This window comes from Chroicocephalus ridibundus, chromosome 13 (assembly GCF_963924245.1).
Source record: "Chroicocephalus ridibundus chromosome 13, bChrRid1.1, whole genome shotgun sequence".
Taxonomy (NCBI): Eukaryota; Metazoa; Chordata; class Aves; order Charadriiformes; family Laridae; genus Chroicocephalus; species Chroicocephalus ridibundus.
In genome coordinates, this window is record NC_086296.1 from 3,212,751 (window position 1) to 3,326,327 (window position 113,577).

The 113,577-nt window shown below is 45.9% G+C and overlaps 3 protein-coding genes across 13 annotated transcripts; all 3 read right to left on the bottom strand.

The window, feature by feature from the left end:
• Positions 1 to 2,002: 2,002 nt before the first annotated feature.
• Positions 2,003 to 5,842, bottom strand: CRYBB2 (crystallin beta B2). Of its 2 annotated transcripts, none has more exons than XM_063350597.1 (6): positions 5,720 to 5,842; positions 4,798 to 4,873; positions 3,916 to 4,034; positions 2,932 to 3,064; positions 2,348 to 2,490; positions 2,003 to 2,211 (listed from the first exon to the last, which is right to left on the bottom strand). In XM_063350597.1, exons 2-6 carry the CDS (start codon positions 4,852 to 4,854, stop codon positions 2,043 to 2,045), a joined length of 621 nt encoding a protein of 206 aa, XP_063206667.1. In that variant the 5' UTR covers positions 4,855 to 4,873; positions 5,720 to 5,842; the 3' UTR covers positions 2,003 to 2,042. The 2 variants fall into 2 exon arrangements, with proteins under 2 accessions (XP_063206667.1, XP_063206666.1); XM_063350596.1 differs by having other exon boundaries at positions 2,890 to 3,064.
• A 2,721-nt stretch (positions 5,843 to 8,563) lies between these two features.
• Positions 8,564 to 13,689, bottom strand: CRYBB3 (crystallin beta B3). The gene is made up of 6 exons (XM_063350595.1): positions 13,061 to 13,689; positions 11,362 to 11,441; positions 9,878 to 9,996; positions 9,613 to 9,745; positions 9,351 to 9,493; positions 8,564 to 8,777 (listed from the first exon to the last, which is right to left on the bottom strand). The coding sequence occupies exons 1-6, from the start codon at positions 13,140 to 13,142 to the stop codon at positions 8,612 to 8,614; spliced, it is 723 nt and encodes a 240-aa protein (XP_063206665.1). The 5' UTR covers positions 13,143 to 13,689; the 3' UTR covers positions 8,564 to 8,611.
• Positions 13,690 to 17,551: 3,862 nt separating this feature from the next.
• KIAA1671 (KIAA1671 ortholog) lies at positions 17,552 to 105,640 on the bottom strand. 10 transcript variants are annotated; one of them, XR_010073103.1, is made up of 13 exons: positions 105,292 to 105,472; positions 83,189 to 83,324; positions 80,972 to 82,631; positions 79,692 to 79,785; positions 74,652 to 77,858; positions 73,801 to 73,923; positions 31,619 to 31,737; positions 25,274 to 25,529; positions 23,037 to 23,211; positions 21,527 to 21,654; positions 20,926 to 21,059; positions 20,520 to 20,751; positions 17,552 to 19,962 (listed from the first exon to the last, which is right to left on the bottom strand). XR_010073103.1 is itself a non-coding variant. In XM_063350589.1 (13 exons), the coding sequence occupies exons 3-12, from the start codon at positions 82,576 to 82,578 to the stop codon at positions 20,673 to 20,675; spliced, it is 5,922 nt and encodes a 1,973-aa protein (XP_063206659.1). In that variant the 5' UTR covers positions 82,579 to 82,631; positions 83,189 to 83,324; positions 105,292 to 105,473; the 3' UTR covers positions 17,552 to 19,962; positions 20,669 to 20,672. The 10 variants fall into 10 exon arrangements, 8 of the variants coding, with proteins under 8 accessions (XP_063206659.1, XP_063206658.1, XP_063206657.1 ...); XR_010073102.1 differs by having other exon boundaries at positions 17,552 to 20,149; XM_063350589.1 differs by having other exon boundaries at positions 20,669 to 20,751; positions 105,292 to 105,473.
• Positions 105,641 to 113,577: the final 7,937 nt, after the last annotated feature.

A 113,577-nucleotide genomic window follows, 5' to 3' on the forward strand; every position in this document is an offset into this window, starting at 1 on the left:
CTCAGGTCTCTGCTCTCCACCTCGCTGCTGATTTCACCAGTTTGCACCCCCAGAAGATGCCGTTTCCCACTAACGACTCACGGCCGGACGCCCAGGCGAGGCAGAACCCGCCCGTCAGCAGCACAGAGGGGCGCGCGTCGCTACTTCCATTAAACCCCCATTTTTCACGAGAAATTTTCAGGTCTGGGGTCATTCTGAATTTTCCCCGTCGAGGGAAACGCAGAGATTTTCGCCGGGAAGCGGCTGGGTCGAGGCGACGCTGCCAAAGCACGACTCGCCGAGGAGCTGGCATTTCGCAGCAGCGTTTGGCAAATGATTAATTCAGATTATCGCCCGGTGGAGCTGGGCCTTGCCAACGCGGTGATTTATGCCGGGCTCAGTCATCCTGAGCGCAGCGGAAAAGGCTTTGAAACACTGAGGATTCGGGGGGCAAAACGCCGTCCACCGGGGTGGTCGCACGTGGGAGGTGATGGGGAGAAGGGCGGCGCATCCCTGTCTCCCTGCAATTCCCGGTTTTGCCGGTGTTCATGCCAAAACGCTGCAGCGGAGCAGCCGCGGGCAGGTGCCTGCTCCCCGGGAGCTGCGGTGCACGGGAGAGGAACCAGCGCGGAGTTTGCTGGGGTGTCCCATCAGACACCCATCACTGGGGATGGCTACCAAGATGACGAGGGGACTGGAACACCTCTCTCATGAAGAAAGGCTGAGGGATTTGGGTCTGTTTAGTCTGGAAAAAAGACAACTGAGGGGGGACCTTATCAACACTTATAAATACTTAAAGGGTGGGTGTCAGGAGGATGGGGCCAGGCTCTTTTCAGTGGTGCCCGGGGACAGGGCAAGGGGTAACGGGCACAAACTTGACCATGGGAAGTTCCACCTAAACATGAGGAGGAACTTCTTTACCCTGAGGGTGGCAGAGCCCTGGCACAGGCTGCCCAGAGAGGTGGGGGAGTCTCCGTCTCTGGAGACATTCCAGACCCGCCTGGACGTGTTCCTGTGCCACCTGCTCTGGGTGACCCTGCTCTGGCAGGGGGTTGGACGGGATGATCTCCAGAGGTCCCTTCCAACCCCTGCCAGTCTGGGATTCTGGGATTCTGGGATTCCGGGAAGCAGCCCCCCGACCCGTTCAGCCCCCTGAACCCCGCAGCCACCCCGCACCACCAAGCCGCAGTGACACACAGCCACTGCCACCCCTGCGTCCTGCCGGTGGAGGGGACGGGGCCAGCCCAGCAGCCTCCATCGCCACCTCCACCGCCCCGCCGAGCCCCCCCCCCGGGCAGGGGGCGGCTGCGGTTCCTCTGTGGCAGCAGGTGTTCGGCAGCTTCGTTTGGCTCATCTTACGATGCGAATAACTAAAGCATTATTTAGCATTATTCATGCTAAAATAAAGCATTATTGCTGATTAAAGCTTATTATGCTTAATAATTAAAACAATTATTTGGCTTGGAGGCATCCTGGCTGGGAAGGCAAACCCCCCCAAACCCTCGGTGCATCCACCCTGGCACCGCGGCGTTTTGGGGATGCTCTTGTGTGGCTGCGGAGGAGCCGCTCACCCTTTTCCGTGCCCCCCAGGAGAGTGCTGAGCCCCGCAGTCATCACGGTCATACTGGATCCCACCACGCCCAAGGGGTCCTGGCTGCGGAGGAGGTGAGCAGCTCCCGTCCCTCCTGCTGGACCCCCAGACCCCCGGCTCATCTCCCTCCGGCCAGTTTGGTGGTCTACCAGTGCCGGCTGGTGACCATAGCGATGCCGCTGGTGAGGAGCGGGTGGTATGTGGGCAGCACGGGGACCCTGGGGGTGCAGCCCCCCACTCCCCGCCCAGGAGCATGGGGTCAGGACGGGCATCCCGCGGGTGGGTTCCCCCCATGACCCCCCGAGGAATGAAGTGCCCAGAGCCGTGACTTTGAAACTCCAAGCTTTATTCAGTTGCTTTGGCAGCGGCGTGCATCACACGGGGGGAGACGGGAGGCGAGGCCGCAGGGGGGGCAGCGGCGGCCGGGGGAAAGCTTGCTCCGCTCCCCGCGCCCCGGCGTGGGCCGGGGGCTCTAGTTGGTGGGGTGGTAAGCGCCACGCTGGTGCCACTGCATGTCCCGGATGCGCCTGACCGACTGGATCTGGGGGTGCTGGGCGCCGAAATCTGAGCTGTCCTTGTAGTCCCCCTTTTCAAACAGGTACTGGTAGCCCCGGTAGCCAGGGTACTGGTATCCCACCCACCTGCCAAAGCAAGCATGGGAGGGGGGGTCACACACCATCACCCGGCCCAGCAGCCGCGGCACGGCACAGCCGAGGCTGCTCAGCCACGCGATGCTCCGGCATCACGCAGGTCCCCCCGCCACCCCCCGGTACTCACGTGCCGCTCTGCACCCGCACGGATGAGACCTTCTCCTGGTAGCCGTGTGCGTGGAAGCTGGGCACATCGTCATCTATGATTTCGATCTTCTTGCCGGTGAAGCTGGGGTTTTCGTACAGCACGATCTTGTGCTCCTGGCTGTCCTGCAGCGGGGAGAGCAGAAACGGGGCATCAGCGGCAGCCGGCACCCAGGGCTGGGAAGGGGGTGAGGGGTAGGGGGGGGCAAAGCCCAGGGCTATGGGGAAACCGAGGCGAGGGGCCGGCACCGTGTGCCGCCGCTCCCACCGATGCCGGGGGGGTGCTCCGCATCCCTCCATCCAGCTCCGAGAGCCGGCGCCTGCGTGGGCACTGCCAGACTTACCAGCAGACGTCCTCCGCTCTGGGGTCACCTGCCACTGCCCCCGTCCCCACGCTCCCTCCGACCCCCCCACCGGCTCCCCGGGCCCCGAGGGCTGGGGCGAGGGTGCGCAGGAGGGGGTGCCCCTCCGCCCGCGGGGCTGGGGAGGGCGGGGGAAGGCTGGGGAAGACTTCTGGCTGCAGACCTTGGTCTGGCGGGTGGGTAGTGGCTGTCTGGGTGCTCTCACCACTTTGATGGGTCTCAGGGAAGTGATGCTGTCGCTTCTCCGGCTGTTGGTCCAGGAGTCCCAGCGGGGGTACTCCCCCTTCTCAAACACAAACTGCTCCCCTTTGCAGCTTGCCTGCTCGTAGCCCACCCAGCTGGAAGAGAGCAGGGGACACGCTTCAGTCGGGGCGGCAGCAGCACCCCCGCACTGACCCCGGCAAACGCCCTCGGGCTGAGCCCCGGCCCGTGCCCCCCGGCAGAGCGCAGACCCCTCTGCTCCCTGTTGGAAAGCGGAAAGGAGCAGCGTGGTGCGCGCTGGCAGGGTGGGAGCGGGCAGAGCAATGCCCCCGGCCCGCACACGGCACGGCCAGTCCCGGGTCTCTGCTGGCAACGGCACGGCAGAAGCGCCGGCGTTGCCCGTGAGGATGCTCAGACATGGTGACCACCCAGCCCTGGTCACCAGGGAGCCACAGAAGGACGGGATCACCCACACGTCCCCGATGGGGCTGTGCTCCTGCCCTGCTGTTCCTGGGTGCAGCGCGCTGCCAGCCATGGGGTGCGGGCAGGGAACCCCCCCCGGCGCTTCCCCAGGCGCTTTTCAGGGGCTCCCCATTGCCCAGAGCCCCCAGCCTGAGTAACACACGCAGGGGTCAGGATGGGGAGAGGAGGTGCCACCGAGGGGGTGCCATCCCCGCCTGTCCCTGTGCCCAAAGGGAAGGGCACCAAACTGGGGTAACGCCGCCATCCCTGTCCATGCCCACACCCCTCCAGCTCCCCTCCACCGAGCAGGGCTGGGGGGCACCAGCCCACCCAGGGGACCCTGTCACCCCCTGCTCACCCGCTGGCATCCCCCGGCACCGGGCACCCACGGGGGCGAGGTGGGGAAGCAGCACAGCAGCGTCGGCTGGGTGAAATCCGGGGTACAGAGGGGAGACCCCCTCCACATCCCAGCCCCTGCCTCCCTCCCGCCCACCGCCGCGGCCCCACCAGCCCCCCCAGCACGTACGGTCCGGAGTGCACGAGGATGGAGCCCACTTTGTCCACGCCGGCTTCCTTCAGGTTGGGGCAGGCACCGCTGAGCTCATGGCAGCGGCCCTGGAAGTTCTCCTGCTCGAAGATGGCAATCTGGAAGAGAGCGGGGGCCTCAGAGCGGGACACGCTGCCCCTGGCACTACGAGGGGGCGGACACGCACCGTCCCCAGCCACTGGCTCAGCACATCTGCTGCAGCCCAGACATCACGCTGCCCCCCAAAACCTGCGCGTCAGCGGCTTTTAACCATCCTGCGAGCGTGGACCAACGCTTCCATCCCTCTGAGCGCGCGGCTCTCGCTCCTGGATGTCCGCAGGTCCCTGCCGGCGCCGGCCCAGCACCCTGGTGCCGCTCGCAGCGTGGTGCCTGCGCTCACGCCAGGCTTCAAACAGCCAAGCGGCTGCGGCTCGAGCATCGCGGCCGCCAGCGGGACACAAGGAGCAGGGCACCCAGCACACACGGGGGGAGGCAGCGGGGCAGCGCCGGGGGCTGAGCGCCGCCAGCTCAGCAGGGATTTCATGGGTCAGTGGGGCGGCGGGGGACAGATCTGCTGTGTCTGCAGAGCTTAGGAGTTGATCCGCTCCCACCCGCTCCACCCGCACCGGGGCCGTGGGATGCCGGCAAAATCCCGTGCATCTCCCACCCCTCGTCCCTCTGCGAACGGCTCAGCGCCGCAGCCACGACGCTCGGCACCAGCCGGGAGCACGGCGGGGTGACGGCGAGGGGCTGCATGATGGCAGTTCAGCTGCTCCCAGCCCGGCTGGGTCCCGGGGCAACCCAGGAGGATGATTTGGGTGCTCGGTAAGACCGAGGGTGCCCCAGTCCCACCACAGAGCGGAGGAGAAGCCACACACCGACCTTGGAGCTGGCTTGCTGCTGCTTGGAGGCTGGCATTTGGTGCTCGGAAGCCATCATAAGCTGGGTTGTCTGCTGCCTTGGGAGGAAAACTCAGAAAGTTACAAGCTGCCACCCAGGACGTAGCCGGCACCGTGCTCACCACCCCGCGTCCGTACCCCACAGCCCGCCCGGCGCTCGGCCCCTGGCTGCTCCCTGCTGCTGAGCTTCATGGAAAGGGGTGCTGGGGCTCAGGCTCGTGGCATGTGGGCACAGACCGGGTTTGCCAGGGCCAGTTCCCGCTCAGGGCTGCTCGGCACCACTCGCTCGTGGGGCAAACTTCCCCAGGCTCAGGCCCAGGAGGAGCCCAGGTGATGGTCCCAGCATCACGGGTCCCACCCATGATGGGACCTGCAAAGGGTCTCCAGCCTGGAATAAGGGGATCTGTGAGCCCAGGGCATTCCCGAGTCATTCCTGGGGGAGCCCAGCCCCTGCGGCTGAGGTTTTTCCTGCTGTCCCTGCTCAGCAAGTGACAGCCGAGGAGCCCCTGTCCCATGCGGGTGCCTGAAGGAGGTGATGGGGAGAAGCACCGGGGCTCCCACCATCACCTCCAGTCAAGCAAGTGCATGTGCAGGGTCGTCCCTACGAAGGACCTTCATCCTCAATCCCAGCGGGACCCCCAGTGTCTGAGCAGGCTCCAAACCAGGTGAAAATGGCTCTTTCCCAATACAACAAAAACAGAGCCATGGCCAGGTGGCAATACCCCTGAGCTGGCCACCCGGTTTGGGCTGCAGGGACAGGACTGTCCCCACGGCTCACCCCGCCGAATGCCCGCATCCCGCTGCCACCTCCGCACCTCTGCCCGGCGCCGCGGGACGGAGCAACGGCACCAGGGGTCGGGAGGAGGCAAGGGCAAAAAAGAGGACAACAAATAGAAAAGTCTTACCAGTTATACCAGTACCCGCTTGAGCCAGTGAAGGGCTGGGGCCGAGAGGTGGAATTTATACCGAGCCGCAGAAGAATGGTGCCAAAACTATTTACAAAATAGTTAAAGCATGATTCAAAGCGAGAATGCTGGATTAAAACCCAATGAAAACCAAGGTCAGCTGATCGGCTGCAGCCTTTGTCTCCCCAAACACCAAGTCGGGGAGTTATTTCATTAGCTTTCACATTCGAGTCGCCCGCTTTGTTGGGTTTGTTGGCAAGGAGATTTGGAGTTTGCATGCATCAGCCGAATGCATGCCAAGACCCAGACTGGCCCTTGCAAACAAAGCGCCCGCCAGCCCTGCTTCAGGAGTTTTGGAGCCAGAGACTTTATCCCTCCGACAAACCAGCGAGCCGCCCCGCTGCTGGGACTGCCGAAAACTGCTGAAGTTGGCTCTTTCCATGCGCGATAAAACGAGCCTTCAAATAACTGGTAAACGCCTGGCTTTGCCCGTCTGCATCCCCAGCGAGGGAGCGCCCGCACCCCACACCGTGCTGCCGCGGAGGGACCCTGCGATGCTCCTGGGGACACCACGGGACCCCCTTCCCGCAGCCGACCCGGGGCCTCGGGGATGGGCAGGGGCAGGATCTGGTCCCGGTGGCACCGTGAAGCGGGGCAGCACCCGGGCAGCATCCCCAGCCTGAGCGCGGGGGCAGGCGGGTGCCAGGCCTTGGGGTCCTCCTCCCTTATCCCCCTCCCTTTTGGGATCCCAGAAGCGTCCCAGCCCCAGGGGGCTGCAGGAACCGCAGCACGGCGGCCCCTCCATCACGCCAGGACACAGCCGAGGTCAGCGTGGGGGGCGCTCACAGCCTGGGACGTGTCCCCACAGCCGGGCTGTGCCCAGCGAGGGCAGCCCCCGCCCGGGGACGAGCCGAGGGTTAAGGGCAGCAGCAAAACCCCTTCGCTGGCACCTTGCTGCCGGCCGACCCGGGGAGACGTGTCAGGGCTGTGGGGTGATTGTGGCTGCAGCAAAGTGAGTTTCCCGGGGTGGGGGGGACACGCTACAACCCAGCTATCAGGCACCCCGGGTGCTGTGCAGCACCTGCAGACCCCGCTCACCCCGCAGAAGAGCGGGACCCCCCCTTGTCGTCACCCCAGCACGCGTCACACGGCATTAACGTGGCCTCCATCAGCTCTCTTCTGCACGCAGCATTTCCTGGGGGTCCCGCAGCAGATGTGCTGCAGCCTCCCCCCGACCCCGACAGCACCTCCGGGCGCTCCCCCAGACCCAGCGCCCAGGACAACCACACACAGGGTCACCTCCCCCGGGATATTGCCACCGGAGCCTGCCCTGGCAGTGACACACCAAGGGGTCGGTCCCCACGGTCTGCAGCTGCCCCAGACGCGGGTGAAGGGGCCTCGCGGGGCTGCGGGGGCCACAGGTGACTGTGCAGCTCCGCAAGAAGTCACAGCACGCCACGGAGAGGTTTGGCTAGTGGGGCTTGTGAGCAAGCGGCTACAACGCTCCCAGCCCTGCCACCATCCTTCTCCATCCCCTGTGCCTCCCGCTGCGGCACCGCAGAGGGATCCCACCACTGCCCTCCCCATCTTCCCGGGCTGATCCATAGGGGTCCCCGGCCCAGGACCCCCGTGGACCTGCCCCGGGACCCAGCGCAGGTTACGTGCATCCCCCCGGCTGCCCTCCGGCACATCCCGGCCCCTCGCACACCCCTGCGAGTGGCAGACACAGTGCTGGGCGCAGCTCCTGCCAGGCTGCGATTCCCCCCCGCCTTGGCTCTGCCGGGCTGGTTTTAGCTCATCTCAGCCGCGGGCGGTGGCGATGCCGCAGGGAGCCCCAGAGACTGGCCTGGAAGCAGCTTTTGCCGCTCAGGGTCACACAATCTCCTTTAGTAGCTGCAAACCCAGGCCCAAAAAGAAAAACTCTGGAGTGGCTGTTTGGTGACCGGCACGAAGCGCTCGGGCAGCCTCAAGCCATCTCCTGTCTCTGCCACCAGCCCCGGGTGGTCCCCGAGTGCGGCCGCTGTGCCCCCGCGCAGTGCTGGGATGCCCAGCTCCCTGCCAGCATCCTCGGGGCGCGTGGCACAGAGGGGTCTCTACCCCCCGCCTTTGCAACCAAACCAGCTGCCCGTGTGTGAGACATCATCCCCAGGGAGCAACAACCTGGGGTACGGGGGGGAAAAGCTTCCTTGGGACCGGGCTGGGGGGTCTGCAGGGTGCTGGGGCCGGACACAGCCTTGACCCCGTGGGGTGAGTCCCCCTTTGGGATGCACAAGACCTGGCAGGGCCTGGGGACGGCCGTTCTCCACATCCCCATTGCTCCCAGGGACACCCCAGCCCCACCGCTCCCGAGGCTGCCTGTGTCCCCCAGGAGCCCCCAGGCACCACCGTGTCCCCCAGGACCCCCCAGCCACCACCGTGCCCTTTGGGCTGGACGCCCTCCGGCAGCGGAGCGGGCAGGGCTGGGGAAAGTGAGGAAGGAGCCACCAGCAGAGCTCCCCCGGCCCGGGGAGATGCTTTGAGAAGGGGCAGAGAAAAACCTCCCCTCCCGGAGGGCACCGGCGCCGCTGGGGGAACAAGTTTTGGAAAGCTGCAGCCTTTACGTCACACTGCAAATACTCGCGCTTTCCCCGCTTCTGCCATGCACGGCAGCTGCTGGGGGCACTGCCATGGCACCCATCCACGTCCCACCATCCCCTGGACCACGTCTCCGCGCATTGCACCCCCCCACGAGCACAACCCCAGCCCAGCACCAGGCAAGGCCCCCGGCAGCCTCCAGCTCAGAGCTTTATTGAGTTTTTTTGCACAAAAAAACCACCAAGGTCACGGCCTCAGCTGGCGGCATCATGTCAGCCCCCCCCCGGCAGCGGGGGCAGCGCGGGGCTGGGGTGTCCTTCAGCTGTTCTCGAAGCAGCCCCGCTGGTGCCACTGCATGTCCCGCACACGGCGCACGGACTGGATGAGGGGCTGGTTGGCGTCCCACTCGTTCCAGTGGCGGTACTCGCCCTTCTCGAAGACGTGCTGGCGGCCCCGGTAGCCGGGGTACTCGTAGCCCACCCACCTGCGGGGGACAGAGGCAGTGTCCCGGGACCAGCTCCAGCTGCAGCCCCCCCCAGTGGGCAGGTCCCCCCCGGAGCGGGTGGGCATCATCCTCCCACCACCCCAGAGAGGGGGTGGCGGGGCCTCTGCCCGCCGCAGCCATGCCATGCTCTGCAGCGCTGCCCAGGGCCACTGCTCCGTCACCACCCCGTGTCACCGCAACAAGGCTGAGCCCGGCTGGGAAATGCCGTCATGCCGGGAGGGGTTGGGGACCCCAGGGCGGAGAAGGTGCCATGGCTCCACCACTCCTGCGGTGCTGCCCAGCAGAGCCCTGGGTCATGGCGAGGAGCCGTCACACGGCCCCGGTGACACTGCCTTGGTCCCCCTCACTCCCTGCGGGCCAGGGAAAGGCCAGGTGGGGAGGGAGCACGGGACATGACGGGCACAAGCAGCATCATGGGGACAGTTGCCTCATCCCTGCTGCAGCGTCTGTGCCAGGCATCCCTGCCACCACCCCAGGGGGACCAAACCACAGCGCCATGGGACGGGACCTTGATGGGGTGTCCCCGCATGCCCCCGGTGCCACCATCCTTACGTTCCATTCAGGGCCCTGACGCTGGCCACGCGGTCCTGGAAGCCGTGGGCCCAGAGGCTGGGGACATCATCGTCCACGATCTCCATCTTCCGCCCGGTGTAGCCCACGTTCTCAAAGAGGTGGATCTTGTGGTCGGGGCTGTCCTGCAAGAAAGAACGGGTCAGGGGATGCCCTGCGTGACCCCAGACCCCCCAGACCCCATCGCTGAGGCCACTCTGCTTGTCCCGGGGGGCCCAGACACCCCAACACAGCTGCTACTCACGATCTGGAGGGGGCGGAGGGACATGAGGCTGTCACTGTTGTGGCTGTTGGACCAGGAGTCCCAGCGCGGGTAGTCCCCCTTCTCCAGGACGAACTGCTCCCCGGCGAAGGCTTGCCGCTCGAAGCCCAGCCACCTGCGGGACCAGAGGGTCGGGGACGGCACGGCCACCCACCGCGGGGGGAGCACCCCATCCCGAGGCAGCGCTGCAGGGGGATGCTCTCCCTGTCTCCCTGGGGTTTGTCCGTCCTCCACATCCCGGACTTACGGGCCAGACTCCACCTGGATGGAGCCCACCTTCTCCAGCTCTTTCTCGGTGATGCTGGGGAGCTCCTCCGTCAGCTCGCACTTTTTCCCCTGGAAATTCTCCAGCTCGTAGATCGTGATCTAAGGTAGGGAGAAATGCCATCAGCTGCCGCTGCAGGACCCCCCCCTTGGCAAAGGCAGGCAGCAGCAGAGCAAAGTGGTCCAGCCACGTCCCCTCCGTCCCTGCCGCCCTGCGCCGATGTCGCTCCTCTCCTGCGGCAGAGCCGGATCCCACCACCCCAGGGCTTCGCTCCGCAGCTGTGTATGGGCCGAAGATGTTTGCTTGGCAAAACACAAGCTGATATTTCATCCGTGACAGGAGAAAACAAGTTGACTGGATGAAACACAGCATCGAAAACGCAGAGGGTTTGTGCTAAGAGACCCCCAGGGACGCGGGTTGCGGTCTCCTGCCCCCAGCCCAGCCATGGCCCATCCTTTCCTTCTCACTGCTCCCTCCAGATCCATTCTTTCCCCTGGTCTGGCCTGGAACAAGCTCTTTTTTCAGTGTTTTCACCGAAACCTTCCCAGGTGCAGAGACCACAACACCTCCTGGGGCAGAGCTTTGGCCTGAGCCGCAGGAGGAGTCGGATCCAGCGGCCGGAGCACGGCGGGGAGCAGGGCCCAGGGTGCCCGGCACAACCTGGGGACCAGGAAGGTCAGCGGAGCAGCCAGGCTGCACCCCCCGGGCCGGCCCGAAAGGGGTCCCGGCTGGAACCCCGCAGAGCCTCCTGCGGACACCGTGTGACGGGGGAGGTATCGAGGGACAGAGGTGACACCCGCAGTCCTCAGGAACATCCTTCCGCCCCAAAGCAATAAACAGCCCAAGCTCCCAGCACCTCTTTACCCCATTTGCAGGATGCAAATCACTCCCACCCCCAGCCTTCCCCGGCCGGGAGAGGCTTTTCCCGGCTTCCCGAGCTGCGGGGAGGGCAGCAGCCATTGCAACGCCCGCAGCTCATTTACCTCCAACCAACCCAGGAGCGTAGGAATTAAAACCTAAAAAAAAAAAAAAAAGAAAGAAAGAAAATACCCGGGGACTTTCACTGCTTAAACCTACAGCTGATCCCCGCCGTGACGGGATGCTTTATCTCCTGGATTAAAACATCACGCAGCTGCGCAGCAGGCGGGCGGGCAAATGTACTTGGCAGCCGCAAACGCAGCGAGCAGCGTCTCCTCCTGCCAGGCAGCAGCAAATTCCCCGGACGAAGCATCGCTCCCCGGCCCACAGCCCCACACGGCTCGGCTCGGGGCGGGGGGGGGATGAGAAGTGGATTTATCAGCGCGGCGACGCTAACGAGCTGCTGCGTCAGGAGAGCCGGGGGCTGCTTGCTCCCCCGGTACAACCCGCAGCGCTTCCAGATTGGTACCAGCCCGGGGCGTGCGCGCTGCAACGCTCAGTGACCTGCAGCATCACCCAAAGTCCGTAACCAGTTGCCCCCCGTATACCTTGTAATTGCCAACTCGCTCGCCAGCACCCTCCCCAGTCGCCATCTGCTCGGGGGGACTTTGCTGCTCAGTCATTGTGCCTGGAAAACCCAAATTGTAGGAGGTTAACACAGAATCGCCTTAACGTGGTGTATCAGCCTTTAAAGTATGAAATACTTAATAAGATACGAACGATGAAGCAGGCATGGGAACAGGTAGCCAAAATCAACACGGTTCCCGCGAGTGCAGCGGCTGTAAATCCCCAGGGATGTCCAGGCCAGAAGGAAGCACTGGGTTCCCCATCCTCCTCTCCCTCCTGCCCATGGCCCTGCGTCCTCACCCCGCCATCACCGCGGGGCCGGGGGGCCCGGCACCGAACCGAGTGACACGGGTCCCTCTCTGACCCCAGGCAGCTCGCCCAGGTGCTCATTAAACTCGTGTCTAAAAGCCTGTCCCCCTGTTTCCAGCAGGAATTTGGCCGGGTTTCAGCTTCCAGCTGCTGACATCTCCCCCCGCTAACATAAACCTGACGGCTCTCCCTTGCTCCCGCCACCCAGCGTCCCGGGGGACACGGGATCCCGGCCGCTGGAGCCGATGCCACCGCGTTGGCTGGTGGGAGGGTGGCAAGCGTCCTCTCCTTGCTCTCCAGGAACATCTCACAAAGTTCCGACTCCACAAGGAAACCCCATCCGAACACGCCTCCCCCCCCCCTCGCTCTCCCCGCGCTCACGCAAGGGATTGCCGAGAGGTTCACAGGAGGCAAATAAAAAAAAAAACAAAAAAAAACCACCCCAGTTTGACCGGCGTCCTTAACCAAAGCCCCGCAGCACCACTTCTCGCCAAGCATTAGCAAAACATTCGCTGCAGCGAGACCTCGACTCAGACATGTTAATTCTTTTTTAAAGCCCCTTCCAGTCCAAGCAGCGCCGCCGCTACCTCTCCCGGCGTGGTTCCGCTCTGCCGGCCGGCGCGGGCGGCCCCGCTATTTATGGGTTGCTTCTGAACAGAACAGCACATTATTTGGACGCTGATACAGCAGCTGCGTCTACTGAATTCCATCCATGAGATTTCATCTCAATAGCGGGGGCTCGCAGCGTGCGATGGGAACGTTATTCAGATTTCTCCCGGCCGGCCCTTAAAAATGTGCCACTCGATTTACAGAAGATTAACGTCGAAATTCGCATCAGCACGTTCACGCTGCTTCTTGCCAGGTTCTCTGGAAAACTCTCCCATCAGCAGTTAACGGGAGGGTTTAGCCTAGAAATCAAGTACAGCACAAAGCCGGGGGGGGGCAAAAAAAAAAAAAAAGGCAAAATATTTACAGCTTGTTTTGGGCTCCAACGCAAGACGAAACGCGGGTCGGCGTCAGCTCCCGGGAGCTCTGCGGGGAACGGGGGGCAGATGGTACCACGGCAAGAGGGCAAGGCCGGCACTCAAGATTTGGGTTCTCGCCCCAGCGTTGACCCTTCTCAGGAACATTATCGCCATCGAGCCCTTTTTCCTTCTTTGCACCTCAGTTTGCCGGGAGCGCGCCTGCATGAATCCCCTGGGATCAAGGGGACTGACAGGGTCTTTTGGGAGCCAAGTGCCTTGTACACAGGTCCATCCATCGCTACAGGGAAAGCATGATTTAACGGGGGGGAGGAAGTGCAATCCTGCCACACCAGATGCCACCTGAGAGCATTTTACTTTGCTGGACGCTAAGCTACGCTCAACCTACCCGCATCTCCGTCCAGTACCGCTCTTGCAGGGTTTTCCACCCTCTCTGAGGGCGCCTCAGCCTGAAACCGAGAACTAGACATGAAGCATTTACCAAAATTGTCAAAAAGTGACTCCACTGGGCCGGCTTGGACAAAACTGGAAGTTTGGGGGGATGGGCAGATGGCCAGAAACCCGTCCCGGCCGCAGCAGCGCCAGATGGAGCTCTCTGCTGCAATTTGCCCTAGGGTACCGCGCGTTCGAGCTGTTCACGGGGAGGTTCTTCACGCCCAGCCCGGCACCGACGATCCTGGGGAAGCCGCGGGGGGATACCCCAAGGCCAGTCCTCTAATGGACATTGGTTTTTTCCCCACATCGGAGCCCACCCCTGCAATGCCGCACGGCTCCCACGAAGGGGAGGGGAGGTGGGGTGGGATCAGGGTCTTCGCCATGTAAAGCTACCCATGAAGTGCCGCTGGCAGCGCAGCTCAGGGCGAGCTCATCTATTGCCATCGTTCAAATGACACTCGTACCAACCAAAGAGCCCAGCGCGGCCAGTGCTTTGATAGAGCCCGTTCTTATTGCAGCTCCTTTTCACATTTTCATCTTTCCTTGGAATACGAAGCCGCTTGCCCGGAAAATATATAAAAATCTCTTCTGTACAGAAGGAGGACTCAAAGGAGAGCGTGGAAGGGATTAAGTTGTCTCTCTTACCAAACACAACTGCGGCTGTTTTCGACAGATTAGAAATGCAGAATTTTTCTTACCAGCCCATTCCTTGCACTTCGCTCGGCAGCGGCTGCAGTTCCCGCGAACATTCCTCTCCCCAGCGCAGGGAGCCTGCCCTCGGCGAAGGCCATTGCAAAAACACGACAGAAGGGGCACTGGATCTCATTGATTTGTCTTCCTGACAGAACTCAATTTCCCTTAACTGTGTCAGCCTCTTAAATCCCTTCGAGAAATGCTGACAGCACAGTGTTAGAAAACAGATTATTTTCTTTTCCTTAATGTCTGGTAAAGCTCAACTTGAATCGTAATTGTACAGTACATTACACAACAGCCAGAATATCTTTATTACTTCGGAAACCATGGAGCACAAAATATTTTCTATAGCACAATGTGTTTATTGTGACCCATATTTACATACTCTGTAAGGCTACGTGCAACGATATAAAATTTTAATCTGCACAATAGCTCCTTCACAAACAGGCCTGATGCCGTCACGTCTAATATGGAAAGAGGAAAAATCCGCAAGCCGTTAGACCTCCTCCTTCTCCAATCCCACCAGAAGAAACAAGTTATTTTAGATGCTATTTTTGTGAGAATAACTTTGAGCGAAGAGGACGGCCGCGGGAGGGGGATGCGGCGGCTTCTGCCCCCCCCCCCCCCCCCCCCCCAAGAAAGGACGCCCACCCTTCACCCCCTCTGCTCCTACCAGCGCAGCCACAACCAGAGGTTCCTGGACGCTGCAGTCCCAGGTGAAAGACCTCAGAAAACCCTACCCCCAGTTCCCCATTAAAGCTCCACGGAGGCTGGGTTCTGCCATAAAAGCCCCGTCTTGCTTAAAAGCCCACCTTTATTCCTTAAATCCCCATGAGGATGTAGGAAACGGAGCTGATCGCTCTCATGAGTGCAGAGCTCAAGTCAATGAGAAAACCAACTTTTCCTTCGCACCATTTCTGTCTGGGGACAGTGACACCTCCACCCCCCGCACTGCCCCCGAAGGCAGCGGCCGGGGCGATTTATCCAACACATCCTTCGTGCCCTGGGGCCCGGGGTGGGCTGCAGGCTGCTTTGCTGCGTCCACACCATCAGGAAGGTGAAGACGGCCATCTCTGGCCAACAGCGTCTTCTTCACGCGAGCACAGTTATGGCCACAACGCTGCGTTTTTACTGGAATAGTTTGGGTTTTTTCATGGGGCTGGCTGGGCAACAGCAGCACCGGTGCTGCAAACACGGCTCCCAGAGCTCCCAAACCTGGATGCATCTGCTGGGGAAGAGCCACACCACGCGGCTGCACCCCAAAACTCCCCATCTCCCAGCAAAACAAGCTATCCCAGGAGAAAGCGTGGCTTTACTGTTCGAGGTTCGATGGTCAGCAAAGCCCTTCCACCACACCACGTGTGGAACACATGTCCTCTTCAATATATTCATCAATGACCTGGATGAGGGGATGGAGTGCACCCTCAGCAAGTTTGCCGATGACACAAAGCTGACACACTGGAAGGCTGTGCCGCCATCCAGAGAGACCTGGACAGGCTGGAGAGTTGGGCAGAGAGGAACCTTATGGAATTCAACAAGGGCAAGTGCAGGGTGCTGCACCTGGGGAGGAATAACCCCCTGCACCAGGACAGGTTGGGGCTGACCTGCTGGAGAGCAGCTCGGTGGAAAGAGACCTGCGGGTCCTGGTGGACAACAGGGTGACCATGAGCCAGCAATGGGCCCTCATGGCCAAGAAGGCCAATGGCATCCTGGGGGGCATCAAGAGTGTGGCCAGCAGGTGGAGGGAGGTCATCCTCCCCCTCTGCTCTGCCCTGGGGAGGCCACACCTGGAGCGCTGGGTCCAGTTCTGGGCTTCTCAGTTCAAGGACAGGAAACCGCTGGAGAGGGGACAGCAAAGGGCTACAAAGATGCTGAGGGGACTGGAACACCTCTCTTATAAAGAAAGGCTGAGGGATTTGGGTCTTTTTAGTCTGGAAAAAAGACGGCTGAGGGGGGACCTTATCAACACTTATAAATACTTGAAGGGTGGGTGTCAGGAGGATGGGGCCAGGCTCTTTTCAGTGGTGCCCGGGGACAGGACAAGAGGTAACGGGCACAAACTGGAACATAGGAAGTTCCACCTAAACATGAGGAGGAACTTCTTTACCCTGAGGGTGGCAGAGCCCTGGCACAGGCTGCCCAGAGAGGTGGGGGAGTCTCCGTCTCTGGAGACATTCCAGACCCGCCTGGACGCGTTCCTGTGCCACCTGCTCTGGGTGACCCTGCTCTGGCAGGGGGTTGCACTGGGTGATCTCCAGAGGTCCCTTCCAACCCTATGATTCTATGAACATGCCGCTGTCTCCCAAAATCCCACATTCAACTGACTTTTAAATTTGTCACAAACCAGATACAGCCCAGTCCGGGCTGGCGATCCCGCTCTCCTCCCTGGACTCGCTCTGCCCGCACGCAGGGTACCACACACACACGGCGTAGGTCTGCACACGCAGTTCCTCCGGCTCCACAGGATCAAGTTAAACATCAGGAAAAGGTGCTCTCGCTTCCTACCTGCAGTAACACTAAAGGCAACCATACTGCAGCATCAGCGCCAGGGTTTGTTCATAGTAAGAGAAAAAAAGGCGTAGAGACAGAAATGCCTTTTACTGGGGCGCAGACCTCGAGAGCATTGTATTTAAAACTATTTATGTGATATTTGTCTTAGAACTGCCCCAATCCCCACTAAGCTATTTTGGTAAATCAGCTCTCCATTTAACACCTCGACACCAAACCACATCCTGAGTTTAATACCTAAGACGGGAGCCGTATTTCGGTGTTTGCACAAGTGCTAAAGGTTATGAACTACCTGATGCTGCTGCGCCAGAAGAAAGGGACGACTAAGAGTTTGCATTCACAGATCAGACACACGGTGCATTTAAGTTTGCCAATAACTGTTTGCAAACAAGTAATAGGATGAAGCAAACTTTTGTGCAAGCGAAAAGGTGGGGGGTTCATTCCTCTGGGGCCACTTTACGAGAAGGTTTCAGACTTCAAAGGCCGCAGAACAGCAGCGTTGCCTCTTTCTCCGCAGGAAGTAAAACCAAAGCAGCGAGACTCTGAGCAGCGAAGGACTCGGATTAAAGCTACACAGGCCTTGAACAGGTGAGCTTGCCAACAGAAAAATAGAAAGGAGGAAATCCACGACTGGGGATTCCAATAAAAAGAAACAGAATGCCTGAGTAAAGCCCCAAGTGACGAACTAAACCGGAGGATTTCTGGTAATAACGAGAAGTGCAATCGGAAAAGAAGTATTTCTAAATTCCACCAACCACATCCTTTCACTTTTAAAAACGATTCCTCTACTGATGCAGCTTTTTAAGCAAGCACAAAAAGCTGGGCAGCGGTAAGGGAAGGGACGAGGGCACCGCCAGCATCCCCAGCGCCTGCCTTATTACTCAGACACTCTTCGGACCGGAGTCAAAACCTGCTCCAAGGCAGCGGCCAGTAATTCGTGAAAACACCTGCAGAAAGTGCTGAAAGTAAGAGCTCGCTCCCATCTCACATCAACAGCCAAAAAAGAAAAAAAAAAAAAAAAAGATGTGGCACCAAAAGCGTAAAAAAAAATTCAAACAAGCATTATTTGGAATTAAAAATAGAATTATATAAAGTGTATTACAGCATGTTCTATCATTTAAGAAGTAATAACATATTTATATATCTTTTATTACATAGCGATAACCTGAAGAGAAGGGAGTAGATATTTAATCCATGGACAATATAGAAATGATAGAGCAGAAAAAACACTTTCCCATTCAACAACATTCTAAAGATGCTTTTTAATTAGACATTTAAGCATTAAACATTTCTCAGTAGTAGGTTAAACTACTAAATACAGTAAGTTTCAGTGCATTGTCCAAGCAGATGTGGAAATGCATACACATTCAAAGGGCTTTGTGGAAACCTAGCATTAATCCCCTCAGTTTCCTCAAACACAGAGCAAACACCACAGTTACAGAATTTCTGGCCTTCATTTATTAGACCAAGAACCAGTAAATCCTCCAACTATTGGTAACGCAACACTGTCAACCCGCTGAATTCGGAAAAAAAAAAAAAAAAAAATCAAAGCCTGTGTAAATATTCTCATAAGCGGGGGGAAATTTACCCGATTTCTAGATACTGTTTAAAGTAAGCCCCACTTCACCCGAGTCAGAAAAGCCATCCTCACCCTTCCCTCACACCTGCGAACGCTGCTGCTCAGCAGCGACCCACACGCGCGTGTCGCACGTGGGATACAGCTGATGGTACCCTCGAGGGCTGCCATTTAAAAAAAAAAAAAATATCCCGAAAGACGCATATGCAAAAGCTTATCTTAAAGTGTCGCCTTTTCCACCACCATCTAAAGAAAGGGGAAGAAGAAAAATATGTGCAGCATTTTTAAATTTGGTAAGAGTAGCTCTTTAACAGGCTGGTCAACTGCGTTCAAAGGCAATTCCAGCTCCCGCCGCCCAGGGTTAAAAGCCCCACAGGGTGAACCGCTGGGCAGAGCTCTGGGGTCATCATTTCTTAACTGGTAGCAGAAGAGGCTGTAAAACGGTAATGGTGGCAACAGCTCTGATGTGAAACAGGGCAAAGCAGCAAGTGAAGGTTTTTTTTATATTTCATCTCCATTGAGTACCGGGAGCTGCTATCGGAACTAAGTACGGGAGAGAGAGATGCGCATATGGGACTTGTCTCCTGACATACTGCTGTTATTTCCTACGAGCAGACTGGGACTAAAAATCACCTCAGCTGTGACTCCTCCACAAGAAGAATTGGCACACGGTTTTGGCAGCTACAAGCTTGATAGACAGCAGAGCAGGCATGCCACTCTGGCTAGCGGATGCACCACTGTGGTAACCCCACGGGAATCAAGCTTTCCAAAACGCTGATCATAAAAAAGACAAAAAAAAAAAAAAAAAAGGAAACTGAGTTCAAGTGCTGGTGCTTTATCTTTAATACCTAGAAAAGCCCATCAGCAGGGCATGGGAAGTGCAACGCGAGGAGCAGGATGCCACCGCCGCCACCCCCCTCCCAGCCCCGCGCCACCGGAGGGCACCGGGGCAGAGCGGGCTCCGGTCGCGCTTCGGTTTTCCACGTTGCCGCTTTCTTAGTCGAGTCGAGAGGATACTGACACAACAGAATAACCTCTCTCGTTGGGCTACATTTGTAAAGGGTTACTGAAAAGAGCACTTAATTGGGGAAAGAATAAAGTATGTCTTAAGTGGACATCGTGGTTGATATTTCAGAATCTGTATTCAAAGATATTAACATATTTGAGATATTAGTGATATTCATAACACCCGTGTTATGCATGAGATATCTATACCACTATTATAACATCGGTCTTACCAAAAGAAGAAAAGTAAATCGTCTGAGAAACTGAAGATCGCATTTAGGCTATCCCACAAAATCAGCATAAAAATAAAAACTTAAACCTGGTATTTACAGATGAACGAATAAAAATATGAAGTGGGACTATCCAAACTGCTATTAAAGTGACATTCAACAATTAACTGGAACCCTGATATGAGTGTAACATCCTCCCTCTTCCCTTCCTTTTTTGTTATAAAAACAGTATTTACATTTTTTTTTTTTTTTTAAAGAGAACTGGTTGACATTATTGCTTGATCCTTTTTAGGAAAGACATTCCAATGAAGCAATTATTCCACATGCTGACAAAACACAGAATATACCATTTCAAGTGTGACAAAAGTTAACATTTTGTTCATCTAAAAATTATATTCATCTGCTAGGTCAGCAGATCACATGTAAATATAAGCCAATCAAAAATACCTTTTACAAAAAATAATCAAGTTTCCTTTTTCAATATGGCAGTAAACGTAATTTGTTCTTTCACTCTCACCTTCCACAAACTTCATTCTAAATAGGAGCTTACTATTTCTTTTTCCACAAAAAAAAAAAAAAAAAAAAGATAAATTTGATTAAAATTGTTATTTTCATAACCAAACACAAAGCCCAGCCTTACACCTGACGTCTCTACGAAAAGTCAGACTTTTGAGTTGCTGAACCCCGATGTAGAAACGTAGTCTTTGTTCAACGGCCAGGGGACTTTTCCGGTGCGCAGCACTCCTGGATCAAATATTACAGTCTTGCACGACTTTCTCAAGTGCTAACTATGAACCACCGGTTTTTCTTCCGGGCAGGTCTAAAGCGACGATCCTCCCATATCTGAAAAGATACAGCTTTGTATTTGAGTATGAATATTAAGCAGCTTTCTCCACAAAACAGGAAGGCACCATGCACATAGTAGTTGAGGCAGGAAGCAAACAGCAGCAACATGACATGTGAATTTTAGGTTCAGATGAGTTAAGGCTTCTGTTAAACTTCTTTATCTTCTTCTAGTTAGGATCGCTATCTGGAAAGAAAAAACAGAAGGAACTGAAGTAATGATAGGACATGGTCAAGAAAGCAGCCAGAGCCCTCTCAGTGTTCGAGGAAAGCCCCCACAAATGCACGTTACTGTCGTAGCGTCAGCTTGGTCTCACCCTATTTAATGTGCTAAATGCTCAAGAGCTGCCCAGAATACTGCAAAATCCACCAAGGTTTTCAAAATGTGCGCCACCCCCAGTGACACTCATTCTTGCTTGACGGAAGCACTATGAAATCGCAGCACAGAGGGCTGTTAAAATCGAGTTATCTGCAGAGAATCGGTGAGACCGTATCACCTGTGAATGAAAACGTCACTTCTCCAAAAACTGCTCCGCCTCAACACAGAATTACTTTACCTTCCTGGGTGCACACGTCACAGTAAGCCTGCGTTAATGTCGATGCGCACAGAGTTGTTCTACTGACGCATTAAGGAAACCCTTTCCATGTGTGTTTTTGTCACTGCACGCTGTCACCCATCAAAGCCCCTCTTTCCATCAGAAGGTACCTTTTCAAACCTGATTCTCATAATGGCTCTGTCTCTTCTTCGATTTCAGCTCCTTCAGCCACTGGGGAGACTTTTCTTCTGACCTAAGATATATTAAAAAAAACCCCAAAATACTCTTTATTCTTTAATTATGAAAAATCATTCCAGAAACAAAAAAAAAAAAACCAAAGAAATATACAATTGCCCCTACAGCCTTGGGAAACCTACTTGTATTATTTTTTTCTTCCACCAAAATATTAGCATCTGAAATCTCTCACCTGTCCTCCCTCTCGGCACTGGAGGGCAGCACTCTGCCACCAGGAGCTCCCAGCTGCGGCTTCGGGGATTTGAAGAGCTGAGCAGAACTTACTTCACCAGGACCCTCACACTCTTGTCTTTTCCGCAGTTGGGCCTAGATATAAAAAATAAAGAGAATTACTCCCTTTTTAAGCCAGCATTCAGACTTTTTTTTGGAATGCAAACCAAATCACTCAGATTTAGAAAAATAAAAAAATCCACACCTGAAATCAGTGAAGGGATTACTTACATGCAGTTTTGAAAGCATGTTTGCTATTGCGAAGCTAATTTTTTTTCCAAATCACTTCATAGAATGGTTTGGGTTAGAAGGGACCTTAAAGATCATCTAGTTCCAACCCCCCTGCCCTGCGCAAGGACACCTCCCACCAGACCAGGTTGCTCATATTTCCAGCCAACAGTTAAAAGCGAGGAAGATAACCGCAAGGTAATTCTGCACATCACACCCACGTCCCCCAGACGACATTGTCATCCCCAGCACCATTTCCTAGCTGTGTTCCTAGAGGGCAGCTGCAGCTACTGAATCAGTCCAGCTCTCATCTGCTGTCTTCTGCCTCGGCTCACCTTGAGAACAGAGTGGTCCATTCCTGGAAACACGGGAAGTCTCTGAGCATGTACAGAAGACGATCTGGTAGGATGCTGTACCTTTTCTTCCTCATCAGAATCTTCCTGTTGCATAGTTTTCTTCTCCTCTAATTAATTCATAAAAAAAGAAAAAGAGGGGAAAAAACCCAAATATTCGTCAGCACGCTTTTCATCTATACCTTGTTCTAGATCGCTCCTTCCACTCAAAAACATATTAAAAGTAATATTAACACACGACAGGGCTGAGTTCAATGCTTCAGTAGAGATCAAACCAACACACATACTACGTACTCAGCAACAGAAGGGTATCTTGCTGACGGAGAGGAGGCAGCAGAAGGTACTCCTAATTATTTAATGAATGTTGCTGCTTCTAAACACCTCACTTGATCACAGAGCATGAGATTAATTTAGATTGGAAGAGACATCTGAAAGTTACCTGGTCCACCCCCTGCTGAAAGCAGGGCTTTGACACAAAGCGGCCGAGCGGCAGAAGGCTGCGTGCGACAGGGCAGAGGCAACGCTGTGGCTGCCTTCTCGTGCCCTGGGTCCTTAGTCCATAACTACACTCCACCTTCCAGTACAGCTTTTCTTACCAAGGCAAGTCTTCAAAATATCTTACGTCTGTTAGACCAGCACCAAAACTACCACCCCACAGATAACAACCTTTGCACTGATTAGGCGGCTACAGGAGAGATCGGTTTGATTACACATTCTTCCCTATATTCACAGGCTTTAAGGGAAAACAGAAATGGCAGGTCACAAACTGACTTTTTAATAGGGCCCCTCAGTTACAAAAGCATCATGAGCCTCTCTAAAGAACTGGTGGCAACACCAGTAATTCCCTGCTCAGGGAATATCAAAAGGGACGTATCACCACAGCACCAAAGTGCTGCAGGAACTAAATCATGGATCCATAAGTGTGAGGATTAAGCCATTCATTCCCTTCCATGAGCAAAGATTATCAATGCCTGACGCATTTCCTTATTACATCCTAAGGAACAGCACAGACCAGGAGGGGGACATTTTTAACAGAATGGATTTGAAGGAGTTGATTTGTCCTTAACTAGGCCTCTTTAGTCCTGTAGTCCTCACAGATGCTAGAAAGAAAGAGTATTTATGAGCACCTATAGAACATGAACACTTAGAGTTGCTCTTACCAATAACACACGGGCTTAGATATAAAGAATGTGCCAGAGAACGCATCCAGCTCTAGCAGTTTCTAAACTCAGTGTTTTATCAGCAAAGAAAATTCTCCCAAGCCAGCAGCCAGAAGCTAAAGTCTTCTGTAGGTCTGGCTACTGCGGCTTCCCTCACTCCAAAGGCTCCAAGGAACGGAGGGGAGAACCTGATTTCAAGGATGACCCAGAGGTGGGAAGCGGAAGCTGTTGTTAAACCTCGATGCAACTGCAGATACGTCATACCGTTTAGCAATTCCTGCCCTTAAAACCAAGTTGATTACGACTAATTATTTCAGACAATCGAGGGATACCTGTGGAATCTTTAAACATCCAGGTATTATCTGGTTCTTCTGTCAAAGAAAACCTGTTTTCAAACTCCAGCCCTCTGCTTCTTCTAAGAGAGTGGGAAATAGGAGCCCGACGGCGTCTCTTTTTGCTGAGCTGCACCCGAGTTTTCAGCGCACTGGAGTCCAGAACGGTGGTTTGCTATAAAAAGAAACAAAGCCTTTACTTTCAACCAGCCTGAAAATAAAAGTCAGCTCCTCCATAATGATTTCCCAATCTACTTTAACGCATTAACCCATTCAGTTTAATTAAACTAAATATATATATACACTTGCCTGAATATTATTCTTGTAGTTACTTAAAACTATATTAAAGAGAATTTACGATGAGGATATGCGACATTGTGGCTAACTGGGTGCGATGCTGGTTCTTTGATCTCTCTTGGCTGTGGATGTCTGATCTGCATGAATTATTTTCACTAAATTAATAAAAAAAAAATAACTGCAATAAATAGGACTTTTCGTTCCTAGATTGTTTTAAGAGTACAGGCCTTGCTAGCTAGTAACACCTGAAGGCCAATAAGAGGATTGGTACCTAAAAAGAGCAACTACACAAAGTTCTCTTGCAGCAGAGTGCTGTGATTTCAATATTCTGCCGGGTTGCCATCCACTGCAATTTCAAGCCACTCACCAGCACGAAGGAAACTGCAAATTAAGTGTCACGGCATTCAGAAAATTTGTGTGATCAGTCATTTCAAACATACTCATCTCTGCGCGTGACGGTAAGGCAATAACATTCACAGAGCAAAAGAAGGCGCTGTAATTTATTTATTTATTTAAAGCAATTTGTTGTTAGAGACTTTCCTGTAATCAGCAAACATCACTGAGCCTCGCCTTCTTTAGAAGATGTGGTTTTGTTTCTTTTCAAGAGATTTCGGGTCAGGAATAAACTAGTCATTAAAAGAGCATATTGCCAGCTGTACTTGAAGCTATTTATGTTTTAAAGAGACACCTTTAGCTGTTTTAAAGAGACACCTGCTTAGCCAGGGAAGAGCACAACACAGGACCATCTCCTGCAGAAGCACTGACAGACAAAGCGCCATCCGTGCTGCGAGGGGCTACTAATGCTTCCCCCAGAGAGCAAGAAGTGCACTTGGGATATCCCGCCAAAGGATTAACGACTGACACCCCCGCCAAGGCACATGCAGTTAAGGGATCTCAAAGCAACGGACCACCAAACGTGGCCCCTGTTTCGGAGTGGGCGGGAAGACGAGAGCAGCATCTACTTTGGTGAAACACAGGTTTCTGCGGTTCCCCACGGGTGGCAACACCAGCGGAGCGCAGAGCTGGCTGGAGGCACTTTCCAACAGCCTACGCAGGAAGCAGCTGGGATTTTAACAGTCGATCCTGCTGCACCAGACCAACCACGCGGTCTCCAGCACAAACCTGCCTGCATCCTTCCCACCTCTTACAGAGCCGCCTACTCCTCCCTTCAGAAGGCGTTATGGCACTTCGACAGGCGAAGCAATATGTCTGAGACTTTCCTAGCAGCTGCACCAGTCATTTAAGTTGGGAATTTTGCACTTACCAATAAATCTGTCATTAGATATAATTAAAAAAAACCAAACCAACAGTGCATCAACTCTTACTAAAGAAAAACCAGTTCTTCCTAGATGCTATACTGAAAAACTGCAGTTGTGTTAGTGCTCTCAGAGAACACTAAACCTCACCTAACTGCATATGGGCAGAAATTACTGTTCTTATACTATACGCAAGATTCTTAAGTATGAAAAAAATCCTTTAAAATGCAGTTGTAAGCTACTACAGAAAGAGATCAATTGTATATAAGAAAAATATTAGTGAATGTCTTTATAGCCTTAAATCTGCACGGCTTATAGCACAGCAGTCACTAGCTATTTGCGTTATTTAGTTATGTTTCCAATGTTCACAGAGACATTTAACTCTTCTGCTACAGCTCACTGAGGAGCAGAAAGAGAAACAGCAACTTTATTAAGCCACTGACAGACATTATCAGGGGCCAACAGGTTTTCTGGAGTCTCTCAGAACCTAAGCATGCAGGAACTAGAAGAACTTTGTAGCTTTGATCTTAAACTTTTCAGGCAAGAAGTCAGCTGCGAAAATTCAATGTGATAAAGAAAAGGCAGAGGAAGATTTGAGTGCAAAGTTTCCAGAAGATACTGCTTTGCACTAACAACGTAGTTAACATAGGAGGAGAACTTCTATTTCCCACTACGGTAACTTACATCGATGAAAGAGAAATCAGTGGTCTTTTCATCAGGGTAGGTGTCTCCCGGAGGAGGCAAATCAGTCCCATCAGTAGAGTCCATGTCAGTGCTGGAACGGTCCAAACTCGTGCTCCTTTGGTCTTTTGAGAAGTCATGGTGATCAACCAGGGAGGCAGGTTCCGTTTGAGAGGAGAGCGAAGACGGGTGGCTATTTGGAGGTTGCTTTCTCGACGAAATGACATCGTTTTCCGAGGAAGGAGATTCGGGCACAAAGCTGCAAATTAAGAAAACAAAATCTATGAGACTTCAGGGTAAACAAATCCACGCAAGGAGAGCGCAGACCACGCAGATGATAAACAGAGGCAGAACTGAAACTACAGCTACAAGAAACAAAGGCATCTTTGGAGGCAGCAGGTACCAGCAGCAAAGGTGTGAATCACTGCCATTATCGCAGCTTGTTACCCACTTGGATTTATGCAGATAAACTGTAATAATTTGACTGTAATACGCTTTTATTGCTTGGGGTTTCTTTTCCCCAGCACAAAGGCCCCTTCGAACGTATATACGCAAACGAGACAAGGGAAAACAGCAAACTGCTTAAAAGCTGCTTAAATTTGCCCGTTTGCTGTATAACAGCAGCAGACCTCACACTTTTGGCATTTTGAAACATTGCGAAGGGTAATACCCTGTTTGCAGGCCTCAGGCAAAGAAAACTGTTGAAACATTCTCCTCTTTGCTCATCCAAAACTATCTCAAATACAAATAAATGCTTATAAATACAAAGCAATAAATACTCTTTTACTGTAAGTGAAATCCTGCAGGACACTACAAGCTATTTGCAACCCTTTGACGAGCACACCTTACAAACACCTCTGTTGTTCACGTTCCCATCTTTTCCCTAGGAGGGCACTTGTATATACATATATTTATAATGTATATTTATATTATATTTAATTTATATTCACCTACAATTACTATATTATTATAATTACATATTCGTAAATTTTTTTTATATATAGTAGATACAAAAATTGTTTGCACACTTTTTCTGAAATCACAACAAGGCTGTGTATTCACGTCTGGACCTGAAGGAAATGGGAGTGCGTTGGGAATGGCCATAGCCACCACGGCAGCTCCTGCAACACAGTCTGTGCTCCCTGCAGAGCAAACGGCAGGTGTAAGCTCCATTCCACGGGACTCCAGGGCAACTGAAGCATCCTCAGCAGCGCAGAGGATTTAAACATTTCAGGATGCCATTTTTAGATGCTAATAAACATCAGAGTTTAAAAATTGCATCCCTTGTGTCATGACAGAAAGAAGCGCCTCTGTTGGTGCTATCCTGAGATCAGCAGCTCCTCCACTGGAGCTGTATTAGATTTTGGTTTTCTTATTGCCTCTAGTTTTGGTCCTTAAGTGACAAAGAACACAAGCAACAGTAACCCAGTGAACCATAATTGCCCAGCTGTGAAAAAGGAGAGAGGACACGGCTAGTTTAGGCGGATCAGATGCTCAGGAAGTTCAGCAGTGCTTAAGCCACAACACGATCACACCGAAGCTCTATAGGCTCATGGATTCACTCTTGCCAGGCTGAAGGTCTGCTGCCTTCCCACTAGGTGACTTTAAAAACAGGCAAAGACTGAAGTGGCAGGGAAGGGGACGGAAAGGGGAAAGAGGAGGGCTGGAAATCACTGCAGAAAGCTCTGCAGGGGAGAGGCTGAGCCAGTGCCTCTGGACTGGGATGGTGACAGGGACAGACACCCTCTGCTCCCTCACCACGCTCATTCGTCGCGTGGAAACTAACCTGAGAGACGCCTACGCAACTGTGGAACTGCTTCTCTGAACCAATCACTTCCTTAAGAGCTTCTGTTTTATCTCAGGGTATAATATCTCAGGTATATTTTGAAGAGAGTGGCCCATCCATCCCATCGATCGGTATTTTTCTTTCAAGGCTGCGAGGAGGAGCTGAAGGCAGGGTGGGCAGCAGGTGGCACCCTAAGGCAGGGCTCTACAGCACAGCCTTCCTGGGGTGCTGGGGGAGACCTGCACCCCGGTGCTGCGATGCTCCCAGCACACCCCTAGAAATCCCCTCCCTTTGAAATGAGGGGATTTCTAAACAGAAAACACTAACAGAAATGAGTTGTAGTGTCAGGACTGAAAGCTGCACAGTTACGCGTCCCCCTTTGTCACGTAGGGGATGGTAGGAAATACAGTAAGACTCTACTGTCAGTAAAAATAGGGCTGTCCTGCTTCTCATTTTAGGAGGTTTTAGTTTAAAAAAAAAAAAAAAAAAAAAAAACAAAAAACAAAAAAACACCCTAAAGTATTTAAGGAGTTCAGGGATTTTTTTTCCCTGCTTAACAAGTGTCTTTTGTTACTAAGCACCTTTTCTTGAGCAAGTATCTAGGAAAACTGTTCTAACACATTTACGTATGAATATAAGCACACTTTTTGAACAATAGACCTTAGTATTTGGTAGAGTCCACAGCGATAGCAATCTTGGGAGGAAAACACTCAGGAGCCTACTGCTGAATAGCAGTTTTCTATCAAGCCGCAGTACAGGATATAATTTCCAGCCTGGCAGAGCCAACGCTGCACAGAGGGTTTCCAGCACATGAGGAGAGCGAATGCCTCTTCCCTCCTCCAGCACTGGGCCCCAGGATAATTAAGAAACGGTACTAATGAGCTCCAGGGGGAAGTTTTTGTCTAGTATTTTTGGTTCAAATGATACATGGTATCCGCAGCGTTAGGCTTTAGATCCACTAGAATATGGAAGAATGTAGAGACGAAAGACAATCTGCTGACTTACCACCTTTCACGGAAATTAAAATGTATATGAAAAGGATCCTGTCTGATTTGCATATACCAGGAAGCCGCTTCCCTTCTACATCCTAGGGCTTCAGCCAGTACAACCCAGTGTAGTTTCTCAAACGGAAATATTTGGGAGTAAGCGATGATGGAAATAGAGATGAATTTACACTGATCAGTGGTTTCTAATACACAAACCTTTCTAATGGATTCTCCTTCCGAGTTCTTGCACAATTACAGCATCATTACACGCTAAACACTGTGGCACAGTTAATCACCAAACACAGCAAGGATAACTTGAGCACAAATGCTTCGTTATGCACAGTGGATTCTTTCCATCTGAACAGCAAATTAGGGGGAAAATTCCCTTCAGAGTAGTGGTCAAATATTGGAATTTAAAACATGTTTTCAGTTCTCATTGCTGAAACGTATTATGCATCTTTTTCTGTTACTTCATTAAGATTTCAAGTTGCATGAGCATATCCGTAAGCTACCAACAATGTTCAACAGGTGGCATCTACAGATACTCGCTTCTCTGACAATTACCCTTCGTGTAGCGCACACAAATAGCAGCAGAATCGTTATCACAAATACGCAATCTTCAATCTTCACTTTCAATTGCAATTAAATTTCATTCATTTTAGCAAGACAGTGCTAAGAGGCCATAAAGAATGTTTTGCCATGTCAAATTAGGAGTCAAAAATTAAAGGAATCCTGCTTTTTACGCTGCTGAAGCGTTGGAATCAAAAGGCGGCTCTCGCTACTACTCTCACTACCTGGGGCATCACGCAAGAAATAATGTCCGTTTAAAAATGCCCTTTTATATTCTGTAACTGCAGATTCCCATCCGTTACAGGTAGACGACACCCTAGAGTGGGTTTTCTTTTCTAAACCTTTGTTGTAGACAAGCTTCAAAGCTTTTAAGAAACAAATAGCTAAAAATCTGATGAAGCCAGCGCTGTACAGATCCAGGTGCCGCGTAGATCCAACACTTAAAACCACAGCTCCTTTTCTGTAAAAGGGAACCATTTTTCCATATAAAGACATAGAAAATAAAAATTTTCTATGATGTCAACTTGGAAAAGCTTACTAAAGCACTTGAGAAAAAAATAAAAATAAAGTCTTTCAGATAAGCTAAGAAAAATCCAATTAACGCCTCCAAATTAAATTACCTCCTTCCATTCTAAGAAGTTATTTGCCAAAGCCCACTGCAACCAGCCAAGGGCAGCCCCTTACGCTTATTCCAGCGGTGACTAACTTCTAGCTGAAAACGATCCTTCCTCCACCTTCCTAGAAGCTTATCTAGCAAAAGGACCACGTCTGTCCTGTTGCCATGTAGTCTTGGCTTTTTATTTTAAAATTCACTTCCTCTCTCAGCAAAAATGAGTTCATTCACAGATGCCTTAATGAAACACTCCTAAAGGGGCTAAAATAATCGCTTCATGACTCAAAGACTGGAAAATACCAGAAACTGGAAGTTTCTCCCACACAGCAGCAGTAGCTGGGGATGTTGTTGTGTCCCCCCCAATCAGTGTTCCCCGCTGGCTCCCAGGTGCCCCCCCAGGACGCAGGTAAGGAGTCGTCGTGCCTCTTCCCCCCGGCTCCGTGGGTTCAGCTTATGGCCCCAGGCCAGGCAGGAGGGTGTCTGGGGGGGCGGCAGGAATGTAACCCCACGGGCTGTGCAGCCAGCAAGATACAGAGCGTAAGGGAAGCGAGCCAGGCAAAACAGGAAAGCTGGATTATCAGAGTCTCCCGTAAGTTCCTGCCTCCGGGCCCAGCAGAGGAGACAACGGCGGCCTCGGCAGCGGCCAAACGCAGAGATGGGCTCGGATCAGCCACGGCAGGAGGAGGAGAGCGCCTGCACTTGGCCTGACTTCTACCTCGTAAAAGATAAACTTCAAACACAATGCAGTTTCAGTATATTTCAGGAAGATTTCCATTATAAATTTAATATTTAAAAATACGTGACTCTCATTGCTCTACAAGCACTTGAATTAATACACCAATAATTCCCCCGCAATGAACCAGAAGTCAAGCTGTACCAGAGCAAGAGGGTGGCAAAATGCTGAAAAGTCACTCTACTGTCATCAATTCACTGTAAAAAAAAAAGAAAAATAAACAAACATTTTTTACAGTGGAAACAAAATTCCAGGACGTGGGGATTGAGCTCAATACTTCAATAAACCAAAAATTTTTGGTGGATTTTTTTCTAACCAGGAAGAATCCTCCAGGTTTGAAACCGCATCCTGAGACAAGCACCTTTGTTAGGAAACTGGTTTCAGAAAATGTCTATAACAGACTGAAAGCAAAGTTAATTTTGCAGAAGACTTGGATGTCACCGTTGGCTTGTCACTTCGCTCACCGAACCTCAAGCTGAAAGCTACCCTGATTTTATAAGCAATAAAATATTTATAACACACAGTTCTCAAGTGTAGAACACACCAAACATAATTGACACTAATGTCTGCTATAAGATCTCAACAAGTATAGCATTAAAACAACCAGATAAAACGCTGTTTTCACACTAGACTGAGCAGATAGGATATTGTAGGTGGAGATCAAGCTATAATTTACACAACAGGTGTAAGTTATATAAAACCTCACACTTTAATGCTCTAGGTTTATTTCATTAAATCATTTTAATAACAGAACACTATCCTTCATTCAACTGGTATTCCATTTCGTCCTCCACTTCACCACGCTAAAAGCTCCAGCGTTTGTGAGACGTGGAGATCGTACCCCGGGGTTTATCAGGACACACGAAGAGGTGACCGCATTCATCCCGCTGTCGGAGCGGGTCCTTTTAAGGCAATGTTATTTGGTATTGGAGAGACCCAATTTACCAAAAAAACCCAAAACAAACCCCAAAGCTGTTAGTGCACCCTGTCTAACCATAATCAGACACTTCCTTACCTACCTGAGAGGGAAGAAATCAGGCAATTTTAGCAACATCTTCCTACAGCCCTAGTTCTACCCATCAGAGGCACATAGCACACAAGCAGGTAACCATTTTCTAAATCTGAAAATGTGCATTTCTAATTATTTTAAATAATTAAGAATTACATTTCTAATTACAAACACATAAATACAAGGCAGAAAAAAAAGATTTTTTTACTAGCTATGTTAATCTAGTCAAAGCCACTTGGTGTATTATTGAGGGGGAAAAAAAAAAAAAAAAATGTTTTCCCATATCTTCTTTCTACCATTTTAGCACTAAAAAAAATAAGGTCTAACTCATGTTTCATGTACTAGTGGACTTGTTAAATCTATTCCAGTCCAAGCTCATTTTGTCATTGCTTCTAAAAGTGGTGATGCTACATTCTCACTGGAGGATGGAGTTTAAGTTTCAAACCTTATTGCAATTTGCAGATATTAAAGAAATATTTCTTCACTTATAGGCTAAAGAAACTGTGTAGCCACTGAAAATGAGCATGCAACTTCAAAAAAAACCCCATACGTGAGCCCACGTGTGCACACGTGCACAAACCAATGGTTTCTTGTGGTGACTCCGGTAAGGACAAGCCTGCAGGATGGCAGAGGGGACCTCGCTGGCCGTACCTGTCCCCACTGTGCCGCTGCTCATTCCAGGTGCCGTACTGGCTGTCGGGCTCCTGCACGAGCGTGTCTGTGTCCTTCGCTCCCGGGGGCTGCCTGGAGAAGCACTGCTTCAGCTGGTCCTGCAAGGAAACAACGGAAATACTTCATCGTTCCTCCATCCTTTGGCTAAGTGATCGGCAGATTTTATTTGCTATAGTGGTTTTGAATCTACCAATTAAGCTTGGTCAACATAAAACAGGGAATAAACTTAAACACGGAAACGGCTACGAACTCAGAATAATGATTCTCTATAAAACGAGCACTGTTTTCCTGGGCAAATAAGCAGTTACACAGGGAGGAACAGACTCCCTGGTTTTAGTAACTCCACATTGCTTTAACTTTATTCTTACCTCAGACTGCACAAAATTTTTAGAAGCATCTATATAAACAGAAAGAATTCTGCTGGGGATTACATGCAAACTCCCAAGGGAAACATCAACTCTACTGCTCTTTTCCTGGGTTTAATAAAAGGAACTTTTTTTTCTTTTAAGCTCTTTCTTTGGAAGACATTCAAAATAAAAAGCATAAATAAATAAGTCGAGTGCCAGACACTAGAAAGACTTTGACAAATTAATGTGTGCTAATGTAGAGTTCAAACACAATGCACAACGTAGAAGGACAGACCACGACGTTTTTCCTCCTGTGTTCTACTCCGACCTTTCATTTTCTAACTAACTATTTTTATTTCCTAGATCTACTACTTTCATAAGAAGGAAACAGTGCATCTAAGGACCCCTCCCCTCGGGGAGAGAAGTGGGTCAGCTGCTGTTGGCACCTGAGATTTGCAGCAGAACAACGTTAATATGCTCCTGAATATAGAACTGTCGCACCTTTTGTTTCGCAGTTGTATTGAGTTACGCACTGAAGTTAGATACTTACTGAAATAATACCTTGTGCCTGGATAATTAAGCGTTGGCCCCTTTCGCATTCATTATCCTGAACAAATATGAGTATGGTTTTCAGTGCCATATCAACTTTGGTTATGAAGCTCTCATCTGACAGCAGATTACACTGATTTCCACCTGTCCTCAGCTTTTTCTCTTTTTTAAAAAAGGGGAAAAAAAGATAAACACCACCACCCACCCCCCCCCGCCTCAAAACACCCGGGCAGACCCTGCTGCTGGGAACTACCAACACATCTGTTTCACACAAAGAAACAACCATATTCAATGAAATGGGATTCCTTAATATTATTGGGGAAAAAAAGAGAGCGCACTTTTTCTTGTGTCCTTAATTTTGTAAATCTAAAGAATGCTGCCTTAAGATTATAAAAATATTGACGTTAAGGATAACTCACCGATACTGATACTCGGCTACTGAAGTTGTCCTACAATCCTTGCATCGTTTGTAACCAGTTGCGTATTTCCCCAGCCGTACTATCAGCCATTGCCATTCTCTAGCTCTATCATACTCTTTGCTGCCTTCAAAGGGGACTATTTTAACACTGAGTAAAATAAACAAAAGGCTCCACCATTTATTCCAACTCTTGCAATGCACCATTACTAGACAAAGTAAAGCTCTCAGTTTGCAATGCTCAAGGAAAACAGGGGGTTTAGTTTGTGCATTACAAGAACCAGAAGTTTCCTGCTCTTCAACTTCCAGATGTTCCCACAGCCTAATAACTCACTGGTAGTACCTCTTACATTTTATATATAGATATATACATGTACGTCCAAAGGTAAGTTAAATTCTTACATTTTTCAGTCCATTCCAGGTACAAGCTTTCAGCCATGAGCAAGGCATACACTTCTAACAGCTAAGTGAGTGCAGGGGAAACAATCTTCTATTTCTTTGAAACCACAGGGCATTTCCTCCTCCTCGGCTCAGGCGTATGTTTGGGTTTTCACAAATTCCCTCTGCAGCTTCATAATTCCATGCTTCGCACTGGGGGCTAAACTAACACTCCTGGGCTCAGCCTCCTGCTGTCACTTGGTGGCCACGTAACCTTGGGCAAGTTGATTCACTTCCAGGAGAGCCACTAACAAATGCAAATTGTTATTCTCAATTTCCTCCCTACTATACACGCTACTTCAGGGTGGGTTTTTTTTTTTTTTCAACTTGATGCCCGCTATGAGTTTTTGCAATCCCAGTCTCATATTACAAGCTACCGCATTCTTGTAATCAATACATATTATGTGTCTTTATCAACTTTTGCCACTTTCTGCACAGAACAAGCTGCATCTCTATTAAGGGCTCGTATCCGCAGCATCTGGCAGTGTTGGTGGCGGTGCAGTCACCCCCCCAGCCTGACACCCACGGGAAACGCTGCCACAAAGGGATGACCCAGCAGACACGAGCACGTTACCCTTTTTGTTGGAAGGCAGTATTTTCCACCAGCTACAACTGAAGAACATTATCTCCACGCATGCTATAGATTCTACTACTTGCAATTACTCCCATTGTTTCTAACTAGAAAATAGAGGCCCAAAAGCTCAGAAACCGAAATGGGAGCAGCAGAAAAGCCAACTTTGTGTATGGCATTTAGGAGACCTCATTTATAAAACATGCAGTTTTATCATGAGTGCAATGGTAGTAAGGAGAAAACATGCACAACCCAGATAATACCATTTTGGTAGCAATGGGAAAGAAATTTGGATGTAAATATATCACTTATCTGAAGGCTCAGTAGTTCTTAATAAAATTTTACATTGCAGACAAACCGATCAGCACATATGCCTCAGTTTCGAGTAACATTTTACTTGATGTTATATATGTTTGACCTTTGAGATGTGGTTTTAGAACCAAAATGACACAGTGAGCACTCAGGTAGCAATTCTCTACCCTAAAACCAAAACAAGCCTGAAAAAGAAATAACATTACACCTTCCATAGACATTGTGAACTTAAATTCAATACGACAAACTGAGAAGTCTAAACATAAGGAGTAAGACACTCCAAATTTGAAGGGATTACTGTGTTACAGCAAGTAATGTTACTGCATTTTGCTTCTGGAGGAAGCTACTTAGTTCAGAAGATGACTGTGCATCTTTCCCATGCTTTTTAATAGGCTAAATGATTAGCTGGAAAAAGTAAACATTCTTTCAAGTCTACGGATCACTCCTCCTATCACTCTACGGATCACTCCTCCTATCACTCTACGGATCACTCCTCCTATCACTCTACGGATCACTCCTCCTAAAGACTCTGGCTCCTACCAGCCGAGAACAGCAGAGAATTTAACGAGGTACGCTAACCTGGCCAGCGAGCCGAGAGAAGAAAGACACCAACTTCACCCCAAAAGGGGAGAGGTACGAGGAGCCGATTCTCTCCCCAGCTGGTGGAGGAGGTGTCAGCTGGGGGCACCGAGGGTGACGCAGAAATGCAATTTATAGCCCCTGCAGCCTGGAGGAGATAGCGTGTGTTGATGAAGGAAGCAACAACAAACCCGAAAAAAATCATTCTTTCCAGTATGCGATTATTAGCAAGCGCAAAAACGATGAGGTTTAGCTTTTCTTTTCAAGATCTCTTTTGTATCATCTTTACCGCACTCCAGAAAGACTCAAGGCAATCTGGTAGTACAGAAGCACTGGGCATTGGGACCTTGGAGGTGCCTGGGAAAAATTCATTCCCTTTGTTTTCCAAATATTTACTCTCAGTAACTATAACCTTATTTTAAAAACACTGCAGAGACTAATTAAAAAAAAAAAAAAAAAAGGGATGATATTCTCTACTTCCATCCTCTTTCAGCCTTCGTACACTCTGGATAGCACTTAATAGCTGCTATCCAGAAAAAAACCGAGGAAACTTTTGGGTTCTTAAATACCAGCCAAAATTACACAAATACTCTGAGAACTATACATATGTACCACTGTTTTTTACGGCTGAGATGCTTTTAGACACAAGCAACTCCAATTAGCTCATACAGACACATTTGCATTTTCTGGCAGGAACATATTCCTTGGAACAACTTGGTGTTACAGACAAAGAGCATGAATGAAGAACAAACTGGGACTACAAATCGAAAGCTTTAAAACATATGACAGATGAGGAAAACAATGCAAGATCTACTGAACGTACTAGGGTGACAGTTTTCAGGTCTGTCACAAGCCCATTATATCACACATCCCACAGTGCCCTATATCCCGTTCATTTACAGAAACCCGCAGGAGAGAGACGGAAGCACCCCACCTATTGCCTCGTAGCGCTTGCAACGCATCCAGTGGCACAACAGGATGCACTAAAGCCAGTTTTTACCCAAGTATTGGAAGAAGAAATACTTTCTGACATGTACTGCTCCCAAACACGACCAGTTTCTGCTTCATACTTTGTTCCCTAGCCTAAATCCTAATTGAAAGCTCACTTCTTCAGGTAGATCAAAACAATATTTTATTTTCTTTTTCTTTTTTTTTTTTTAAAATGTGTAAGCTCCACAGAACAAGAGAACCTGCAAGATAAAGAACTGACACATCCGGCTGTGACTTCTGCTCTTAAGAACAGATCTGCTCTGAACAGAAACGTTTTTTTCCTGTAAGAGACAACTACGCATTATTAACTAATTATTATTAACTCAACAACCTTGTGCTAACGTTTGTGATCCATTCTCTTGCTTTACTCATCCCTTGGAAGAGGAAACCAAAGTTGAAAGAAGGGATATACAAGACATGGAGCTAGGCCAGATACAGCCATTGCCTCAATAAACAGAATATTTATGATACAGTAAAACAAGACATTTCAAAGGAAAGAGGCGGTAAAAAGAGGAGTCTGGTCTCTTCTTGGCTCACAAGATAAACCTAAATTAGGAATTTTCTTATTTATAATCACAGAAAAATCTCGCCAATCAAATAAATACTACTCTCAATCCAGTATTTAAATGCTGTAATTCTCCACGCTTTGATCTTTAACTTCATAATTCTTACAACAGTAGCCAGGGAAAAAAAAAAAATCAACTTAATTTTCACATGAAATAAACCAGCCAAGTTGTATACTGATTTGCCTCTAGTTCTTCTTCTAGAACGAGACATTATGATTATGCCTCTTTCAGGGCTCCCTTGGAATTAAGCTGGGTTTGGCAATAGTCCAGGACTGATTACTCCTGCAACTTCCAGTTCCTGAAAATGATGCACACACAATATTGGTCCTACCAGCGCAAGAAATTAACCGTAATAAGAATGAATTCATACATTTCTGTGAACACCTCTTTTGCACTGATGTGAAATAAAGACCTGGCATACGAGGAATACCAGTTGAAAGAGATCTCATGAGTCAGAATCTGCACAGACGGTTTCAAAAATATCTTTGTTTGCAAAAGAGACCCAGACATCAGACAGCCAAAATGACACCCCACGGCTTGAAGTGCAAAAATTTAAAGTTAAAATCTACTGGCATAAATTGAATATGAATAGGTAATTGCACAATGGAATGAAGTTTTGACCATATGCCTTGCTAATATGAAACTCAAAGAGAAAGGTTTTTGCTGATTTCTTGGAAAAGCATTTTTTTTTCTTTTTCTCTCTCCTTTTTTTATTTAATAAAAAGTCAGAAGTTTGGTCAAGCTGCGCAGATTCAGAACTCCCCTGCCCCTTAAGTGTGACACTGCATTTAAGGAGAGTTTACAAGTCCTTACAAATGCAGGAAACCGTCCCAATTGTTCCCCTGCAATATGCCAGGAAGCTGGCAACACACCTTATTCTATTAAAATTTAATTCTATTATTTCATAGTTGACTCTGCTTTGAACAGGATGCTGGGCTAGAAGACCTCCAGAGGTCCTTCCTAACCTGAATTCTTCTATAATTATTCTAATGATTCTAAGGATTACTCCTAAAAGGTAAACTATATATTTTGGAGCACTAACAGAATTATCAAGAACCAATCAACCAAAGGCCACCACAAAAAGAGGACATTAGAAACTATACAACATTTCACAACCCATACTATTTTTTCTAAGTATCTAAATGCCAATACAGCAAGTAGAAAGCCTAACAGTGGAATCGGCATCCTACAATTTCCATATATACTTACTATCCGGCGAATTAGTGCTGCCCACAAGGAGTAAGTCATGGCTCAAGACCAACGCTCCAGTTCCTTCCTAGCAACCAGGCCAGAAGATTTACCAGCTCAGAGTTTAAACAAATTGTTGGAAGGAGCAACTGCCTTAGTGTAACGTTGCAGGCAGAAGGTGCTGCCTTCTGCCTCCCACCCCACCCTCCATGCTGCGGGGACAGATAAACAGTTCCAGGAATTGTACATTTTCTTTCTGACCTCACTGATGAGGAAAGTTAAGAGACCTCCAGTGCAGGCTCCACCCACGGGCACAGAGAGGCGAGGAGGAGGATGAATTCCTCAGCCCTGTCCAATACCCCATTCAGCACAATACCTTCACACCAAGCAAGGACTTCACAAACCCTGGAGACCAGGCCTACTCAATCTCATAGCCTCAAGGTCTTTTTATTACTGCATAGGCCACCTCCACGGCCACCAGCGGGTAAGGAGACAGCAGTGAGCAGCCTTGGTGTCTGCTCAAGAGGACCACCCCACCAGCCCCAGTGCCCTCCTGGGCTGGCGAGGACAAGCCAGTTTAACATGGCAAACTGCACACCCATGGGGAAACGCGAGCGAGCCCCAACTGCCCCAGCCCGTATCCGAAAGCACTCACACAGCAGATTTAGCACCGTCACATCCTAAGGATCTACACCACTCAACTCAAAAAACCCTTAAATCATAAATGTTTAATTTTTCCATGCGCAGTGGAGTACGTATCGAGGCCCACGGTATAAAACATTCCCATAAGTGATATCAGCCACTACATCCTTGCTGTTGCTATGCAACCCGGGGCTGTCTCAGCCATATGTGTTTTCTCTACCTCTTCCACCGGGATATGATAAGCAACAACCAATTATATTCCTAATGTTAAAAGCTGACAATATTTACCTTACAAAACACAAGTTGTTTTAAGAAGGGTGACTGGTTTAATTCTCCACCTTTTCATAGCTTCCCAGCTTGATGCACAGGCCTGAATCCCAACCCCTTCCCCCTGGAAAAAGGTGGCAAAAAATGCAGAAAAGCAGACCCACAGCTGCAGAAATAACGGGAAAGGCAAATGTCCGTTCCAGCCCCTAACCTGAGGGAGAAAATGCCAAGAGCGAGCTGTGAACAGCCGGTACCCGAGAGGAACGGGTTGGAGCAGGCGGAGAACAGCCCAGGCTGCTGTATCCCCTGTATGCTCTTAGCTCAGCTGCTCGCCTTTAAAAAGCTTTCTGCTACACCCACGACAGACCTTATCACTAGTCCTATGGCCTTGCTGATAGGAAAGCCAGCCTTAATCTCAGAAGCAAAACTCTTTGCTTCAATACATCTGATCTAGTTAAAGCTGTCCCTGTTTACTGCAGGGGGGTCGGACTAGATTACCTTTACAGGTCCCTTCCAACCCAACACATTCTATGATTCTATATTTGAATTAAATACAATGGATTTAGTTTTGGTTCGGTTCAACGCATAACCCTTTGAAATGCATACATGCCTTATGATGGAGGGCGGGGGGAGGGGGTGGAATTTTCACCTTCATCAAAACACCCAAACCTAAAGCCTACAGCTGATTTGACAAGCAGGCCAGCGCAGAGCTGACAGGGCTCCTCCTGGCCGCACCGGCACAAAACATTCACTGTAAACAGCAAAAGGGGAGCCAGAGGAAATCATTGCCAGCAAGCTCAATGATTTACTCAAGCTCAAACAGCACGTTCCCAGTTCCCTTTCCAGCCTAAACTCGAACCCCCAAGAGGCTGAATACTACCACAGCTCTCCGAACTCCACCATTTTCCACACTTTCTGAACATATAAAATGACTTGCCCTGTTTGCTGGTCTTTAGCTAATTGCTCCTCTTCCACTAACGGACCTTTCACTCCTAACTCCCAGCTATGCCGTGCCTCTCGGGAGCCAAGTCCAGCTGAGAGACTCACGATTGCAAAGGCAGCAGCACCAAAGAGACACCCAAAGTCTACCCTGAGCTGACTCTGGTCACACCAGAACATGGGTAAATTAATCCAGATTGAATTAATTTTGCCAGGAATCTGGTTACAGTCATGCAATAAAATCTACTCACTGCTTTTGCAGTGACTCTCCGTGAAGTCACCCTCCTCGTTCCATTCAGGATTTCAAAGACAATTTAGAGTTTGTTGGTTTTTTTTATACCCTGAACATAGAGATGCTATGACTTGCTGCGAACACTCCCCACGCACGTATCATGCGGTTTCAGCACAAGGCTGAAGACAGAGCAGAGGTTGACCTGATGTGCAAAAAAGCAGACAAGAACCAAATTCTAAATATATGCCTTGCTAGGGCTGAGCGAGCCGTGACAGCTCTTCCTCTGAGAGGTGGGAAAGTAGAAAACCAAAACAGAGCAATAGTTGGGAACATCTTTAAAATCCCTCCTATGTCAATATATTAAATTTTCTTTTCAGCCTTAGGCAGACAAGCTAAAAAAGAAATTAAACCCCAAGAAACCAAACCCCGGAGGATGGGAGCCAGAGACATGCCAGCCTGTCCGTCAGGAAGAGTTTGAGCAGGAAAGTGCTGTCCCACCTCAGAGCCTGAGGAATCCCCTCTCTCCCAGAGGGCACAGGCGGCTCCCATCAGCATTAATAAAAGTTGGCACTAGGAGCTGAACAGGATCCCTCATCCTCAACAGTGCAAGAGCCACAAGCCGGAACACGCCGATTTTATACTGTTATGCTGGGAAGTGAATAGATTTGCTTTTTTTGAAAAGCTACATGCTTGGAATCAACACCTCCTACTTGAAATACTTTATGTCACAGCTCTTCTGCACAGTTAACATTTTTCCACATAAGACACAAGTTAAACTTCAAACAAACATTCCTGGCGAAAAAGGCTTTTTAGTTTAAAGTCTAGACTTAAAGATGTACAGAAAGCGATGGGGTTTCTTGACAACAAGTGACTAACAAACACACAGACTTTGGAAACTGTGCACTGCTCGTTTAAACAAAAATCTCAGGCAACTCAGGAGGTGTTTTAGAGGAGAGCAGTCAAAATACACACAGGTCAATGAAACGCCACTAGTATTTCCTGAAACTACCACAATATTACAATAAAAACGGATTGGTAATATCGAGTTGTGTTCAGGGATGTTTTTGTTTCATGCAATTTATTTCCCCCTGAAAGGTAACTGCTGTCACTTTGTGCTTCAAAAAAAAAAAAAAAAAAGAGGCAAGGTGAACGAGTACAAAATGATAAGCTGTAAATATATTTATGGTTTTTTCTTATGCTCTGAGAACATGGCAAAAATCAACTCCTTGCAGCCAGCCTAAATAAAATCGCAGAGTAAAGTCGTCTAAGTGATTATTCCTGTCAAAATAACAAGGGAACAACAAAGGCAGTCTACTAAACACCCATCGCTGCAGTTTTATGGCCCAGATTTATGCTGCCAGCTATGTTCATGGCCTGTTAAACCAAAGAAAAGTTATTAAGAATGAAAAAGCATGAGCTGTTTCAGTATTGGCCCTTGTATCTTCATTAATTAAACTGAACAGCGTCACTCCTCCCCCTCCCAATCCTGAAACAAGACAAACAACTCATTTTTAAAAGCTTGCTTTCTGCAAACTTGCTTCACGCTACCGTAACAGCTCTCCAGAAATTTAAAGATAAAATTCCATTCACTGATGGTGCTGATATTCATTGATATTTTTGAGAGCAACTCATCGGGCTTTCGGTGAATATTAGGACAAAGTAGTTCAGCAACTATTTGTTGCATCAAAATAGCCAAGCTCAGGAAAAAAAAAAAAAGCCAATTTGTATTCATTTCTTTTTACTGTTTGTTGAAGGATGCTCACCATAAAGGACAAACATTTGCAGACCAACCTTAGGTAAAATCAAACCAGACAGCAGAGATCAATGCTCTGTTACAAGCAGAGATCCGGTCCCAGGCGACGTGCAGGTGAACGGCACGCGTATCATTCCAACCAGGTTTTAACAACGCTCCTCTTGGTCCCTCACCTGATTTTCATCACCAGAGAGGGATGGGACACAAAAGGAGAAAGTGAGAGCTTGTATCGGCTTAGAAAGAAACATCTCTGAAGATTTAAAAAAAAAAAAAAAAAAAAAAAAAAACCAAACAAAAAAACCACCAAAAAAACCAAACTCCAAACCACAGCAAGATGGGAATTTCAGCCTCTAGTAGAGAGGATGATGGTGAAAGGGCTGTAGGATGCAACAAAACCCCTCTGAAGGACTAAGCGCCCTCCCAGCACGCCTGGGACTCCTGCAGTCAAACAATACACTCAATTTCCACCTGTAGTTTGGAATGACATTGAAACTGAATCCCAACAAAATAACTGATGCTGTCAGATCAAGCTTGAATGAAAAGACCATTTTCATCCACTGACCAGGACGACAGAAAACAAAACACGATTAAATGCGCTTTGGTGTGATTTTTAACACAGAGCAGAACAACTCACATAAACCACACGGATCACTCGCAGCCCAGGCAGCCACAGAATTAATCGTTTCTCTTCTATTTCAAAATTGTCTCCCAAAGAACCTGGAACACCTCTGAGGTTTTCCACAGCTTTGTTGTTCACGCTGGCACTCCAAAAGTAGTTAAACCTCTTATAAAGCAACAACTTGCCATGCTTTTTCAGCGGTGGAAGGGGATAGCTGAGGGTATTAAACAACTACCCTGTTTTTATTGTACGGCAACAAACTTCAAGATCCAGAACTAATGGTGTTGGCTGTGAAACCAGGTACCATACCTATAATTGAAACATGACTGATATTACCATGATTAAAACAGAGACAGTGTTTAACGAAAGAATCTCTGCTCCTATTACAACAAAGACACTAAGCTGGTGATAGGAGATGAAAAAAATGCAAAAAGCCTCAATAAAAAACGCCTGGGAGAAAAATTAACTTCCATTTAAAAGGATTTGCTGTAGAGCAAAAACTTCTGCAAGCTCAGCTACAGATTCCCAGATCTGATATAATATGCCAGAATAACGATGCAATTAAAATCAGTCCCGTGTCATTACGTGCCGCCAATTCTCAGTACCCGTGACCTGCAACAGCAGGGCCCAGGCATTCGGGGGTGCAGCAGCCAGAGAGTTTCTTCAGTCCATGGTGACACCTTTTTTACTTAAATTAAGTATGAGAACACTGTATTACATCTAGCTGTAGAAAATAACCTCAGACCAATTCAATCCTGTTTCAGTGGAAACGGAAAGAACAGATGCCTTTGAAGTTACGGCTACAGGAACAGCCAACCGCAAGGCAAGGCGAGGAAGGAAAGGCTTGCTGGGAAACAGCAACTGGTAAGAAAACAGGGGTTTGGGCTATGAATGAAGGCAGGACAAGTGACAGAGTATTCTGTTTGAATGAAGAAATTAATAGAAGTACTACAGGGAAAAAATAATAATAAAAAGTGATCTTTTTCCAAACAGTGTGCTGTTGAATATACCAGAGAAGCTATTTAAAATAAAAATTATTCTTGCACTCCTGTTTGTGATTCACAGATTTGCGACTATTAAATTCTGACTGATGACTTGTTGCTTTGAGAACCACAACATAAATTAGTTTTAGCTCTCAAGCTCATTTTATCCCTTGATTGTCCTAGCTTTTCAGAAATTATCCTGGGTTGCATCCCCAGCAGCGTGGGCAGCAGGGCGAGGGGGGGATGCTACCCCTCTGCTCCACTCTGGGGAGACCCCCCTGCGGTGCTGCCTCCAGCTCTGGGGCACCAACAGCAGAAGGACACGGAGCTGTTGGAGCAGGGCCAGAGGAGGCCCCGGAGATGCTGGGAGGGCTGGAGCCCCTCTGCTGTGGGGACAGGCTGAGAGAGCTGGGGGGGTTCAGCCTGGAGAAGAGAAGGCTCCAGGGAGACCTTCCAGCCCCTTCCAGTCCCTAAAGGGGGCTTAGAAGGAAGATGGGGACAGACAGAAAGATGCGGACAAACTTTTTAGCAGGGCCTGTAGCAATAGGACAAGGGGTAATGGTTTTAAATCAAAAGAGGGTAGATTTAGACTAGATATAAGGAGGCAATCTTTCATGATGCGGGTGGTGAGACACTGGCCCAGGTTGCCCAGAGAGGTGGTGGATGCCCCATCCCTGGAAACATCCCAGGCCAGGTTGGACGGACCCTGAGCAACCTGATCCGGTTGAAGATGTCCCTGCTCATGGCAGGGGGATGGACTAGATGGGCTTCAAAGGTCCCTTCCCACCCAAACTATTCTATGAATTCTTAAAAACATGGCTATACCTTCACTAGATTCAGAATCAGACTGCCCTGTGTTACACATTTATTTATCTAGGTGTAATTTAAGGCAAACAGTATAAAGTCTGGGTCCCACATAAAAGCTAGAGGATCACATGGTAAGTCGGGTACATCCACCCAGCCGCCCTTCCTCAGGCATCTGCTGCAGAACCCCCTCTCTGTGGCGCTGCAGAGACACACCGAGCAGCAGAGACGGAGCTGGGTCAGGAAATCAGCCCTGCCAGACATCAAATAGGAAAATATGACAAGGTACGAACAGAATAACAAAGTGAATACGTAATCCCCCAGCTGTTAGACAGAAGCGTTTGGAAAGAAAATTATTTCTTCTCTCTTGCAGCCTGATTCCTACTTTTATGACCTCCAGCAAGGAAATAATCAGTTATGTCAAATCCCTTTCACTCCAATCCTAAAGCTCCTCTATAGTGGATAAAAATCTCTCTTACAGCCCAGAAAAAAATGTGATATCCATGAGCCCTTTCCCAGCTACATAGCCCGCAGCAGTCAGCAGCTAAAATATGTTGTAGTATGTTATTAATAAGGTGCTGACCTGCCAGTCTCCTCACGTTTAAAAAGACTGGAAACTGCACTTATGTCAGACCTGTGGAACAGCCCCGAGTTTTCCCACTGGATTCCAGCAGGCAGCTTCAGGCCAGTGCCCTAAAAGCTGCTACAAACGTAGGATGGCAACGTAAGTACAGAACTAAACAGAAAACAAGACACTTTTTCAGCCTAAGCATTTTTTAAAAGTCACAGATATACAAATAAATGGGCGAATACTTTAAATACAATACTTTTAATTCCTCTAGAAGACATCTGAAGCGGTGACAGGAGACCCACACAAACTCTAACCTATTATTTCTCTTGGTATTTAATCTGAAAGTCCATCAGAGTCACGAGAGGGGAGAGGCAGCTACGTCGATGCAGCGGAATGCACTCTCACACCACCACTTATCTTCAACCTCAGCACTAAGTTTACTCACATTATCTTAAATTGTGCTGTTTGACTTGAGTTTTGACAAGTTTCTTGGTCTTGTACAATGCTAAGTTCTCAGCCAGCAGAGAAGGAGCTGAAGGCCACCGTATAAAAGCCAGCGGCAACAGTGGGCTCCCAAGCCTGTGAGCCCGGCGGGTCCTTGTTTAAAAACTGCATCGCTGAAGTATCAGCGCCAAGTGACTACGCTACATCCCCAAAACAACAAAGAAGTCAGTTTATGATGAGTTATGTGCTTTATACTTATTCCATAGTTATTTTGTAGAAAAATCTTAGTAGCTCCAAGGACTAAGTAAAACCAGGACCCTGTTCCAGCCAGATAAAAACAATAACGGCTCCAGGTCCGTACTCAGAAGTCGCTCTGTGGAAGACGCAATGGCACAAACTACAAACTTTTACAAGTGCCGAGATCTTAAATTTGAGCACAGGTTAAACCAAATTCACACATAAAGCCAAGCACATGCAGAATTACTGCTGAAGCAGAGGAACAGCAGCTCCAGGGGCTGTCACCTGTGAAGTAACCAGAAAGGTCACCCTGTGTCTCACGATTTCTGCTCCGTAAGCAGTGCACTGTAAGGACAGTAGTGCAGTTGCCTCTGCAGGTCCCACATTCCCATTTTCTCAGTCTTCACTTCTCTTAAACAAGCTTTTTATTCAGATGATTCTAATAAATCTAAAATATCCACTTAAAAAAAAAAAAAAGAAAACCCCACAGAACTTCCCCGTGCAACACTGTAACAGTGGTTACCAAATATTTTCCTTGCCATTCTTTTGTGCTCACTTGACAATATTTTCTTTTCCAGTACAGCCAAACAGGAGCTGAATAGCAAGCTAGGACAAAAATGCCATAACCGTAACTGATAAAAAGCACTGGAAATAGCCCGTACACAAAGGCCACACCTGCCCAAGGAATGCAACTTTACCTTCAGTCATTCAGTGAACAAACCTCCGTGAGGCCACATCAGAACTTTATGTATTGATACTATACAGTGAATAACCACTTTGGTTTAAAAACAAACAAAAAAAAAACACAACACAAAAACAAACCACACAACACAAAAAAAAAAAAACAACAGGGGAAAAAAAAAAAACAAACCCCAAAACATTTTGGCCACTTCAGAGAGCAAGCTGTTCAGGATTTACCCACACACTGGTACCAAGGCTTTGGTCCCCATTCCACTCAAGACAACCCGCTTCCCGTAGTTCAAGGGCCAGTCCTACATCATCAGTTTCGAATACACCTCAAATCACCAGTTTAGGCTCCTCTCCATGAAATAAACCAGAATAAACCAGTTTCATTTACCTTTCACATATAACAACCTAAAAACATTGCTGCTTTGCAGCATTTGCTGGCACTAGAAAGAAGGGGTGTCGAATAATGCCCGCAAGGAGCATGGCAGAGCCCAGCCCAGCTGGAAGAGCCGCTCAGGAGCTTCTCTCCACACTTTGCCATGCCATTTAATACAGACCGTCCATCCTGAAAATAACTTAGTGACTAGGAAAGGCATTCCATGAGAAAGGGAGGGGGCTCTGCGTGGCACACAGCCGCGGTGAACCAGGAGCTCTTCACCTTTCCTTTGGTCCCATGAAATTACACCCTGTCTCCGCCCCACTACGGCCCCCACATGTCACACTGGTCCTCCAACTTCTGTTTCATGACAAAGCATCAATCATTCTGAGATAAAACACCTCCTTTTCAACAAAAGGAGAGAGTAACGATCATTCACTATTGACCACAGAGTGACAGCGCTTAAGTCTTCTTACAAATTAAGCTTCAGGCATTTTTTTCCTGAAAAATCACAAATACTGATGTGTGTTTAAAGTCACACTGACCTGTGGTGTTTGAAATGACCGACACAAGTGCAGTTTCAGACCAACTTCCTTTTTCTAATTTTACACAAATATTTGTCCTACCTTACCGTGTTGCTTTAACAAAGATCAACAACATTGTTCCCCCGTTCCCAAAACCTTGATTAACTGCGTTCCCTGGCAGATGAAAATATCCACCTGCGCTCCGGAAAGAAACTAGCTGGGAGCAGACAGACAGACACCACTACCTGGAAGTGTTTCGGGGGCTATTTTTAAATTGCAAAGCAGACACGATATAGGTTTTATTAGATGAAACGCTGCAAAAAAAGCAAGTTTTTTTGCATTGTATTATCTACCTCGAGAGTCTCAAAAAGGTGTATAGCTTACAAGCTCAGGTGGCTCTGAACTGGGCTGCCTCTTCCTCAAAGAGGAAAACCTCTGCTGACTCCGCACTGAAAACCTTCGGAAGGACTCTCTGCTCCGGGACGCAAAGTGCCTGAAGGAGGAGGTGCGCTTGAAGGGAGTCCTGCTGCCACCTTCCCCGCTAGTCCGTTCGTGAGCAACCGCAGTAGTGACTAAATTTAGTGCTTCCTGTAAGGATCTCCGCACTGTACCCATCCACTGGGTCATGTGAGTTTGTGCCACTGTCAGTTTGTCTCCAAGGTAATCCATTTTTTTTTTCCAGCAGAGATGAGAAATCAATATTCAGCAGCAATTACTGTAAAATATATCCTCCTTAACAACCCTGATTTTAATTTGCAAAAAAGACTCCGCTTATAAAGTATTTCCAGCTAATGTAAATAGTACTACACTGTAACCACCAGCATATTTCTATATTTAAATAACAAAAGATATGTGAGGTTGGAGACTGGTATTTGTCGAGTAGGAAAAAAGAAAAGACTTTTCCTACTTACAATCAGGTTTCCAGAGTTCCATCAAAATATGTTTAATTCAGCCATGTTAAAGAGAGAAATCAAGGTTTAAATCCTGACACAGTCACTTGAAATTAGTCCACTTACAAGCACAGAATTAGTCTCTCACTGTCTCATTTCAGAGCCGGAAAAGCAACTCCCTTTTTAAGCCCAAGTTTTTGTTTTGCTGTAAATATCAGAAGGATAAAAAAAATTGTATTCTTCTGGCTCGGCAGCTTTTCAGGTAACAGTAACATTAAACAAAGTTCTGATGCTTCTATACAATCCATTTAGCAGCAAGACGATTAGATCCTTGAAACAATAAATCCAAATTATTTTCTTCCCAAAGAACTCTGCAGGAAGGTATCAGCATGGGCAGAATCCCCTCCTCACCGGTCTCCCCGTCTTCAGCACCATCCTACAAGATTCTCATTTCCAGAAACGCAGATCACAAGCTCCAAGGCACGCTGAAGCTGAAGGGGAACCGTGTCAAGCCGCTGCCTTCAAGACCGGACTTGTGGCTGCTCAGAGCCTGCCAGAAGATCTGCTGCGTGACATCAGCTCCTCTGCTTCAAGGGGGGCTTCATACCAGAGGAATGTAGCTGGGAATGGGAAAACGCTGGGAAACCAGTAGCCAGTGCAGAGACTTTTCCCCACGCCTGTCAAAGCCGCTGCGCACGCCTGCTCCTCTCCTTATACAATCTGGAGACGCGCTGGGAAGAAGCTGCCGGGTATCACAGCCTCAGGAGGAAGGTCTGCCGTGCTCCCAACGCTCCCCGAACAAGGCGCAAGAGGTGACGCGCCGGCGAAAGCTGCCGCTGCCTCTGGTGTCCTACTCCCTCCTCTCCGTCCCTGCCTCGCCTCTGCTCCGGAGAGGAAACAATGAGCGAGGTGAAAGCACCGCAGAGATCTGCCTAAGGAAGGATCTGGGCTGGGCTTTATTATAGTACAGGCAGGGTTACCATGGCAACCAAGGGAACAGCATCTGCTTGCTGCCTAAGCAGGCAGGAGTTGCACAGATCTATTGGAATGATTCATAGTTTGCATATGTCACGTGTACTTAACCGAGTTTAACCCTTCCTTGGGAAAAGGGGAGCAACATCTCTGCCAGGGAATGCTTTACACCGACACCAAAAGGTTTCCTGTTCGGACAAAGCCTACCCCCATTCCCGTTGTTTGATGGGGTATGTGGGTAGCAACATCACTTATAAATAGCATAATTGAACCATTATAAACTCAAACAAGGCACTTTCAAGTTAGCGACTATGATATCAGTGCAAGACAATGATTAAGCCAGAAGCTCAAAACTAAGCTGAACAGATCTGACAATCTGAAGCATGGTTTTTTCCCCCCCCCACTTTCACACACTGTTAACAACTGTTGCTGTCATTCCCCAACGCTGCTCCCTCCCCAGCAGCTGGGAGACCACCAATGCAAAGCTTGAAATGGGTGGGGGTGACAAGAGGACCCCAGGGATAAAAGCAGGTAACGCTCAGCAGTCAGATGTCACCGGTCATGGAATTTCTGGAAACAGCCCCTTTGGGAGGGCAGCAGAAATAAAAGCTACGGTTTTAAATCAATAACCACGAGTAGGTGCCCAAAGTCAAGATGTGACTAGTTTAGAACTGAGGTGAAAGAGAGGTACGGGAACGAAGGTAAGAAAGGCATGTTGAAAGCTGCTCGCTTTCTTGTTTATTCAAGGGGTTTTTTTGTTGCTATTGCTTAATTTGCCATACAAAGTACCATGGTCTTGCATCATCCTCTCCTCCCCTAAACCTTTCAGGAAGAGATTTAATGGAATGAAAAATTTCTAGGTAATGTATTATGAAATGACTCTCATGTAAAGTTTTATTGTATCAGAATTCTACTTGCAAACACGCACAGAGGCATACGATGCTCTGAGGAAATGGGGTGTCTTGCCTTTCAAGCATTGCTTTTAGAGTTGAACTCCACCAACCTGTAACTGATCTCCAAGAAAAACTTCGGTAACAAAATGCAGCATTCCATACCTTACTCTTCATTTCTGAATACATTATATTTGTTTTGAACATTCTCAAATTAGCAGCCTAACAAAAACTCTCGGTGTTAAAAGGGAATCCAACCAATAGAGAAAAATCCTTTTTCCTCACATAGCTCTTCTTTTAAAGAGCTACTGGATTGGTTTTGTATGGAAATGGAAAGATACTTTTGATCAGACGCCCCAAGAGCTGGTTGTTTCTTATATTTTTAAGGAAACAGAAAAAAAGTTTTAAATTTGTTCTGACACAGTTATGGATAATGCTTCATGAGCGATGGAGATCCTGCATCTAAGGTTGAAATTTAAGACCTATTACCCAGTTTTATGCTGTTTAATCTAAGCTCTATATTTCAAACATTTGTGCATTTGCAAGTGCAGCTCTGTACTTGCTGCAGTGCAGGGTTTCTTCATGAGGCACTTTGCTATTTTAGATGGTTTCAGGCTCTGTCTGATTCAGTAGCCCCCCCAAAATAGCAATCCCAGAGCTCTGGACTGTAGCTGCCACGCAAGTTACTCATCAGTCCCTTCACCTTCACCCCGGGCACAGCAGAACTGGAATTTAACCAAACTTCTGGTGTATCGCCTGCCACAAAATGGGAGGATTCACATAACCAGATTCAACCCAACATCCGCAGAAGGCGGCTTTCTTACAGCTTGCTGCAAGCATTTCTCACGCACGTACGTGACTTGAAGGATCTGAAAATTCACTAGAGAATGTTTTTCGCTTTTTTATCAGACCTCCCCTTAAAAGAGAAATATTATGCCCAATTTACCATTTTTGTCCTTAGAAGACTGTAAAACTGATGATTTGAGTCTATCCACAACGCTAAATTTAGTATCTTCTGGCTATCACATGAACATACTGCTAGGTATTTAAGTATACTCAGCATCTAAATCGTTGCTTAGATTTACACTTCAATTAACATCATGGCAAAACGTTTTAGAAGATAATCAGATGCACTTTCACCATGAAATGCAAATGGGTGGAGATTTTTCCACCCTTTCAGCTGAAATGCAGTAAGTGACGGCATGTTCTCCCGCTTGAGCTCCATCCCAAAGCTGGCGGAGTTCAGCAGCTGCCAGGAGACTCACAGACTATGTGGTCAAACTTAGTGTCCTCAGAAAATCCATCTAAAAATAACTGAGGTCTGAAAAAATGGGTTAAGTTTTAAGAAAATTTGTATGAATATTCCTTTCTAAAATGCATCTGTATATCAATTACACAGAAGAAGTGTCCTCAAAAATACCTCTCACTGGATAGGTTATTTCACAATACATTTTGTTTATTTTCACCGCTCCCCACCAAAAGCATAACGTGCTGACCTCTGCCTTGATCTGTGCAGTCTGTCTGTGTGAGGAGGGTTATTCTACTTTATTAAAACAGACTGCTTCTATCCCTTCTATTCTGGTAAGTAAAATAATCCACCGAAACCTCAGAGGACCCCATTACATCAGCCAACCAAAGCTGGAGACACTTGAAAAGTCTAAAGGACGGAGTTTTCAAAAGCTGTAAGAAGCTGAGTAGCGAATTATGTTCTGGACTTCTCTGATTCAAGTGAGATTCCACCTGCATGAAAAAACAAGCCACCACTAAAAATAATTTTGAAAGACATAAATCAAGCTCACAATAGATTAAGCACTTTATTAGCCACAGAAGAGTACCGGTTTCAGAGAACACGCTGCCACGTACACGATCTCCTGCCTGCAGGCGCACACACAACGGACCAAGAAAGCCTGGGCTCCCCAGGGAGCACACCAACCTCGTTCTCTTTATTTCTTTTCTAAGGCTCCCCAGAACATGATGCTCTGTAGGACTGCGTACAAACTTCCCAGCTGGCAAAAGCTCACAACTGTAGTTTAATTAAACAACAGCATGTGGGTTAACACACTGGCTCTATTTACTTCTCCTCTGGCGAGTTCACGTATCTTTTTCTAACTCTCAGCCTACAGAACATAGCTCAAACCATACAGATGTTCTATAATTGTCTCCCAGCCACTCCGGTCCGGCAGTCTTTCTGGCTGAGCAATGGTTTGTTTCTGAACAAGAACAGCACAAGCCGATCTTCTGCCCTTGAAAAACACGTAGTGATTATCTCATGCCGCAGCCACCCCGGATCTGTCAAGGGTCTGCAGCTTCAGAAAACAGAAAGCACACATTGCTAACCAGCACTGCATGACTAATTACCACAGTGGCAAATGGGACCTCGTTATTCAAACATCGCTGGATACTTTTATTATTAACATCTATTCCACCTACAACTCAAAAATACAATCCTGTGCAAAGAAGTAACAATCCCTATTTTCCCTTTTACGTTAGAAAACAAAATTCTATGGTTACATTATATTTTCCAAAAGCTTCTTTCAGCGCATTTTGAGCTTTACCTGTTCTCAAATACATACAATTATGCTAATGACTACATAGGATTGGAAGGTCAGATGAAAAACAGGCCTATGTAGCACAGCACACAATGCACGCACCAGGAGAGGAAGGCGGAACATGCAGCACAGCCCATGAGGAGCGTGAGCCGGTCAAGCCCACGGGGTCTTAAGCAAAGGCCCCATCACCACCCACCACTAGCGTGCATGGAACTGGGAAGACCATCCAGCTGAAGACCTATCAAAAGGATATTGGAGATTAGTTTTCCCCCAGACTGGATGATCCTTTGTCAGCAAAGCAGATGTGACAGAGAAGGATGGGCAACATTAGTTTAAACTAACTGCGAAAACAAAGTCTCTGCTTTTCCCTTGTGGAACCCTCAATCAGAAACCCATTCTGCTGACGCTTACCTGCCTCACACCCCATCACTCCACTTCGGTTGGCAATTGTTAATAATTTATGCATTTCTTAAGTGTTTTCTGCAAGTCATCATCCCACATGCAAATAAGCATCATGGTCAAGTACTTGCAAAGATCACGACAGCTTCAATTCCATCTTGGGGCTCTTGGTTTGTCCATCTCAATTACGCTCAGTCTTCAGCAACCACCGAGGAGCAAAGCCTGCCCTTGTAAGGCTGTTCTGGGCTTGCATTCCACATCAGCCCTCTTTCTGTTTCATTAGTAAGAGAACTTAATTTAACCTGTTGTGTTTGACATTACAGACTATTTAAAGACACAGCACTGTGCCGAGCTTAGCTACACGGCTCCAGACTCAATTACTCCTTGGGTTCCTCAGACGCTACAAAACAACTTATGTTTTTTATACCCTCCTTATTTTTGCCTCTGTGTTCTCTATTTTGCCATCTGAATTGTCATGTTCCAAGAAGGACTAGCAAGCATTCCTAACTACAGGCTGAATTTCTTATATTGTAACATCACATAATAAAAGTTTGTCCCATGTCACCTTCAAATTCTCGTTTGAAGTAAAAAAGACACACTTTAGTACTCTGCCATCTGAAACGCCAAGTAATATTCTCAAGGCTTCCCAATGATCTGCCAGTTTGCAGCGGTCCCGCTCCCCCTACGAACCACCCCCCAACCGCTCCGCTGCCCCTGCACATCTGGCAGAGACACAAAAGCCCAACAGCTGGAGCAAAGGTTTTTGGTTTTTTTCTTTCATTCCAAACCAAGACCAACAGAACTGCTTTAAAACACTCTTAACTTGGGAAAACACAGAGTTTGGTAAAAGCCTGGGCAGATACACTCTATGTTTTGCTTTCCACATGCAAAGAACAAAACTGTTTGTATATCAAGTTGGTTTCTTTAAAATGCTCCTATCTACATGCCAGTTCTCACACGCCCCCTTTCTCTTCAAAATGACTTGCTGTTACACAAACAAGAAAAGATTGATCCCCTGGGTACATTTTGTAGAATATCTGGATTTGGGGAAAACTGAAAAATGCGCAAGTTTCAGTCAGGTTATCAGATTTATGGGTAAAAACTGTCTCAGTTTGTCTGCCAGGTTAAATCTCACTTCACTGGCAAGAAGTCAGACGTAGAGAATTAAAGACACTTCCTCTGTTACTGTCAGGGAGCTGTCACAACTGCTCATAGAACAGTCTTGCTGCACAAAGTCTTTAATTTTGATCTTTGTTCATCACACATAGCAATCTCTTTCATTTAAGCTTAAAAAATAATTAACACAGAGCTTACGTTCAACAAAAGGCTTACATTGAGGTCCATGAACAAAAGACTGGGATTGTTCAGGCTCCTGTACCTGCTTATACTTGACAGAGCTCAAAACGCAGCATAATTTCAAAACCCTAACAAGCTGCTGGGTGCATGGGTGCAGAAGATTGCCGTGACACGCATCGTCTAGGGGAAATAGAAGAGAAAAAAAATCAAGGTCTGTTCTGAGAGAGAAAAGAGAGATGACGCATTTCACACCACGGCATCCAGCTCTATCTTGAAGCCAGGCAACAACCTGCTGCAGGTGAGGAAACCTCCTCCACAGTTCAATATCCTTCAGACTCACCCCTTCCCCATCTGCTTCCAACACGCTGGGCACCACCAGCTCTGACGCAGGTACCCGGTATGGCCATCCCAGGACAAATTTAGGACACAGGCCTCAACAACATCAACACCGCTGCACAGGTACTCTGAAGACAACAAAAACCTTGCTTCCTCTCTGATTTTTACACGAAATAATTTCCATGGTGTGGACTATAAGGAAATCATTGCTGTAAGTTTGCTTCTCACTCCATCCTTTTTTCCTGTAAAGCTGTACCCAGCTTTCCCATCCCTCAAATCCAAGATTCCCCATGAAACTTAACACAGCCGAAGATGAAAGAGCTTAGTGGTTTTATCTCGTTTGCTTGTTTTGTGGTTTGTTTGTTTTTTAATTTTTCACGGCAGTACGATAAATCCAATTCATTCCGATGCCTGGACTGTTTCACCTGTCACAGTAACCATAAGCAGTCTATGGTCAGAAGAAAAAGAAAACACACCCCAAAATAGTTGAATGGATGGAATGTTTTCGCAGAAGGACTTTGTACGGTGTCTATATACAGTGAAAACTCTTTTGTAACCTGTAACACTGGGTATCTCAATATTTACACTAAATATTTGTTTTCTACTCCTACTTTCGTTTCCTACTGAAACTAAGCAAATTAAGCTCAGTTTTAAAACAGTTTTAATTTATGCTTATTCAGAATTGAAGACAAGTTGCATAGAACTTGACAATAAAGGCATTCCCCTCATATACACCGCCAACTACAACAGAAACTGAAGTTCCATTTCCAGACACTTTTCTCATATTAGTTTATTTTAAAAGCCCCCAAATGCCTCACAAACCAGCGGGCAAGGCGAGACTGCAGTAGCAACAGGTCCTGGGTCAACGTTTGGAAAGTTTACACAAGCACACATGAATACAAGAGGCTTTTAAAGAAAGGTGCTAAAACACTTCATAAAGTATCTCATCAATGTAGTCCATGGCTAATTTTAAAATCTTTATTGTAAACAGGGGTACTAATAACTTCAGAGTAATACCGATTTCTTTAAGAAGTACTGCATCTCAACCATGGAAAAAACAATTACATTTTGAAATTCAGTGCCAGTAGCTTTGCAGACAAATACTTTAATTTATTCCTCCAGATTGCGGTTACGGTACTTAAGTATCAAGAAATTTCATTTTGCTCTTTAAAAAGTCTTATGTAATAAAACTGACTTTGCGACTTGCCTCTGAAGCCTGAGTCTCATCTGATCTGGAAGAGGACACAAGAATTCTTTATTTACCATCCAGTCAAATTTGCTTTAGGACAACCTTCGCTAAGAAGCTCATTTGTGTTCCTTTGAAGACATCATGTTCGCCAGTACGCAAGTGTCCACACAGGCCATGTCACATCGGGACAAATACCCATCACGGTCTCATCTCCTGCCTTGCAATGTAGCGGAACGGTGGCAGTGCTGGCTCTAGGAGAGGACTGAATCGCTTTGACCAGCCAGCCATTGAAAACAGAAGTGATGCCACCCGCACGCTGCACATCCTTGTTCCACAACTGCCTTTTTCTTGAAGTTCACCTGCAGTATTACTACTTTTATTTGATAAATAACAGAGCTGAACTCAGCTACCATCACGCTATCCTGCCTACTCCAGGTGATACGTCCAGGGTAAGGGGAAAACGAGCAGCCCAGCTCCCAGGCACAGAAGGGTAGGGTAGGGCTTTATTCTCTGTCTTGCTGTGTGCTAACCTGATAATCTTCACAAAACACAAAAAGCATTATAAAAACGATCATGTTTTATGACAAGCACGACAGATTCTCCTCACGCAGGGGCAGAAAGGCAACAAGAACATTCCCTGCCACAGAAAGTGAGTACAGGGGGGAAACTTCCCTGCAGACCTACGGCACAGGTTTTGCCACTTTCCCAATAGAAATGAATATACTCTGAAAAGGTTACACGAACAACCAAATAGCTTACAGTCACTGCACGTATCTTCTCGAATATCAGCTAAGAGAGGACAATAAAAAAGAACAAGGAAAAACAAAACAAGAAAAATATATCCTTTCTCCAGGTCTCATACAGAAAGAGACTTGGTTAGACTGCAGGAAGGCCAAAATGGCAGTGAATTAAAAAAAAAAAACAAACACACACACACACACCCCGAAGTGGAAGATGAAACAAAAAACCCCATAGCCCTCAGGTCACCCTACACCATCAGCGGAATGTTCCTGGCCAGCAGAAGGAACAGGTATGAGCCGTTCCCAGAGCAGCGTACAAGGGGAGAGCAGACACAGCTCCTTGGGCTCGGCACGGGCTGAGCGCTGGATGGGAACAATGCGGCTCCCACTGGACGGGGCCCCCGTCCTCGCCTGCAGTCCAGCTCCTCTCTCCCCCACTGCAGAATGCGAGTTTTGTTTCTAAAGGTCTCCATAAGCAGCATATGGCCCATCTGGGGAGGGGGAAGGAAATTTTTTTCACTCCATTTTGTATCATTTGTCTTGGCTGCGGGCATTCCAACCTTCTCCGTATACATGCATCTGCGGTAAGAACGGCTTGGGAGTTAGAAGCATGAAAACAAGCAGAAAAATGCATCAGCTGCTGAGGAAGTAAAGGTTAAAATGGCCAATTCTAAAGAGAATTAGAGGATTCGGAAACAAGTATAAGGGAGGTCCTTGACACTCTATAACCCCAACAAGGTGGCAGGAACATTAAAGGGGTAATTGTCTCATACCTACCTAGTGGTAATTTATTAAAGCTGAAGCTTATGCCTGAACATGGACTCCCGTCTCACCCACAGCTTCTGACAAATAAAACATTCTCTGTGGCACACAATCAGAATTGTCCAACATAACATTGTGAAAAGCTATTGAAGTGTTATGTGGGCAGCTGATTAAGCTTCCGTGTGCAAGGTTCCAAACTGCTTTTATATCCAAAGAGTATCACTTTTAACATCTTTTCTTCATCAATCTTAAAAAAAAAAAAAAAAAACAGAAAAAAAACCAAAAAACAGAGTGACCCAGTCTGATCAATAAATTTGAAACACACAGACATCCACACGCTTCAAACATGACAACAAAAAGATTAGAAATGTTGCTGGGACCTCATCTTTTCCCCCTCTCACGCAAGAAGCACGTTAGCGCATATGAAATGAAGCTTTTTATCACAGAGAAACGTTTTGCAATGTTTGCTAAAGAAGGTCAGACACCGAACGCATCTAATCTGCCTGAAGTCCACCCCGCGGCCTGACTCTCCTCACCAGGAACACTTGGTCCCCCGCTGCCACACGCTCTGCCCGCTTCCGTAAGCTCTCGGCCACGTCCCCCTCACCGCTACCACCACCCTTCCCAACACGCTCCCTCATAGCACGTGGCTGCCACCCATTCTTTAGCTCATGAATCGCTGGGGGTAGACTTGTCTTATCGTTTCTGTAAAAGATATGTAACACTCACATACATTGTAACAACAATTAAAAAAAAAAATCACAGCACTATCACCTCAGTAAGATAAAATTCTGTGCCTTCCATTCTCATTTAAGAAAAGTCACGTTTAAGTATGATACCTACCCTTCTTACAGATTTACATCAAAAAATGATAACGTAAGGGGCAAGAACAGGTGAAAGCAGAGGCACAGAGCGGGTCTTATTAAGCTCCCAACACGCTTGAAAGCTGCACTTTCATCCGAAGAAAGTGCAGAAAAAAAAGAAGAAAGAAGAAAAAAAACCCTTAAATTTTCATTCCTTGTTTTCCTTACAGAACTACACTTGGGATAAAAGAAGACGCATTAATATTTTTCATGACTGAACACTCCACATGCTTGTTTATGCCTGCCAGAATAATTTTACCATTCTACTACCATGGTCATCCTTGCTGGGATCAGTGAAAGAACTGCGGTTTCCCATTTCATTTGTAATCAAAGCAGGAACTCAGCCGTGCTTTTCTCTGTCCTGAATTCTGCATATTTTAGAGTAGCATGCAATTATTCCAAGATTAATGAAAATCTGTAAGCAAAGGTAATTGTGAAATATAATTTTTAACCTAAGTTTTTCAACAATTTAAGTTTAAATATGATTGCCAGCAATAACTGCAACAACTAGAGTGCCAAATCAGTTTGTCGGAAAACATTAATTCTTTTGTCCCCCAAACTATGTTTCTCTTGAACTTAAGAAAGGCCCCATTAAACATCCTGAACATGCATAGTTTTTGTACCTTGAATTGTTTCAGTATAAGACAAAGCTATCAACGTTAAAGCTGAGGGAACAAGCTAAAAATACACTACGTTGTTTGAAAGCCCATGTACATAATCATTCAGCACTTCCCTTCCATCTCAATGGAGGAGGAAAAACTGAAAAACAAAACAGAAACAGGAAATTCCTACAGCACAAATATTCTGGAAAGTACTAAAAACATTTTCTTTACATTTGTTTACGTCAAAATGATCAAGCCAAGCAAAAGAAGGATTGTTACCACTTTTTCCAGTGATACAAATAAAAATCCAGAGGAAAACGGTCTTTTGTTGATAAACGTTACCATAAAAAAAATACTAGCCATTCCCTCCAATGTGGGTGGAAGGCTACAAACAAATTAGCTACAAGCTTAGCAATAAGCTAAGCATTAGCTTTTGTATCGCCAAGAAAGATGCTACGGAAAACCAGGAGCCATCTTACAGTAGAGCAGATATCCAATGTCAACAAGAAACACAATGTGAAACTTATCCCTAAGAAGAGGAAGCTATTTGCACGGTGAAATGAAAATATCAGCATGTAAACAAATCCAAAGCAGGCTGAACACCACATGCTCCCTGCAAACGTGCCCAAACCTCCTCAGGAGCAGTTCTGTTGTTTTGATTAAATACATGATCTCAATACGCGACTGATCCAATTTTCCCCGAGGTCCCCATCTTCAGCTGGGGAATGTCCCCCCCACGCCGGGGCAGCCATCGGGCAAAAGCTTCAGCAGGATCCTGCGCAGGATCCCCAGCAAAACCGAGCAGCTCCAGAGCCAGGGCTCTCATATTAAGCCCAACATGGGAACAGTCATTTCTCCATCGCTTGATCCAATGGACTCATACATGAAGCACAGGTAACTGCAAAACATCTTTAACAGAGACTTCCTGAGGACAGAATGTGGCCTAAAATACTTCCAACAGCTAAACTTTTATCACGGGCAAAAAAGGTAAGCGAAGTACAAGAAAACAAGCATGGAAACATGCTACTTCTGCTCAAAAGGGTAACAGGAAGAAGAGGGGTTGGGAAATCTCTTGTTCCCATAACAGTGAGTCAAATAACGTGCAAATGACAAAGGACAATTCAATATGAAGAGACATTCAAAGTATTTCCTCCTCTTTGACTGATATGAAGTTTTACTGTCAATTCAGGCCTGCGTACGAGCAGTCATTCGAACTCCACCTCGCCACCACCCTTCTGCAAAGGCATCAAAATCCGACTTCAGGGATAACGCCAGATTCACCAATTTCATTCCATCTCCTTAAAGTTTTGCCATGAAGCTCTGATTCACCTCGCTAAATGCTGTCTGAGCAGTTTGGTAGCGTTACAGCTCAGCCAACATCTCACTTTTCATCCAAGGCCATCAGCCCCGGTATGGAGCCCGGAGGGGGTTTGTCATCCCCACCCTGTAACCCCTTATGGGAGAAGAGCTCTTTTCTCGGGCACAGCTGAGCTTCTAGGGAAGCAGGATTTGGCCCACACACGTAACATATTAGGCAGGTTCCAGCAGTCAGAAAACGTCTCCTCGAATCTCACAAGTTTTAGTGTAGCTTGGTAACACTATACCTAAAGTCAGGGTCCATTTGGGTGCGCTCCCAAGCGTTGGCACGGGCAATTCAAACCACAGCAAACACAGCTGGGCCAGTTTCAAGAAGTGACAGACAGACAGACAAACTGCATGCTGTACCGGGGAACGATGTGTTCTCTGAAGAGTTAGATTTGCGCCAAAGCAGACTGCTCTTTTAAATCAGTCAGCAAATGCCAAGTTTACTATTTCTTAAATACTGCATTTCTGTCATCCTTTTCAAAGTGATAAAATATGGAACTTTTTATTACCGTCTGCCTGAAGAAATGTGGTAGTATTTCTCTTTGTCACAGAGGGTGCTCGGGTAATCTCCAGCTACTGAAGGATCAAATCAGACTTTCAGAATTCAGAGAACACTCTGAAGGAACAGCATGCTTTTTGGTGCAAGGGATTTCCTTCTTCAAAGAGTAGTAACAAGAAGCTGGAAGGTAAAACTGCTTCTGAAATCATTTCAGCTGTTCTCAGCATAATGACACGCTGCCTAACAACTGTCTACATCACCTTCCCACTGCACAGCTGGGAAGCACCGAGTGCCTGACTGTTCTTTCTGTTTCCTCCCCACAAAACACTATTCCACATGTCTTTCATTTACATCAACCACTTATTGATCGCAGTAAGTAGAACAAATATCAGGCAGAAGTTTATACAATACGCCCTTCATGCATTTTATCTTGCAACATGCCATTTTTATGAAAAACGCAGTAGCATTTATTTGCCATCGCTGTGTAACACTGTGTGCATACGCGGTTCCATTATTTCTTGGACTCTTTGCTCTTACTGCCTCCTCCTCCTCCCGTGCCCAGCATGTCAGCCCCACGTCACCGACGGGAGGGTGGCTGCACAGCCTGGCCACACAACAGCCCGATGCTCCCATGTCCCCCGGGACACGGTCGATGCACTGCGGGGGACCACAAGCCACCCGACCTCAGGCTTGCACCGAGCCACAGGCAGCCATCCCACTTTGCTGCGGCCCAGAGCAGTGGCACGGTACAAGAACAGCCCCACAACGCTGCAGGCGGCTACATCTTAAATTGCTTATCAGGGTGATTGGCACAGGTGTGGCCTTTGCTTACTTTTTTTTAGATTAAGTGCATTATTTCCTGCCAGGTCTGGTACTCTGTGGAGCTAAAAGGTTGGTTTGCTGACATTCCTTCTGCGTTCTCAACTAGATTTGCTGTCTTCCCTGCCCCGACCTGTGAAATACTGCTGAATTCTGGGATAAATGCAGAGATAAATCCAGTCTCATCCGACATCTGCAGTCACCAACCCTAGCAATCAAAATTTGCCAAATATGTACTGTGGTTAGCAAAGAATAAATACCTGCCACATCAAGGAAGGCAGTATAGATTAGCCTCAACCATGAATCACCAAACCAAATACATTTTTTCCAAGCTTCATTCACGCTTAAGATTTACCTTAAGTTACTTTTTAGAAGCGGCTTTGCACTACAGTACAAAGTCCTGTCGTATCTTGAAGAAAGGCCGCTACAAAGAACTACTTTCACCATGCTCAAGTTGCTCTCCAAAATGCTGTTTCCTTTCAGTACAGTAAACACGCACCGGCTGTATGAACAACTCACGACTGCTGAAAGAACAGGAACAATAGTGGGAACTTGGCTGTCTCCCAGCATTAGCGACATGGACAACAGCATGGGAAAGCAGGAACTGAGTCAAAACAACTTGAGATCAAAATATTAGTAGGGATGCAGTGAAGTTACCTCTGCTTTGTATGTACAAATGAGGTTTAACAATCCACTTCAGCCGCCTGTCAGGAGCATACTCACTACTTCAGACTCAAATTAAAGGACAGGGGTAGACAGTCCCCTAATTCCAGCTGCTCTGAGCCTGGAATGACACAGTCATTACCCAAAAAAAAAATTACCAGGTCTACAAATAGTTACATCTTACTGAACACAAACCTTATTGCACCAACTTAACCTAGAATGCATTATTTCATAAAAGCATTTGATGGTAAATTAAACTTAATACCACACCTAATTATAACAAACTGCCTTGGATTCTGCACTGTTTCCCCTGTGCGAGCTCGGAAGCTGGTCGAGGACGAGTGGCCTCGGGCCAGCACATCGCTCCCGCGGCTGAACAGCACTCTCTCGCGTTCCCGCGGGGAACGGGCTGCCTCCGCCGGCTTTGTTTTGGCTGCTTGCTCTTAACAGTGACACAGAAGTTAGAATTCCTCTTCCACAGCAGCATTCAGAAATTAGGAAGACACCTTTCCGAACAGATTTTTCCCCGCGACAGGGCTTCGTTTACTCAGATTATTTGTAAAGGAAGATTTAGCTGCTGACGTCAGCCCAGCAGATATACCTCAGACACTACCTGGGTGCAAGGGATTTTTGAGTCTTTGAAAAAAATATATGCCAGAAATGCGATTGTCTCATCATCAAAAGTAAAGCCCATAACAGAACAGCAGCACAGGAAATCCCCAGGCAGTGCACACAAAGGGAAGCCACACAACACCGACACAGAACACCCTCCCTCCCTTAAAGCAGGGATAACCATTACCCGTGGCACGCAGCAGGCCGGTGATTAAGGTTTCCTTCCATCACCCATCAAAATGCTATCGCAGTGACACGCCGCGGCAGCGTGGTTATTAACCAGCCGCCACTTCCTTTGGAGTCATTTGATAAAGAGGTATCAAAACCAGTCTTAAAAGGTAGCAACTACAATCTTGTCAAAACAAACTTTACATCTTACTTCTTACTGAAATACTCCAGTTTTCTTTTGATTTTGAAATTATCATTTAATGACTGAATAAAGAATAGGAAGGTCTTTTGAAACCATAACAGTGCTGCAGGATAACATTTTACATAAAACACGCTGTTTTCTTTTGCATGCTTTCAGCATGTAGCATTTGTTTGCTATTTGAACAGAGACAAGTGCCAAAACGGAAAAGAAACAGCTCATCAAGAACAGTAGCTAGCACGCTTGGGAGACTCACCACCACATCCATACCAGAAGGCCAAAACCGAGCAATGAATCTGGAGCCCGCTTTGATTTTAACTGCGCATGACAGTATTATGTATGTATAACACAGAGCTACAAGATTTATGAGAGATTCTCAGCTGCTAATAGGACACTGGTCTGCCACAGTCTTTTTGCCACTTGTTCAAGTGGAGCCAAGGCCACTCTTAGACCATTCCTATAACGTTTTCATGTTTTCAAGGCATCATGAGCCACTCACCTGCCCCAGATGCTTTTCCTGTCACATTCAGTTGAAATTAATGAAACTATCCATTTTATGAGGCATCAGGATTTACGCATCTACCACTGTGGGGGAACTGAGACCAGGCCAACATCGGGCTGTCAAGAGAAATACCACATATTCACTAGAGATTACAGTATGCTCTCATATAAGAGGGTCACTGGTAGCTGCTCTCAGCTCTTCCGGCTGTCTTCTCTCATCACGCTTTATCTGTCTTATCCGAATTGAACGGCAATCTTCACCAAGCCCCAAGATTTTGATTGTCGGCTGTCTCCAATACCACAGCAGCACAGCTGGAAGCCCAGCCGGCACTCTGAGTCAGGTCCCTCACTCACCATAGAATGATTCAGGTTGGAAGGGACCTTAAAGATCATCTAGTTCCAACTCCTCTGCCATGGGCAGGAACACCTCCCACTAGACCATCAAATCAGCCAGGACCATTCTGAAGATGGCTCAGCAGAAGGAACCATCAAAGTTGCAGCTGGTTCCTGACCGAGGCACTAAAAACTGCACCTAACACAGTCCATGTCCTGACACCAACCCTCTTCTCCCCACTAGTACTGTGGCGCCTGTTCAAAATCAGCCAGGGCTCCTACTCTTTCCCTTCAGCACCTATTCTGGAGCAGATCCAGAGCTTTCCTACCTATTGCCAGCTCTGCCCCCACCGCAAGAAGTTTGGCCTCCACTCACCGAGCTGGCTTACGTTACCTGGTCCTACTTGTGACACAGAGGACTGTTTATCAGTGTGCTCCTCCAGTAGCCTCAGATACACCAAAAAAGGGATTACATCATCAAAACTGGAGCACCCCACAAAATGCCCTGGGGCAGGGCAAGAATTGCTCACAACTTTGAGATGGCTAAGGACAGGAACAGAACCAACTGAGAGCGCTCCACTAGTGGCTGCGTCCACAAACAAGCCAAAAAAGCTGGTTATTGGACAAAGGGCATTGCAAAGGAATAGGAAACCTCATTCTGTGGCTGCACACCTGGCCTGCTGACCAGCTCGACAGCGTGAGTGATGCAAGCAGCTGGACCACAGACTATGGAGCTGCACTTAAAGGACTTCTTATGCAAGTCAGACCTTGCATCAGCTGCAGCAAAGCTCCTCACCAGCTGGGAAAGGGATGATGAATACCTCATGTACCCTGCAAAATACTCAAAATATAACAAATATAACACATGGTCACTGAAAGACTGGCACTTTAGTACATAATTACAATAATTAACCAATTAAGACGATGAAAAGATCACAGCTAGGAGGAAGGTACATGGCAGAGCAGAGAAGGAAGTGATGACGTGGAATACAGAGAGCTATGATTCAGTCTCTGAATTTCAGCTGAAGAACTACAGAGAACCACAATGCATTTGGCGATTAGTGCGCACTGCTCTGCTGTACGGCTGAGTGTTTGACTGAAGGGGTTCAAATAACAAATACCGTCCGAAACTGAAAATACAACTGAAAGCAATTCAGTAAGTTTGGATTCCAGGTTGATGGAAAAGGCAGCAAGAGAAATCGGTGCTCATACCAGCTGGACGGTAAACAGCCAGCCCTGAAAATGCCAGGAAGAAGAGAACCACCAGCAGCCTACGGGAAAACCCAGACGAAGGCAGGGCCAACCATGGGTGGTCCTACCAAGGGCTGCAGACAGACCTAAGAGGCAGCCTGGACCCTTCTTCCCCTATCACCAGCAAAAGCTCAGTTGTATGCCATACAGGTTATACCTCATGCCATCTACAATCTGAATGGTCAGAATCAAAGAAGGATTGATATATTGCTGAGGTCACAAAACCACAAGCTTCTGAGAAATTACAACCAACAGTGAGCACATTTAGGGCATGACGAGACAATTTACTAAGTGCAAATCAAACACAGAGTGGTGTTTAAGAGTCCTGCTCTTCCCCCTGTCAAAGAAACTTGAACTAATTTCACCAAAACCAGACTGTTATCACACCAGCCAGGAACTTCTGGATTCTGGAACACCCATCCTGAAGACTCATAAGAATAAAAGCCTTATGTAGCAATCTGCAAGGGGCTATCAGCAGTCTTGGCTTTCCTCTTTTATTGTGGGTTTTTTGTGTTTGGTTTTTTTTTTTTTGCTAGTTGGTACAGTTACAGCAATAGTTCTCAGTAGCTCTCATTAGTCCATCTTCTGTCATCAGAAAACCTGCTTCCCAGTAATGCCTGTTTCAGTATTATGTGTTACACTAAAGAAAACGCCAGCCAAGAGTGAGCTGCAGTATTTCCAAGTCCTGCAGCGCGCCTCATCAAGACTGCAAGTGATCCAGGTTTGATAAGCCTGCTCTTCTCCTCATTATTACAACTCAAACTGAAAAGGGAGCTCAAGGTTGAATTACAGGGCAGAACTCTGCCTGCATCTAATACAACCTACCGAACAAAACATTTTGCCAGGCACAAAGACTACTTTTCAGAAGCTTAGAGCTATCACTCAACAGCCCTGACTACAGGACACAGACTTCTCGGTGGACAGTCATCATTTCACACACACTCGGGCAGACCACAAACTATGCTGTGCTCACAAAATGCTACAAGGATTTCCTTTAACAACTTTCCTACACATCACAATAATACATATCCTATTCAAAGATCAGAAGAGGAATCAGCAAGTTACTTCGCAGATAGCTGGCACCGAGTGGGTCCCCTGATGTCCAACAGCTCCACCACTGTGTAGGAGTAAAACAAATACACAGCAGAAGAGATGCAACCTATCAGTAACTCAAAATAGTAGCTTTAAAAACTGGATTTTCATTATAGTTTTTTTAATTAAGAGACATAGCTTCTTCAGGTAGGTATGTCTACCTAATGAATAAAAGTATCTTAGCTACCCAAGATAGATTAAATAACACAAGGCTTGACAACTAACCCCAACATCTCTGGTTACTCCTGATTATAAATAGAGAGAACTGATAAATATCTCCTTAGTAGACTTCAGCTGTAACATCAACACAGAAAGTGACAAAAGCCACAGCTGTGCTTTTCCCTTGAAATTTCTTTTGTTATATATATATTTAATACCATGAATATCAGAATTATCCTTCCAATATTTTCTTGAAACATATCAGAGGAGCGTATACCAATGAAAATGCCTAAGAAATACTTCAAGGCCTCGAAAGGAGCACATACACACAGAAAATATAACATACCTCTTCTGTCACAGACTAAAACTAAAAATATTAGATAGCATCCCAGTGATCTTCTGGACTGATCAGAAAGTTTGGGGTTTTTTTCCTGGCCTTATGGAAAATAACCAGATATACATGAAAGCAAAAGCATTCAGAGATCTCTTTCAGACTTCTCACATTGGCAAACCACGAAGAACATCTGCCTCCTCTTCATACTAAAGTCTGATATATCATGCTAATTTTTCAATGTGCAATTTAAAGAAAGCTTGCTTCTTAAAAATCTAGCTAATCAAATAAAAAACCTTAAGAAATTTCCAAGGACTTCCATGTTTTACAGTACTACAGTCTTCGACAGGAAAGGATTTTTAAGAAACTGCCCAGTTCTTCAAGTACTATTTTCCTCTCCCAGCTGCAAAAAAATTGACAGTAGGCAAACTCATCTCACTTGATCACAGCATATACAAGGCAAGGATTGTAAAATTAAACTCGAAATGAGGGATGCCAACTCTTCGCTACAGTTTCAAAATGCGCTAGCAAACAGCTAACGTGAAAAGGTTTAAAGTGTCAGTGCTGGTTATATACTGAATTTACAGCTGAAAATTGCTAGATTAATGCAGACAACGCCACAAACAAATGAGAACTGGTATCTGATTAGCACAGAAGGAATTAAAACATTAAGTAATTAGGTTCAAAGTAATACAGCATCTCTTCATAAAGGCTTTAAAAATCAAATTCGTCTTTTATAAATGTGAAGAGACATTCACTGTGCAAAAGTAGCTGTTGAAAGCTGTCAGACTAGCACAGCAAAAGCAGCCTGTTAAAAAGAGCTTTTCATGGAAAAGGGTCCTAAGGATTGTTGGAAGAGGAAGTGCTCATTGAGACCCGCGAAACCTATTAACAGGCAAATAAAAAATAAATAAGGAATTGTAAAAATCCACACTTCTAAAGCCATCAGTACTGGCCATTTTACTTAAATAGCAGGCAGCAGCTCTGGCTAGCGGCAGGGAAAGTGGTGCTTCTGGAAGCAGCAGTCTCCAGAGTCCAAGGATAGCTTTTAAATGAACGGGGAAGAATATTTCTAATACACAGTGTGCAAAACTACAGCTCCTATGGTTAGTTAGACATAAACAAGGAAGACATTCCAATTACTAAGAGGGTTTTCTGAGGCACGTTCAAGTAGTCTGCAAGTCTCCTCGGTTTAAGTGAGTATTAAAGATAAAATAGCCTTGCTCGCCCAAGATAAATCCCAAGCTTAATGTTACGATTCAGAAAGAAACTGCAAAGTAAAACCACTGCTGCGCATGAACCTTCTCAACTTGGTAAGCACAGTTAAAGAGTACACTTACCCACAAATACTGCAGCAACTTTAGCAAACGTGGACAGTAATAATACTCCATCTTCCACAGAACAAAGTTAACGCCAAACCATCTTCGTTAAGAGTCAGCCTCTCCGCTCTTCCCCGCCTCCAGCAGAAGTTAAAAGCAGACCGGAGCAATTAAAAGCAACATGAATAATGTACGGTGTCAGTGTATCCGGCCCCACGTCACCACGCTGAGCTCTGTGCCTTTAACAGATGCTGTGGCTACTTATAAGCAGTCGCTGAGCTACCGGCACCATGTGACTTAACCACTTGTTATTTAGCATCTAACTGCTCCGACTTCTCCCATCTCGGTAATCCGGACTGTGTTAGGCTAGAATTAATAATAGTACTTTGGGTTGCACGCTAAAAAGCCCTTCATCTGGAAGGAAAGAGAAGCTTCTAAACCCACTCTGTTTTGCAGGCTGGGTTATGAAACACTATTAATGCCACCGCAGTTGTCGGGGTTATGAGCTGACCTTATTTTATGGTAATGTACAAGAAAAAGAAGAAATACATGGAAGAAAAGCTCCTGCTTTTAATATAAAAATGTCTTTTGTGAACGAGAAGAAGTAGACACAACAAAGTGTCTTTTTTTAAAGCACTGGAATGCTCCCAGCAAACAAATACTACCAAAAAAGGAAGAAAGGCTGAGCAGACCCAGTTATTAACCAACACTGGGTCATCCTCCTCCTCGGGGCGGTTTTCAGAAATAGGAAGCAGAGCTAAATGACCAAACAGTAATAGGTATTTTGTGAAAAGCAAAAACGAGAATCATAACACTTGTATCTGTTCCTACTTTTCTGACCTACATCCTTTTTTTTGATGGAAAAAGAGAGAGAAGTGACAGGAGCCAGTCCAGGGAGGACCCCGACTGCCTTCCCCCGTCCCAGCTCTCACCTTTCCGAGGGAGGATGACAACACGGAGGCGACACAAAACAGCCTTCAGGAGCCCACAGTCTCCTTCGCTTGAAATTTTGGTTCTGGGTGTTTAAGAAAAATCTGCCCCCAGTTTTCTAATAGCCACCTTGTACAGCCGACAAACTCTGTCATTTTCTCGCAGGCTGATTCAGTTTTTAGACTAACAGAACAAGTCGCACATGATGGTTTCTTAGTACGTCTGTTCCCATCTGGGAGGGGTGAAGCCCCAATATTAGAAGCTTTCTACAACCAGAATATGAGAACACTTGCATTTCAATGGGCAGAGACAGACCTGTCATGACCAGAACTGGAAACAACTGGTGAACTGTGACAAGCCAAGCTATAAATTCATCTGCACATGTTTATAAAATATTTATCTTCTCTCCCTTGCAGTTAATTTCCAAAATATTTTTAAGAGTCAGCTCATGATTTTCTTAAACAAATCCTCCTCCACCTACACATCACAGTCTCAAGTGAGTGCATCTCTATATGGATACCATTACGGATACTAGATTTTCCTCACCAAAGGAAAAAAACAAAGTTAAATATAAAATAAATAAATAAAATATATGATCAGAGGCTTCAAAGTGATTTGTGCCTACACCAGTTCTAGTACCAGAGTGCTCAGTTTTGAGTACACAGAGCAACAGTGGTGGTTATAAACCATAGTTGCATTAAAGCTGCTGTTTCTAGATGAGGGTGCAGTCCCTTCAGCCCAACGGAGCAAGAGCAGTTACTTCTATTTCGGGGATGAGCCACGTGACACATTCCTCGGTTTTCCATTCATAAGACTCCTATCAGTCTTGATGACTTAATCAGGAATCGAGGTTTGTGACCAAACGTCAGAGAATTAAGGACCTGTGTCAGCTGTGATGGAATCTCAAGAAGTTATGAAAGAAAAACATCTTTTGAAATGCAAGTGGTTTACCAGCACACGCTGCAGTGACAGTGCCCTCCCCGGGAGCACAGAGCGTGCATAAAAACCCCAAGTCTTACAACGGGCTACACAAACAGAGAGCATTTTTATTTTACAGGTAGTCACAGCAGAGGCTTGCAGTCCCCCAAATTGCATTCAAGATCTAAAGGAAGAGACCCCTACAATAGTCTGAGCCACACACGAAGCCATGCAGACACGCTCTCTGCCTGCTACAGAGTCTGAGATTTGGGGCTAATTCTGTCAGCTAAAAGCCCAGCTGTCCGGAACAAACATAAGAACAACTTTATTTTTATACCTGTGATGCAGGCAGGGCTAAAGCACAACATACAGAGTATTTGACTTCATGAGGGAGTGATTATTTTCAAATGGGCAGGGAAAAGTTTCATCTTCTTGATACTATTAGCTCTAGCAGAGCAAATAGGAAATTATTTATTCACATAAATTCTGTTCTTTTCCTTAATTCTCTATTACGTGAGTGTCTTTAAATACAAAACTACTTCCTCCTTCACTAGAATCAGGCTATATCAAAGAGTGAAAAAGGAAAGAAAAAAAAAACCTTAAGTTGGAATAGAAGGTATAAGCACTACATAACAATTAGCAGTAATATTTATAATACAGTCAGTCACTTGTTAAAAAATACTAACAACAAAGCTTACAATCATAAACTTATTCTAATCTCCAAAAGAAATAGAAATAAAGGCCAAAATATTCACACAGAAATCATAAGTTAGAAGATTTTGCTTTGCTGTTTAACCTGTACCTTTGTCACTCACACCCCCCAGCAAGCGGCAGTCCAGCTCCGATCCCAACGCCAAGGACACGGCTCTCCGGCTGGCTGCTGCTGCGCAAGGCACATTCTCAACATCTCAACAAAAGGCAGCCAAGAGAAGACTAAAACATCCAACTCCACAACAGCAGGAACAGTTTTGCAGATCATAACATGTTCTCCAGTACTACAGTACTCTCTCCAGAAGACATGTAACGCTGCTGACCTCAGAGGAAAATATACACTCAGAAATCCATCAGTCTTCAAAGATCTTCCCAGTTTGAAGGCTATAAACCATGACACCTCCCCAGTCTCAAAGACTATCACATTAAAATGCAGACTTTGTTATCCTCAATTCTGGAACACCCCAAATAAATAAGGAGGCAGTTCCAAATTGTGATGTTTCTATTATTCATGGGGAGAGAAAACATTTTTTGAGGTTGTAGAACACGTGATTTTTTTTTTTCAAAGTACACCGAGACACTGTAGCCCAATTCTTCCTCCAAGTCCAGCACATAAACCACTGGTAGTACGATACGTCCAGTCATTCATTTACCACAGTCCAATACATTCACAGTCATTAATCCACCACAATCTTCAAAGGTGGTGAAGTCTGGAAGCTATTGCTCTAACACAGAACACATTTCCTTTCCAGCGGGAACATCACCTCTTTGAATGCTGTGATGCTTTACCAGCCTTGGAGTATTTACAGCACTGAACATTTTCTTTGTAAAATACATACAGAGAGAAGTACCACCCATAGTAACAACACAGATGATCATAGTCTAGCAGTGACACTGGAATCTTTATAAAAGCCTTATTCTGTTTTTAAGGATTACAAGCTCAAAATAGCTAAAAAATGCAATCTAGATAAGTGTTAAATCTCAAGAGTATCGTTCTTCGCAATTTCAGCCACCAATCCCATACTGTCAATTGGATATTGTAATGGTTTCATTTCAAAGGAGTCCTACAAAATGTTTTGAAAAATAACCTCATTGGAAGTAGATTCCCTAGAATATAATCACAAAGAAACGACTTTGAGAAGTAAAATTATACTATTGCACCTTACTTCCATTTAGAATTGTGTTCATCCATAAGAACCGAGTTCGTTAGCTGTCTTGGGAAATTTCATTCAAGTAGCTGTTTATTATTATAGGCAGAGGGAAATAACACAACAAATGCGTATTCATTTAAGTCGGTTTGCCAAATATCAAAGACTATGGGACAGTTCATCACACTAGTAGTGAATGTGAATTAATCTGAATCTATTATTCCACGATAAAGGTGGCGAATTGTCACTTTGAGCACTACATTAGAAAGACAGCAATATCTTGAGCGACCAGTGATATGTACTGGAGCACTTCTGTGTATGTCACTGTGCCACAAGAAAAAGAAAGTTCACAACTAAACAGAAAAACTAGAAACTGTTCAAACAAACAGTGGCAGGTTTTTTTCCTTCTAATCCTCTTTCAAAGATGTACCAAGCAAAACACAGGTTGCATTCAAATTCAGAGGCAATGTCACTTAACTGTGATTCTCCTGTGGATCTATCTTGACCTTTCGCATCCCTAAAACACAACTACAGTGTGTCTCTCCACCAGAGGGAAGTATTGAAACGTCCTGATGAGAACCGCGACTGCACAGCAAATGTCTTTGCATTTTCTCCAAATGAAAACAAAGGCATTAACCTTGGTGACAGCAGAAATGGTTCAGTTCTACGTAGTCTGCTGCGATATTTATGTGGGGCTTTGGAAAACATGAAAGTATGGCGAGTTTTCCACCTCCCAACACATGTAAAAATCGCTTCTCTGCACCTGCTCACTCACAATTTATATGCACGAAGGCCAGGCTGCCCTTTTTGCTACCATGGCACTGCAGAACAACAAACACACCACGATTAGGCTTTTCAAAGCAATACAAAGGAGTAAAGCACTCGGATCCTACTGAATTCTAGTGGATGCTGGACATGCGAGTTTTCTCTTTTAGCAGAGCTGCCAGCTTCCCTTCCCTGTTCCAGGCTACACTTGATGAAGTTAAAGGTTTATTCCGAGTGACCTTACGCTTAACAACCAAGTTGGAGAATAACAGTCATATTTATCCGAGTACACTACCCGAATAGTTCAATTACCCCAGCACTATTTCTGACAGCACTTTTCTCCCACCTATTCTGCCGTGTCAACGACATCTTCACATACGTGCACTGTAAGCTGATGGCATATAACAGCTTTTCGGGATTGAATGATAACACAAATAACCCAAACTCCCCTTAAGATGAACATTCAACCTGAATTCTATTCTAAAAATGGGAAAGACAAGGGGATACCAGCCCTTGGATACCATCCATGAAGTTTTAAGACTACAATTGGAACAATATGAGCTTGTTTCTAAAACTCCTATAAAGAAACTCATTTACAAAATCCTTATAGGTTTGGGAGTTTTCTTTTTCTTCACTAGAAGGAAAAAAAAGTCTCACTGAGTTCCTTTCGGTTTTTATCTTTTTGTCTATTCTCTATTAAAGGGCTGTAAATAGAATGAGTGATTACAAAACCAGGATCTCTGCAGCGGGCAATACATTCGGTCACCACACGAGTGTGCTAGCAGACTAAGAGGACTGCTGAGATTTGACCTTGGGGGACAGTGTAGTAACATCTTTCAGTCACCCCTTCTCCATACAAGTGGAAGAGTTTTGAAAAGATGTGGGACGTCCAGATTTTCAAAAATTACAAATATGTACATGTAGAGTTACAAAAGAGCGCACTCTGGAATGACTACAGTATCATTCCAGTGCATCAAATCTGTTTCCATGCACAAGGTTAAAAAACAAAACAAGAACCACGCAGTGCTTACAGTGGTTCAAAACAAGTTCTTCCAGTAGGGAAGGATTTCAGTGGCAGCAGCAATGTCTCTCTTAAAATGGTAGAGTTCTGTGCTGTTGATGTGGTTTTCAAATTCTTTCTTTTCCACAGAAAATACTGATATTTCTTTCATTACCTAACCTTTGGAAGATCCAGATCTTTGCTGTGTATTTCAGAACAACATCTGGACATAGGATACTAACTATTTCCCAACATAAGATTCAACTGTGGACTAAAGTCAGAAAATCTTTGTGTAGCTTAGGAGAACATCACCCAACAACTTTAAGTGGGAATTTACCCCAAAAGTATGCATATTAGAGACAAATCAGACTACCAAAAGAGTCAGCTGTGATTCTTCACTGTGCATTGCTTACAGAAAGAAAATTAAACCCATGATTTTTCAGGCTATGACACGGTTCTATTTGTCCCCACAATTTTTCAGAAAAATAGATTTCTGGAATCTAAGGAGTTTTCATTATTTAAGCTGAGAAACAAACAAAAAACCATAACGATCTAGACCCAGCTTAAGAGTTCAGGATGAAAATTCTTTGCTTAGAAAGAAGAATGAACAAGCTGCATGGTTAATACATTGCGTTTGAAGATTTGGCATAAACCAGCGTGGTGGAATCCCAGGGAGAAGCGTTCTCTGCCAGTTAAACTCCACAGAAAGCGCATCTGCTCCTTCTGCTAGGAGGACACATACTTTCTTTCACGGCTATTTGCAAAAAGGAAAACAGCGCTGAATGGAGTAAGCCGAGCTGCATGTCCCTTATCTGTCCCCTAGCCCCTGCCCAAGAACCTCCTCCAAAATAACATACCGTCCAGTTATCTGCCCTTCTCTCCTTATAAAAACTGTGGTGGCTTCTCTGAGTAGAGCCCAACGAAAAGTCCGTTCCGTCTGGTTTGTCTGAACTCTGCTTGGTCCATTCTTTCCTAGAAGCCTGTAAAAATAAACATATGTATGTTGTTACATATAGATGAATACGCATACATATGTATATAAAATGCCCTTTGGAAAAAAAAAAAACAACAAACCAAATAACCAACAACAAACAGAGGAAGTTCAAGGCTGAAAACACAAAATGTAAAAACATTATAGCCATCAACATGGAACTGGCTATGCCTTCGTGCGTTAATGTGTCACTATGGCAAAGGAATCACATGCATTTCAAAGTCAGTATCAGCAGCAAAGTTTCACATACAAATGAAGGCCATTCACCCAGTAAAAAAAAAAAAAAAAAAAAAAATACTAATTTAGCTTCCCTCAGGAAAAAAAAAAAACACACAAAAAGAACTCCAAAACGATCACTGTTGACAATTTATAAAACAAACCCAAACTACTACTTTTCATATTATTATAAAATTGCAGACTTAACAATTTAACAACCTGGGTTCATAGCATTAATAAAATAATACGCACACATTTTGAAGTGTTTTCAAGCTCTCCATGGAAACATCAATAAATATTTATACACTTGAAACAAAAGTCTAGTCATCTAGGACAATACAAATTCCTCAAGAAAATACAACACAAAAGGGAAAGTATGTGTCTGCTCACTTGCTGCAAAGTCGCAGCTAATGCTGAAAATCGGTACGTAGAGACTAATAACAGCTTCTCCTCACTTTCAATTTTAGTTACAGGACACACTTAGATACCATTTGGTAATACCTTTTTCTCCTCATGGAAGAATGACTCTGACTGAGATGACATCTTCTGTTTCCACCCGTTATCCGCACTTTCCAAGGGGAAGCTTTGCCTGGCTCGGTACAGGTCCTTCCTTCCCCTCACTTCCTGCATCAGCGGTAGATTGTCTTTTCCTTGGCGGCTCTTTTCTGAATAAGATCGTCTTAAGTCTGGGGGTGCACTTGCTAAACCAGATGTATAGTTCTTCCAATCAGTTTTACTTTTCAGATTAGAAGAGTCATTCTCACACGTCGTCTTATTCGCAGTGTCTTTATTCCTTGTTATAGAGCTCCTTGCTACATTTTTGCTCCAGTCACCTTCCGGAGACACCTCCAAGAACTGTTCTTTTGTGACCACCTTCTTCTGTAAGAGGCCATCATCTGCCTTTACGGACAACTTAGAAGTAAAATTAACTTCCAGCCTTTGGTCTGTACCAACTGTATTTACAGGCTGTACCTTATCAACTACAAATTTTGGACTTCGGTTCCTGGAAGTTAAGTTCACTTCTTCATCCTCATCAACGATGAACGTTTTCTTCCTACTGAACTCCACAGGTGAATTTATAAATTTATCTGAAAAAAAGCTGCTAGGATTTCCCCAGTAAGGAGGGCTGAACTTTCTGTCTTTGGATTTTTGTTTATCAAATTCAGGGCTACAGGATTCCAGTTTCTCTTTGCTCTTTTCATTTAGAATTAATTTCTCTGACCTGTGGTACTCTTCTGCACAGTCACCTTGTTTGTTATTAACAGAATAGTGATCTGATCCCTTCCACTCTTTCCAGCTATAGGAAGAAGTCGTCCTATCTGACACATTTCTTTTGTTCTTTGATTTCTCCCTACTAAATGAACTGTGATCTTCAGAGAGCTTGTCTGGAACGCTGCTGGCCTTCGCCGATTCTTCTTTATATTCTGCCATAAGCGCATCAATATCAAGAATTTGGGATCTGTAACTGCCCTCAGCCTTCCTTCCAGATAACTCATAATTATTTTCACTCCTTTTCTGGGGGCCTGGTTCACTGTCTTTATGGAACTGTGCAGAACGCAAGGGAGATCTGGGTTCATGGTAAGAAGAAACACTTCTTCTGCTACTTTTGAGATCAGTTTGAGCTGTATTTTCCAGATCCTGTTTTAACAGGAAAGCATCAACATCTATAATTTTCTCTTTAGAATGATCCAGGCCTCTTTCATGATACTGTTGGTTATCTTTCCTAGATACATGAAAATTACCAAATGCAATATTTTTGGAAAAAACGTCATCTTTGTCATCTTCTTTGACCCAGTCCTTGTTGATACGCACTTCCTGCGAGTCTTCTCTACAATTTGTACTCGTCAAACTTTTATTTGGTTGCTGCAATAAAGGTTTGGACTTTTCAGGAAAAACAGGATCCAGATTAATTGTTGCTCCCTCCCTTGAGCTAGAAATTGTCTTAGTTTCACTAGCACTAGGAGTACCAACAAAGCTTTTCTCTTTTTTGTTACCAGGAATCTGATAAGTCACTGCAAAATAAGTTGCCTTTGGCTCAAAGGCAGAACTCTGATTTTTCAAGTAATTATCAGGACTGCCAAGAACAGTTTGGTTTGTCTCGTTCCCTTCCACCCCTTTTTTGCTTCTCTTTTTAACTGAACCTTCATCCAATTGCAAAGAATCTGTCCGACTCAGCCTTTTGATATTTTCAGGCATGAGCCAGAGGACTTCCTCTGTCTTGACAGAATCCTGAGGCAAGGTCCTCCTCCTCCACCTTTCAGAAATCTTCAAGTCAGAAACGCTACTTCTGGTTCTCCTGACTTTTTCTTCTGGATCTATTACTCTGATTTTTTCGTTGTTCTCACGAGCTGTAATATCTAAGCTAAAGTCTTGTTCTTTGCAATTCACGTCTAGACTTTTCCTTAACCCAAAGGCCCTAGATTCCTCTTTATTAATGGTTAGTACTTTTGTATCAGGATGGTAGCTACTGGAAGATTCACAAAATTGTCCGCTTGAAAGCACTGAAGAGGACTGGGCCCCATGTTTATTTGCACTTGTCGAAATAACTTCACGATCAAAGTCGGTTCTGAATTCATAGCTGTCTGTCCCACCTGGTCTGAAACTCCTTTTCTCAGAAGAGCATTTCATCGTATTAGACACCTCTGTCTTATCCATGGAAGAGACTTCGCTCTTATCACTTTTAATTTCAGAATGTAGTTTGCTTACTTTTTCATGCATTCCCCAAGATTTACTTTTGGTTGTAGAATAAGGTATTTTCTCAGCTATTAATATCGGTTCCGCTTCAGTTTTATTAGAGTCCTTTTTCTGTTCAGGTAAAGTGCATTCACTGGAGAAAAAATCAGTAGTTTCTCTCGACACATACCTGCTTGTAAAAACTTTTGTGTCTCTAGCTTCTGAAGCGATGTTATCTTCTTTCAAGTAGAGAGTTTTACTATTTGTCCTAGCTGACTGACCAGCATGTAGAACATCGTCATCATTTTTATTCTCTTTCACAGATGATTTTCTAGTTCGGAGTGTCATGGCCTTTTTTTCAGGAGCCATTGTAATGGCTTCACTAAGAGCTCTTTCACCACATGTATGAAAGATTTCGTATCTCGGCTCTATTCTTTGGTAAATTAGAGAGTCTTCTGCATTTTTAGGAGTGGGTTTTTCACTTTTCTCAACCAAAGATTTTTCCAAGCAAATTCCCAGAGTCATTTTCTTGTCTTCACTTGAAGAAGCTGGTTTTCCGCTTTTTTCTACATCTGCTGTATGTTTTAATGACTCAGATAACTTGTGATACTCCTTCTTTATGCCAGTGGTTTCCTCCGCTTCTCCCATCCATGATCGCCTGTTGTGCCCTGAAGTCACCACATCATGCTTTCCCTCAAGCTCGTTATTAATTCTCAGTGCAGAATCAGTTCCAGGGTGGTCGGCAGCAACATTATGCCTCTGAACATTATGGTCAAACATGGTGGCTCGGACAGTTTTAAGGTAGGTCTTTTCCACAGGTGTGGTTGGTTTTAATTTTTTTTCCAAGTTGCTTGTGAAAGAGAGAGGATTTTCACTTTGCTGAGAAAAATGCTGACCATCTCCAAGGAAGCTTCCTTTCCTCTCTATCTGATCCGCTTTATTTGTTATTTTTAAAATCTGCCGGGGTTTCCAAGGGTTCCCAGTAGCGGGTGCTTCAGTGAACTCTGTGCCATGTGAAAGCTTGATCTCCTTGCTCTGGAACAAGAAATTCCAACAGTTAAGATTTTATTTAAAGTTTATTTAAAAGAGGTATAACAAATTTTATGTTAAGACTTGCTTGTACCTACTCTGCGCAACACACCCTGCACAAGTTAAACACACCCATGTTCCCTGAACACAAAATCCAGAGACCAAGGCAAACATGTAGCTCCAGCTCCTGAATCTTGACTATAAGAGAATTCTCATAGCTTGATTTTTTACTTTTAATACAAAAAAGGAGAAATGTATCAAGTGTCGACACATGAGATATGCATGACACTGAGTTCCTGAGCTCAGATTTCACAAGACATTTTAATCTGCAGTGAATTTATACCCACATCATACTCCAGAGAAGGCAACGCACGCAAAAACAGTACAAAACTTTAGCAGGTTCATAACCCCAGCTACCACAGAAACACTTATGAATGTTTACATTGCAAGCCCTACAGAAATGCAAGTTCAAAAGCAAAGCACAGAACAGCACCACAGGGATGGAAGCATCTTCAGTGGAAGTCTAAACTCCTGGGTGTCTCCACCCAATGTACTGTATTTCGTCAAAACTGTCTTTTCAAACATAGCTGTTCACTAACTAAATAGTTACATGGTCAGTAATTACAAGGAATATGAAGATCTGAGTAAGTTTTACAGCTGGACCTGCTCAGCTAAGAATAATATTAAGGAGGAGCTGAATGAAAGAGAGTGGGAATTAATATCTCTTGCCAATTCTTTACTATTATCTACTTGCAAGAAATATAACTAGCATCTGACAGCTGTTATTTTTAATAACATTAATTGAAAAAGCACAGCATGCAAATAATAAACAGAATCAAAGAATACTCGACGTACAAGAGTTCAATTTTTTGTTCAAGTTTTAAAATTTAAAAACTTGGAATTGACTTAAATTTCTCTTAAAAAAAAAAGCTGAAGAAGGTCATAAAATTAACACTAAAAGCATTTGTAAAGAAAGATTTTAAAACCTGGTCTATGTTCTTCTAGGAATTCAAAGGAATTTTTTTAATCCTACTTTATTATCAGATTCTGAAACCAGCACTTCCATTAATGGAAGATTCTCATTTTAAAACAAATCGATCTTTTTTTAAAAGTAATATTAAACAACAGAAACTTTATATCTAGCTGCTAGTTTCCTTACCATATATTCCTATCTTAAACCTAGACAGGAAAAAAGCACAGCCATGAGAACTCACAAGAAATACCCTTAAAGCTACATTAAATCTCCAATACTAAGAAATGTCAGCAGAGAAGTTCTGTTTTGCAACACCGAAGCGTTGCTTAGGAACAGAGACAGCCTCACAGCTTTTACAGCAAATCAGAACTTTCTGTATAATACTTTACTGTCAAAACTGCTAAGTTAAATGTTATTTAGGAGACTAAATGAAACATATAGCATGTATTTAATAAGGAGCTGTGACTCCGATGTAAAAATGCCCTACATTAATGCAGCACTTAAAGAAAACAAAGGACAACCACTGCACAAACCCACAACAGCCACAGCCCATTCACGATGGATTTACATGCATTAAAAGTCCCTTTAAAATAGTATATAAAATACTTTTCACTCTATACCACTGCACGCATTTAGCGGCATGCATATTTAACTTTTAAATACTCAACAGACATGAAACTCCCATACTTTATCACTGTGTCCTAAAGATAGACTGGCACAAGTAAAGCTACTCGGATTATGTCATTCTTAATACTCTCAATACTCATTTTAAAGTCATAGATTGATAAAGACACACGGGACAGTGCTCTCTGCCTTTGGATTGCAAACCTAGCTGGAGACCACATCGGCTGATGCCATTTTCTTACTTTTTGATTTTCTTGCGTTTCATTGATAGAGTCATTTCTACTTTCAGCAGGTTTCTCAGGCTTTGCTTCACTGCTTGATGTTGGACTTGAAAACCTAAGACAAAAGACTTCTGTTACTTCTTTTAGTCCAGTTAGTTAGCAGGTACACGTTCCTACCAAGGCATGCTGATAGAAAATGTCTAATAAATTATATTTCTTAAAGGAGAAACATCACTATTTCATAGTTAGTAACTGTATTTGGTGGTTTAATTTTATCTACACCAAAGGATTGCTGTTTCCTGCCAAGTGGTTTGTTATGCAGCTTATTGTATAGCGTAAGATTCAGAGACACATAATAAGGCACAGTGAAAGAGATGCTAATATTCTCATGCCTCGGTTAAATTTCTTTATTTTGATCACAATGTTGAGAAACCAAGGTTTGCTGAAAAATTCTACCATCCCACTGTTCATAAAGCAGGTCCTGTTAGCCAAACATCTCCTGCAGCCATTCTGGTAGCGTAAAGGAATCGTTCTTTGCAAAAACCTTTATCTTTCTTTCCTTATCCCTTTGCCATCACATACAGAACACGAACCCTCCAGGCCAGTACCAAGCCCTGCCGTACAGCCTCAGATAATATTGCAAAGCATACAAACATTCATGTCACAAACAGATTTCTGATTTTAAATAATCAATTACCCAACTTTGTACTGAGAAAATACATTTTATCTTGGACCAAATCTCTTTTTACTGCACAAGATTTTTTTTGTTTTGGTATGTAAAATTTAGCAGATCTCCTGTTACTCTAACAACACTGCTCATTGCCGCAGCTTGGGCAGCATACACATCACAGATCTTTGCGCTTTAATGTGACAGCGAAATAAGATTCCTGTCTGACTGAAAACCTGATACTCTACACCGCTGTCAAAGACACGGTAACCATTCTTTTGCTTTCTCACAAATATAAGAGCTTGCAGTCTACAATGCTCACCTCAAGATTTCAAAATGCATGAAATTTTAATATTAGATATATAGTTACAGTAACAAGCAAAGGCCACAATATTGATAGCATTTATTTTTTTTTCCAGATGTTGTCTGGATATATTTCATTAAATTTTCTTTTTTTTTTTTTTTTGGGGGGGGGGGCTAGGAAAAGGTGGAAAAGGGGCTCAAGAATAATAGTATAAAGAACAATTACATTTAGTGGAACCAAAATGATCAGTTATCGTACTGTACTGAGAGAGCAAGTTTTACTGAATGAGATGAAGTTAAGAGGATTAAACAGAATTTCTCTGCAACCTACATCTTTGTTAAGTCCGCAGAAAGTGGTCGTGATAGAAGTGACCTGCGCAGATTTCCTGGCTTAGTGTCCGTATTTTCTGTTGTCAGTTCTTTGATTCGCTGTTGGATGCTCACACATCTGTTTTCCTTCTCAGCAGTTGATGGGAGCGGCTCTGTATCCATTGAGGTACTGGGATTTTCTGAAGTGAACAAACTAATGTGTTTTTTAACACTACCTCTTACAATACTATTCTCTTTTTCTGAGGAAGCTGCAGGACTTTCACATCCTAGAAACAAATACGTTTCCTTTTGATCCGGTCCTTTCTCCCCCTTATTAGTTCTGCTTTCACTAGTGGTTTCATGGCTTCTTTCAGAACTGTGCAAGTTAGTCGTTATTTCTGGTTTTTTCTCAATTTGATCACTTTTAGATTTAAGCTTTGTTTCCCATATGTATTTTCCATTATTTAGGATGCCAATGTCCTGACTACTGCACTTCAAATTTGTTTTAGAAGAACTGTCTTTATTAAATTCAGTTTCTTCAGTTTTTGGCCCCATTTCAGACTGATCATGACAGCCCACGTCAGTAAAAGAAATTAGAGATACATTCTCCTTGCTTTCGTGAGATGAACAAGTCTTCTTGCAAGAAGAAAGATCTTTATGTTCAAACTTAGCTGTCAGGTCCATGGACAAAGGCCTTGGTTTTCTAACCCAGGATTTCTCTGTAGGAGATTTTTCCTCAGAAGTTTCCACAGTGCGATGCTTTTGATCTCGTAATGATTCCAAAAAAATAGCGGATACTGGTCTAGGTTTTGGCCTTTGCTGCACATCAATAGAGAAATCAACTTTACTGTTAATATTATTTGCATCATCATTGTTTTTCTCCCCTGGATTAACTTCACAAGCATCTTTTTTTTCACCAGTTTTGAGGGAGTTCCAAGAGACCGGTCGAAGACTGGAGGAAAGCGATATCTGCCTATGAAGAGACCCTTCAGGATTCCTGGATGTCTCAGATGGCTGAGATGGTTTCTCCAGCTTCGCATTGCACTGAAGCTCTTTTGTTTGCATAGTACTAAATACTCTGCGGTCATCAGCAGCCCTTTTTTCTTGGGCCAGGCTTACCTTTGATTGCTCTGTGCCTGCCGTCTCAAGAAGAATAACAGTATTTGCACTGGGACCAGTGTAGAAAGTCATGTTTGTGACTACTTCACTGCCAGTCTTATTTTCATTTTCAATTACTTTCTGATCTACTAATGGAGGAACATTTCCACTTAATACCTTAACAGATGATGTTTCCTCAGTGGCCTTTCTAATAAGACTACTTGATCTGAAAGCCGGAATAGGTGGTTTTACATTTGCAAAAGTATCTGAAGATTTCTCTTTAGAAAAAGGCTTTGGGAAGAGTCTTGGCCTTGATCCTAGCGACGGCATTGTTGCAGATCTCAAAGTACTCCCAAACTTGTTCTTCTCTTCAAGAGTTAGTGATGCTGTAGCATCCTTTGTCTTGTTACTTGCATCTGAAAGCACACTTACATACACGCGCTGTGCTTTATCCTCATTTCTGATTTCATTTAAGTCAGGTACTGTCGTCAAAGACGCCAAAGTAGAATTTATTTCTACTCTTGTTGCCATAGTTGTAATTACACATGCAACAGAACTGAAAGATTCCAACAAGGAAAAAGAATCTGCAAAAAAAAAAAGAAACAAAATGCCAGTATTGATGTAGAGTCAGCAGGAACATCAAATAACATAATTCTAATTTAAATTCATAAGGTAGCTAAACTCAGATTAAGGTGCCTTTCAGTGCTGTTTACAGAGTATATCACATAATGAAAGACATACTGTTCCTCCTCATCTAAAAAAAAGAAAAAACACAGCAAGAAACACCATTACTCATTGATTAGGCCTAACAACCAGAGAATACATCACAAAGTCTACAAGAGCATCTGCACAGCACCAAGTTCCCATTAGTCAAGTAAGTTTCCACAGGTTGAGATACTTAAAAATAAAGAAATTAATTTCTTTTTTGAAGCCGGCATTTCAACATTGACATACAAACATCAATTCCTTTTTACAATAGAAATAGCTGGCCAGATACATTCAGTATGTACTTTCAAACGAACAAAAATATCAAGATTGGTATGGCTGAAAGTGATTTGTTAGCTATTAGCTAAGGCCTACAATTAAACAATGGAAATAAATGCATGCTCTACAAATCTCCAAAAGCTTTGCAACCGCTTACCATGATTTGCATTTTCTGCTGCAACCAATCCATACAACCCGATTCACTTCTCATAGTGAAACCAAGATCTCGGTCACCAAGATGACATTAAGAACAGGGGAAAGCGATCACTTCAGCAACACCGACCAGACCTCTCCTGCAAATAAACAGAGAGTGTTCGGATTCAGGTATGGCACATACCCAGATCCACACAGGTAATATCACATGAGACAAAAATCCTGAGCATTTTAAGGAAAAAAAAAAGCTGGCTCCTATTTTGAAGCATAAAGCCACCTGACTTAACTGTATAAAGCAAAAGAATGTGGGGGTTTTATTCAGACAGTTATTAAAGGATCAGCAAGAAATTACCTAAAGCCTGAAAGGTGGAACTGAAAGGTGAAGGGTAAATAACTTGGTCTGCACGGTAGACAGACCAAATTCGAGCATTGTTAAAACCACATTTCAGTGACTACTGTTTGCAGATTCAAGTGTTGTCAATCACTGGTTAAACACCGAGCTCTGTATTACTGTGATCTCAATTACTGTAATTTACTTTCTATTGTAAATCTCCTTTCTGTGACAACAGTATGTGAAATGCTACCTGAGACGCTGACCTTCAAAAGGCTGATTTTCAATCAAAATATGACTTTTACCATGACAAAGCAGTTTTCCCAATATCTCGCCAACAAAGGCAGGAGATTAGCTTTGGCTTTAATTATATTCTTACTGCAGAGATGAGGGAAAACCAGCAGGAATTAGAATTTCAGCAACAAGAAGTAACCTGAATTTTTTAAAATAAAAAGGATATTTCAGCTTTGTAGCAGATGCGGGTGACTGTGTAAGATTAGATGCGTTATTTGTATTTTTCCTTTAAAAGCTGTCGTACTCTTAATTCTTAGGAAATTCATACTGTATTTTATAGCCGTTCACTCCGGGGCTCAATTTTGTGTTGCCACCCCCTTGTCTACTTTTGGGTGGCCTTTGAAGGGGCAGGTCTTTGGACTCCTCTCGCCCAATCTGGTGTATATTTACCCTACAAATATGCCTATTTGTAGATTCTGTGGAATATGGAGCCTCCTGCATGTGAATATTAAAAAAAAACACAACCAAAAAACAGAATATTGCCTTCCTGTGTCCATAGCCTGGAAAAAATGGTTATTTCACCTTCAGCTTCCTTTGACTAGACTAACACCACACTGGCACCATAAACTGCAGAGATTTATTTCTGTCCCTTCCTCTCTCAGGCAGGCTAATGAACTCCGTTCACCTTGCCCGTTCCCTTTCATCTCTCAATCCACTTGAAATTCTGTCTCAACTACTTACACGCTATGCTAGTCCCCTTCAAGTCCACGACCTCTCCTTTCCAAAATAGTCACTAACCCAATCAGCTTATCAGAATCAATCTGTCCCTCCCACAATCTCACAGATCTTAATGAAATCTTCCTCCCTCTCCCATTCCTTATTCTAAGAAACGCCATCAAAATCCGATTAAAACGTTCTCGCATTCCAAGGATGCAAAGGTTTTTGTGAAGAGCAGTTATGCTCTAAAAGCAAAATAGTAACACTTGCTGAAATAAGGGTGATGCTCACAGGAAACACCACAAAGCAAAAAATTAAGCTGCAAAACCAGCATCTGTCTTGCAGTATTTGAGAATATGTTTGTTCCTATCATTCCGGAGGGTTTTTTCCTTTGGAAAAGAAGAAGGGGGCACAGAGCTTCTTAAATGGAATAAAACTTGATCCTCAACGGAACGCAAGGCAGTGAGTATACAATGCGGGACATAATCCTTGCTAACAGCGCACAACTCATTGCTCCAGCCAACATTCCTAAACCACAGTTTACCCATTCTGATGATATTTGTTCCTTAGTTTTATTACCCTACACTTCAGCTTTGCAGAATCCCATTTTTTTTCTACACAATCTACCGAAGTCAGTTTTCAGGTGTTAAATTCTTATTGCTCAGATATACTCTACAACAGGTATGTGGCCAAAGCCAGACAAGTATTCAAAAAAAGGAGAACAAAGTATCTGGGGGGAAAAATTCTGAAAATTATAAATTTTGAAAATTATAAAGCTCCTGGAACTTCAAAAAGTACATTTGGTAAAGAGGAATCGTACTACCAATGCCCCATATAGCATACACTAGACATGGTGTCTTGGTTTTGAAATACAAACCTTGGTGTAGACAGGCTTCTCTAATAAAATACTACCTAGTCAAGTTGGCAATGTGCAGAATTTTGGGCAATTTTAAAAAGTCAACTGTAAACTAAATTGCATGAGAATTTTTGATGCTATTAATATTTAGTATTACTACTGTAATTGTACTATTACAGTTGTAAATCCCTCATCGTCAGATACAATATGTTATTCCTTTCCTGTTCAGGGACAGTTGGCCAAGTTGCACATGCTGCAGTGGCCACCGAGCTGGCTGCGCTGCCACTCTGTCCTTTATGTGTCCCCACTCCATTCCGCAAAGCACCCAAGCCACATTGTCACCTTTTCTGGGCACTGTTTCTCTTCGTGCTCCCTAAGCTTCGGCCACGCTCCCCTCAGTTGTTCTGGGGTGCATTCTGCGTGCACATAGGAAATTACAAAAGGCACTGAAACATCTTTTGAAATTCTTCCTGCTTTTAATGGAAAGAATGGTGCATGAAGGCCTGACTCTTCCTCCACTGCTCTTCTTCCTCAGCTTCAAAACAACTGCATCTGTGATTTCTCCTGGGCCGGGCTGAACTGCAAGGCATCACAGAGATGCACACGCAAACGCCGCTCCAGGCTCAAACTGAGTCTTAAAATCTTAATGTCTTGAGGTGCTGTCTGGATTTTTAATTAAACAATCTATCTTTACAAAGATTATTAACATTACTCATTAGTAATCAAAATGGATTATTCACTTCACAGGGTTATTTTTGCAAAAATCATACGGGAAGGGCTTTACCCCAAACACACCCTTTCTATTTAGCGTTTGCCTGCCCTGCCTTGCCCACCAGCAGCACACAGAATTATTATTTACATCAGTGGTAATTCCTTTAAGCCTATTAGGACAACAGGAGCAGCAGCCTGCAGACAATTTTTCCACCATGAATCACGTGATTATTGCCAACTTCCTTGCTCATAAATAAGAATGTTTTAAATGACACAAAGCAAAATAATCTATAATCTGTCCTTGAACCTCACAGCAGATAAACAAGTCCATCTGTCTTTTGTAAGGATGGAAAGCATAAAAATTCCACAGAGAAAAATCTCTGTGCTAGTAAAAAAAAACCCCAAAACAAAAACAAACAAAACAATAAAAATCCAGTTTATAAAATTGGAAGCAACCAGAAGGCACCGCTCCAACAGCGAATATCCATGTCTGTTTATACTAAGAATACTCCAGTAGAAAACTACCAAATAAACACACAGTTTTCCTTCTTTGGTCACAACTTTACCAGCAAATCTGCTACCAGAATAAAAAAAATTCTCCCTTAGTGTGCAAATACAGGAAGATATCGGCAGCTTTGCCAATGACTACATAACCATTTGCCTCACAGGTTTTTCACTGGTATAGCAAGCCAGTATCACAGGAGCTACTGAAAACAAATGCAATGACCAGACATGTCGCACTGATACAAAACAATACAAGACTTATTTCATTCCTTCTACAAAAGGCTTCCCCAGTGTCTTGAATGTTTCAGTCTTTAAAAAAAAGGGGGTTTCTTTTTCTTCTTTTTTCCTTCCCGTTGGCATCAGTCTGCAGCAATTCATGTCAGTTATCCCAAGCAATCATCCTGCTGCTGCTTCCCACAACGCTTGGAGAGCTGCTGATAGGATCTGCTCTGCTAATTCTTATTTAATCCAATCACTCGTTGTGCACGTACGTAAAAAAGAATAACTTAACCATGCATGTGAATACTGCCATGAACATAAGACTTACTATAACACAGTCAAAATAACGTGAAGGGGAAAAAAACCACCTCTTCTGGAACTTTTATAACTACATAGATCATGCAGCTAATTCAGTAAAAAAAAAGGCTTTTTCTATTCTTGGATTTAAGCCTGATTCACGTTATTAGTACCATCATTCACTGAAATGGGACCCATCAGTTGTATTTAAGAGGACACACAGGGTCTCTCAAAGAGAAAGATCAAAAATACTGTTATACTGGCTCTAATTTTTAATAATACTCATGGACAAATTTATTAACAAATTAAGAACAAGGAATAAAATTTAAATCACCTTTTCCCAGATTCACAGTGAAAAGATCAGTAGAACAAGGCCCTTGTTCTGCTCCTCAATAATTAAAGTTAACCGGTTAAGAACTAAAAACACATATTCCAAATCTCACAAGACAGCTGTCTTGTGACCTGCAAAGCCCCATAGATCTTTCATACTAATGTTCCAAAGCACTGCAAAACTTAAAATATTCTTTCTCCCTTCCCCACGTGCAAGCCTATTTGAAGCCTTTAGTTTGTTGGGGTTTTTTTTTTTAAAGGACAACGTACTGTTCTTTTGGATATTATAGTCCAGTCCCATCACAAGGATGAAATACTCCACTCTGACATTCTCTCCCACTGCAGAGAAAGATTAGCGTTTCGTTAAATAAAGTGCCCATCCTATAAATAGCAGCATTTACAAGCACTTGTAAATCTCTAATTGCTATTGCCAGTACAATTGCATAACTATCATCACTTGTTAGAGCTTCACGGAGATCTAGACATGCACTAAAGAACACAAGTATTTTCAACTCTCCTTTTCATTGTGCTGGCATCTCCGTACTGGGGCGAAAACATTACACCTTTTTTTTAATACCCATTATTTTAATAAATTAAATATTCTAACCCATGTTACAAGGTAAAATAGTTAAAAGCGTAACAAGTTATAAAGCACTACAGGCAAGTAGCTTCAGTAATTCAAATTGGCCCCACACAGGCAATAACCTTTATAGCAAACCAAAAATTCAATGTTAAATAGGCTGACGTGTCCCCTTAACGGACAACATAAATCTAAGATGACATTCTTGATGTAGCAGGACAATCAATTGATTGAGACAATCGTTTAGGAAAACACATTAACTGATGTTAAAATAGGATTCAACAGCAAAATGCAACTGTCCGTAACCGAGCCGGAAACACACCGTGACAGCTGCGGGGCAGAGGGAGTCATCCTCCACATTTCCTTGAATTTGTGAGGCAAAGACCGGTCTGCAGGGAATGACTTGTGAAAAAAATTATATGCAATTGTCTGCTTCTGTAGCTGTCAATCCTATAGTTTTCATAACAATGTCTGTGTGTCACGTATAAAAAGCGATCAACCAGGATTAATCTACAAAAAAAAAAAAAAAAAAAAATCACAGTCACCACTAGTGAGCAGTAACATCCCTGGCTGGGACTGTCTGTCCGGCAGCACGTCTGCACTCTGTTCAGAAAGAAAAGTTTTTTTCTAGAGAACAGTTTCAGAATTTCACCCTTTAAAAATGTGCAGTTTGACTCTGGATTATCAGCCTGCTTGTTCTGTTGCTCTTCCCCCTCACACAGCACTGATGGACACAGTGCCCATCACCCCTCCATTCTTCCCAGCAAAGAGAGATCCCTCCAAACACCAACCGAGACCATACTTGCCCCTGCGTGGCCATTATTATCAATCCTCACCTATTTTCAGGGTTTTCAGCTCTGAGAAGATCTCCACAAATTTCTGCACAGTGAGTTTTGGGGGCAATCCCCATTGTTCTACAGACAATTAAGGGCAACTACTTCTCTGTCAAGATAAACTTTGTCAAAACCAGACTCTTGGCTAGGGTTTTTCCTCTTTGTGCCTCATTGACGGTGTCTTCTCCTCAGAAAGAGATCCACCAAGAGCACAGAGGCTGAAAGAGCACGTTAGGCATTTCCTCTGACCCGTACAACTATCTCATTACATCTCATTCTTCCATAATTTATTTCTCCACAACCCTCTCATTGACAGTTTCAGAGTAAACTCTTTTCTCTTCCCAGTTTCACAGAGGGTCTAATTTGTTTTGAAAGCCTCGTGAGACTTAGCTAGAACAAACCCTAACCAAAGGAAAAATGCTTTGAAATGTTGGTGAATCATCATTTTTTGGTACCAGATGCCGTGCATCCTCACCCTCCTGAGTGAGTCATCTTTTATTTCCAGCTAGCATTCTGCACAAGGGATTCCACCTGGCTCATTAGCGGCTGGGTATTTTCAGAAAGTCCAATTCTTTCGGCAGTTGAAATAGCGAACAAAAGCAAAATCTTGATTTCTGCCAACAGAGGATGACACTCACATTACTGGATAAGGCTGAAGTCAGGCTAAGAGCACATTTGTGCGGAAGGTCAGTATTCCCAGCAGGCTTCAGAAAGCGCTTTTTGTTTGCTTATGTCATCAAACATTTGCCTTTGTGGTCAGCTTCAACTCCTATTAATATTCTTTTAGGTTTCATCCTCGTAAAAGCATTTCACCCACAAACAAGGCCTGCAAATGACTTCCCCCCATTATATACAGTTTAATGTGGAAAAAAAAAGACATTCCAGAAATAATTGCATTGCATGCCAGATGAAATATTAATGATCAGGTTTGACTACAAGCAAGAAAAATTGACTATGGAACCGAAAAAAGAAAAAGAAGTCAAACTAAGGCTCTTACAGGAAGATACTCGGTTGTTTCAGGTAGAACACTATTCTATATGCAGTTCCCAAAGGTCAACAGGGTTACATCCCTGACACAACGGAGGGTGGATACGTCAATTTTCAACCTGACAAATTTATCCTCAAACCTTTTTAGAATCATTATTAAACTCCCTCCCAATTAATTTGTAGGAACAACAACAAGGTCATCTTGTTGCAGGAAGCTTAACTTCACTTTTAACTGTATTTAAAATAAATTTTTGATTAGAATATGTTTTTCTGCATAGATTCTAAAGGAACAGGGCTAAATCCCCAGCTATGTCTTTTTCCTACTCTTATGCTGTACATCACGAATACGATGATATTAATCACATACTAATTTATTTATACCTCCTTTGAGTGTATGGACCTTGGTTTAGAAGAGGTGAAATTTGGTTCATTATTGTTTCAGAAATACATCAAGTAGCTCTTCACCCCTCCGACCTCGAGCAGGCAGCGCTTTGGACCAGCCCTTTCCAGCTGAAGCCCGCGGAGGCCAGGCAGGGCTGCGTTTTCTCCAGAGGCTCCGGCTCTGAGCATGAATGCTCTCATTTGGCAGGCACGCCATGGACACGGCTGAAGGAGAGCAAGGAGATGGATGAGCCAGCTGTCTGCAGCACAGATACAAATACAGGACTGAAAAAAAAGCCTTTGGCATTCTTCCATTTGATACTCCCCTACAGAATACCATGCTCAATACTGTGTTTCAACAGTAAAAGGAGGTTAGAGACCACCCACACCTGAAAATATTTACTGTAATTGTACGTAGGCACCTCTTGGCAGTGAGGGAAGACAAAGGACAACTGTCTCTGATCTCAGAGCTGTCAGAATGCAGATATTGCCTCAGGATTTTTTGTTTCGCTCACTTTCAGAGGTACCAGCTGCTGCAAATGCTTTATAAGCAGCAACGGTATCATTGGGACAGTTCCCTCCCAAAACACTGGTGAAAACTACACAGACACTGACATTGAAACTATTTACTTCATGGACCAAATGCAAAGTTAAAATACCCCTCAGAAAATCCCTGCAGAGAAACACTTTGCTGAGGTTGCCAGCCAGTATGGAAACCAGCAACACTAATGGAAACTGCAATGGTGCAACACTCCCACGACTCGTGAGAGACAGCTCTGCTTCTGCCCCAAGTGGCACGCAAGTCAAAGTATCGAGTGAAACAGATCTGTGGGCTTTTGTTTATTAAAAAAAAAAAAAAATCCACCTACTTGTTATAAAAATAGGCAAGTGTCTTCACAGAACTACTGCTGGCAAGCAAAGGCTATGAAGCCTTGAGAAATAAACCTGACACATCACCCTCTGCACCCAGAAAGGAATCAGAGGGAACGGATCATTTCATAGAAACCAAGCTTCCGAAGGTCACTATATTACAGAAATAGCATGATGTGAGAAGACATTTCCTGCTTGCCTTTATGCGTGGCAGGTGCTTTTGTGTCAGAAGGGACTGTAAGAAAGGACAAAGCCCATAATCCTCTGATCTTCCTCTTCAAATTCTAACAGGATTTCCAGTGCTGGAAAATGCATTTGTGACCTGGCCTGGTAAACCACCTTCAGAAAGCATAACCAGCCCGCGTTCTTCTGTGATGGACTTGGAATCTCCAATACTAATTTTAAATGCTATGTTTTTTATACAACCATGGGATTGCTGCAAAAGGAATTAAGGTATTACCGTAGGGAGAAAAGAATAAAGTAGTTTCATCAGGACTTCAAGAAAATCTGAGGCTAGCGGCCTTGCAGCACTGCTTTCAACACACTAGGAGACCACTTCAACTGGTTCATCATCTGAAGAAAACCCAAACGCATGAAATGGAGGACAAAGGAAACAGAGCGATGGGACAGAAGACCAAAAAGAATCATGACAGATTAAAAATTTTACGTGTATATATGTGTGTGTGTGTGTATATATATGCACATCTCTAAGACAGAACACCTGGGCAAAGCTAAACTGCAGAGTTTCCATAAGGAAGACAGCTTTCCTTCTGTTTTAATCCTTAAAATTTGTTCTCACCCTAAAGGTTCAATCAAAGCCAGCTGTCTCAGGCCACTATACAGCTACCGCCAACATATATTAAAGAGCAAAACCCAACTGACCCAGGGAAACTGTCTCTTTTATTAGTTTTACAGCTGCACTTGTCTTGAAGGATAGATTCTGAGCTACATAATCACTAACTAAAAGACTCATTCACAAAAAGCATGTGCCACCTACAGACGAAATACTTAGAGCAAAGATGCTGTAATAGATTATGCTGCTTCTAAGTTTTCACCTAGCTAAAAAGAAACTTGTCATTGCCTATTCTTGTTACAAATGTTTATGTTCTGCTTCAGCTGTTACAGCTATACTATTTGATGTCTTCAATAGCTCATTTTCCACTTCCTTTCTTAAAAATAATACGCTAAAAAGCTCTCCATTCAACAGCTTTGGATTTTGCTGCTAACAACGTGTTTTCTTGAATACAGACAGCCAATACTGTCTAGCAGCAATTTCTCCACTCAGTCCACCATTCTACCTTTCAAATATTTGTGTTAGTCATAACAGAAGCATGTAGCCTAGCTCGGTCAACAAGAAACTATACTCAAGCCCAAAATACTTGTCCCAAACACTTCCCTAGAAATTAACTACAGCGTAATGGGAGAAACACACTCTGAACCAGCCCTGCTCTAACCAGGGGGTCGGACCAGATGATTCCCAGGAACAAATTATTCTGTTCCATGAACAAACGAACAATTTATACGCCTGTCCCTTCATCTTAAGGATCTGCACCATGGCGGTACCTATCTGAAGTGGAGAATAATGCTATCTCCCTGTTACTGTTGGAAAAGACAAACGCTATGACAACAGACTGACAGATTCGCATCAATAAACGCCACAACTTGATCTCACTTCCCCGCATTCCCATGCCAAGGCAGGCAGGTGGTCCCAGGGAGCAGCTTTCAGAGGCAGTGCCAGCAGGGACACCGACTGCTGACACTAGAACAACACCTTCCACAAACCTTTGCTTCTCCAAGATACACCTCAGAATTACCACAGAATGCAGCTAAGTGCGCTGGGTACAAACATTTGGAAAAAAAGCCGTCGGCACTATCCAGTAAATTTTGACTAACAACATTCCTAACAGCTGACAATACCAACGGTGGCAGCACAAATAACACTGAATTGCCTAGAAAGGGGGAAATCACCTCCGTCCCGAGCCCCGGGTCTGCAGGCTCAGGGCGGGCTGGCACTGCCAAGACAAACCCCGGCTTCACTGACAAACCTCCTTTTGTGCGCCAGCAGGAGCAGATCCCGACACGCCTCTCAGATGTGTGAATACAGAGGAGTTTTTATGACTGACCCTTTTTTTTTATGCATGGTCCCCGTAACCCAAAAATATTTAAGGCAAAACGGAGGGAACAGTAGAATTGAAATTGGACTTGGATTTGCATGTCATTGGCATCATCTGGGGGAAATTTTCCAGTGCCCTCAGCAATGGCATGACCACATTGAAAATCCGGCTTCAGCACCAGTTCTGGTAGGCCAACACCATGGAAAATACTGGTCTCAGCCACTTTACCCAGCACTCAGTATGTTGCAGGATAGGTTATCTGATAAAAATCCTCCTTTGCCCAAGCTGTCGCTCCTATAGCAGCAATCCAAATGCTTTCCATAAAAGATGACCCAATTTTGAACAAACCAATTATTAACAATCTTCAACTGGATTAATTTTACTCTAGTTATGCCTTTCAGTATACAGATGGAGCCATTAAAACTCATTTGAATGGACACGACCATCAGATTCACAATTTCCACTCACATCCCATAAATACTGAAAAAATTACTAGACTAGCGAGAGATGGGTGGATCTAGTTTGAGTCAAATAAAATATTGTCATAAAAGCAAAATACTTGGTGGCATTTATCATTCTGTGAGCCAAAATCCCTTATGTCATCCTCTGCTCTACCAAACAATTACATACTTTGAAATTAATCTTTTGGCCTCTCAGGTTGTTAACAATTTTCAGACAGCTCTTTGATCTCTTCCTTGTATATACTCAACACAGCATTAATTTGGGTAGGACACATTGCTGCAGCAGGGTGCTGCCTCCTGTCAGGCATCAATAATCTGCCCCAAGCTGCATACCCGTAAAAAAGCAGCTATGTGAAGAATGTTTTATGTGCCAAAGGAGCTACTGCTGCTACCTTGATGATAAGGCTCCCATTTTTCCTTCAGTGGTCACATCTAGCTTTTCACATATGCGGGAAATAGTCTCAGGTTTTTTCCCCTCACCAATGCAATTACCCATTTCAGAAACACTGGCTGGTTTTGCTAATTTGTATGTATGTTTCTTTTGTTACCTGCTAGCAGGTTATTGTTATCAGCAATCCACAAGAGTTCCCTCTTCCTCCAAAAGCGAGACGAATTGAACAGAGCATCAGAGAGTTCTGTATGACTGTGAGGAGTCAAAGCAGTGACACTACGTTTCTTCCCCTTTCTGAACAAAAGCACGTTTAAACCAAGAATTCTGACAGCACAAGGCCTGCATGTGCATGTTAGCCATTATTTACTACCTTGTTGTTAAGAAACACAATGTTATTCAGCAAAATCAACCACTCTTAACACATTAAAGTGATGCTAAAAAAGTAACAAAAAACCCACTTAAATGCAGACACTGTCAAAGAATACATGGTACAACATAGACATTTTAAGGCAGGATCATAATGAATAGCTGACACAGGCATATTTTAGAGCTCACAAAAATTAGCAGGAGTGAAAGATGACAAATACATTCTCAACAGTTCACCTAGACGTGAGAACCTAGGCATGAGCGCTCACTTGCCTGGGAGCATCCAGACGGAGAAGCTTCCCTCAAATCACACCCACCTAACCACACTCACACCAGGATTACAGCAGCCTCAGCCAAATTTCTCAGGGCATAGCCAAAGATGGGATTTTAATAGCATTTTAGTAACCCGGGAATGATCTCACAGTGAACTTAGAAACACCATCTTTCCAAAGTTATTACAAAGAAGGTTCCTTTGACTGAAATCTGATCCAAAACAAAAACAGAATAGCTGAGTTCTCCCAGCTCCCAGTCCATTCCTGCCCCCAGAAAGCCACACAGCAAAGCATGACTAACTGATCCTGGGTTTAGCTTCACAGCATCACCGCTGGATGCCTCTGGAAGGCATGAGACACGTTCACCAACTTCAAGAGGCACAATAAGTCCTGCAGCTACTGGGGAAACTGCTGAGCTGACTCCCTCACTGGCCTTTTTGTTGCAGATCTGAAAATTCAAATAGTGACATGACATTGACATGAAAACAACAGGTAACTGACACTGGATCCAGAATTTCTGCAGAAGGAATTCCATCTGAATCAAACCATGCCAGTCCAAGGAGCTGCATGTTAAGGCCAAATATGTCTTCAGCTTCCTCAAGTCAGTGGCAAACTTGGCAAGCGAAATCAAGGATCCACACATCCCAGCATCTTTCATGAGACAGCAGCCAGTGGAGGATGCTTCAGAAGTGACATAGGCACAAAATACTATTTATTTTCAGTTTCCAGTAATGTATAGTTTAGAGACTTGATGAGCCAACAGAAGACCAGGCACCTGTTCAGTGAAGAAGATCTGGTGATTTTTTTTTCTTTTGTTTCATCACGTACGAACCAAACATGGTTTGCTAACCATTGACAAAAGATACATCTGAACTACTGGGACACAAATTCTGCCCAGGAACGGCACCGATCAACCTGAGTTCCCCTCCACAGAAGTCTTCGGGTCAAAAGCCAAAGCAGTAAAAATCAGGGTTAGTGAAAAACAGATACATAGTATGGGAGAAGAGATCTACCTGACCAGAACTGCCCGATGTTCAGACAGTGCATGGTCTTGTTTGTTTTGCCGCAAAATGATAAACCCTACAGATTTTGATGCCTAATAAAAGCCAGTCCAACTTAGTACAAACACTGCCTCGCACGCTGGTTGAAAGCCAATATCGGTTAAATAGTTATAAACAACCTTCTGTTAATTATGTAGTTTGAAAAACACACTCATGCCTCAACAAGTGCGCTCTCCATGTAACCCAGTGCAGAGCCATTGAATCTGGCCAACAGTCCATTCTCTAGTTACTCTTTGAAGACAAGTTCAGGTATTGACTCTCTCCGATTCCTCAGCAATTACTACCCCTGGTCTCAAACACGTCAGACAGCTCCACAGCCAGAGCCCATCAAGCACTGGCAGTGGCCACCACGCTCAAAGCAATGCCAGGGACTCAGACTGACCCCCCCAGGCAGGAGCAGCTGAGCAGGAAGCTGCCAGATGGCCAAGTGTCCAAATGGCATCCTTTGCCTTCCAATATGTGCTGTTATCAGTTTTCAAGCTTTTAAAGCTCTCCAGATGCTATCCTGTCATCTGCTTCATTACCTCCTTCTCCACACTCCCAAAGACGTCCTCAAACTGCTGGATTTAGGTGCTCCTCCCACATTCACAGGTTTTTTTTCCACACTCCCATCAGCAACTGAGTCCTGGTGGAACCAGTGTAATTAACAGGATGCTGAGATGCAGATCTCCAGAACAGGGTTGCCTCACAGTATTTGAAGGAGCCAACATAAGCAGAAAATGGAGCAGGCCGCAATTTATAAGGGTTTTAAACCAGTAAGAAAAATCCAGACTACAGCAGCCCTGAGCAGGAGGTAGGCAGGAAAGCAGAAGTCGCCCTGCCCCGAGAACTTGTGGGAAGGCTCCAACTGACCCGAGGTATAATGATGCTTCCAGTTCATCAGGAGCAATACCACCGAGTTCAACTTTCCAGTGTTATTAGAAAGGACATAACAGACATAAGAGTACAATTATTTTTAGAGCCAAGCTGAGCAGGAAAGATGGCAAGATCTTTGACCTCAACGTAAGCATTTTTAGCATTTTGAAAGTGTACTAATCTGGAATTAAAGCTGTTACGTTAAAGAAAAAAAAACCTCAATCGAGCTGCGACAAGACTTTTGGAGACAATTTGAAAAATATACTAACCTGCTCCCTACAAAGCCGAGCTTGTGCAAAAACCATCTTAGTCAACCTTACATCTACAGTACAAAAAACCTAGATTCAAAATTACTACTTTTTACATTGCGTGCAACAGTCCAATATCAACAAACATGAGACTCTGTGTGATTATTACTTTACACTTATATCACATACACTTTAACGCATCACAAATAATCTCTAAAGATAATATACATACTGGTTAGGAAACAATACTGACACACATTCTTAGTATTCAAAACCAAATATGAGACAAAAGGCTTAGTACTGTTTGTAAGAGGTGTCAGTAACGGGGCCCAAATTACACATTTGCTTCAATACACACTCTCATTTCACTTTTGCACGCACATAAACAATGAATTCAATCATTACAGCTGCTAGTCCACCCTAACTTTTTAGCCCAGTATAAAGTGCCTTTGGGAGAGGAAAATATGTATTTCATCTTAAACAAAGCTTCAACCTCTCCATCGTGGTATTATCTGCTTAGATTTCATCTTCAGGCATAAGCACCGACACAACAGTGACACTATTTAAGCAAGTACTCCATGTAAAGAACTCGATTCAAACCAAGATCTGCAGACACGTTTCTTGCACGCGATTACAATACAGCGCACAAGAAAGCTTCTCCCTGTCCAAAACTAACCCTCTGCGCTCCAAGCCCAGAGCAAAGGCTCTGATGGAATCTGCAAGCACTGCAGAAGCAAAAGGAAGCGCAATTCCAATATGTTTAACGACTGAATTAGCATAATGCTCACCACGCAGAAACCAGTTTCCCTGACCTTCTTGAAATGCTGATCTGTAACTATTGATGAGTCTTTCCTATGTGTACTGTGATTCATCTATATTAAGAAAGAAGTCAAGAAAACATCCGTTGCCCTGTCAAGTTTAGTGAGAATGGGTCAGACACACGGAAAGCTCTCCTGCAGCCTCACACCACCACGTAGCAATAGGGACCATCTTTCCTACTAGGTAAAGTTGTATTTAGGAGAGTAACAAAATATCTGAAGTTTTGCTAGAAGCTCTACTGTAATCAAATCAATTCATTTAATCTCTCCTTCGCAAGCAGTAAACATAGAGAGCTGCAGTGATTTATTTAAAAAAAAAAACAATCATTTTGTGAAGAATGTAAACTGAACATTATGACTAGTAAGAATTACATGATACCTAAATTCAAACATGCTTTAGAAATACTTAGTATTATTTGCATAAACAAGATATCTATTTTCTTGGGCGTAATTGCTATTGTAGGCTCAAACATGCAAAAGAAGAGCCCTGTATCATTGTACATGCGTGCTGCAAGAATAGGATGATATTTAAGTAAGTCTGCAACCATCATGTTGCTTAAAACATTCTAAGGGCAGATTATACTAATATCTGACATTTAATAGTGCCAATACAGCAAGAGCACTGTCTGACAACAAATACTAAAAATGACACTTCTTGTAAGGTCTCTAAGTAAAGGAACGAGCCAGCTGAGCTGCACAACTTTAGCATAAATGCCTGTTTTAGAAAGGCATCTGTGCTCATTTCGTTCAATGAAGAATTCCGAGTGTTCTCATGAAATATCAAACACAATTATGGTGGCCAGAAATTCCAGCCCTGTTTAGAACGTATCATAGCTTTGCTGGGCTGAATACTTTCGTTATGGATGAGACAGCTTTGTCCATCGAAAGCCTTGTATGGCTGAATATCCTTGCAGCAGATAAACATCCCTCTTAAATTTTGGCACAACTCACTCCCTACCAAGAGTTACTGATACTATGGCTGAATTGAAAAAGCTGCCAGACTTAATCCAAGCTGTAGTCTGAGCTCATTAGAAGAGCAGAATAAAGACAAACTTAAATTCCATTCCTATTTATGTCTTTCAAATTTGTATCAACACTGTGAAATAAAAATCATTCTAGTTTTACAACAGTAGGAATAACAAGTTTTAGAACTTCATATTATTAATAACACTTGTTGAAAGACAGAGAAAGCATGTCTTTAACCAATACTAAGACCAGAAAAAACAGTCACTATGAAAATATAAATAGAAGGGGCTGATGTGTATGGCAAGAACATTATTTGCATCAGCAAAAGCACACACGAATACTCATATTTTCATGCTTTTCACTAAAATACTGGCAGCTTTTTACCCTTAGAAACTATGAAGGATAAAATTTTTTTTAACTATTAAACTAGCAAAACAAGGCATTGGTATCTTCACTTCTTCACCTCTTCTCCAATGTGCCAAACCTATGTATTTTAAACAACAAAATGCAGATAACTTTTTTCCTCTGATTTTGCCATCCATCTAATTTGCATCCCAGTGCTGCTCCCGCAGCAGAGTCACAGTTGTCTGTTCGCGGGCTGGCCCAGCTCGGAGCGCACACACGCTTCCCAGCCGCGCCACAGCTCCGCAGACCTCGCTGCCCAACTGTAACTGGGTCAAGCCTGTAGCTGGAGTTAACAGCCCACTCAGGTCATGACAACTCTCTCCCCAGCCCCCAACCAAATTAAAGGGGTATTTTCACCGGGGGGGGGAAGATTTAGATCTCCTACCACTCCATGCTAAAGCTTACGCTAATTCTGTAAAATAAGACAAGTAAAAATTGCACCAAAACTAGAGCCGTCCATATGCTGCATACATACGCTCTTTAAAGAAACTGCTGTAACACACATGAATGCTTTTTCTAAGTGAAATTGTGTAGATAACAATTCAATTGCTGAAGGTTTGGTTATCTTTTTCTACTTGTTACAGCAGGCTAATGACCATCCTGACTCATAATTACTACAACAGTAAGAAGCTTTCAGTTCTCACACTGCTGCAAGTCCAACCCTTATCTTCTTTCAGGCATGCAACAGCTTTAGTAGAGCCCAAAACTGAAAGTTTTGGCGCTTAATTCTGATAAGAACTTCTAATGAACAGCTCTGTTAAGTGGCTTTAAAGAAGCCCCCTTAAAGATCCGCCCCCACTCCCTCCACGGGTGTTTAACTGCATGTTTGTAGGACACGACTCAAATCAAAAACAAGCCACATTTTGGATAATAATTCTCTGTAGTCCTATACTGCTCAAATTGCATCACTGCAATCATACAAGCCTAAGAAAAAAAAATTAATTTCCTCTCCTCAAGCATTATTTTTTTTTTAGAGATGAAGAGTATAAAAAGAAAATTCATCTCCCATTGTTTCAACATAATTGTAAGGTATACAGAACTGTGAAAATATCTATTAAAAATCTCCTATTTATATAGATGCATTGAAAAATAACCCCAAAGAGCTCAGGAAGCCGTTTGAAGGCTTTCTTGCCTGAGAAGATCCAGCATCACGTATTTCCAGAACAAACCAAAGACAGCAGGAAGCAAGGAAATAAGCCACCTCGATTTAAGAATCTAAGATTAAGCTCTTTACAGAAGTATACTTCTTTTAAGGAGTGTGGATTATTTAAACCTAGGCCTGAAAAAAATCATCATCCAGTAGACCTACATAGCCCTTTCTCATCAGATGTTCAGGTCATACGAGTGTAAATTGATATCCAGTCATAAGAAGAAAAAAAAAAAAAGGAAACATTACTAATTTTTTTAACCAATAGCTGCAAAAAGATAGAACAGTCATCATGCTAAATTTAGTGCATTTTGCCAAAACTCAATACCCACATTTTCCTAAGAATTTGTTTTTCCTGACAGTTAACAGAACCTAAGATATGGAATGTCCACTGAGCATAAAACTGCCTCACCCACAGAAGCCCATTCAAGGCAAACAGTAATTGACTTGCTATGATTTTGATTTATTTTTTTTTTTATAAAAGGTATTACTAGAATACAGCTTCAAAAGAAAGGCCTGAGAGTTCAGAGAAAAGTTTATGTACGTCTTTCAAACTTACTGAAAGTCAATCAAGGGAAAAAAACAGAGACACCTTCTTTCACCTCTTTCCATCCAGCAAGTAGAGTATCTCCTCAGAGTCCGCCCTGTGCAGTCACGTCTCACTGGAAGCACGTATACGGGCAACTCAACAGCAAATTCCTGTATATTTTTAGGAAAAGTCTATACATTCAACTGCACAGGGCAGGTGCATCTAGAGTTCATCGAGCATGGCATCTTCCAGTTAAACTCTTAAATCTACTGGGTCTGCGGTCATTCAGAAGGTTGCGATTAGGATTCAAGACTAGTTTGCTGTGGAGGGAATTCCACAGCTCTCCTGACACTATTATTCCAGTCTCTTTGGCTGCAAACTCAAGACGGCCACGCGGTGGTTTGCGCTGCAAAGGCTACTACTGCAACGGGGGAGTCTTCATTTAAATTGATTTCTGAGGCAAAAGCAAAAAGGTTGTAGCTTTTCTCATATGATGTCTTCGGGCAATTCCTACATACAAAACAAAAAACACACCTAACACATTGCAACATTCTCAGGTTCTAGTCACCCTTGTGCATCAAGCACAAAGAAGTGATACAGATTGTGCTCACAGCATCACTGCAAGGTTCATGCCTGGGCTTGCAGGATTAAGGAGTTTACTTCAGTCTCGCTTTTACAAACAGCCCACTGAATACAGCATGATCTATTCCACGAATGTCTCCTTACAGTATTGAATAGACATAGCACTTTCCTCCCATAAGCTGCCTGCTACTTAAGAATGGAACAATGAGCCCCAAAAGGCTATGCGGTCGTTAAAAAAATAAATTAATAACATAAATTAGCAGAAAAGCCATTGAATACCTCCCTACAACCAACTGCATCATGCAAATTTAGCAAGTTATGAAAGTGCAAGAAAGACTTACAACTAGCATTATTCGTATCCTTATGCAGGAAAAACATCCTATAAAAAGAAATATCTTGAAAATAAGAAAAGAACAGTGACATTACATGTAGCTGGATGCAGAACACCTAAAACTTGCACTTAGGTGTACATGCATACACCCTCCCCTCTTTTACTAGTCCCATTTTTAAACAACTACACAGCACACAACTCATCATGACAAACTCATTACTCATTTGCCAAAGGAAACTTCCCCTGGCTAGTGAGCATCACCAAGTTATCAATTTCTGTGGAATATAAGCCTGAGGAAACCTACCAAGTCTTAGAGAAAAATCTTGATATGTGAGAGTCCTCAGTAAGAAACCAGTACAATTTTTAAACACGTGAGCAGCCAAAGGCATGAGAGAGGCAGCTTTCCGCAGACTGTACACACTGTAGCGCATCCTTAACCGACATGCTCAAAGTAATCCTCTCAAATATGATTCCGAGTCCTCTGTCCCCGATCTGCAGAGTACTCCCCACAAGCACCGCTACAATGAAATTTTCAAGACTATGGGAAGTTTTCATACCAATAATTGAAAACTCAAGGACAAGAGGAAAATATCACCAGGAGTTCCATCAACTTGATTCTACTGATACTTGGAAAAGCTACCAGAAGAGAGAAAGCTCCATGACCGAAGATCAAACAAAGACTAATCCCGAGGAAAGGGCTAAGCAGCGAATCCAGCAACATGTTCTTCACCAAAGAGAGCGAGTTCACTTTTTACTTTACAGCAACCAGGCACACGTGAAAGAAGGAAGGTGACAGGACTGGTTTCAAAATTATCTAGTAGCCAGAGAAACAGAAGCACTGAATGGAGCAGAGTCCAGGACAACACCCAAGCAAAATCACAGAGCCGTGCAAAGAATCCCAGGAGGTGGAATACCCAAGCTCTCCATCTACCTTCCACCTGGCACCTGCTGGTCAGGACTTGCTTCTTCACATGTGGTCTGAATTTTACATTTAATCCAGAGACCAGTAAGAGCTGGCAAACTTTTCAAACCTAGTCTTTAGACCCTGAAATTCTTTCTCCCTTTGGGAGAAATCAGGCATCCAGGAAGCTTATTACTACCGTCAGAGGAGTCTGCAGACACAAAAGGGGCTTAATTAGCATCTAAGGTGACAGTGCTACACATGATTAGAAACAGTATTAAAAAAAAAAAAAAAAAACAACAAACAACACTATCAACACTACACATAGCTCTCACTACGGCAATGATCAGAGGTAATAAACTGTTTCGTCATCAGACATTAGACTTTTCCTAATACATTGGTATCTAGTCCGTGCAGAGCCCAGGTCAGGAGAAACGTAGATGGGTACTCTGCCCTTTCTCCTCTAGAATTGCAGCGTGAGCACAAATCTTGGATTGGTGTCATTCATGTCGTTTACTACCATATATAAAATGAGACAGGATAAAGTGACAAAAGCCAAGCATTTGAACTAGAAAATAGCCCTAGATTTTGACTTTGACTCTTAGGGACTTTCCATACTATGACACTGTAGCGTCGCTTGGTTCTAGGTCTTTACCTATATTGGAAAAGAAACTTTTAGCTTAGAATTAAATTCAGAGCATCATCTGAAAGAGAACAGACTGAAGTTTATATTTTCAGCAAACTATACACCTATCAAAAGTGAATTACAGGATACATCTTCTATTTAAATAGGATTCCTACCTCTTTAATTATTCTAAAGTAGAAAGGCTTTATAGAGTTACTTGCTAATATATAGCCTTGACAATTTTTACAGAAACAGGCATAGCATAGAGTGAAGAAAATCTTACCAAGAAAAAGTTTATAAATTCTTGAAAGTTCTTTTTGAAAAAGTCTTTACCTGGATTAAACTGCCTGGCAATTTTATTAGAGTTTCTGCCACACATCGTCTGCTTCCCTACCACACCCTAAAAATGTCACAGGAAAACAAAGAAAAATAGTATTTTCATGTGGTTGTTAAAAAGATGCAAAGCCTTCTACTTTATGGAAGAGAGACAAGGAGAAGAAAATACCAAAAACCTTCAATTCTGGCAAAAAGTACCTCTGAAGCAACTAAACAACTTCACGGTTACCCTGGAAACATAGTTTACCTCTTCAGCCTACCATGAAAATTGCCTGTAATTACCACAATGGAATAAAGCATCAGTTTTGACAAAACATCAATTGCTATATGCTGCAATTGCTTTAATGCAGCACCAGTACTTTATCATAAGCAATACTTTATCTTGAATAGAATGATATTACTACACTCTGAAAAATCAAAGCTGTAGGTATAATAAAAGGTTACGATATCTCATAATGGTATAGAAGAGCTCTGCCATCTGCCAAGTGTGATTTCCCTTAATCCCATTCCTCACACACAAATCAAAATCACACGGATTACGCCACAGAAATAGAAGTCAAGCCAATACCTGAATCCCAAGATTAATCTCCTACCTTCAGACGGGAGAAATGCAAGAACGGTAACAATGCTGCAAACAGACTCACAAAGGCAGAGCTTTTTACACGACTCGACACAATACCACACAGGAAATAAAGTGATTTCACAGATTAGCTTCACCCTTTCAGAATCCCGATTTTGCTCCCTCCCAAGTCCAAGCGCAGAACTCCATGCAAATTCAGGGAACTGACCTCCATGGGATCTTTTGGATCAGCCACTTCCACCCCTAAGTAGAACTCCACACCCCTCCGTCCACAGATAAATCACTTACATTTGGAGTTCGGAAGAAAAACGGACAAGTGAGTTGCATAACACAAGAGGGCAATACAAATCTGCCCACCTAAATGTCAGACATGCTTCTAAAATAAAAACATACACACGCATGGGCTGATATGCCAACAAGCAGCGGTATGTGCATCCGCAAGTAAAAAGAACCAGCGTGATGACCTTACACTGGCACTTAGACCTGACTCTAGAGAGCAGATACGTTTCCTAAAGTCCGAGGCACAAGAGAGTCACATACCGCGCTTCTGAAATGCCCGTGTCCCTTCTGCAGGCTGCTGTTAGCCCAAGGAGTAGTCGGCACGGCTGTAAACTCTCCGGGGTGGGGGGGTGGGGGCAGCGGCGGGGGAAGCATCTTTATTTGTACGTTTAAGAACGTCAAGCACATTATCATCGCTAATCCAGAGGGGAACAGATAATTGCAGCGCTTACAAAAAGTCATCTTGGATTACAAAATAAGGCTCTAATCTGCAGCGCTCACCAGCACAACAGTAGACCCATGAGCCACCAAAATCACTGCCGAACCACCTATAACCCCTCACAGACCCCAATATTAAAAGTGCGAAGGGCGCACTTTTTTTTTTTTTTAAATTATTTTTTGAGGGTCTTTTTAAGCCACCCCACACCAAGACCCAACTTCTCCCCTCGCCCTTGCCGCTGACGCAGTGAAAAACAAGAAGCCAGGCCAGCCCAACACCGCCCTGACGGACCCCAAGACCCCCATGTGTCCCCCCGACACGGTGCCGGGGACCTGGGGGCACCACGGGCAACGCCGCCCCGGGCCCCCCCCTTCCTTCCCCCGGGCCGGCTCCGAGGGCTTCGCCTCAGAAGGGGGAGAAGGAGAAGGGGGGTGGGGGGGCGCCGGGGCGGTTCTCCCCTCAGGCTGAGTGAACCGGACCCACCCGGTGCCCCACCGGGCCGGGCCGCCTTTGTTCCGCGCCCCTCACCAGAGCCCACCACCGGCACTTACCCCACCGAGGCACCGGGCTCGTCCCTCAAGGGGAACCGACGCGGGACGGCGCCGTCTCCCGCCGCAACGCGGGGCGGGGGCGGAGGTGGGGGGGGGAAGTTGCTAACTGAAGTTTGAGGACGGCAGAGCCCAGCGGCCTGCCCGCCTGAGGTGATCGGCGCCCGGCTACGACCGGACACCCCCACCACGGGGGCGGGGCGGGACGGGGCGGAGCGGGGGGGCCGCCCCCTCCGCGCTCCCCGGGGGCGAGGGGCTGCTTGGGCGGGGGGAGCGGGCAGCGGGTGGGAGAAGGAAGGGAGGGTTCCGCCGCGGTTCCGCCCCGGTCCCGCCGCGTCCCGGGCTTGCGGGAGCCGCCGGCCCTGCGGCGCCGGGCCCGGCCCTTCGCCCCGGCGCCAGGAGCCGCCGGGCCGCGGGCGCGCGCGCAGCCAGCCCGGCCCCGGGCCCGGCGGGGAAGCGCCTCTGTTGCCATGGCGACCGCGCGGCTCCGCCGGGGTGGGGCGGGGCCTCCCGCCCAGCAGCCCTTCAGCGGAGGCACCGCCCCCCTCTCCACCTGCCCCTCCGCTGGCCCCGGGCGTGGCGCCGGCGGCGCGGAGGACGCGGGTTCGCGTCCCGGCCCTGGCCAGCGGCCAGCGGTGCTAATCTGCTCCCCCCTTCAACAACCTCCTCCCCGGTTCCCGGAGGGAGAGGGCCCGGATGAGGGCAGCCGCCCCTCCGCACTGCTCTGCCGCTGCCCTTCCTCCTCCCCTAAGGACAGCACAATCCCCTGTTCCTTCACCCAGCTTCCCGCAGCCCTCCCTGGGCCTCCTGCCCTCCCTAGACAGGCGCTGGGTGGGGGACACCCCGGGGCTGGTGGTGGCCCTTCCGGGTGAGATGTTTTGCCACCATTGTCCAGGCCGTCCGCTTTGGGCTGCAGAGAGGGACCCCGTGAGAGCCTCCCTGCCAGAGCAGCGGCCGCAGCCTCTGCAGGGCTCTCAAATGGCAGCCCGGAAGGCACGAGAGCCCAGTCCAGGGAGCACATCTCCTCAGAGGGGACACATGTCTCCTCAGGCCATGAAGTATTCCTCCTCAGACGGGGAGCATTTCTCCTCAGATGGGAGCATTTCTCCTCAGCCAGACACCCCCCTCCCCGAGGAATGGCGCCTGAGACGCTGACTGTGCCCGTGGGGCACCTCGGCGGCCCCTCCGCCATCTCCGAGGTCATGCCACGGTTGTAATAATTCAAACGCTCCCAATGCTGCTTTTCATGGTGACAAAAGGTGTGGTTTCGTGTGACAGAGGAGTCCAAAGTCGGCCCTGGGGGAGGCTGATGACTCATGGCGGGTGGGCAGTGCCCAGGCGGCCTGGGGAGGGAGGAGGGCCAGCTCGCAGCTTGTGTGGCCGCGGGTGGCCAGGAGGGCCAGCGCTGCGGCCATGCAGGAGAAGCCAGCCCCGCATCCTCACCCCAGCTCTTAGCAGGCCCTCGAAAGGTCAGGCAGCAGGTCCCGCGCCCCTGCCGTCGGCGGGGAATTTACTGATCTGCCATTAACCATCCCTCCCGGGGAGCCAGCTGAAATCTCACCTCCTCTGCGGGCGTCGGGGGTCCTGAGCAAAGCCAGCGGGCTGATCTCCCCGTGACCCGTTCCCGAGCCGCGCGAGGGAGGTGACACCTCTTGGCGTGCCTTAGCGCCGAAGCTGCCTCCCAGCAGGTGCATGGATGGCGGCCAGCGGAAAGGTTTCAGCGGCAAAAGCATCCAGCTCTGCAGCAGCTGCGCGAAGAAACGAGCGGCGCCTCACCTCCTCTGTCCCCACCCTTGTTGTGTACGCCCACATCCCATTTAAATTAAGATCCCTTTCCCACAGACTCCCCCTCCCCTTGCTCCCAAATCGGGATAATATATGTGTTTTCCCCCACCTTAGCGATCCTTTTATCTTCACCACACACGCAAACACAAAGGCATCCCAATTCCCATTCATTTGCCTTTCTCTTCTCCAGAAACCAAGAGGTAAGCCGTCCCCTTGTCCACACGTGCCCCCCAGCAGCCCTCCCCGCCAGCCTGGCAGAAGTCCCCTCTGTGCCAGCAGTCCCCTGGCTCAGGCTGGTGCCGGCGACTGGTACCTGCCTGTACGGAAGAGGGTGATCCATGGCTCAGACCAGTGCCTTCTGCAAAGAGGCTGTTACTGCTTCTTACACCTCTTTGAAGTGGTTCTTGTTCCACCCATGGCTTGGGAACCCCTGCTCTAGCACACGGGGCTTTCCACAGGTAATGGGAAAGAATGAAATTGTCTGATCAGTTATTCAGGAGCCGCTCTAATGGCAGCATCCTCCACAAAAACACCTACAAGCAGCGACGCAGCCAGACACGAGAGAACTGGCCAAGCCAGGCTCCGGAGGCTACGTAGCCTCTGGGAGGCTGCATTCAAATGGGTGACTTCAAGGAGAGCAGACGCGTTCCCAAGAAGCTGCTGCCTCATTTCCCACTGTCTGAGGAGGAACCTCAGCGTGTGCCTTTGCAAACGCCCGAGGAGATGAGACCTGGGAACTTCAAAGCAGCCACCAAAACTCTCAATGCTTCAAGCCCCGGCAGGCCAGCGGCGGCAGCTGCACCTGCGAGGTTGCAGGGCTGCAGGGTAGATGCATCGGTGCAGAGCAGCCTGGTCTTGAGGATGCTCCTGTGCAAAGCTGGAGGGGCCGAATCCTCACCCTCACTCAGCCTCTCTTGCCCTGGGGATATCCCAACCGTGTGGGAACAGGAATGGCATGGAGCAGGGAACTGTGGTACCTGCAGTGCCGCTGCAGGGAGCCGGGTACCCCACCGGCCGCCACGCTCAGCCCTCACACCCCAGCTCCGGCACCAGGCAGGAGAACCACCACCTCACCATCATCCCACCACCATCCCACCGTCACCCCACCCCTGCGGCTCCCTCGGGCAAGCGCAGGACCTAACACGCGACATTCAGCCCTGGCTCCAGGAAGGGTTTCTTCCCTCATGCCCTCTCCCTCCCTGAGAGCCTACGATCCCACGGTGTTTATCAGCAAGTGTTGGACTAGAGTTAACCGCAATCTAGGGGCAGAGTTAAATGCAGAGTCCTGTTCTATCCCCCCCCATGTATATAAATTAGAGCTGTAATTCCACCCTGCGGTGTGGATGGCAATAGCAAACAGACACTGCCAACCCCGTCTTGCGCAGACATTTGAGCTTTGAACCTTTGGTTTATGATTTCGCCAGAACTGTCAGCGCGATGATATGCAAGCAATACACAGTGAAGGAAAAAAATGAGAAGCCCCCTTATCTATGAGAAGTTTCCATTTTTTAAACACAAACATTCTTTGCCGTCAAACCAACGAAAGGCTCTGATGTATGAGTTTACAAGCAGCTCTGCTTCTGAGATGGGTAACGCCACTGTTTCTACCGTACGATTAACTTCCAGGGTGGGGCCTTTACAGAATTAAACTAAGAGTTGCATGAAACAGCGAACACCAGCAATTGTTGTGTGTCCAGGCAGGGCCGCTCTGGTTCCTCTCGCATAGTCTGTCAGTGCCCTATAGTGGAGAAATGGGTTAATTGCATATGCCACCTGGGGCGGCTGCCAAACTGCTGCGTTATGCTCCTGCAAACCTGAGGTCAGGCTGCAGGAGCGGGTGGGGAGATCCCAGGCAAACACCGTCACCGCTGGCCCGCCGCCCCCACGGGGACCAAAGTCTGCTCCCGCGTCCCCTCTGCCGTAACGGCAGCCAGGCTCTGCCCGACTTCTCCGCGTGCAATGGCAAGATTCCCTCCTGTCTTCCAGCCATCAACAATCTACATCTCTTCCCGCTGAGCAAGTTGCTCCTGTTCAAAGAGGTGGAGATGCATGCAAAAACCACTTCACTGGATCTGGGGAACAAGCATCTGCTCTTCTCAGGCCCGCATGGGTTGAAATGTTCTGGCCCTAAGCGGTGAAACACTTCCAGTGTCCCGTCCTGCAGCGCTTCCCAAAGTAAGTGCTCCCATGAAAGCCAAAAGGTTCAAGATGAGGCCCCAGGAGGAACCTGCACATCTCAGGCATTAAGTGCTGCAGGAAGGTGCTCCACTGCCAACTACAGATAATCTACAAAAAGGAAAGTAGAAAATCCTCCTACTTCCCATCACCACCACCCCAGGGGTCCTTAAAAGCTCCTTTCCCACCTCTTCATGTTCAACCACTGTGAAAATCAGTGCAGAGCTACACAGAGGGCACGAAGTGCCCAGCCCAGAGTGCAGCAGAGGCCACAGCCCCGGTGCAGCTCTCCTGATAAAAGCCCCACTGGCCACCGCCACCGCCATCGCTTCCTCTCCTGCCTCCAAGTTTCACTCCTGATTTAAACGGGAGCAGGGGTGGGAGAAGGGACACAAAAGGGAGAGTCCTGATTTAAAGGGAAGAGTCTGTAAAACACACAGCCCAGTGTCAGCCGGCTCCTGTTGGCCATCATTCGCGTCCTTGCGAAGGTTGAGCTCTGCCAGGGCAGGATCAGGATTATACCTTCAGTATCCACAAAATACTTCTTCCTCCAGAAAGGAGAAATTCAACAAGGCAGAGGTTGTCAAACCTCTGCTGCTGAAAGCAGCTTTAGCCAGAAATCCTCGACAAAAAAACAAGGATAATTGAGCATCAAATTTGTATGTATAATGCTCTTCAGTAGGAAGGAGTGGTTAGATTGCACTACAGTGGAGGTTTTATTGCAGCAGAGTAAAAAAAAATCAGTGGGTGTGGAATTTTTGTCAATTATATAAACTTTGACGGTTTTGCCCCCGCTGGTTTGGGCGAGAACACAGCACCCATCCCGGTGCGGGACCCACCCTGCGCTATCAGCGAGCGGCACATGGTCAGACGTGGGGGGGACTGTGGGGAGAACAAAGGAAAGCAGATTTCCTGGGAGTCTGTTTTTGTTTTCCCAAGCAGAAGAGTGACTCAGATTTCAGCTCGCGCTCCTGTAACTCAGCCAACAACAACACGTTGTTAGTCAAAGTGATAAAGGCAAGTATCTTTGTTCCATTTGCTGAACTAATAAAAGCTCAAATAAACTTGTCCACCCAAAGGCCGGCTCCGTCAGTAAACCAGAGGCCGTGTGCTGAACCCCGAGCCCCCCTCGCAGTGACAACAGTGTCTTGCTCCTGAACAGCTTCGCTGAACTCCGGGAAGCTACTCGGAAAATACGCTTCTGGCTAAGCCAGCAGAGATGATCTCGGTTTGTGCATTATCCTAGTTGAGAGCTTTCCGACAAATATCGTGAAGCCCTTACATGTCATTCTAACGCAGCTGCTGAACGGGTCGCAGAAGCGCTTTCACTTTCTGAGAAATGCTCCAGGAAAAAGGGCTCTACTTCCTTGTGCTTAAGAAACGGCTTAACACAACCCTGCTCCTTTGTCTCCTGCATCAGAGCTTGTTTTTCATGGCTGTGAGGTCTGTCCTCAGCTCATTGGAAACACCGTAGCACGAGTCGCTCCATGGCAGCCACCGCACTCAAGTCGAGTGAAAGGAGACCCCAAAGCCCAGGCCGGCAAAGCCCGTCCCTGATTGCACAGCCCTTGGGCTCTCGATGCTGCGGGGCTGGGAAGGGACTACAGCTGTCGGCAACGTTTGTGCTACTGCACCTTCCCCTGGCATCGGGGTACGTCAGTGGTGCCTGTGCAAACCAAATACTGGTGCACAAAAGGATTTTCCCAGGTATCGCTACACCCCGTTGTGGGTAAGCCTTTGTATGCTGGCTTTATTTTCCTTTGAAAAAGGAAATACGTGTTAGAACACCTCAAGGAGTCAGACGCAGGTAGAGGTGCTAACAGGGCAGAGCAGACCGCAGCAGAAGTCGGCGTTTAGACTAGAAGTGCTTTCTTTGTGCTGGGATTTAACGTGTTCGTTCATGCATGTTAACAATGTGCTATAAATACGCCCGGTCCTTCCCGGCTGCCAAGGCCACGGCCGAGGCGCTGCACAGGTGCCATGTGCCACAACGTTGGGGACGGTGTGTTAGGGCACGGCGGGATCACCGGCACAGCCCTTCGGCTGTCCCCTCACCCCGTCACACAGCCACCGCCTGGGGCTGCCCTGGGCACGTGCCAGGTGAAACTGGTTTGTCAGCCACCGCCACCGCCGCATTCGCACAGGCAGCCCAAGGGCTCCGACTCATGCAGCAGGGAAAATACCGGGGCTGCCACCACCCCTCCCGCCCTCGGAGGAGCTGCCACCCTCCGACGCCACCAGCTGAGGGTGAAGCATCTCCTGAAGTGCCCGTGTTTGCAGCCCGGTACGCAAGGTTGGGAGCAATTCTTCGTCCCGCGCAGGATAGAAAGCTGTTGTCCTCTCTGCTGTACGGAGGTGGCAATTCTGATGGAAATGCCAGTGGCTGCACCGACACGCACTTCAAAGCACAGCCTCAGGATATCTGCTCTTGTGAGAAAGGGTCCCGAGTTAAAAATTAATGAAATTCACTTTTAGGATCATTTACTTTCCTCCATTTAAACAGTGGGATTTTCGCCAGTCTCTCCGCACCAGCAATGCGGAGCGTTTCTGCTTTTGCACGTTGGGGACCTGGCCTCTAGTGATTAGATTGCCAATTACTACCAGGTAATTAACACATTCGCAAGGGCTGGTTGAATCCCATCCTGACGTTTTGCAAACTGTGTGTGTTTGGGGAGTGTCTTCCTCAGCCTTTTGAAGTTCTTAACCGTGAGCTCCCTGGCAATCAATTAACCGGCGCTAAAAACTGGTGCCGTGCCATTAGAGCAAACATGCCCCAAGAAGCAAACATATTAAGGATTAATTAAATACCAGGTTTTATTTAATTAAGCCTCTTCTCCTAAGTATGTAGAGGCAGGAATCTGGAGCTAGCGTCCAATCTTGCTTTTAGTTCTACCCCATTTCTAGACAGGCAGTTAAACTCGGTCGGTGCTGTTTAAAACATGACATTCAGGCGGATGCAAATTTGTTCTTCCCTCCCGGCGCGAGCGCAGGAGCCGACAAGCACAACATCGTTAAAAGGTGGCTGATGGCACCAAGCGCTCCCAGGGCCAGGGTTCACTTCTTCCCCGCTCCCCCGCACGACACCCTCCCCGGGGAGCGCTGGAAGCCCCCGCGAGCACCCAAAGACCTTCTGGAGACTCCAGGGATGACAAGTGCCAGCCCCGAGCGCAGGCAGGGACCCACGAGCAGCTCGTCCTCCCGCTCTCCTCTCACCCTCCTTGCTTTCTCTAATGAAAAACTTGTCACTGCCGTTACCCGCAGGGAGAAAGGCACCGCAGCCTGTCATATCGCTACCAGTGTAAAGGTCTAGAGGTAGATCCAGGAAATATGCAGGCAAGCTAACGAGATCAAGCCCAAGGTCACTTTATGGAGTGTTTCAGAGAGCAATCCCTTGCCTTCTGCACACCCCGTCTGCGTTGGCGGAGGATCACACGCAGATATAAAAAATCACCACCGTGTCCTGGCTCTGGGCTGCCCCCCGGCCGGGAGCTGCCCTCGCAGCAGGGCCCTCTGCCACCCCGTCACTGTATGTCGGTGCCACGCACTCAACTCCACGCAGCCTAGCGATTGGCAGCGTTTTTTCTCCTCCTTCAGCGCTCTATTTCACCTTAGCAGCCATCGGTTTAAATTCTCCGCACTACCAGGGGGGCAGAGCGAGAGGGAGGGCGGTGGTGACAGCACCAGCAGGCTGGGAGCAGCAGGCAGCGGAGGCAGACGGGTGTCACTGCCTGGGGGGGGACAGCAAGGCCACCGGCTGGCTGGACCAAGAAGGCCAAGAGATGCTGTCGGAGAAGGCGAGGACCACGATGCCGATCAAAACAAGCGCTGCAACAGGGCAAGGGGGGAGAAGCGCAAAAGGGAGAAGAGGTGACAGCAGGTCCCTGGAAAATGAGGGACTCAACAAGAGCAAAGGAGGGCTCTGAACGATGTGAAAGTACGTATGTCCTCCAAAAAGCAGTTCTAATATCAACCCTCCAGCTGATGGGGATCCTGCAGTGCGTGCTCCTCACCTGGCTGCCTCCGTGCCTCCGGGACCCTCGGCTCTGCAGGGCAAAGCTCTTCTCCACGTCCCGCGGAAGGAAGGACTGGCTCCAGGAACGGGGCTGGGGGTGTGCGGAGCTGCCACGGGGTCCAGGCTTGAGAGAAGGCGATCGTGGGGAAGAGCTGCCCCCAGCGAGCTCAGGGCGGTGGGATGCGGAGAGCTGTGGTTTCCCAGCGCCGGGTTGTGTCTCCCCAGCCCGGTTGCAGCCCCAAGTTCCCCCCTGCCCACCCCCAGGCTGGCCACGCTGCCGCCCACTCCGTGCCCCAGGTCCCCAGCTGGGGAGCAGG

Excerpts from the sequence above, each read along its gene's own strand:
- CRYBB2 (XM_063350596.1), bottom strand. The coding sequence starts at position 4,854 with ATGATGGCTTCCGAGCACCAAATGCCAGCCTCCAAGCAGCAGCAAGCC. Across the intron at positions 3,065-3,915 it reads ATCCTCGTGCACTCCGGACC|CTGGGTGGGCTACGAGCAGG; the intron begins GTACGTGCTGGG and ends GCTCTCTTCCAG. Across the intron at positions 2,212-2,347 it reads GTGCGGGTGCAGAGCGGCAC|GTGGGTGGGATACCAGTACC; the intron begins GTGAGTACCGGG and ends TTGCTTTGGCAG.
- CRYBB3 (XM_063350595.1), bottom strand. The coding sequence starts at position 13,142 with ATGTCTAGTTCTCGGTTTCAGGCTGAGGCGCCCTCAGAGAGGGTGGAA. Across the intron at positions 11,442-13,060 it reads GGTACTGGACGGAGATGCGG|GCACAATGACTGAGCAGCAA; the intron begins GTAGGTTGAGCG and ends TGGGTTTTCCAG. Across the intron at positions 9,746-9,877 it reads ATCCAGGTGGAGTCTGGCCC|GTGGCTGGGCTTCGAGCGGC; the intron begins GTAAGTCCGGGA and ends CTGGTCCCGCAG.
- KIAA1671 (XM_063350589.1), bottom strand. The coding sequence starts at position 82,578 with ATGGCAACAAGAGTAGAAATAAATTCTACTTTGGCGTCTTTGACGACA. Across the intron at positions 31,738-73,800 it reads GAAGGGCAGATAACTGGACG|GACCAGCTGAAGCAGTGCTT; the intron begins GTATGTTATTTT and ends GTTTCCTTGCAG. Across the intron at positions 23,212-25,273 it reads CTGATTTCTCTTTCATCGAT|CAAACCACCGTTCTGGACTC; the intron begins GTAAGTTACCGT and ends TTCTTTTTATAG.